Below are 108,086 nucleotides of genomic sequence, written 5' to 3'. Positions count from 1 at the left end.
GTAGGGGGATCGGTGGTGTTTGTGGAGGGCCGAACGAGGCAGGCTCCTGTGGAAGGTGAGAGAATGGCTAACCAGAGCATTGCCATGGACGGCCCGGGCAGTTTGCTGGCTGTGCTGGCGTCACAGAGCGGACTGGCAAGAGGCGGCAGCAGCAGCAGCAGCGGCGGCGGCGGCGGCAGCAGCAGTGACGGCAGCGGTGGCGGAGGGGTCTCTGCCACGGATATGTCTGCCTACTTCAAGCTGGTCTTCTTGGGTTTGATCATCTGTGTCAGCCTGGTAGGGAACCTCTTGGTCTCCCTGCTGGTCCTACGAGACAGGACACTTCACAAGGCCCCGTACTTCTTCCTCCTGGACCTGTGCCTGGCCGATGCAGTCCGCTCAGCTGCCTGCTTCCCCTTCGTGCTGGTGTCCGTCCACAGCAGCTCCACCTGGACCTACAGCGCCCTGAGCTGTAAAGTCGTGGCTTTCATGGCTGTGCTCTTTTGTTTTCACGCTGCCTTCATGCTGTTTTGTGTGGCCGTCACCCGCTACCTTGCCATCGCCCACCACCGATTCTACGCCAAGCGCATGACCATCTGGACCTGCGCCGCCATCATCTGCATGGTGTGGACACTGGCCGTGGCCATGGCGTTCCCACCTGTCTTCGACGTTGGGACATACAAGTTCATCCGGGACGAGGACCAGTGTATTTTCGAACACCGCTACCTGAAGACCAACGACACCCTGGGCTTCATGCTCATGCTGGCTGTGGTGGTCCTGGCCACCCACGGCTTCTATGCCAAGCTGCTGCTGTTCGAGTACCGGCACCGCAAGATGAAACCCGTCCAGCTCGTGCCCGCCATCAGCCAGAACTGGACCTTCCACGGTCCCGGGGCCACGGGTCAAGCTGCAGCTAACTGGATTGCCGGGTTCGGCCGCGGCCCCATGCCACCCACTCTCTTGGGCATCAGGCAAAATTTACACAATCAACACCGGCGGCTGCTCGGGATGGAAGAGGTGAGGTCAGAACGGAGGCTGGGCAGGATGTTCTACACCATCACCCTGCTCTTCCTGGTCCTCTGGGCTCCCTACATCGTGGCGTGTTTCTGGAGGGTGTTCGTGAAGTCCTGCACCATCCCTCAGCGGTACCTGTCCATCACGGTGTGGATGAGCTTCGCCCAGGCCGGAGTCAACCCCATCTTCTGCCTCCTGCTCAACGAGGACCTGAGGAAAGTGCTGCGAGCTCACCTGCCCACCTACTGGAGGACTAAACAACACCTGCCCCAGGACGAGGCCTACTGCATCATGTGATAGGACGTGAGCTTTGTGAGGTGAATGTTTCAGAAACGAGGTGAAGCAGAAGTGATGTAATGCACCTTGGTTGCGTATTAAGTGTCTCTTTTGTTGTTTTTTCACAACAAAACCCCAAATTTTGCCAACAAACGCAGGCACAGTGCCACTCGATGAAGAATGTCGACGTTTGAATAAATGTGTCGGGTGCAGAGGTTTGAACGGGGACAGAGAAACCCCTCCTCCCCCCCCGACCCCACCCAGGGCCACTCCTTCAACGGTTTGTATTACTGACGATGTACTGTACGATTAACAGGTGGGAGAGATCACAACAATCCCCCCCCCCCCCCGCCCCCAAACTAAGTGTGACAGATGCCATTTTAAAATTGATGTTGCCTTATTTGAAAAGGGACACACCCCAGAGTTTTTTTTCCGACTGAGAATTAGATTGTGTGTCACACGGGGCACGAGACAGACGAGCGGAGGGTTGAACTCCTTTTTCAGAAATGTGCTGTGGACTGTGAAAAGAAAAAAGTGTTGACGAGAACACGACCGACTCTGAAACACATCGAGGGTCTGAATGGATTGATGGACTGTCCTGGACATCTTTTCATCTGTTTTAAAAAGGAGACTACAGAATACGGAATGGACCCAAAAAACCCTGGACACATTTAAATAGCTGTCGTGAACCGAAGAAGCCCCTAACATGCTTGGTTTTTTCAACTTGATTTAGGGCGTGTCAGGTTTCTTTGTATCATAAAAAAATTGCCTGTTTTTCCTTTACTTTGTAAACGATACATGTTAAGCAGATGACACTATTTTGAAATATGACTTGATTTGATATTGTATAGACTGTACAGGAATGTATATTCCTGCTTGTGTGTTTTTATATAGCATTTCGTGTGTATGTGTGCTCGAGAGAGAGAGAGAGAGAGAGAGAGAGAGAGAGAGGTAGAAGAAGAAGGAGAAGAGAGGAGGGAGGGTTAAAGAAAAAAGAAAGAGAGAGAGAGAGAGAACGATGATGATAAAACAGGTTCCAGTCAAATTGAGTCAATGTGAAAGCAGCCACCATCTTGTGGCCTCAGAATCATGCAAAATTGAACAGTCATCATATGGAAATCCTTTAAATGGATTTTGCTAACTAAAAATACAGATTTATTTTAAATAGGTAATGTACAAGCAAATGTGAAAAACAGATGGAAAATGGAAAAGGGAACCGAACAATTTGAAAACAACACTTGTACATTGCAAACAGGCCACAGGACTTAACGACTTGAATGGTAATGTAAATGAAGGCTTTAAAAAAAAAAATCACTAGCAAATTAATATTTATTTGCAGATGATGATCTTGAGAATGTTTTTGAAGTACTGTTATACAAAAACAAAGATTTTAAAAAAAATGAAGAGGAAATGAAGTGGCACTTAATGCGAAAGAAACTTGAATGTTACCAGGACGTCTTATATCCCCCCCCCCCCGACATCAATGTCACCATTTGTGCGTCTGGAATCACAGAACATTCTGAAAGGCCGACTTCAGGCTGGACACGACCCCAGAGATGTTTGGCAGTATGGGAAAACCGGCGTAGGCCACATTGAGCTGTCTCTCCGAACTGAGATTCATGTAATGCAAAATGTCCGACCTACAGTATGTTCAGCATAGATATATTTGTGCAGTCAATTTTTTCTAAATGTGGACACGTGCACTGCATACTGTATTAGCATGCATTCCACTGCATTCCATAGATTCAAGCCTGGGGATTACAACTTGTACAGACGTCGACACGGGAAGACAAAGTGAAACGGGAACCCGGGGGGGGGGGGGGTCCATAACTTTTTACGTCTGGCTTTCCTTTTTGGCGAGATGATTTCCTGTAAGTGTACAGTTTAACTGAGGTGGTTCTTTTGCCCACTCATCAATAAAGACTCTACTTTTGATGCATTGTGAGTTTTTGACCTGCCCTGGATGTTGACATGGCTGCATCCCCCTGTGGAGAACACTTCACTGGAAATAGACCACTCTGCAGAGCGCGTGGCACAAATTACACCCTGTGTGCCTTTTAGTTCCTGAATGCAGCAGGAGATGAATTCTGTGGTGCATCGGTGAGGCTCTGGCTTTCTCTCCGTGCGAGCGCTGACCAACAACAGCTGCAGAGTCCAAACGATTGAAACCATTATTTCTTTTGTCCACTACACCAACCCATCAAATCTGAAGAGACAGGTGTAAGAATACACGGAAAGAGTGGAGAGAGGTCTGTGACTTATAACTGTTACACAAGAGCTGGACCGAACAACTGTGTGGGGAGCAGAAACAAAAATGTGCGGTTGGGTCCAACAAGTGAGTTTCTTAAGCTACAGTGCTGTTTAATATTTAACCGTGAATGAAAAGTACAGGATAAAGGTAAAGAATCAAAAGGTCAAGGACATGACTAAGCAATATTCATCCAAATCTCTCGAAAGGTAACATTTGCAAACATTAGCCGTTAGTTAATAGTTACACTAGACCAGGCTTAAGGAACAAAATCCATTAGGTTATTGATTAAAGCAATTCCATCAAGAATTCATTAATTCTAAAACAAATCTTTGATTTTGAAGAAAAATGAAATATATTGTTCTGTAAGATGCTTTAAATGTGTTTCAAAGACAGACAAAGAGAGAGAGAGAGCGAGAGAGAGAGAGAGCTGTAGTATAAACCCTGGCTGACATGTGCAGGAGCAGCTTATCAACATGTTTCTATGGATTTTAAAACTTGCATTTGATATTTAAGCTTTGAGGCAGAACCTTGATTTGTGATTCTTTTTCTTCCAAATCACTACATTATATTATATATTCTAGAATAAAGTACAGAATTGAATCAACCCCAAAACCACGTGAATAAAAATAACTGCATTTCTGTCATATATTGTGCAAAGTGAAGAATGGTGGAATCCAATCTCTCAAAAACGTTATTATTATTAAGAAGAAAACAATAATTCCATCTTAAATGAAGCTTCAGATAATGGAAGACATTATGAAAAGGGTTTAAAACTCCTTTGCAGGATCAGGAACAGAAAGCACATAAATAAAACAGTTGAATCAGGATCCACATGTACAGCAAACCCTGAGCAGCCGAGCATGCTACACAATTATGCTTCTTACAAAATAAAAATCCAAAGAAAAAGCATTTCTCAGTCTCAATTAGAGCCCGATTGAAATCCAGCCGTCGAGTGACGGTGTATTCGCTCGGTAAACAATTAGCCTATATTTTGAATTTGAATGAGAGATAATTTCCATTGTCTTTATGAGCGTGGACAGTGTCTGATGGAAGGAGATGTTTCCATAGTGAACGGCTACAGCTGTGAGAACATCCCCCCAAAACGCTCCAGGTTCAACAGGTTCTCTCCGGCTGCGCGTCTCCGTCTCAAGCTCTTATTTTTAGTTTGTTTCCCACTTTTCTGCAAGATGCTCCACAACAAAGGCCGTCTTACTCACTGGAGGAACTTACGCTCGCCCACTGAGTTGTGCAAGGGGCCTTGTTGCATTGTCCTGTCAGGGAGCTCGGTTTCACACGGGAGAAGTTTAATATCGACCTCCCGGATTGGGTTTTGTGTTGTTGTGTTTTTATCAGTATCCATCCTGCCTGTTTCAGACAAAGCCCCGTCCTGACCTTCCCAGACAGCAACCATTCACCGTGCCCTCACTCCCACACGGCCACATTCAAACGTCACAATGCCCCTCGCCAACCTTGAGCTGAGCAAAGTCCAGGCTACAGGCAGCGAGTCTGTGGATGAACCACGAAAGATGTTTGAAACTTTCAATTTAAGATCCCTGCTCTCACTGTGCTTCCCTCTTCACTGTTTTTTCAACCATTTTCAGTTGAGTAGGTCTTTCTTTCTGAAGTTAATGCAAACAGTGTGTGATACGACTTCTTTGCAGTGATACAACACATCAATCCAACAACAATTAAGGATCATTTTAGAACTTGTCTGGTGCTAGAAAATAGAAAAGTCTAATTTAGGAGCTTTAAGGTTTGATTGCAGTACGTTGCAAAATTAAGAATTAAGGGTCTCAAGAAAAAAACCTTTTTTAGAGCTGAAAACACACGATGATGTTTTACCATGTTCACCATTATAGTTTAGCATGTTAGAGTCCAAGCATTTTCTAAATATAGAATTCAACTCAAGCATTACTGGAGCATTCAGTTCCTATTCAGGGGACTATGAATGTGGAATTTCAACAATTTAATCCATGGAGTCATGCAACTAGGAAACCATAAGCATGCTGATGTTCAGTCGGATATTAACCATGTTCACTATCATAGTTTCGCATTAGAACATTCCAGCGTTATCTATAGACAAGACGAGATCCCAGAACAAAATGTCCACTTCATTGTAGCAGGTTGAATAGTCAGGGTAGGTTTTCTCTGGGGACCATGAATGGACACTGTCATTGCCATCTATGAGCTCTCCCACTATAGTGACTAAAACAATGATTAACAATGTGGTTTTTATTCATGACTCAGGTAGAAAGCTCTAGAAATATTAAGTTAAAATTGAACCACTAAGTCTTTGAGACCACATAGAGGAAAAATAAATTCAAACTAAAATCTAAACAGTAGCGTATCTTTTTACCACAATGGGTTTATTGCTGTACGACAAATGAATGTAACACATTTCTCCTTTTAGTCACTGACGTAGGGGGAATCCTGTGTGGTTCTTGAAGACCCACACGATGACTAACACTCTCCTACACTGTAGGTCTGACCACCTTTACTGCATCGGGCTCCTTCACACGTTAGTATTTCCATTTTCAAATCCCATTGCTTCAATTATGGTTTTTGAAAAAGAAAAAAAAAGGACACGAAAACAACACACAGACAGTTACAGTAGTTTATTGTGTATGTGTGATAAATAACTTATATGAATCTGGAATCAGCATAAACCGAAAACACACATACACACACACACACAGATAAGTACAAACACATACTTAAAAACACACCTGTGTATATTTGTCATTATCAGGTTGACATGCCTACGACCGACTGGGAGTCAACATCATGCACGTGGTCGAATGCAAACAGGCAATTGCAGAACTGAAAGCAAATAGAGGCGGCGTCACTACACTTGATTACACTGCTGGAGTAACAGTTACATAAATAGTGAACTAGCTCTAGGCCAGAGGGACCCGTCTCTACAGTGTTGGTTTCACAGGAACATTATTCTCTGCACACGGATTCAGTCAGTTCCTGTCGGAGCCATGACACATGCATGGGAGTAGTGCTTTTTCCTTTCTTTGTCCAAAAGCCATTTCCCAGCTGCAGCTGTAGGAGAACTGACACACGTACACATTAACACCCCCCCCCCCCCCCCACCCACCCCCCCACAAGAGAAACCTCTAAAACACCCCCACCACCTACACAGCATATCGTTCAATCTGATTGCACTTATCGTTTAAATTAAACACTTAATGCCGCCTGTTACATTCCAGTGAAAATCTGCAGACGTGGACGGTTGAGTAGCAGAGGGCCTTTATTCTTTAAGCGGTAGATGGAAGCATTTCATTGGCGGATCAGTCACTTTTGCTCCCGCCTCCAGATGATGACCATGCCGGTGGAGTCGGCGGAGGCCAGTAAGCTCTCGTCGCAGTTGAAGCTGACGTCCAGCACCGGTCCCCCGTGGCCCTGCAGCTTGTTGACTATCGCCTTAGTGTTGCGCTCCACGTCGAAGAAGTAGACGCAGGCGTCCTCGCTGCCGGTCACTGCAGCAGACGGGGAAATCAGAAACACAACTTTGTAAATCAATGGATGTATATAGTCTAATTGGTTAAATTCATTTTGGATTAAAAACATGAATGGCTCAGTCTCTTAACGACCTCAAGCGACACGACCTTCGCATGTAAAGCAGAACAAAAGAATATGGAGATGCTGCCTGTTAGGACACGAGTGCTTCCCAGGTGTCTTCACAGTTTGTCAGTTCTAGGAAATAATAGCTGTAACCACGCTGCAAAATATCAGTGGGCTTCAGAATGAATTTCAACACATCCTCACCCAGAGACTCTCGAGGGTGTTTTTATGAGTGTTAATTAGAAACGCAAACCCGATAATTTAAACAGTGAAAAAGCCTTGAATGAAACGATGAGTTGATTGTTAGAAATTAATTAAAAGGTGAATGAAGTTAAATAAGGTGAAGCTCCGAGGTCGAGCCTGTAAACAATCTTTTCAAAATGTACAACCTTTTGATAGACAAACACGTACAAGCTGCAAACAAGGAAGGTAAACGGCTGCTGAAAGGCTTTCTAATTCTTTTATTTTTAATCCAAAAGCAGCATGTGCTATTTTCTACATTTCTCTTCTCCCCACATTGGACAGCCTGGAGCAAGTACTGAACTGTGGTCTCATTTTCTATTCAAAAATCACAGCAGGAACACAGAGAAGCGTCTTACCCACACAGGCGCCCTGTCTGAACGACATCAGGGGGCAGAAGATGCTATGAACCAGCTGGGAGCCGTGCTGGATGGGGAAGCTTCTCTTCAGCTGTAGTGTTCCCTCGTTGTCCACCACCCTGCCCAGGAAAGTGTGGTAGAACCGATTCAATTCAATAGAGCTATGTAAGTATATATAGTTTATAAAACTGCAGATAAATAAATAGGGACTTCACAGACGAACCTGTACAGCAGCATCTTATTGACACAGGCGTTGACCAGCAGGGAGGGGTCCCTGGCCTCTCGGCTGATCCAGGACCGAGCAGATATGCTGCAGATGGAGCTGCCTTCGTTCACCACCAGACGCTTGGCTTTGGTCAGCTTCCCTGTGGGGGGGGCAGGCAGGAGCAGCGGAGACCGGCAGTGACACATTAACCGCTTTACCCTCTCGAACAAAGACACCGCTCAGTGCACAAAATTGTGTTAATTTGTAACGTGGTCAGTGCAAATCTTTCCCTCGGTCAAGTAGAGCATACCTGTGGCCATGTCGAAGAGGAATGAGAAGATGCTCCCCCTGTCATCACCAGCCCAGAGGATCCTGCCCGGAGCATCAAAGGAGAGAGACAGCACGCGGCCTGTCAGCTTACTGGAGCCCCCCTTCACCTTCTTCCCGGTGGAGATGTTCACCACCTGCAGGTGGTGCTTGCTGTTTCCCACCTGGAACACAGAGCTCGGAGTGAGGACCTTCATTAGTGCAGCGCAGAGACACCGAGTGGAGAAGCACTGGTTGCAGTTATTTTGCCATTGAAATTAGACCAGTAAAAAACTGGTTACAATCTGCTCTGGTATTTCTACTTTACTCTACACACAGCAGATTAAGAATTAATGCATCGTCTGTTATTACATGTTATTACATGTTATTACATGTGGTATTATTTATACACAGATAGGACAGCACAGACTCATTAACTGTGTAAATAAATGGTCAAAATGATGGCTCCCCAAAAGTAAACACCGCCTCCTCCGTGTTAGTGGATGGAACATGGATCACGATATAAAAAACATCCCACCCTCACATCTGAGACTGACTCACGATTGGTCAGGTGTGTGTATCAGCAGGACCTGGAAACCACGGCTCCATCCCCCAACCACTACTCTGCTGCTACACTATGGCAACAAATGACATCATCGGCACAAGATGGCAGCGCTTGTATCCTGGATATTTGACTTGATTTCTGCATAGTGGGAAGCCCTATAGACAAATTGTGAATATGGGCTATGCTTATAAAATTAGATTATTGATTGATTGATGAGGTGAATCTTAGTCTTCTTCTTTATATACAATTGAATTCATTGACCATCTCGCTGTCCTCAGAAAGATGAGACCAGTTAAACCTGTACAATCCTGATTTTGAAGCCAGTGCTAAAGACACTAATGAGTTCCTCCTCGTTGTTGGTACTGTCTGATAAAAAACAAATATCCATCTCCCTCATGTTTCACTTGAAGGGACAAAGCTCTGGTTTCACTTAACATTCTGCTCTTCCATTAAAATGAAAGGACAGATTTAAATCAAAAACTATCCAAGATTCTTTCGACTTTTGTTCTTTATTACAAAAGCTGACATTTAATTCTGAAATTTGAATCAATATCTGCACAGGGCAAATACGCACACACAGTTATCTAGAATGCGATAAAAGCAAACTAATGGGAAGTTAGTTTGCCTCTTTGTGCAATTTATGCTTCACACACAAAAATGAAATGATGCGAATAAAAGAAAAACAACTATTAACAAACGCGAGGGCATGTCATAAAAACTGTGAGGAGGAAATAAAAGCTGCAAAAAGTCAACATCTGTGTTTTGAGGTTTCTGGGTGCACCAGCATCAGAGCAGAGCAACATCTCCCATCCACGCTTTCTTAACACCATATGTCAGAGAATCTTTGCCAGACTACAGAACTAAGTTTGTAAAATAAAAAAACAGAAAATAATACAGCTTGCAAGACAGGGAAGATAACATGGCTCACATTTTGTCCGCCCTCTTTGCTGCTGTAACACGGTAAATGTCCCTTTTGTGGGACTAATAAAAAGGATAAACTTATCTTATCTCAAATAGGACTCACCACAGTCAGATTGTTATTCATTGGCTGGAATGTGCAGCAGAGCAGCTCGCTGGATTCTGGGTCTCTGACCTCCCGAATGCAGCGACCATCCTCCGTGTTCCAGATGCGCAGAGTCCCATCCAGGGATGTTGAAACGATGACGTCGTTGCTCAGGGACCAGGCAAAGTCCGTGACGGGACCTCCGTGACCTTTCAGTGTCACCTTCACACTGGGAGGGGACGGGGACATTGTCATGATGGACAGGCTGCCGTCCAGTGAGCAGCAAGCCAGCAGGTGCTTGTCATCGTTGGCAAACTGCAGCCGTGGAACTGAAATAAGATGAAGGAGGTTGAAGTAAAATAGATGTTCATACTCGATGTTCACAAATTGATCATCATGGGTTTTATCTACTTACCGGCAGAGTCCACATGTTGGTCAAATATGTGGTGCATGCCAGCGAAAGCATAATTTTCACTCAGAGTTGTGTCCCCTGCCATGGCCCGGCTGGCCTCTGCCACTGAGGTGGGCACCAAACTGCCCGGAGGCCTGCGGCCAAAAATAAAGACCATCATGCATAAGCATGCAATCAATACACCTCCTGTCCACCGCCTACAGACGACAACTCAATATGTGAGATGAGATCATTGCTCGGTGGAAAACCAAATCAGAATTACAGATCAAATGAGGCGTGAATACAAGAGAATCCAGTTGCCCAGGTGAAGAGACAAGAGGCTGGATGAATGTTGAGGACCTGCTGGTACCTCTCATCGTAGACAGCTCTGTTCATCTGGGCCTGTAGCTGGTAGGAGCCTCTGCTGACGGACCGGCGGTGACCACGAGCCCCTTGGGCGCGGGGGTCCTCCTCGAAGTCCTATCCAGTGGGAGAGAGGAGGGGGGGGGGAGCCAGAACCTCGTAGGAGTGAGTGCAAGTACAAACCACACACAATCATAAAATAAACATCAATAAATATTTAAAATTACCATGCAGTTTTAAGTTAATGACACTGCCCATCTACACAGGCAGTGCCAGCCATTTCAACCAAGCTGCTCAGTTTAATAATCAAGAACATCCAAAATGTTGCTGGCTATGATGCTGATTGGTTAAAATTAAAAATCTACCCATCCAGATGGCTCTCATATATTCTATTTTATGTTGTAATCCATCTCTCAGATATTTTTATATCTGCCTATCTTAAATCAGTACAGACACCCCCGGCTATTCCTTCTCTTCTACGTTCCCTATCCCCTCTGTTTCTTTGGGTCTGACCTCCATGCGGTCCAGTGTGGTGCGGGAGCTGCGCACACTGCTGGCCCTGAAGCTGCTCTGCTCGGACAGGGGCCCGTAGCGCAGGGCCAGCAGCTGACTGCGCAGCCTCAGGTACTGCCTGCGCAGCCCCGGCTCAAAGCCACACTTGGCGTTCTCTCTGAGCAGCTGGCTGCGTCGGCGGATGTACTGAGTTCGGAACTGTGGGAACGTGGGCGTGCGGTAAGCATTGTACCTGGGGAGGAGAGGAAGTGACACAGCACGCACACAATAACTCACAAAGGGATCCATAAGCAATTACACGTCTGAATAATTTCGTCATCATTTCCAAAGCATCGCAGCCGGGGGTGTGACTCAGGCTTACCTTGCGTCCACTGCCAAAACCTGCTGCCAAACTGCTGCCATTCCACAAGCACTCTGGGTAAAGATGGAGCCACTGCCAGAGCAGGTCCCTGTCAAACACACCAGCCACTCATCTTAATAGACTTTACATTACGTGATAATACAACATGGCTGACATGTATATCACATACATACAAACAGATGATCTCCTCCAATCACAACACAGAGTCAAGTCAACATCTAATAATTGAGTTTATAAATCACGTGACGCCATTAATTGTTGAAGTGAAAAAATCAAACGGAGCCACGTGATGAATGGTGTTAGCATTTGTCTTTGAAGCACTGTGGTTAGCAAACATCAAAGGGGAGCAGGCGACTGCTCTTCTTATTGACAGCTAGCCCGAAGCTAACTAGCTTAGCAGCTAGCACGTTAGCAACAACATCAAAGGCGATGTCCTCGTTTAAAAACCTGTTTTCCTTGAATTCGCCGACGTGGTTAAATAGCGTGAACGATGTCGATGCTACACAGAGATGAACGTGTTCAGTGTGATGACAGCGGACAGCATGAGGGGGGGGATACGAGTGGAAACGTCTCACCTTCCTTAGCTTCTCTCCATCGCTGCTCTTTCTGTTCCGGTCAGGTCACATGACTCGGGGAGACCAGCCCAACCCCTGCTGAGGCCTCGTGAAGCCACGTGACACCTGATGCGCTCATCAGGTGTCACGTGGATCAGTCACATTTAATACAGATAAATATATAATACTTGAATTTGTTCTGTTTTTTCATCCACAAGCACAAACTATCAAATGGTTCTAAGTAAAGCAAATATAAGATAAGATGAGATAAAACTTTATTGATCCACACGCAGGGGGAATTCAGATGTTACAGCAACAGGCAGGTCATAGTGAGGTAGACAAGATAATGAAGACATATATTAGAAAAAGGCGATAGAATAAGAATAAAAACAATTAAACAGAAAATGCTGAGTATACAAATAATGCAAATAGTATAAGTATGTCTAAGACCTGGTTTTCTTCATCTAAATCTATGAATTATTATCAGGGGAAACTGATTTAATGTCTGATTCTGCTGACTAACAGATAAATAAACTAACACAGATGAAAAAATAACCTTCAGAGGTAATGAAGCAGCTCAGTTTACTGACTGGATACATGATATAACAGTCGGGCTCCGTCCAAAACCAAAACACCTCCCAGCACATGTAAAACTCATCAATTAACATGATGTATAAAAATGTAAAAATGATAGAGTGGTGGTTTATTGTGTTTTTATGTGCTGGACTATTCCTTGGCAGGTCGCAGGGACTTTTGGATTTTGTTTCCCCAGTATCCAGTCCTTACGCTAGGCTAAGATAAAATAAGCAAAACTCAGCTGAGATAAATTTGTATTTGTTTCATATTAGTGCAGATGTATGAGAGTGATACCAGTGTGTTCATCCCTCTCTTGGCAGCAAGACAAATAACAATTACTCCAAATGTAATACTCACTTTTTAGAATTTTTATAATGTCAGTTTACTTGTAATTATCATCAGGATTCGTGAATTATTCACTGGAAAATTGATATATGTTTATATTTTATTAACATGTAACATTCTCTGCTTTAATCCTCCTATAATAGTGCTGACAATCCTGAACACTGAATCTGTAAAGTCATATACATCAGTGAAACCTTCTTTTTGAAATATCTATGTTATCCATGACCCTGCTGACATTATATATATATATTAAAATAAGTTAAAATACACACCATCACCATCACTGTAACAGGATGCAAACACTGTCTTGTCCCGGACAATAGGTGGACGCACAGTTCCAGTGGGTTCACAATGGCAGTATGACAAGGTCAGCTCGGAGGTTTCGCCTGGCTCAGCAAAGACCTGCAGGGCTGTGGGCCGCGCTGCTCAGCTGACGGGGCTCTTTGCTTGTTCACGGCGCTCTTTCTCGAAGGGGCCCCAGTGACCGAGCCATTCACCAGCACGGGCCATAAATGACCGGGTTCACCGGCACATTAAACACAGCATTCTCAAAAAGTCAGCACAGACCCTGGAGAGCAGCCAAAATGCCGGGAACAAAAGGTAAGTAATGTTTAGACACAAATTTTAATTCTATATTTGTGTTCTTTAATTTATCCTTATCATAAATAAATGATAAGATAAATTGATTTATGACATGTGTTTGAATATTTATTCCATCTCCAGGTAACAAGTCGGACAAGAAGTCAGCTACCAAGGTAGGAAAATCCTTTCTAATGTAAAATCAGATTTTTCTTTTCTTAAGTTATAAATGTTTTAGCTTCATCTGTATTTGCTTTGATATCACAGCAACCTCAGAGTCCTAAGGAGCAGCCGAAGAAAGATGATCAGAAAGGAGATGATAACAAAAAGCAAGGAGGTAAACATTTATGTGAACTGACCGGACTTTTTAAAACAGCATTTTCATTTTTCTGATCTGACTCTGTGATTTACGATGCCCACGGTGTGGACGGGAGGTCGGTGGTGTTCTGTGTCCCCAGTGAAGGTATCTGTCTGTGTTTCGTCCCCTCGCAGGACAGCCGAAGGGAGAGAAGCAATAACTTCCAGGCCTTCGTGAAGATGGCTTTGGAGACACTGCTGGGTTCCTGCCGTCGTAAGCATGGGGGTCCTCGGGGCAGACAGGGTTGAGTGCGCCCCCCCCCCCCCCGCCACAGGCCTACAGACCGGTCTCTCGTGTGCGGCCTCCCGATACAGCATCTGTTCACCTCTCACAGACGGCAGAAAGTGAACCCAATCTCCATCCATCACCATCTGTTGTTCAACCTCTGTCCCTCTGTCCCCCCCTCCCCCCCTCCCCCCCATCCCCTTACTGTCCACTCTGGCTTACTGGATGTTCAGAAATAGGCTCCAGGTTTGACCGGATGATTGCAACTCTTCCCCAAGCTCACCCTCACACCACAAATGGCTGTCTAACAGTCCACACATTGTTCTTGTAAATAATGATCATTCGAATAAACAACTATTTCTTACAGCAGACCTGTGTGCATTGTCATTTCACACATGTGAACACAAAGACGGCAAAAAAACAGGTTTCATGTAAAATTTTATAAAAATATCACAGGTGTATCAGTGCCTTCACATTTACAGGGAGAGAAAATCTGAAAGTTTATGTTATAATAGCATTTAAAACACTTTGAGGGGAATCCGGTCTGCAGAGACCGAACATCCAGGCTCTGATCTAAAACACTACATCTCAGTTTAGAAGTGAATCCTTTGACGTTCTGAATTAAAGAAAGACAAGAGACAGAATCAGAATCTGATACAGACGCTCAGGTTCCTTCATCAGTGACAGAAACCCACCAGTGAAAGCAGCAGTGTCATAAAAATCTGCACTTTGAGGATAAATATTCAATATCATGTGTAATTCAATCTGGTGTTATGAAGCTGGAAGGGAGGTTTAAACAATGTTTGCTCAACAGTGACACATGTGCAGTATACCCTGATTCTAAACCTTTGATTTTCAATACTGAAGAGTGAAAGAGTTTTGTTCACAACCACTAGTAAGACTAAGTTTAATTCTGAGAAAAATAAACACAAAACAATAAACAAACACTATAAGGAAACCGCACCACAAGGATGAATTCATAGATTTACTGATGACTTCTCTTGATCTAAAATTCACAAAAAGAGGGGAAGACATTATTCTTATTATTATTGGTGATAAAAAAAATTGCTGCCTCATAACAACAACCTGTGCTTTGTCTATTTTTTTATTCATAAGTAAAATCTTTCTCGTACACATGCTCTACTAGAGGATAAACGTGGTGACAATCTCTATTTCTCTAATGGCAAATAAATCCCAAGAAAAAAAAAATAAGGACAAATCCAACAATGCGTTGCCTCGGTGGACGCTGTTGTTTCCACAGCCTCGGTTTGATGTGAATTATTAATCTGACAGTTGTTGTGTAAAACATCAATGAGCCACCGTCACACTGGGCGACAGATTCTTTCATTGCGATGGAGCAGAAATCGCTCATTCTCAAATTCTGCAGCCCTCCAGAGTCACCAGAGCGCCAAACATATCGATCTTTGACTGAAAATGGATCCGTAGAAATCTCTTTTAATCCTGTCGGGTTGTGTTTTGCTAGAAAAGAACAGTGGCCAGCTGTTATGGAAAGATTTACACTTTTAGAAAAACCAAAGAGGGGCTCTGGGCCAAACGCAGACAATCTGGAGGAGTCAACACCGTTTTGAAAGTTGTGCCGTTTAAATTTTTTTTAATGGGATTTGTCGTTGACTATAAGAACACAGTCAAATTCAACCTTTCAAACCTAAAACTAATGATTGTAAAAACCCTGGAGGTGAAGAGGAGACCACACCCGGAGGGACCTCAGCCGCGTGTTGAAAAGATAACGGGCTCTATCGGTGCGTCCACAGAAAGGAGCAGCAGGTCTCCTCCATGCTGATAGGTATTGATTGTGACTCACAGTGAGACATTGGTAACTGCTGTCACAACACGACGGCTCGATAACTGCAGCTCAGATAAAACAAAACCAAAAGAAAAGGAGGCGATGTGGGGACAAGGAGGAGAGGAGAGGAGAGGAGCAGGGGGGGGGGGGGCAGGTTTAACTCAGAGATCAACCAGCCAACGTCGCTGCAGGTTTGAATCTGTTCTCTCCGGTGTGAAGCAGGATAGAGTCACAGTGCAGAAGTGGAGAACCAGCCGGACTCTGTCTCTCATTATTGCTCTCCCCACCCGGTCACTGCTCTGCTGTTATCAGAGAACCAGGCGGTACAGGATCCAGCATCCGAACGTCACCCAGTGGCTCGTCCAGCTCAGCTCCGACCACTTCTGAATGGTATGGTGGGTGATATCGTCCTGTAGGGGGCGGCACACACAACGTAAGATCAATAGGACCCTGATCGTTATTCTTTATACCTTCCATTAAAAACATCTTTACAGAAAATGGGATTCATAATTCATCTGATGTTCCTCTATGAGCGGATTTAGAACTCAAGTAGAGCCACTCATCATTATATAACGTGGCAGTACACGTGCCTACTTTGAACTATAAATACCACAGCTATAAGCTCACATTTCTATATAGCATTTCATATGTCCACGCCACATAGGGCACTGTACATTTTATGGGTACAGGCTGTATGTACCTAAACATATGGTGACCTTCAACTTCGCTGTGACACAACTGCCCCCCCCTCAATAGGAAACTGCACATACACACATATATACTGTACATGTGCAGTTTCCTTTACATCGTTCAAACTGCACACAAAGCTTTCTTTTTCTTTATCTGTTTCTTATCTCTGAAGCCTGTCCCCCCCCCCCCCCCCCCCCCCCACCACACACACACCCTGCTGCAACCTGTGAATTTCCACTCAGGGGATCAATACAGTCTTATCTCATCTCACCTCATCCTCCTCCATGTAGTCCACACTGGAGTTGAACACAGAGCCCAGGTATGTCAGGTGGAGTAGTGCCAAGACGCTGAATGCTATGTTGATCATATAGACCCACAGCTCCTGCAGAAGGGGGGGATAGACATATTGGGTTTTATGCCTGTGTGGGGTTTCCTCTCATAAAGGACCTGACAATCTCTTATTAAAAAAGTAATGAATAATATCTTAATATAAATAACGTCCAAACTTTTAAGTTGTTACTTTTAGAGATGAGAAATACTAGAACATTTCTAAGGGAACATATTGTACAGTCCATGCAGGCTGCTTCTGCTTCCCTTAAATCATTATTTCCGCTCCCTGCTGCTCTTGATGTGTAACCAACATAACAAAAGAAACATTACTTGGGCATCGTGTCAGTAAACTCCTAAAATATATCTTCTTCCAGCCAAGACAGACCACAGGGACTGCAGTGTTTTAAGGTCTTCAAATTTTCTTTAGGCATTAAACCATCTTATTATATTTTGTCTAATTCCAAGGTGAAAAACGTATACGAGAGAGGTTTATATCTCATATTTGTGATCGAGAAGAAGGGTAAAAATAGAGAGCACAGTTTCTGGATGCTAACTAGGCCAGAGGGTCTATGAGGGAGGCCCCCTTCGAGCACCTCCTGCTCGGAACACAAGTGCCAGCGCTCACTGCGCCGGGGCCATTTGCAGGAATGAGAGCAAACCAGGTAAAACACTGCAGTCCTGTGGCGGGAGCTGAGATTTCAATTCCTGTTGCATGAGGCAACATGGGAGTCACACAAATTCAAAACAGAAAAACCAATCCTGAAATTAGTTATAAATTGGACAGAATTATAAAACTGATAAACAGTGGATTAGAATAATAATATAAGATTAGCTTAGCATGAGGACTGGATCAAGGGGAAAGCTTGGCTCTTGGCGAGAGAAACAAAATCCAAATCTCCCTGCAGCCACAGTCTCTGTATGGATTAAACTATTGAGATATAACATGTTCATTAATGAGTTTTATAAGTGCTGGAAGGTGTTTTTGTTTTGTTATTTTTGGACGGAGCCAGACTGTTTCCTCCTGCTCACAGTCCCTATGCCAAGTTACTCTGATAGTCTCATTCATTACCTCCACCAGGGTTAGTCAGCACTATTAGACCAGACCTGGTGGAGGGATGTGGTGCAGGTCGGGAAGGAACCCATTCAATTTTGTGTGGATCCAGATCAGATCAAGGAATTGCTTTCACCTTCTTCCATGAATGATATCGGAGGGACCTGATATCTATGAGTTTGTGATTTGGTGCAGCCTGATCTGTAAGGGGCTGCTGGACCTCAGTGGAAGTACTCGCATCAAAGCCTTTATTGTCATATCTACAGTCCCTGTACCAAGAAATTCATTCTTTGCCTTCCACTATGAATACCAGTTTTTTTTAAGAAGATAAAATATTAAAGAAAGAATTGCAATAAAAGCATCATTGTATGTAGTGCAAAAGACCATAATGCAGATTTATTGAATCTATGCCAAGACGAAAATCTGCATTAGTTTTGTCAAACTCTCGGCAAACTAATACTTTAACACTGAAGCTCAACTGAAGAGCCCCCTGCTGATGATGAATGAGAGGAGATAAACTTTCTCTCAACAAAAGGAGGGGAAAGGTGCGTTCTACCTTTTTGTTTCGATGGGTGCAGTTTGCCTGGCACTTCTTCGACAGCACGCAGGCGTTAAAAATGGCTGCGAGCCTCTTCCGCAACACTGCAACAGAAAAAAACAAGACCAAGGCATTTACATGAAGCTTGAGGAAAAGTTCCCCTTGCAACCACGAGAGATAATTTACAAGCACTGCAGTGAATAGAAACAATGTGTAATGGTGGGTGCAATTAAGCATTACTGCAAAGCTAAGCACCTTCGTGAAATGGAAAGGTTCTAATGTGGAGAAAAGAGGCCACGTGAGGCCCAGCTCTCACCGTGTTCGATGTACGTGATGAACCCCAGGGAGAGCAGCACGGCACCCAGGTGGAAACTCAAACCCTAACCAGTCACAGGAGTCAGGATTAAAACAAATCCACTCGTTGACAAACAGACACTTTTACATTTCACAGATCAGGGTTTGATTGCTTTCTGAATGGTTCACACTGTACTCACATGCAGAAGGGCGCTGGCTGCGTACGTCAGCATGATGGCAGAGAAGGTCCCAAATTTGAGAGCACTCGTAAAAACATCTGTGAGAGGAGAGCATCAGGCTCATGGTGAGAGCGAGTCCATAATGAGTTCATTATGATTCCGATCATGATGAGAACGAAAAGCAGAACCAGCTGCTGCATGTTTTCAAGCGTTGTGACTTACAGGTGTGCAGGAAGCGAGACATGGGCAGGTTCCAGGACGTCACCACCTCCACCATCGACCGGGGGAACTCTATACTCAGGGGCTTGGACACGGTCATGTCCCTGCAAAACAAACAATAAGGCATGATGACGAATGTGAATAAAGAGAGAAGGGCGTTTTATTGTTTACATTACAGATACACATTCTGACCATTTGAGGTTGTCCTTCTCCTCGGTGAAGCCGGCCCCGGCCAGAGTGGCGGTGGTCTCGCTGAAGTACCCGACAAAGTAACTGCTGAAGTGGAAAGACGTGGTGTTCTCATACGCCAGCAACCACCTGAGAGAACGACATGAACAGAGGAAGAAACAGGCAGATATTAGGTTTCACTTTCAAATAAGTTCCAACTTCTTAAATGAGTGAATTAGAGAAAAAACGAAAAACACGTACTTGGCCAGCGTTCCTCTGAAGAGCAGCAGAGTGAAGAGAGAAGATGCAGCAGTTAATTTCAGTGATACACATGTCATTTCATACGGTTCTTTTATTGACTTGCCATGTGAGGGAATACGTCTGGAGACAGATGTTCGTGGAGCACATGTGGCTGCACAGAGGAGGAGGGGGGGGGGGGGGCTGATGTGGATGCATGCATGCAGGTAAAGATGATGAAATGGTGAGAGGAAAATGAGCAGGCAGCGTGTCGGGTATGTTCAGAGTGACAGAGAAATAAATTACCTGATCTTCCTCCTCTTTTTACTGTCAAGAAGAAAATAAAAAAGGATGAGTTTAATCCATGAGAGATAAGCGATCCAAGTTAAATAGTCCTTTGTACTTTCACTCGATTAAAGAGGTCAGGACAGATGTGAACACCGGGTCTGAACAGAGACTCACCTTCGCAGCAGCTTGTTTCCGTAAACAGGTATGAAATAAGGGAAGAGGTACGGGGCCACACAGTTGGAAACAACCAGGCAGACCTGACTCTTCAACCAGCTCGCAGACACTTTGAAAAACCACGAAAAGCTCTGAGGAAGCAAAGGAGATTAGCAGCTAGTGTCAGGATCCGTCTTTTAAATAATCCTCCCCCCTTTCCACATTCACACATACTGAAGAGATAATGTCTCACACTTACCAGCCTGCGTCCGTCCAAAGCTTCTTTGTAGCTGTTGAAGCTGATCCAGGGACCAAAGATGACCGTGCCCACGAAGTAGATGTAGCCCATGAACTCGATGGGCGAGGGGACACTGGACACCACGCCCCTGTCCAGGTCGAAGGCCAGAGAGATGGCTTTCATGGCCACCACCATCTGTGAACCTGGATGACGGCAAATCAAATCAGCATCAGTGCCGAGTAAAGAGGGAAATGATCGCTTGTATCTGGAACGTGTCAAACGCTGCAGCCTGCAGAAAGGACACGTGGGACCCACCTCTCATCTTGTGCCAGTTGGTGGTGTCCATCATGTGCAGTTCTCTGTGAATCACAGAACAGAATCAGTTTTGACACGGCACAAAAAAAGAAAAGAAGAGAGAGATTGCAACAGCGGCTTTGAAGCGTTCACTTCAAACACAGGCTTGAGGTGCGTGCTGCTGAGCTCTCAGCTGTCAGAGGAGGCCTCGCTCACCCCAACAGCAGGTAGATGAGCACGGTGATGGAGAGGAAGGTGCCTCTCATGGTGGAGTGGCGGCACAGGAAGAGGAAGAGGTAGCAGAGCAGGCTGAGAAGCACCACCCAGATCATGTGAAGCTCAAAGAACAGGTAGAGAGCGTAGAAGCCCCCGGCCACCGTGCCCAGGTGCTTCAGGAAGTGGGGGAGGCCTGGTGAGGCAGGATGAAGGGAAAACAAAGGGCAGCAGAGGTGATTACGCTGACACGGACAAAATGAAGTCTGAATCCCACTGGCAGGGCACCGGACTCTCACCTAACATCCAGAGAAGCCGGCACAGCAGGCAGATCACCAGCAGCTGCCACACCTGCTCCAGGCCCTGCTGGGCTGTGGGCAGCAGGCAGCCATGAGCCAGCTCCTGGAAGAACTTCTGTCGGCTGAACGCTCCCATCTCGAGACCTGGGAAGGGAAGGAAAACGTTACAGCAACAGAAACAGCAACTCTGCGACAGGCATTTAAATAGATGGATGTACAGTGTAGTAGTCTAATAATATTACGAACCAATATATTCCCAGTGACTGCATTCATGGCCTCTACATAAAGTAAAACATACGTGTACTGCAGGTAATCTTACATATGCAGGCTTGCAGGTGAGGATGAACTCCCTTGTCAAACGATGCACACCACTTCAAACTTCAAATCCCAGCATGCAAAGCACCTCACTTGAAATCTGTGCAGATCCATGCAGTAGCTGTCAAGACTTCCAATGACGATTGTGTTAAATGAGGATTTTCTGCATGCACGTATATGATGATCATATGTTTCATGTTTTTTTAATGATTCCATCGAATTGCATCCATGGGACTGAAACACGTTTGCAGGAGTAAATGAAATGTGAGGATGCGAGCAAGTCTCAGAACCACAGCACAATAACAAGGCCCCGTGACCGCTGGACTGGTGAAGTGATTCTCTGTAGAGCAATGAGACTCACTATTCTGCAAAGGCTCTCTCTCTCTCTCTCGCTCTTTCTCCGCAATGCAGTGGAGCAGAGGGACGAGAGGACTCACATCTGGTCAAACAAGCCAATGCATTAATACCGGAGCATGTGCAGCACCGTGCCTGAGATCAGAGACCGAAGCATCGCTGGGAATTGAGTCGAGAAAGCTGCTTGAACAACTGCTGCCCCTGCTCCATCAAACCAGCGGATCCCCCAGCCCCCACAGTCAGCAGCAGCTAACCGGACGCCCCCGGGCATGACAGCAACTCTGACCCGGGGATCACTCACCCTCTCCCGGCAGCAGCTGGAGCTTCCTCCCCGCCTGGACCCAGCCGCCTTTCCCTCGTGCCTCTGCGCCAAGTTGAGCGTTTGCGCCGCCGCTGCACTTTTACGCGCACTCGGTCCAGATGATGCTTATCCGGATGACTCCCATTGTCACAGCATCAGCACCACTCGCCCGTCGTCGGAATAAAAACGCCGTCGACCAATCCGCTGCTTGGCTCCGAGCGCCTCAGCCAATCGCGGACGTCGTTGGATTCCAGTGAAAGGCGACAAGGACCAATCAGGGATCAGCTTCCAGCATTAGCCCGGGACCCTCCAGCCAATGGGGGGAGCGCAGTTGTGCAGATGGACTGTGATGCAGACAAATGCAAAGCGGACATGAATAAATAACAACACACACGAGCAGCTTTTTTCTTTGCATACATTTGTTTATTATAAATTCACATCAGAAATATAAAAAACAGCAACAATAGAACAACATGAAATATTTATTTTCCAGCAAAGTAACTGCAACACTGACTGAACATGACACTGCCTTGTGTCTTTCATCTATTATTTTAATTTCACTATCATCTGCCACGGCTCATCATTTGTAAACAGCAGCACAGTAGGTAAAATATACTACATGTATGTACTTGTACCCATCAGGGAGAGTAAATGTAGCTTTTCTTGTATTTACTGTAGGCGTGCAAGTTATTTTGTGTTATGCCAGCAATAAGTCTCCTTTTGGTGAGGCTGAAAAATAAGCCAGCACAACCAAAGGTGAGATTAATAATTACATTGCATTTTACAAGGGAGATCATGGCCAAGAACAGCACCAAGGTGTTGTTCCTAGTGCCACCATCTGGACAAACCTTGAAAAACACACATTTTGCCAGTAAACCTATTTCCCCCTAAATTTCTTCCAATAACAAAACCCCCCAAAAATAACATACGGTTGTTTTATTTCTGGACATAAACATTCAGATAAGACACATTTCAGTTTGTTTCTTCCAAAATTGTTCCTTTGTCCCATAGAAACTCAGCCTGGTTTGTACACCATGTAGTTAGAATGCATTGAGATACATCTACATGTTAGGTTAGTCATGATTTATCTACTTTAGTGAATTAAGGAAGTGAGGTTAAGCAAACAAAATATAATTTGCAATTTCAATTACTTCCAAATTTTGGCCTCGATACTTCAACGCTGCATGAGACGAAGGAATAATTTTGTGAATTCTTGTGATAAAACAAGTTATTGATTGCCGAAGGTAATCTCAAATTCCAGAGTATTACCACCAAGTTTGTAAGTTAACAACTGCTTTAATGCCTCTAAGGTCAGTCAATGAAAATATTGAATTGTTGTGAAGTGTCAGGGAATAAACGTCAGCCTTGTAACAGTCAGGCAGCTAGTGTCTTGCTAATTAACTTAGCATGTTAACTCAGTATCTCAACCATCCAACTTTTAAGATTTTAACTCTCAAATACTGGAATTTATAAACATTTCTATGATAACAAAAAACTGTGTTAGAAAACGTCCTCCAGTTGCCCCATGTAATGACCATTGTTTCAAGCCTGTCTATAACTCAGACTAAAGGGTTTATTACAAAGTACAGAGCAGAGCCTTGCGTCTCTAGTGGTTAAGAAGTGACAGAATCTCAACTAATCTGTTGTATAAAAAAATAGCAGCACAAGTTCAGTCACTTACATTAAAATGTATCAGATTCTGAACCAGGTTAAGGCTACAAATGCCAAAGAATGGAAGTATTAAAGTGTGAAGTTGTACATTCAGATGTGTATAAAACGAGAACAAAACAATTACAAAATATACAGGTGGCCAACGTAGACCATAACAGTAGGTACTTCCCAACAAGCCCACGTTAGCTTATGTTTTAGTTGTAGTCGGTGCCAAACCCCAGTGGGTTTGAAAGAAACAGCTTATTGGCCTTATGATGCAAAACAGTCTTTAGTAAAACAATGTGCAGGACAGATTCATGCCTGTGTCTCAAGGTGAGAAACAGAACTTATCCCCCACTAGGTTTCGATCAGACCACAATCTCCAGGTCATAAGCAATTCTCCCGATTGGGACTGGCTCTACGATTTGCTCTATGATTTCCTCTACTGGAGAGATCGACCGCTCACTGGGTTCCTCCTTAATAATCTTCACGTCCCCTTTTGATTTGCTTAGGATATACTCGTAATTTCTGGTAACCTGAAGTAATGCCGACGTGAGGTACTGAGGTGAAAACATCCTAAGTGAGGATGGGAGTTTAGGAGCAGCCGAGGTATCTGGGTTGCTCGAGCACCCGGGCACTGGTGGAGGGGGACAGGACGCAGAGGAAGGTGCTCGGCTTGTTTTTACTCGGACTCTTTTGCCCGGCGCTGTGGGTTTGAACTTGTGGGTCTTGGGTAAAGGTTGAGGTTTTGGAGGTGGAAGGACGGTAGTAGTAGTAGTAGTAGTAGTAGTAGTAGTAATTATAGGAGCTGTAGGCACTGTAGCAGTACTATGAGAAGGTGTGGGCACAGTAGTAATAATAATGGGAGGTGTAGTCACTGTAGAAGTACTATGAGAAGGTGTGGGCACAGTAGTAATAATAATGGGAGCTGTAAGCACAGTAGTAGTACTATGAGAAGGTGTGGGCACAGTAGTGGTAGCGGTAATAGGAGCTGTAAGCCCAGTAGTAGTACTATGAGAAGGTGTGGGCACAGCTGTAGTAGTAGTAGGAGGAGGTGTAGGCACAGTATTAATAGTAGGAGGAGGTTTAGGCACAATTCTAACAATCTTCCTCCTAGGTTTTACAGTCATGGCGCCAGGTGTCCAGCTTAGGTCAGACTTCTGCTGCCCTCCGTTTTCTGGCTTCATATTACTCTCCGCCGTTTGCACCTCGTCACCGGAGTACGCTTCTTTAAAGTCAGTAGCAGGACGGAATGGGGTGTGATTGTGACGTCGACAGAACAGGACGCCACACTTGCCGCACTTCCTGCCGTCTTTGACATGCAGCAGTTTATGCCGCTTGAGGCAATGATATGAAGTTAAAGACCGGTCGCACATGTTGCACGGGAAGCTGGTCTCCTCGGGTTTTATACACCGGTGCTGGGTGAAACCGGTGTGATTTGTGAATTGCACTCCACAAATACTACAGGAACAGAACTTTTCTTCTTCTTCCTCCTCCTCTTCTTCTTCTTCTTCATCATCTTCATCCGGCTGTTCGTCTTCTACAGGCTGAGATACAGTGGTGAGGTCCCGGCTGCACAGCTGGAACTGATACCCACCTGCTTGTAAAATTAGAGGTTGTAAGACCACGACAGGATTCCTGACTGCTGGCACTAACGGGGATGTCTTGTCTGGGCTGGAGGTTGTTTGAGATGTGATTGTGCTGGCTTCTTTTTCAGCCTCAGCCATTTGAGTCAATGCTTCCGCTTCCTGTAAAGAACAAACATGAAGATGAGCGATAGGAATGCAGCATAAAAGAGAAACTCCAAACACACACACACCAGAAAAAACTCGATATGGCAGAAGAATAAGTCCCACAGTCACAACCAAAGCCAGCTTGTGTGCCTTCTAACATGATAATAACAGAATACAGCTGAGAGATTTGATATTTTCTAAGATAAGCATTCATGGCAGAATTACACAGCTGTTACCTTTGCTACTGACCGGGTGTACGGTGCCTCCAACTCTTGTGAAAGTTCACTTTCGGTTTCCATCAGAACAGGCGACTGCTCATCTCCTGGAGTCTTCATGTCTTCTTCTCTTTCCTCTTTTTTAGGGCGCCCCCTTTTTCTGGGAATAAAACTGTGAAGAACAATTTGAATCTGTAGTTTATGTGTCAAATATGTACTTGTAACCGTAAAGAAGGCAAAGCTAGCTCATTTCAACTGTAAAGATATTGTGGATTAAGATTTCCCCCAAAAATGGTGGCAGGATGGGAAATACCATTTTTGTGCAGATCTGAAATTAGGGGCGGATCGAGGACATCACTTTCTTTAACATTGCAAAAAGCTTATTTCTAATTTCTCAAGAAAAAACAAAAACTGGCATATTTAGGGAACTAATATCTAGTGTGTGAAATCTGGAATCTGGAACTTAAATCATTCCATGTATAATGATCAGTGGAAGAACGAACCCTCCTCGACTAGGGTAGGTAATAGATCAATAATTATCATAAGATAGTAAACTATATTGATCAATAGACTTAACAGTATTTTTTTTAAGGTTGATTTTGATGCCAGCACTTTTGTACTTGTAGGGATTTAACATGTATTTCTACAAAAAGATAATCATGTCCCCCACTTATCTTAAGTAACCAAACCATCTAATAATGATTTTCACGTGTCTTACCCTGTCACGTTCTCCGTTGGGCTCCGTGTGATGCATGGGAACACAGAGGGAATAAAGTCGACATTGTCGTGGTCCAGTGACATCTCCCCTGTAGGACATGAAGACATACAAGACGTTTCTTAAGCTTCAGAGTAGAACACTATCCTCCTGTAAAACCAGTTATCCTCCTCTCGGGCTGCTGGTGTTTAATGGCAAACAACTTCCAGGAAAGGAAAGGATCAGAACGCTTGTTGAATCTAACTCAATTAAATTACCTTTCTTATTCCCTTGCTCTTCTAAAAACAGCCCTGAAATTCTCTTAAGTATTTCTTTAGTACTGTGACTGTTAGTGTTTGTCTCTGTTACTGGAATCTGGTCCAGTTAAACAAACCATCCTCCACTTTTTCCTGTAGCATAATTCTTTATGATTACTTTGCCCACACTTCATTCTAAATATCACCTCCTCCTCATCTCTGTCGCTTCCTTCCATTTCCCCAACTTCCCTCAATCCCATTGATCTATCCAGTTCTTTTTAATGTCTGACGTGATAATACTTTTTAACCTCAACCTTATTTAATTAACATAATTATTATCCTTTCCTTGTTTGGTCCTTGCGTGTATCTGTCTGAATCCAATGAGACAAATTGTGATTCTGAATTTGGACAATTCAATTAAAAATTGATTGATTGATTTGATTGACAGGGACGGCAGCACAGTGACTGTTTTGTGTCGCATCCCGTCCTGTGTCATCTCCACAGTGGGTTTTAAAACTCGTGGTTACGTGTAGAAAAACGCTCTTATTATCTTACCTGATATAAAATGAGCGCCACAGACACGAGCACTTCCGCTCAGTCTCTCGCTGCTGTTGTTAGCTTGTTGAATCGCGTGCAGCCACAGCTTCCTCCTGTTGGCCTGAGACGGCAAGTTCCCGGACGGGATCCGGTGGAACCTTATTTTGCTTTTGCGGCACGGTCGGTTGACGCAGCTCGACACGCAGCACATCGACATGTTTGGTTTAAAAACAGCCCCGGGACCCCGGAGATCGGCCGCGGCTAAAGGAAGCTAGCGACCAGCCATCACTTCCGCTGCCAAGATGCGCGCGCATTCTTCTTCTTCTGTTGTTTAATGGAAGTTGGAGGAGAATCTTTGCGCGCGCTCCCCCGTGAAGAGTACAAACTGGTTTTAAACAGTTTTACTTCAAATATAACTTTAAAAAACCATCAGGTAACAAAGTAGTTGTGTTGTGTTTTGTCTTTTCTAAGTTAGATTCTATGACCTGAAATTAGATTTGTGTTTTAATCTGCACTCCATTTATAATTGATTTTTTATGGTTCAGGTCTATTAAGTTGATTTAATTTTATTCTTACTTATACTAACTATGCATTATTTATTCGATTAGTTTTTTTTTTTACTTTTCTTTACCTACACACAATAAAAAACACACAATTAAAATAACATTAAAAAAGTCATCAAAGAATAAATACAATTATGAAAACTCTAACAATTTCAGCAAGATCCACCCATAACCCTAATAAAAATTAGAATTTGGTAAAATCAGGAACTACAGTACAGTAAAAGTACATCTTGAGCTTTGATATTATTGATTTTATTTTGGGGGAATTTTTTTTGCATCAGCAAATACTGATTCCTTCTACTCCAATTCATTTTTTAAATGTTTATATATTTTTTAAGTAATCAATAACCAGAGGGGGATTGGTCCACTGATGTAACCTAAGACCCTGCCACTGGTGAAGAAGATATCTCTGAAATGGATTCAGAAGAGGTCAGACTCAGCAATAATGATGTAGTACTAGATTGAATTTAGGGGAAAGGCTCCTCTCATTAAGTACTTTATCTTTTAATACTATTTAACCGCAAGTGCTTAATTATTTTTCCTCAAGTAGAAAAGTCAATGTGGTTCTTCCAATTAAGCCTGAGTACATTTGTCTCTATTAATTTGTACTTTTACTTAGTACATTGTTGTACAATGCAAGCAGGACTGCTAGATAGATAGATAGATAGATAGATAGATAGATAGATAATATTGTGATTCTACTGAGTGTGTGTCACAGTTCATCCAACAGATGTCACTGTTGTGTAATGTGGAAAAGGCAGTGTGCTGCTCAGCTTTCATGATTCCAAGAGTAAACAACTAAAAACAATGACAATTGACACTATTTTATAAAAGAAGCATTTGACACACACTCTGGTGATGATGTCAAAATTTGCTCTACTTGACTTCATAATCATGGATGTGTAAGAAAAGCTATTATCTATCCATCTCCTTCACTTTGCCTGTTTAAGTGCTTCTATCTCACTGCAGAGCTCCGACCTCACATCTGTGGAGCATCTGGATTGTTGTGGATAAACGCTGCTTGGACTTTCTCATGGAGTGCCTTCGCAGTCTGGAATGAAAATCAATCAGTGGAGTAGGGTCTGAGAGTTAAATCAATATTATTTCATTTCCACTCGCACCTCCACTGAGAGAAAGACCAGAGTCCTATTGACGCCAACGTTTAAGTTCCACTGAACAGACCAGCAGTGTTTACCGGCCAACAGAATGCAAACAGCAGTGAACACCTGTGGAGAGGAGTATCTCCACTATAGTTATGTTAAACCATTTCTGAATTCTATCATTTAGACTGGGATGTCTCTTCCATGTCTACACGCCTCTGACCTGAAAGGAAACACATTGGCATTGCCGCTGTGTCCCTTTCCTCCCTCCTTCCCCTCTCCTGCCTCAAGGTGACTCCTCCATCTGCACCCTCGCTGGTTTGCCAATCCCTCTCCCTGCAGTTAACCACGTTACTCTTCCTGGAATCTGATTCCCCTTCTCTTTTTTTCAGAGCCTATCATTGCCCCACCTGTTTCATCACTATAGTCCTGGAGCAGTTAGGGGGAAAGTGAGAGGCAGGTGGACCATCGATGTCTTTATGTATCAAAGGATTTGATGAAAATAACAAATCTGAAATAATATATTGGCATTCCTGCAGGCTGATAACACTCTCAATCAGTTTTATGCCATCCACAGTCAGATTTTTGTCCCTATCAGGCACGAGGTGTGTCTTTGTACTGGCTTCATTTCACTGCACAGCCTCCCCATTTTAATTACCCTCATCTTCACCCCGCCTCGCGTCCCTCTAAGTAGGGGGTGAGAAGACAGGGAAGGGAAATAAAGAGGAGATTGAGGAGAGAATATTTAAAAAGAAAGCGTGTACGGAGGGTGGTGGTGGGGGGGGGGGGGGGCTGTGAGTGGATGGGTGGCCTGTTTTAGGTGAAGGCTGCGGCAAGGAGGATGAAGAGACACAGGGAGGGTGACGCGAGCCAATCTGCCACCGTTTTTGTTCACAAGTGGGTCACTAATACAGTCTCTATTTTTAACAGGAGAATATACAGCGTAGTTTAAACACCTCTCTGTGCTTCTTTTTCTTTTTCAGTTTTACAAATAAGCATCACAGCTACTAAGAAGTGACCAATCATATACCTTTAAAGATAAACAGAGACAAAGAGCAACAAGAACCACAGAAACAAACAAAAGGACATCTGCTGTAATAGGAGACAAATAAGTGCAATGGTCAGCTAATTAAATCAGTAATAAACAAATGTACAGGGGTGAACACATGACCTCTTCAGCAGAGGAAATAATAGATTTAGTCAATACATCGAACTGTAAATGGATAATTATTCAGTACAATAGCTCACTGTCATTATCAGAGTCGATAAGAGTACAACTAGACATATTTTACATGTGTGTACTGTGTATTCAAATAAATTATACATTTTTATGTTAAGCTTTATACAGCAGCTTAGTAGAAGAAGGCACCACCGTGAAGCCAATGAGTGTAAAGAAGAAATAAACTCTCTTAAGGTTGATTCTGTGAACACCCAGTCGTCTGTTTTGATGGAAACTGAAAGGGAACTTTCACAAGATAAAAAGGCTCCATCATCCCATTCAGTCACAATGGTAACAGCTACAACATGTTATTCTGCCTTTCATTTTTTATTTTAGAAATCATCAAATATGAATGTTTTTAATCCATGATGTGTTTTTTTTCATAACGCTGCAAACTAACAGAGAAACAAACAATAAACGCCTTTGAAAACACAATCCCCCTTTAGGGCCTACACCTTCATACTCATATATACATGCACTTAGGGCCATTCTTGACAGATGAGACAAAAAATGGTTGCCACATGTAATCACAGGTTGCAGGGCTGAGGGCGACACAGTGCCAGCCCCTCTCCACATGTCACATATGACAGATATCTGCAGGCCGGGTCTTAAGAAGATAAAAATCCTCTTAGACTATTTACTCCTGCGATCACTGTTCCACATCTGTCTTTAGCAGTCCTGACACATGCATGCTCATCATTTACCACATCTGCCGCCCTGCAGTGAGGGATGGGCCTGTTGTTACCTGGTGGAGTTGGCGGCCGTGCACTGATATTGACAGCCCTCTCTGCTCACCCATCAGCACAGAAGCCCCCCCGACTCAAACCACTTCCAGCGGCTGTGGCTCCTGCCATCGCTCAATTGTCTGGTGAAGGGTTGAGCCACTACAAGGCAATTACACATTCATTTCACCCGCACAGCCAGCCAGGCTCCCCTCCCCCCTCACGCTCCCCGTCTCCTCCCTGCTTTGCTCCACTCGCCCCACCACCACCACCACCACCTTCATGTTTCTGCAACGCCTGCACTCCACCACCACCCTCCATCTCTACCTGATGCGGCTCAGATTCTCCCGTTACACCTTTAACCTCCGCCCGTCTCATCTCTCGGGGCCCCTCTTTTCACAATTTTACCCCCAGCATCAGAGCCGGGGTCAGCAGGAGGCAGAGGCTGGGGAGGTGGAGGCCGAGGCGATGGAGATGAGAGTGGAGGTGAAGGGAAAAGCAGCATGAAATGGTGTGGAATTCAGAGGGGGGAGCAGAGAGAGAGAGAGTGGAGTGGGAGGGAGGGAAGGTTTGTCTGGATGGAGAAGAAGTGGAGAGAGTTGGTAATGATGTATTGATTTGGCTGAGCCTGGGGCAAATCAGTGGGAGTGTGTGGGAGGTGGAGATTCCCAGCTTGTCTTAAAACACCTGGGTGGAAGAAGTTTGGTTGATTATTTGCCTTCGAGTGAAGGAGTCGAGGCGCCATTTGAAAAAACCATCCTCAGAAGCAATGCTTTGTTAGAAAATATTCATATTTCAACCTCGTACTGCAGCGCTTGCATCCGAAAGAGTCATTTGAAGGGATTTTTAATTGTTTTTGTGTTTGGAAAACGATAGCTCAGCCGTCGGCCAGAGCACTGAGCTATGGAGCAGAATAATGTGGAAGCTCGTGGCTATAAAAGCAGGCGTTTAGACGGAGCGGCCAGTCACTGGGGATCACATTAAGTGAGATCACTACGGGGGGGAAGGAGGAGGGGACTGGAATTAATGGGATTTTGTACGTTTTCTCTTCATAATGCATCAAGGTGTGCACATGCGTGTCCATGCACATGTGGCCCCTTGGGGGGGGGGGGAAAGATGCTGATATTGATTATTAAATACATTTCTGGTTGAAGGATATTCGGTCTTCATTGATTGGAGGAGACACTAAGAATAATGCATTAGGATAGTAAAACTGCCCGAGGAGAAAACAGACTGGAATCTAACAAGTGAAATCGTCACACAGCCAGCAGGTTTAAATTCTGATAATAAATTAAGTCGGGGGAATTGAATCCGCGCTCACTGGGCCTTCTTTTAATTCAGCAGCCTGCGTGACTGCTGATGCAGCGCCGTCCACCTCCCTGTTGTGTTAATGCGACACCAAGTTCCAGCCCATGCTGTGAGGTGTGGATTCATGTGCTGTGTGTCTACAGGCTGAAGCTGGAGTGAGCAGTCGCCAGGACATTGGAGACGAGGACTCCATATTGCTATCCCTGTGTTAGCTCTCAAATTAATTAGGCCACTCTCACTAAGCCTTCCTCCTCCCCGACGGTACCATGGTAATCACCTTTCCCTTTGGAAAACTCAAATCAACGCCCACTGCTCCTCTTTTGTGATCTGCTCACTCAAATCCCTTTGTTTCTCCATCTGCTGAATCTCCTCCTCCACCCAACTTTTCTCCCATGCTCTCTCTTCACCCTCTCGTCTTCGCCTCCGTTTCTAAACTCTCGCTCATTTTCTCCCTTTTGTTCATCACTTATGTTTTATTTTTTTACAAAGAAGCTCAGCTCTCTCCTCCGAAATCTGTGCTCGCAGTCGGCATCACATTCATCCCGGCTGCACAGGTGAGATGATGCTGTTCCACAGTCAATCCCCCTTTTACCCCCCTCACCCCCCACATGTCTCCCCTCTGCCCACATCCCTGCTCTCTGCTAAGTCTGTTGTGACACGATAGCAAAACACAGTGAGAACCGGGAATAGAGGGCATGGAGTTGTGATAAGTGAGGATTGGAGAACAGTGACGGGTCGGCGTGAGGGAATAACAGCCCCTCCCATCCCTGCCCCATCTGCCCGACGACCATGAAAATCCATTAATTTGCGCGAGAGGACTTACACGTCCCACATGCCAGTCGGCCTCGTGTGATAGACTGATAATTCAATTCTTTAGCAACACACTCAAGTGCGTCTGCGTGTCTCCGTGTCCCTTCTCTCGACTTTCATTAAAGTCATTGTTATGTACAGGGTGTGCAGCTCTGTTTAAAAAAATGATGCTCTGACTCAAAATCTCCACTGAGTGGTTGCACTTTATGACATTTAAATAAACCCGGTATTGATGAAAACATTAGAATCACGTTAGGCCTTATAGCTAATATGTTATATGGCAATGGCTGTCTGACTTTAATACATCTAATGGCACTGTGGTAAATGGCTTTTAAAAGGTATTTGACTGGAGGAAGTTTCTTAATCTTCATAAGAATCCAATTTGATGTTGTTTGTGTTTGTGTGTGGTGTTAAATGTGAGGGTCTTTTGTAAAACCTACAATCTAACCTTCCTCCCTACTGTTTATAATGATGTTTGTGTTATTTCCTCATGAGGTCTGAGTTGTAACCTTGAACAAACCTCCAGAGAAAAGCTCTCATTTGACGTAGATCAAGGCTATTGTTGTACATTCACTGCATATTATTAATTTGAAGTACGTTTTGTGTGTTTGGTCTGCGTTGTTTAGTTATCGGATGCTGAGCCTGTCAGTGTGTGTGTGTGTGTGTGTTCGACTGGGCGTGGCTTCTGCTCTCCTGATTCTCTGGCCAATACTTGAGCTGCATCAATCCTCCGTCATTAATCAGACAGTATCCATCAACCACTTCTAATCTACATCCTAGTCACCCTAGTCATAAAACTGCTTCGACAGACCTTTAACCATCCGTGTGTGTCTCTTGTGTTCGGGATCACCTGCTCCCTCCGTCTGCTCAGCCAACACATCACCGCTTGTCTCCACCTCAGCTCTCTCTGCCACAATCAGCCACACTGCCTCTGTATCCTTTGTTAACGGGACTAAACCCTCTGCTCCTTTAGCCAGCAGCCTGACAGCATGTCTGACTCTCTCAGTATCAGCTGCTACCAGGAGCTCAGCCTGAATCAATGCACAGGTCACAGCCAGACACAAAATCTTCAGTATGAATATTTTTTTAATACACTGTGTTGCTGATAGGCAGCTTGCAAATCATAAATCTAGATTATTTTGTAAATAAGCTGATTTATGTTTTTACTCCAGCTTGTGTTCAGTCCTGCCTTTAACTCAGACCTAGAATAATGAATAGAATAAATAGTAGGGGGACTAATCTCGATCCTTGGGGGACACCTTTATTAATCTTTTCATGTTTTCATTTGAAACCAACAGCATCAATAGTCTGAGCTCTACCAGCTAAATGATCAGCTCTGTGAACTGGCAACCAGTGCTCTGTGGCAGCTGTGGCTGGGCCTCATTAATATGAGTGACACTGTTGATCACAGCAACAGCTCGCTCACGACAACTGATTCTCCAGTTTGTGTTTCTGCGTCCTGAGTCAAGCTTCACCGAACTTTGAATAAACAGGTGAACAGCTCTTTGTGCACAGGCGGTGGTGCAGTGTCCGGCTTCAATGGACTGAGTCCTGCAGGAGCTCTTTACTCTGCTGCAGCTCAATTCCTGCAGCTCACGTTTATAGTTTCAGACAGAAAACTATACCAAAATGGTGTTAGCGGTAGTATCAGAACCCTTGGACAGACGAGAGAGCAGCACAACGTAAGTGACAACGTTTAAGTTGACATTGATAGCTCTGTTTCTGAAGGAATGGATCTGTTACCAGCAGCAGCAGCATCACGGTGTCTACACTCATAAACTCCTGTGATGTACATCAGGGTTGATTCCTGTCTCGAGTCTGTTTTCCTCATCCAGTTAATCAACAAGTCTGTACTTCTGCCAAACCGAAGTTTCCTCCACTCAAGTACGATTAGACAGAGTCACCAGATCCCCTTGCTCTCCGTCAACATGGCTTCCCCTCGTTTCTTTCACTCTCTCATCTATCCCTCTCTCTGCCGTCCAAGACCCCATCACAGGCCGGCTCTGTGTCGCTCTGAGGCAACTGGCCCTCGTCGTTTCCGCTGTGAAATGTCTTTCACTCACGGCGACTTCTCCAGAATGTGAATGAAGCCGCTGTGAGGAGTCCTTTTCCATTGACTGTCAGTCACCGGCCCTCACTATGATATGGCAGTCATGTCTCGGGGCCCAAGCGCACACACATGCAAACACACCAAAGTGCCCAAAAAAAAAAGGCTCAAAATATGGTTCTAGCAGAATTGTATTCTTCACTGGCTTCTTCTTCTCCTCGGAGCAGTAAATAAATAATGAGAACACTTAAAATTCTGCCAGTACTCCATTGCTCTGCTGCCTTCAGTCCTCTGAAGAAAAGCAAGGCCTCATTGGAAACACAGAGGCTGCTTCTCTTTCTTTTCTTCTTACACATTTCTATCCCTTCCATCCCGTTCATCCCTCTCTTCTGCTCTGTCACTTCTCCCTCTCTGTTTTTATTCCCCTCACAAAAAAAAACTTCTCTCTGCTGAATCTCTGTTAAGCGGCGCTCTTGCAAACTCCTTTTACTTGTCCTCATGTATGCATAATATTTCCCATTAACATTTATGCAAGACAAATTTTTTCCCCCTCTCGTGCATTTTGAACAGGACCTTGTGGAATATTACAGGAACAGTGAGATGTGAAAGTCTCTCAGCTTGTCATCTCACACAGACAGACCCAGAGGTAGAAGAAATGCAGGGGCCACATTCATCAGGCTACCTGCCCTTTTAACAGGTGTGGGGGGGGGGGGTGTGGCTAATATCAAATGACAGGAGCTTGTATTTAAGCTGCAAAGATGTTTTCTGCATAACACTGACCTTTTGTGTTGAGATGAAAAAAAAAATGAAAGCAGACAGATTGAGGCTGAGTTATGCACGAGTGATAACAACAACATGTGTCTGTGTGTGTGTCTGCACGTGTTGGTAGTAAGTCTGAATGTTTGTGCGGTGCATCCAGAATTAGTGGCTCTGCAGCATTCTGAAATACATGTAAGCCTGTTGAACCAGAAACTGTCACCATGAAATCCTGTTTCAGACGGGCTTACAGCGAAATGTGTGTGTTTGGTGTGTGTGTGTTTGGTGTGTGTGTGTGTGTGTGTGTGTTTGTGTGTGTGTGTGAGTGTGTGTTCAAGTGATGCCTACAGAGGTTGTTCTTCATTTCACGGCAGCTGATAAACGACTGATGCAGCAGAGAGAGAGTTCAAGCACATGAAGATGGAAAAATAGGAAACTGACAAGTAGAAAATTACAGCACCCCCCCACAGAAAGGTCAACCTGGAGCGTGGTCACACTCTGCAAATGAAAAATAAAAGATTCTCGGCGACTCTAATTCTTTTGTGCCCCCCCCCCCCCCCCGGACTGTCTCTCTTCTCCCGCCCTGAGTTTCTTGGCAGTGGAGCTGCAGTTAATGTGCCAGTGAAATCTTTTCAAAATTGAAAATTAGCAAGTGAATGGTGCTGCGAGTGACTGTGAGTGTGGACATGCACAGGAAGGGAGGGGAGGGGAGGGGAGGGGGGGGGGGGGGATTTTACTCACAAATACCACCCAGACTTGGCTGATACTTAAAATGAAATATCTCCATATGCCTCCCCCCCCCCCCCACCCGCAGCAGGTCATTTTGATTACTGCACAGAGCTGTTGTTCCCATCCCTGCGTCTCCGCTGCTCTCCCACACAGTCATTTGCATTTCTCCTTCCTTGGCTCTCCTCCATATCTTCCAATTGGTCCTGTCACACCTGTTATTCGCTTGTTTCTCCTCTTTTTCCCCTCCTCCTTTGTGGCGATGCAGAATCTCATCTGAATGCACAGCCTGCTCAGGAGCTCTCCACCTGCTTTGGAACACTGCTTTTTTTTTTTTAACTGATATGAAAAAGAAGTGGTTTCATCCCTTCCTCCTTGTAAACCCTCTCACTGCCTCTCCAGGTCACACAGGAGTGACCACACGCCATGAGGTGAGGGAGCCAGTTCCCTGATCCTGTGTCTCAATAGTGAAATGCATGAAAACCTGGATATTCCATTCACTTTTATGTGGCTTTGCTGGTTATCTCGCCCTGTCCTGCTCAAACAGTGTGCACAGGCTTTCCAGTGCTTGCTCTCTTGCCTGCAGACAAGCAGAGGGAGGCAGGGGGAGGAGGGGGGGGGGGGGGGGAGGAGGAGAGAGTAAGGAGGGAGGGAGAGAGAGGGTAGCAAATGAGGTGTGGGTACAAATTATGGGGCGACTAGAGAGGAGAGCGGTAGCCCAGCCCTGGAAATGGAGAGAAAGAGGGTGGGGATGACACAGAGAAAGAGAGAGAGAGAGAGATTATACAGTGTGGAATCCAGAGGAGCTGTGGTAGTAGAGCAGCGTACACACATCAGCCGGCTCCTTCACCGCTGGGGAACAACCGCCTTTTTTTGTGTGTGTGTGTGTGTGTGTGTCTCCCCCCTCCTCCTCCTCCTCCCCGCTGCAGAGTGGGGGAGTGCGTTTACCGTCGCGCCCAAGGGGAGAAGCCAAGAAGTATCCTCCAATCAGCCGTCAGTGGTTCCTCTCATCTTGTGAGGGTGCTGATGGTGATTTATCACTGACCTGAGACAAGCGGTGCACTCTGCTCAGCACTGCAGCCACCTGGAATACTCGCCAGGCTTTTTATACCTTTTCCTTGAGCACATTTTTCAAAGTGAATGACCGGAGGACAAAAGGAGGATTAAGATGGACTTACTCACTGCTGAATTCCCTTTCCCCCCGAAAGATGGACTAACTTTTACACCTGAATCTGTGCCATAGGAGAACATCCTTTTTATACGTAGTGCTTTAATAGAAGAAAGTGTTGTTTTTTTTTAAAGGAAGTATTTGTAATTTCCCACCTTGTATTTGATTCTGGAAGCATGTCCTATCCTGTGTCGGCTACAGTAGACAGAGGTACAGGAGATGAACGGGAGATGGAGACCGAGAGAGGGGATGAAAGTCTCCCGCCTGCTGAGAATGTCTGACACCTCTTTGTGGCTCGATTAGCGGCTGCTTTGACTCTCAGGTTATCTCTAACTCAGCTACCATGAGTCGGGATGTGTGTTTGTGCCTGGTTGGAGGTTAGAAGCCAGTTAGAGTTCGGGATTACGCCGCCTCTGGAAAGGATACCGGTGTAGCCGAGCCTTGAATGAGGATTAGCGGCTCTAACACCTTGTCTCTGGCACCACGCGGGGCCCCGGAGCGTTCAGACAAGACTGTGGAGCTGCGGCCGTGCTCCCAGGTACCCGCTGCAGGATTAAAGATAAAGGGCTTTTTTCATCCAGCATGATGAGACTCAGAGGTCAAGGACAGAGACCAGGAGACGGGAGAAAGTTATACTGAGATTCTGTTTCCAGTCTAATTCAGGTTATCTTGGAGGGAAGCAGTCATAGAGCCAATGGGAGTTGAATACCAGTGGAAAGGTTGTTTTTATAACATCAGGAGGAAAACTAAAAAACATTAAGAGAATGTGTCGCGCCTCATTGAATCAAAATCAAATTAGTGGTTATTTCAAAAGCAAACATTGATGGTTCTTGTGATTAACAGTGTTGACCTCTCCAATAAGCCGGCGAGCACCAAATCCAATTGATCCATTGATATTGATTCCTGTATACAGTCAGGACAGAGTCGTGTCTGATCTCTGCTTAGGAGGTCACTCATTTCATTATAATCCATCATTCGCTCTCACCCTGGAGTCGTCAGCCACAGTGCTGAGTGGGCGCTGGCTCAGAGAATCAATGGTCTAATACTTGTCATTATTTCAAACCCCAGATCAGATAAATACAAACCACTCCTGCTCGGAGCGTGTTGTGTTTACACGCCTCTTAATGTTCAGAGAGGCTGTTTGAAGAATTGACTTCTCCTCCGTTGACAGCTACGGGGAATTTGGCAGGTTGTGTTTGTAGTGACGCTTGTTGTTGACAGAGACATGTGTTGCAGCCTGTTTTTGATGCATGTGCAGGTGTGCACTTAGTTTGGAATTGCATCCCTGGCACACGGCTTATCTTGGCTGCACAGCCGGGGCTTAAAGATCCAGCTAACCCTGAACCCTGTGTCCCACCTCGCCACGTGGAGAGTCGTATTAGGAAATTATTTTTAACAATGCATTGATACTTAAGTGGAGAGCTGAGGAGGAGGGTCCTGACAGGGATTTCAAGAGGAGAGGTTATCACAGCACACACACACACACACACACACCAGAAAACCTTTAGCAGTCCTGGACAGCAGAGTGTAGTAGGTGGGAAGAAGCTCTGTGTGGGAGTGAGGCAAGCAGGAGTAAAAACAGGACTGAGGCAAGTCCTTTGATCGCCGCATTGTTTTGCAGAGAACTTGTTCAAAGAGCATAGCTGAACGTGAGCTGTTTGCAGGTTCAGTGCTGTGAATCAGAAAAAGCCAAAAGCAGCATGAAGGAGTTCAGCTAGAGTTCTTCTGGGAGAACCTGCTCTATCCTGCAGTTTTCGGTCGGGCAGCCCAGGGTGACTGTCTAACCACTTTTGACAAGTCACCAGACTGTGCATTCGATTTGTCTTCCTCATCGATTTAATGACACAAGCACAAAGCGGCAGGACTCATCATTTCTCTGGCTCCACTTCACAGATCATCTTTTTGTGAAGCGGTTAACAAAGATAAGACTCAAGTGAAGCTGGATGATCGACAAAAAAGCACATGGACTTAAAAGTTTTTTCCCCCACGATGGAGAGAGCAACAAACGGGCTTGCAGCTCCACATCTGTCTCCACCTCTGAATGGACTCTGGATTATAAACCTTGAATTGTGACCGAGAGAAGGACGAAGAGTGACGCAGCCAATTAAACTGTGAATCCACCGCCGGCAGCAGGGATGAGCTGCGTGTTGCTCTGAGGAGAAGAAGTGAAAACACTCCACAACCCGAATGCGAATGAGGGTGGGGCTCCTACTCTCCACTCCACAGACAAAGACCCCGGTAGAGAGAGTCCCGGTGTGAGACCTGGACATCGGGAGCAGGTTGTGCACCGGCCTGGTCAAATCAGTCACGATGGGGTGCAACATGTGTGTGGTTCAAAAGCCCGAGGAGCAGTACAGGGTGATGTTCCAGGTGAGAACTCAGTCTCCGCTCTTTTCTTTTCTCTCTCTCTCTGTGTCTCAGATGTTTTTCTTTTCTGTCTTCAAGTCTTCAAGCAAAATCATCCCTTTGTGTCTCCTCACGAAAACTATTCTTTGTTATTCTCTCTGTGGCCGTGGCCCAGTGACGCTGCCGGATGAATATAAATCAAAACATCAAAATAATCCAGTTGATTATTTTTGCAACACAACCTCTGGATGTTGACAAACTCATTTAACCCCAAAACATCCACAAACATCTATTAACCAGTTTTTTTACTCCCTCATACATTTTTGCATCAGTCAAACACAGTTATTTGTATTGATGGAAATAAAATCATAATCATAATCATAAGGTAATTTAGTTACAATGTAATTCAAGTTTAAACATTATGAAAGGGTAATTAGAAACCTGGTAATAATAACATGAATAACAATAATAATACTCGTTTTTATTTATTGTTATTAATGATGAATTAAGTGAATCAACCGACTCAATGCATTAAACATGACTGTTGGGTTTAATATAAGCTTATTGATATCAGCCCCAGATCATGTGACGCATCTCACCTCTGCAAACAAATCTACCTCTTGTGTCAGATCTTTGTTCCATTTCCTGTAAACGTCAGCCCTTGTCCTGCTCTAACAGGCTTATTAATATCCGTATTGAACAAGTCATTTAGGGAGAGTAATACAGATAATTATCATAATGACACTTTGCGGTGATTACACACGATCAGAGTGAAGAGAGCCGAGCTAGATTAGATAAAGAATGGAGCGATATTTGCCGGCGTGCGGAGAGAGTGGAGTGGTGCAGAGCCGCGGAGGCAGCAGGATGGATGGGTTGTTATAGCCGGGCTAAAGTGTTATGGGAGAGAGAGAGAGAGAGAGAAGGGGTTGCCACGGTTACACAGCCTCAGCACCACCTGCCAACTGGGACCACAGACTCTACGTGAGTAAACTCATCTGGCTGCACAGGGCCTGAGGAAGCCTGTGCTCTGTGACTTTGTGATACAGGCGGTGAACGGGAAGAAGAAGGCCCGTGCTTTACTCAGCGTGAGGGACGCTCAGCGCTCGTGGGGTTAACTGTGCAACACTTTGAGTATCTGTGGCACCGGGAGCCACAGCTGGGTCTCTGGTGCACGCCGCGGCCTGGGCCAGTAAGCGTGAAGCCTCATCTGGTGCCAAGAGAGAGCATGGAGATAGACTGGGCCTGTGTCGAGGCTCGGTAATGAATGGAGCTGAGAGTTCCAAATGAAAGAGGGAGGGAGAGTCAAGCTGCTTCTTCTTCCTGATGTTTACCCTCCTGATATCAGAGGTAATTGATTTGAGCGCTTCACGGAGCCGGAGTAAATAGAAAAGGTTTGAATGACTTCACAAATCCCAGAGGTGGAGCGCAAGAGAAGGGAAGGAGGGATTTGGTTGATGGGGGCACTCCGGGGTGTGATCATACAACCTGAGCAGGGCCGTAATTCCATATTCGGTGACCTTATCTAACAAGGGGCGGCTGTGACCACACGGGCAGCATGCAGGTCAACGTCTTTCAAAGTGGAAATCAAATTATTCTGCTGTCGTCTGTAACCCTCGCAGCTTCCAGACAGGTGTGGTGGGAAGGAGGGAGGTGTGTGGTGGGATTCTGTGGTGGAGCAGCAAGTCTGCATTACACTGTGGTCAGAGGAGCCTGGAACAACGCTGCTGTCAGAGGAGAGCGGGGGGGGGGAACAAACGCAGATGGAGCAGCGAAGCGAAGCCAGAGCTCTTGGCTGTGAGATGTCAAATCGAGGATATAGTCTCGTTTAAGAAGAAACGAGATGTTAAGAGGCTTAAACGTGTATAAACAAAAGGTCCAAATATGAAAAGCAGCCGAGAGGCCACATGCTGTTTGGTCCACAGAATGAAATCTGAGTTATTACGTGATAATGATTAGAAACATAACGACTCTTGCTGTGCAGATGGTCCATTAATCCAAACATCACAACAAGCAGAACATGGAGGTGGTCAACCATTAAAAAAATAAATAAACAAGGACATAACAACATCTCCTGCTTCATTTCAGCTGCTTCCCAGGTTCTGTATTTTCCCTTTCGAGGCGTTTACCTTAGAATTTACACCTTCAAATTAAAAGGCAGTAACTGTGTCTGGCTCTACACAATAAAAGCAGCATTTAGAGCTTAACGCTGCATCAGGGCTGGAAAAAAACCACGGCTGTTGAATTGAACTATATCAAAACACTTGCTTTTCTCTTGCCAAAGGAATAGAACTCATGCATTAAACATCGGGCCGCTGCCTCACACACGCTGGTGCCTGGAACACACCCATCAGTATGTTTCTGATCAGCCTCCTATAGGAACCAGTTAAAATCACATATTGTTGTTTGCAGGATGAATCCCTCGCTCGGCTGTGCACGTTATCCTGAGCCGAGTGTTCTACATACGTTTAGCAGAATCCACCTGACCTACACACATATACACACACACACACACACACACACAGACGCACACACACTCATGCAGTAAACCCCTGCCCCCCCCCGAGCCCTTCAGCCGCTCCCTTCTTTTTTCCTCTACCCCCGTCACTGTAAAGCAGGAGGCTGTTTCCATGGCAACCGGCGTCATTAAACAAACTCAATATGCTTTTACTCAAAATGACACTGAAGCAAAATATTTAAAAAAAGATGAAGATCGATGCAAACCGATGATCAGGAGATATTAGCAGGATGTGTGTGTGTGTGTGTGTGGTTGTGTGTGTGTGTGTGTGTGTGTGTGTGTGTGTGAGTGTGTGTGAGCGTGTGTTTGAATAGAACACACACACAGGAGGTGGACAAAATAATAGGAGCACCTGGTCATATAACGCGATTACACATTACACTGTAAGTTTTATTATGTGTTTCAGAAATACATGACTGCATTATACTGTCATCTGTTCTTATTAGTATTATTTTGTTTATTCTATACTTCTCTTATGTTATGTAGTTGCTTCCCAGGAGAACATTTGTTAATTTTTGTAGTTATTTTGTTATTCATCCTTTTTGATGAATGTTAAAGCAGAAAAGTTACGTCCATTCGGTCGATAATACTCCTGTTCTTTATTTAAATAGGACTTTACCTCCACTTCTAATCAAGAATTCTCTATATAGTTTTATTATTATATCACATAAGAAATTAGCAGGAGTAATATCACTTTATCTTTTCTGTCTTACATAAAATTAATGAAGACTTTATGTTTATGTTGGAGGATTTAAAATTTTAAACAAAAGGTTCCATTGAGTTACAGGATTTCTTTTGTCAAGTTTGAAATATAAATACAACCCGGGACAAATAACACACACAAACAACAAAACCACAACAAACTGATTTTAAAACAAAGAACCTGCATAGAAACACAGATTGTATGAATTATAGAAAATAAAAGCCACACAGTAAAAACATTGTTCTGTGGACACTGATTTTAATATGATGATAATGATATGTGTAGGACGTCTTGAAGCTCTTTCCAAACATAAAACCAGAATGCAGCTCTGTTCGGGAAAGCATTGTGTGATTGTGTGTCTTGTGCAGCTGCTCATTCGTCACACACAATCTGGTGTAAGCATGTTGGGGTTCCTGATCCCTCAGACGTCTCAGGCTGGTCACCGACATGTAGACGACACACAAAGGACGCTGACCGAGAGTTTCTCTCATCAATCATTTAATATCTCAGGAGTGGCAGAGTACAGAGGGTGGAGGGCGTTGTTGTGAGGTCATACAGTCTAGGACACGTTTTTAAAAATCTTCCACACGCTCTTTTCTCCACCTTCCTCGAGTTTCCATCATCACATGAGCTCTGGCCACATGAAAGATGAATTTATGGCCAAATCTTGCATTTTGTTAATCTCCATACTCCCACTGAGACTTGTTAACATCATCAACATCATCGTCCGCGCTGCCTTTTAAAATCAATATCTTCCCACTGTGATCAGTTCATAATTGGCCGACCTCTCCCTTGCCTGTATATTCAAATGAGACCCGGTGGTATCAGACAACGGGGGGGTTATCATCTGAGTGGGTTCATCCCCCGTCCCCAGGATAATAGATTTTTCTGAGGATGTGACTGCTCCGGCCTTCAAAGCAAAAGAGATGAGAGGAATCAATTACCGGACAAGTGGAATTCAATGTGTGTGTGTGTGTGGGGGGGGGGGGGGGGGGGGGGGGGGGGGGGGGGGGGGGGGGTGCGTGTGAAACGTGAAGCTTGAGAAAAACTCCTGAGAAGGATAAGACTCCAGATTAGGACTTTGGTTTGTTTATGTGGGATCATGTGGACGGGATGAACGCAGAGTGAGACCTCCCCTGACTTCCTCTCCTCTCTCTCTCTGCTGAGCGGAGCAGTAATTTGCTCCTCGGCGGCTTTTCAGATACAAGCTAATTATGCATCAACGTCTTAATTCCACATTCCATAGTGTGTGTTTACATACAAGTGCTGAACCCAGAGCTCGCTCCCTATTTGCATTCTCACACCGATTCCTTGAAAGCTTGTTTTCAGCGTTTCTCCTGCATCATTACCCCCCCCCCCCTTCACCTCCCATCCTCCCCACTCCTCCGGTGTCTCTCCTCCTTTGGTTTCTCTCTCTCTCTACACTTTGAACAATTTTTTTTACATCTCTTTCATCTCTGTACCCCCCCCCCCTCCCCCACACACCCCACACCCCACCCTCAGCTCCTACAGCCCATAACCGCCCATAACCCCTGCTGCGAATTTGAAGGCTTCACCATTTCTTCAAGATTTCACCTGCAATTTTCAACCCAAACATGTGGAACGAGGGTGGGGGGGGGGGGGGACCGGTGGTGTGGTTTGTGTAACTCATAAAAAGCACTTGTGTAGAATGACCTACTAACCCGGAGGTAATAGAGAACAGCACGTGTACGAGTGGAATCCATTCTCCATCAAGTCCGAGCCGGAGAGCTGTCCAATGCACAACAACAACCATTACCCTGCATGAAGTCATCTTCAAAGCACCTCTCATTGATAATGAATGAGAAGCCCCCCCCCCCCCCCCCTCTTCCATCACCCTCTCAGTATTCATACCTGTCACTCATGACCTCGTGGAGCAGCTTCCTATGAGCCCGTCTCTGATCCTGCAGAACTCGGCCGCGTGGTCACGAGCACAAAGCGCTGATTTATCAAAATGCACTCTGCCGAGGAATGTCGAGGTGTGTTTCCCTTCCATCGAACATGCAAACTACACAAAGTGTTAATTCCTTCTCCGCTCACAGGCCGAGCGGAGAGGAAACACCTTATTCCTCTGCAGGAGAAGGAGCTCATTAAGAGAGACAGATAGATTTATGGAGGGACGTTATAGTGTGAGGAGAGACGAGCTCACACCAGGAGATGGAGCGCCTGAAATAGATGGGAATAGTGTAGTGCGAGTTTTCGTCTCCGGGGAAGGGACAGGGGCCGACAGAAGTGCTGAGGCAGCACGGCCAAAGAACGACAGAGTGTGAAGAGAACGGGAGAGAGAGAGAGCGATAGAAAGAAGGAGTGAACAGGGGAAGATGGAGGGTAAGAGAACAGGAAGGGATGTGAGCATGGAAACACAAACTGAGGAAAGATGGACTGGAGAGGAGAGGTTGTGGTGAGAGAACCAAACATGAAGAAAAAATAAAATAGGAGATAAATGTGTTTCTGTCCCCGGCTGCAACATTGATTTGACATGCAATTACTGGGAGGGGACCAGTGAGGAGAGAGGGAGCGGGAGACTGAGGGAGGGCGGAGAACGAGAACGATGTGGAGACAGCCAAGGTCAGCAGCATGAATGAGACTCCACAAAGAGCGTCTGGCTCGGTAGCTCTGATAGAAACCATGTTGCTCTCAGTCTCTCTGGGAATAAAATCACACCAGATAGAGAGGAGCGAATGGTTTATTATGGGAGTGGGGTGTTTCTACTGGTTTTTATTAAAAGCCTTAAATCTTACATATTTGATCATGTAATGCAGATGTTCCACATAGGAGATTGTTCAAATCGTTCAATCCTCCTCTCATGGTTTGTTCCTTATGTTTACCAGGATAGTTTCTTCTTTAGGTTTTTTCCCTTATCTGATCCAGGGTCTGAGGAAGGACGCAGGCATATCCTGTGTATAATGTTCATATACAGGATATGACAGCGTCCATGACCGGACTGTTTCATGGAGGTTCAGCAGCAGACCCACTGTGGATCATACATTTTGACTCCTGCTATCCACAGTAGCTACAAAGCTCCATTTGTAATTAATGAATCGTTTTAATTTAATCAGTTTCCCTGTTTTCTGCCTCTGGCCGGGTTCAGCCTGTATAAATTTAAATAATTCATGTTATTTTACCCTGAATTATTGTATTTTACCGCTGGGGAGTATTTTAAATTTATATAGATATAATAATTAATAGCTATAACATAATATCCATTTGAGTTCTTTGGCTGATATATTGGGTATTGAACTAGTTTTACATTGTATTAAAAGGGTATTTAACTGTGACCAGCTATAAATTTAGTGACAATGATTTAATAGCATGGAGTCTACGCTGCTCACTTCCATTCTATTAGTTCAGTGTGTTAACATAAAAGAGAGTATTAGGGCCATAGTGACGGAGAAGATTCAGCGATTTCAAGAATGATGTTTCAAGGATAAAGTTGCATTTGAGAAGAAAGTCGCAATTTAGCAAGAAAAAGTCATAGTACTTTAAAAAAGTCATAATATGATTGAGGGAATAGGTTTCTCTCACTCTGGATCTGAATCTTGAACCAATCGTCTCCCTGATTCTTTTCATTTCCTCCTCCACTATCTTAGAATTCCCACTTTATTACCTTCGACTTTATTCATACGATATTAAAACTTGACTCCTGAAATCTCTTAACACTCTGTCGTGTACTAACTTTGGATGATAAACACAAAGTAGAGCTGAGGCCACCGGGTCTGTAGTTAAACCAATTTGTGCTTCTCATTTATTAACATCAGCACAGATTCAGGTCACGGAGATAAATAGTGTGTCTGAAGGATAATTACCCAACACTTGTTTTTCTAAGGGGTAGCGTCACATTCCCTAAAGACTCGTCTAAACCTGAGGAGGGTAAATATTCAATCTGTTGCATTGTAAAAAAATTAATTTCCTTTTTTTTTTTAGGGGGTGTTTAAGGATTTTTTTAAACATTATTAATGTTTGGTAATAGCCTACATGAGATGCATAAAGTGGAGCTGAAATTATCCAACAAATTAAAAAGCAGCTTTAATGAGACCACTGAATTAATCTCTGTTCTCGAAGTCCAGGACTGTTTCGGCTTCGGTCGCCCGGAGGTCGAACAACAGACATTATTTAGATTTCTTCATCAGATTCCTTTTTCAACCATCCCTCATTTTTAATGCTCTCGTTCTTCAAACCGACAGGGATGTGGAATCTTGTCATGCACCTCGACAGTCCCACTGCATATTTCAGAAGCTTTTGAATTAACTGTCTAACTGATAACAAATTTAAAATCTACTGTACATGTCTCAACTTGTTTTATTTCACACAATCCAAATGTCTGAAAGTGTGAAATCCCAGCACAAATAACATTACAGTCATTCCAAGTGAAGCTCTCTGAAAGTAGTTTCTCTCTGGAATATAAATACATTTTCTGCTATTTAAATGTATTTGCATGAAAAAAAAATGCACCATTTCTAATTCAAACAAAAGAAAGATAAGAGTGTTTTGTCGGGGGGGCTCCCAGGGAGACGCGAGCGCTGAAAACCAACCTACAAAGAGAAATACAATTTTTATTATTATCTCTGTGACTTTATTAACTTGAATAAGTGCTTTTCCTTTTTCCTCTCAGGTCCCGTTGCTTTATAAGAAGTTCACAGCGACTGTTTTCAGAGCGCTCACAGTTTTAATTCATTTCTGACTGCCACTGTTTCCCCTGCTCTCTCTCCACAGAAGGGTCACGACACGCTGACGGTCGATTAAAGGTCTTCACAGCTCTCTGCTGCTCGATGTGATGGAGTGTCAATCCCCTTTTCTTTCACGGGTTTCTGTGCCTCAGTAGAAAACACATCAGGCTTTAAATGAACTCACACGTCCGATGAACTGATTGTTGTCGTTCTCTGCTGACTGATGTTCTTTATTTTAGTTGTGAAGCTGTAGTTCTCCCTCCTGCTCCTGTGTTTAACCAGCCTCTTCCTCTTCTTCTTCTTCTCCTCCTCTTCCTCTCCTCCTCCCGCTCCCCCTTGACTATATTTCTTCTCTTCCAGTTGAATGGGAAGGAGCTGTCCCGCCTCTCCGGTGACCCCACCCTGGACATGCGGGACCCTGTGCTGTCCAACATACTGCGGCGGGGGGCTCGCAGACGGGCGGGTCTGGCGGCAGCACCTGGAGGGTTAGTGCCTCTGACCATGGGCATGGCCGACTGCGTGGACAGCTGCACCCAGACAGACATCAGCTTCCAGCATATGTTGACCCTGGGAAAGAGCAGCCAGCATCCCTGTGGCGCTCCGCCCCCGCCCGACCCTCCACCATCGCCGCCGCTACCGCCCCTACTGGAGCCATATCTACTCAATGAACTGTGAGTGTAACAGGCCCGAGTCAGACCAGAGCTCATCTGCTGGTTTGGTTCTAGAAGTCCAAACCATTCAAGACTTTTAGCTTCCCAACCATTGTGTCCTCTCGTCCTCAGCTTCAACGAGCCCGTGTACTATGACCCCACGGACTACTTCGATATCGCTCAGCACGAAGTGGACCGGCAGGACGAGCTGGAATATGAGGTGAGAGCCCATCAGTGACTCAAACATCTGCCACCCCACTGTTCTCCATCTGACCTCCTCTCCTCCTTCTCTCCACCTGCACCAGGAGGTGGAGCTGTGCAAGTTCCGTCAGCAGGACAAACTCGGGCTGACAGTGTGTTACAGGACCGATGATGAGGAGGACCTGGGGATATACGTAGGAGAGGTGAAGGCAGTGTCTTCAAATGAAAGTCTCAAAAACATATGATGTTATATTTTGATTCTCTTACACAAATCCTTTTCTTGTTATTTCCAGGTGAACCCGAACAGTATCGCTGCGATGGACGGCCGCATCCGTAAGGGAGACAGAATACTACAGGTACAGGAAAAGTCTACATAATAATAAATAGAACAATAAATTAGAAATCTATAAATCTATCAGAGCCAAGGTCAGTCATTTTCTAAAGCTTTTGAAAAGGGATTTAAAAGATGCTAGAGAATTAGTCTGTCTACGTTCAGTCAGGAGTGATTTCATAATGTGGAGACTCTGATAACAAAGGCTCAGTCCCCCTGTGTTACAAGGTGACACCTGGAGGAACCAGCCTGGCTCTGATCTGCAGATCTTAGTGGTCGAGAGGGCTCGTACCAGGTCAATGGTCCTGAAAGGGATCTGGGTGCAAGGTCATTTAAGGCCTGAAATGTGAGCAATGGAATTTTATAATCGATACAACATTTAATAGGGAGCCAGTGGAGGGAGGTGAACACAGGAGTAACTTGGTCCTGCCTGAACGTAGACTTGTCAACATTGAAATTTTGGACATTCAGGATTTTATTTGAGAGATGTTTGTTCGAGTGCTTGAATCTGAGGGTTTTAATGTCACATATAACTGAGAATCATCTGTATAAAAATGATAAAATGATAGAAGGTTTCTTTATGGACATTATAGACCTTTTTACAAGCTCAATGAAAGCATTGTTATCATTAGTACAGTTGTGTTACCCTTCACGAAAACAGTTAAACCAACAAAACTCTTGTTACAACTATTACTGTTTTACTTTTTGTCTGGTTATGCATGAAACTGATGTCTTAGATTATATCTGACCTAACAGAGCTGGAGTCACGTCTCATGCTTCCTCACTCCAGGACGTTTCTAATAGAGCAGCATTTATTCTGAATTCAATCATAAGTGAAAAGAAATCATTACCGACGCTGTTGAGCTGAGCTTTTTTCAGCTTAGCAGCAATTCTAAGAAAAACTATTTCCTGAAATGAGCAATTTAATTGAATGGTGGACAAAGTTTTTTTTCTTATCTGGCATTAGCTGAACTTTATTATTCTCTCCCTGCGAGCAGATAAATGGAGTGGACATCCAGGACCGAGAGGAGGCGGTGGCTATTCTCACCAGAGAGGACAGCACCAACGTGTCCCTGCTCCTCGCCCGACCCGAGATAGAGGTGAGGAAATTGGATCTTCGGTCCACAGAGAGCGCCGCAAAGCTCCGTCTGAACGCTGACCTCAAAAGAAACATTCCTCTTTTTCAATTACTCTACATCGGCTGTATGACGGTGGAGCTCCATGTCAACGTTCAGTCGTGAGATTGTGGGAAACGAGCACAGAGAGAACAAAGAGAAAGAGAAAGAAAACAAGCTGGAAACAATAGAATGTCTCTCAGTGGAGCTCGAACCTCCACCAAGGCCCAACGGTCCACTTAGAGTCAACCAGGCTGCGATAAATCTCACACACTCATAGATATCAGTTCCCTGAACGTGTCTGATTATCTTCATCAAGATCCTGAAATTATTCCCTGGGATCTCAGTGAAATAAAACAACAACAACACAATCACAAGATTAAATAAGTGATTAACAAAGATGACCCAGACCTTCCCAAAAGTACCCTTATTAAACCACACTTAAATTAGATGGATAGATAGATAGATAGATAGATAGATAGATAGATAGATAGACGGATAGATAGATAGATAGATAGATAGATAGATAGATAGATAGATGGATAGATGGATAGGTGGATAGGTGGATAGGTGGATAGGTGGATAGAAGGATAGATAGATAGATAGATAGATAGATAGATAGATAGATAGATAGATAGATTGATAGATAGAAGGATAGAAGGATAGATAGACAGATAGACAGATAGACAGATAGACAGATAGATAGATAGATAGATAGATAGATAGATAGATAGATAGATAGATAGATAGATAGATAGATAGATAAGTTGATAGATAAATAGATAGATAAATAGATAGATAGATGGATAGATAGATAGATAGATAGATAGATAGATAGATAGATAGATAGATAGATAGATAGATAGATAGATAGATAGATAGATAGATAGATTGATAGATTGATAGATAGAAGGATAGAAGGCTAGAAGGATAGATAGATAGATAGACAGATAGACAGATAGATAGATAGATAGATAGATAGATAGATAGATAAGTTGATAGATAAATAGATAGATAAATAGATAGATAGATGGATATATGGATAGATGGATAGATAGATAAGTTGATAGATAAATAGATAGATAGATAGATAGATAGATAGATAGATAGATAGAAGTAACTGATAATTAGAGATTTAAAGATAAATATCTGAAGCTATACAAAGTTATAGAGCACATATCTAGAGGTGGATCTGAGGGGCTGAGTCGACAGGCAGCGATCCTGACTCATGGGCATCGACAACCAAGCGGAGAGATGGGAAATCTTTGCAGCTCAAATAAACGGCCAAATTGGCCGTGTGTGCATGATGGAGGATTGTGGCGAGCGAGGCACGGCTCATGATCAGAGCAGCACAGATGGAGCCGACTGCCTGAACTAGCTGGTAAGCCTCGCTCCATTAGATCCATACTTCTGTTTGGATCCGCACACACAAAATTCTGAACGCTCATTATTTCATCAAGATCTATGAATTATTCTTTGAGGATCAGCACCGAAATTGAATAGTTGGTTCCTTGGGCTACCCCCCCCCCATCCACAGTGGTGGAGTCACATGTGTTTTGTTTTTTGTGAAATCCTGCTTAGAAACAATCCAACCAACCAACAAACGGACAGGGACGAGAACACAAGCTCCTCAGTGGAGGTAACGAGGAAGACTGTGGTTCTCAGCTTCGTCCAGCTGTCGATGAAGAGCACTGATAGGACGACTAAACAGGCGAAGACAAATAGGGCCTCTATCCACTGTGCTAATGTGGCGCCGCTTTGTTTCCCTCAAGGTCGCTGTTCCAGCACATGAGGACATTCTAACACACACCGGACACACACACACACACTCCTGCCAAACGACTTGTAAACACACAACTCGACACATGTCTGACCAGTGAAACGGGTTTTCATTGCATAGTTAAAAAGCACAGGCTGCAGATGGAGGGAGGCGGTGAGAGAAAACAAAGATCTGTATGCAGGCTGCAGCCGTACAGATGGAGCTAGAGGGCAGATTTAAAAGGCCCTCATTAAAACAGTCTTAAGTCAAAGGTGCACACACACACACACACACACACACACTCACACTCTCAAACACACACACACACACACATATTACCGCTCCTTTTCTTCAGATGTGTCCTTGTTTTTGGCGAGAGGAGCACTACCTGAGAGAGGCCCGTCGAGATTTATGCCTGCATTAAGATTCAAGAGTGCGGACGGAGAATCATCAGAGGGAAACGCACAAGCCCAGATTAAAGCCTGATCTGTTGTCTTGGGGAGGGTTAGGATGAAGGGAGAAGGGGAGAGAAGTGAAGGGGCGTCGTCGAAGAATAAGAGAACGAAGAATCAATGCTTCATCTTTGCAGTCGGTGCGCGATTCACAGCCAAATCAAACCAATTAGCCAAAATAAACTGCACCGCGAGAAGTGGATGATTTGCTAATGTGAGCGCAAGCATTTGCATTATGCTTGATGCCAATCAGAGTAGAAGAGTAAACACATTAGAGACAACAACAAATATCCAGATTCAAGCACTCTGGATATCCTGGTTTGATATTTCATCATCTAATACCCAAGAAAATATGAAACTTATCTCATCACCATGAGATAGAACATGGTCAAAGTTTCCCATGTTACATGCAAATAGTGATCTTTCATGTTACTGATAATTCATTCAACGGGATCTAAAAGCTGCAGCAGTCTCAATACTCCATCTAGTGGCAGAAAATAATATTACTCTTTACGATCAGTGTTCAAATGTGCTGCTCTCAACATTAAATCTGCTATAATCTGTAGTTTCACAGGGACAATGGATGAAGTCACCAGGTTTGATGATAAATAATCAATTGACAATTTTACTATGTCAACTTCCATCCATCCATTATCTATACAGCTTATCCTTTGAGGCGGATTACATCCTGGACAGGTCGCCAGAGCACCCTGTGTCAATTTATGATAATAATAATAATGCCAATGTTTTGTTTTTCTGGCTTCCTTTGACAGAGCAAGCCACAGATTTATCGCAGTAGTAGTTTTGTCTCTTTGTAGCGGTTTGAATTTCCAACGAGCTCTGTCGCAGTCACCTTAAACAGAGGCTCTGACCCAGAGGCCCTCGGACCTCTGACCCAAAACGACCACAAAATCAGTCTAAATATGTAAAGCAATTTTTTTTGTAGAACTAACACAGAGTTTCCTTCTCTTTTCTCCTCCATATTGACCTTGACGTCTCCACTGCGGCGCCTCCTTCACCTGTCAGAACGACAACCAGCTGGACCCAGATGAGCTGGACCTGGAGCCCCTGGACAACGCTGTGCACCTGCCCAGCAGCCACAGAGTGAGGTCCGGCACCTGTGTCCTGGGTGCTGGAGCAGGCGGTGTTGCAGGTGGAGGTGTGCCAGGAGGTCACGGTCACTCCCTGAGCAGGGATTCACCCGATTTGCTCCAGACGGTGCTGAGCAACAGCCAGGAGCTGGACAGCGGGGTGGGCCGTACAGACGAAAGCACACGCTATGAGGAGTCATCAGAACACGACCTCCTGGGAGACGACCACACCAGTGCCCCCAATACAAACGCCACCAATACGCCTGGCAGCATGCGCAAGTTTCTGTCTGGCAGAGGGGATACTCCGCCCTTGCTGCACTCCCAGGACCTCCAGTTCAGCTCTGACTCCCTCTTAGGGCTGGACTGTGTGAACGGTGGAGGGCTGGAGCCGGTGGAGCGACAGGAGAGGACCTACGTGGCGGATCCTGTGAGGATGATGATGCCTGGGCTGACGGAGGAGGAGTGTGAGAGGTACAAAGAGCTGCTGGAAATCAAGTTTTACTACGAGAAGAACAGTGATGCTCTGTTGGAGCAAGACGGCGGGAGTGTCCCACTGGACGTGAATAGGAACGAGAGCCTGACGCAGCATGAGATGGCTCTTCTGGAAGAGGAATTGCGCCACTTGGAGTTCAAGTGTCGTAACATCCTGAGGGCGCAGAAGATGCAGCAGCTGCGGGAGCGATGTATGAAGGCATGGCCTCAAGAGGACAAGAACGGAGCGGGTGCTGGGCGCTTGGACATTGGTGGGACTTTGGTCAACGAGGAGTCCTGTCACCACGCTCTCTCAGATATCAACGAGCTTCCGGAGAGGGAGCGCTCCGATAAGGACAGTACGAGTGCCTACAACACCGGAGGGGAAAGTTGCAGGAGCACCCCTCTGGTCAATGAACAGTACCCATCACCCTCCACCCAGAGCCTGGATGGGGGAGAGTCTCTTTATTCAACTTCCACCAGGCAGAGAGAGAGGGGGACCAGGGACGGAGCACAAACAAACTTGAACCAACCCTACGCTCACACTCACAGACGAGCAGCGGACACTAAGACGTCCAGCCCTGGAACTAAAGTCAGGTCCCTGTCCCGAGACGGAGGAACCAGGAGGGGCTCAGACGGAGGGATGAGACGTAACCCCAAAGCCAACGGGACAGCAGAGAGGGCGGGTGGACGCAGCGCAGAGAACAGCCCCTACCTGTCCCGTCGGCAAACTGAAACCAAGCCACCTCACCGCTACCTGAGCTGCATGCAGCTGAGGTCTCCCTCCACCTCTGAGCAGCTCTCTGGTCTCAGGGAGACTCTCAGAGAAGGAAGCTTGGAGAATGGGGGTGACGAAAGTCCCATGAGCTTGGGCAGCACATGTAAAGGTGTGGCCCAGGCCCCAGGTTCTGTCCCGTGTCCCTTGTCCCCCTCTCTGATGCCTGCCTCCCCTCGCATGGAGTGGAAGGTGAAGATCCGCAGCGACGGCTCTCGCTACGTGGCCAAACGGCCCGTGAGGGATCGCCTCCTGAAGGCCCGCGCCATGAAGATCAGGGAGGAGCGCAGCGGCATGACCACGGACGACGACGCCGTGAGCGAGATGAAGATGGGTCGCTACTGGAGCAAAGAGGAGCGCAAGCAGCAGCTGCAGAAGTCCCGCGAGCAGCGGCGGCGCAGAGAGTTCATGATGCAGAGCCGTCTGGACTGTCTGAGGGAGCGCGAGAGGGAGCCGGGCAGCGGCGACGGCCAGCAGGGGGCGACACACCAACAGGAAGCCAACTCTATCCTGGAGCTGTGCCACCGCAGGAGCTTGAAGAAGCGCAGTCGCAGAATCCTGGACAACTGGATCACGATACAGGAGCTGCTGGCTCATGGGAGCAGGTCTGAAGACGGGAAGAAAGTCTACAACCCGCTGTTATCTGTAACCACAGTGTGAGGCTCAACACGACAGAGACAGGGAGTCAGAGGGAAGAGAAAGTGCCAAAAGGTTTGCTCAGAGCCTGAAGGATGAATCTCTGTGGCACCAACATCCGTCTGCAGGGCTGCAGCATCAATCTGAAACACAAGTCATTGAACGTAGCATCGGGCCAAATCTGAAATGTTCAAATCAGAGAGAAGCACATGACTGAGACAGTCAGTATCACATCTTCCTTAACAGACAACACACACATTGACAATATCACATTGAACTTGTCTGGTTGAACGGACCTGAACCAGTGAGGACACAGCTTTCTACCCATGTTTCAGGTCACATGTGAAGAATGTGATTCTTTTTTTTATCTTCATCTGAATGTCACGGTCAATGCACAGGATCCAAAAAGAAGCGTGTGGACAGACTTAAGAGACGAGAGGTGGACAGAGAACACGAGCCACATACTCAGAGGGAATCGAGCCTGAGAGCTGCAGCAAGACAAAGACGCACATCGTCATTCATGTTGTGTCTCGTTACATAAAGAGGAGATGCTCTGTGAGATGGCACCACCTGCTGTTAGACCGTTACAGACGTGGTGCAGAACTGAGAAGGTTTTATCTGTTCAGGCCTCTCAACACGTTTCTATGAGTGACAGAACAGATGGAATCATGCAGCTGTGAAAACCACGATGAGAAAAAAAAGCCACTTCTGTGCCAGATAACTGTAAATTGAGTTTCCTCACGGGACTTTTGATGAAGCACATTTTGAAAAACGATGTTGTGCCAGTTGATGTAGTCGAGACTTTTTCTTCATTTGTTTGTGTACAAATGTTTTTGGGGAAATCAGAGGCTGAGCGGATTCCTTCCTTCAGGCAGATTTCACCAAACAGCACAAGTTTCCAAGTGTTACATACAGACTGAAATAATCTGAAGCACAAAGTAACTGACAGGATTTTTTTTAACTTGAAAAAGCACAGAAAACATTTGATAAATAAACTATAAAGATCAAATCGTCTCTACAGTTGTCAGGTCAAAATCCCCTGCTCACACCCAATTGTGCCATGTTGAAGAAAATTAGAAAATAATCCTGGATCTGCTTCAAACTTTCATGGAGATCAGGAAAACTAACACTGATGAAAACGTCCTTAGTGGAGGTAGTGAAAACTGTTATGTCCCATTATGTATGTCCTATCTAAACATGACCTGTCATTCATGTCTGTTGTGTTATTTCCAAATTTTGCCTTTTTGTCTCCAGCCACTGGATAATTATCTAACAAGTTACCTGGACTAACAATATAAGCCAATTAAAGTCTGGGGCGACTGATCAAGGAGCAGAAGTTAGTTCTCATTTTGCTTCCGTGCATGTTTTGATATTGAGGCTGCCCCCCCCTCATGTACTTAAATCCTTTAACATACTGTACTTGTAGATGTCTTCCTATGATCTGCACATAGCGTAGAGAAAAAAATAACCCAATGGTAAACTTGTCTGTTGAATATTGTGGTGTTCAGTGTCGGCCATTTTGCAGTGAAAGCTTTTCTAAAATAAATGCTGTGATCATGAAAACTGTGTCGGTGTCAGAATCCAGAGAATGAACGAGTCAACGTGTCCTAAACAATTCTAAACCTTTATTTTTCTAACAAGAGTGAAAAGAAACAAAGGCAACATTAAAATGAAAAGTTTATACACAAACTCACGACAACTGTGTGTCTGCAATATCAATAATAATAATAATAATATAATTTGAACCCAGGAAACAAAACAATGTGTGACAAAGTGAGTTACAGTGAAGTTACCTTAATCTGCAAAGAGAGAGAACAAGGGAGGGCGAGCGAGAAGGGAAAAAAGAGGTCGAGTCGAAAAGGAATAAAAAGATGGAGTCAAGAAGAAGAGCTTTTAAAAAAAAAAAATGGAGGGAAGGGAGATGCGACAAAACCAGGAGGAACAGATATCCATTTTGGGAAAGTAGCACCAAAAACATTAATGCCTGTTTATAACACTTCCCCAAAATTACTCTGTTTATTCAAAATGCATATCCCCTCAAAAAACGGCCTCAAACACAAGAGTCAATACAACTAAAAAAATACAAGTGTAACCACGGTGCTGTTTTCCAAGATCAGCCGTCAAAAAACCTGCTGCACGTCAGCGTCAGGGGAACAGAAGTGTCTAAACGAACCAAATAGCTTATCCGACGTTCAACCGGGGGGGGGGGGGGGGGGTGTTCAAGTGAAGTGAGACCTGCCGCTGCTGAGCCAGGCGTCGTCTGAACAAGCATGTAATACAATTGGGATAACATAGCATACTGACTGACCTCAGAGACAACTCTAGACCAATGAACATTCCTATTACGTTAAGTCCCACGTCGGTCCAACACAGTCTTTTAATATGTTCGAGGGGGGGGGGGGGGGGGGGGCGGGGGTCTGGGTAGGGACAGTGGGTCTGGAGTAACAATGAATGAGAGGATGGAGTGTAGAGGAAGAGTCGTGGCTCTGTGTATGTCTGAATGGAGGGATGAGAAGGGGCGGAGGTTGGAGGAGGGTGGAGGAGTAGGGGGGGGGGGGGGGGGGGGGATGTCCTGCATCTTTCTATAACTTGACACGGTTTTCTGGCACAGAATGTTCTGTCCCTTCAGCTCCTCTGCAGATTCTTTCACACAGAGCTCCAGCGCTGACTACATCACAAAATCTGGGAAAGACAAAAATACATTTTTAGCGATTTCCAGGAGAGATGAAAAAGAAAATATTTAAAGCAGAAGTTAATTCAAGAGGCGCTCACCTCTCGTTTGGTCTGGTCAGGTAAGTGAGGAGAGGGGCTGTGGCTGAGGGGACAGGTTTTCTTTGACTCAGAGGCGTCCAGTGACCGCTCGCCTGCCCCGTCCCCGCCTCTGTGGCTCTTCCTCTTCCTTTTGGAATCCTTGGCTCGGCTGCGGCTGGTTCGTCTCTGCTCTTCGAGCTCGATCTGAGGGAGAGAAACAAAGACGACAGGACGTTAGAAAAGAAGCAGCGGAGGTGAACCAGCATCAGTAGAAAGGTAACAATCAACACGGCAACTGGTCTCTGCATCAAAAACCTGACAAGTACAAGCAGTCAAAGTTTAGTGATATAAAACATTGTCATACTGCCAAAACATTCCTCTTATGAAAATTACCTTGAAATGAAGCGGAGGAAGCTCGAAATTTTAAAATAATTAAGACCTACTTAGAGTGTTTGAGACTCTGATAAGAAATGGATGGATCATGTTTTACCTTCTTTGTTTTATCTTAAACTCAAACAAGCTGCTAGTAGATCTGTATCTTCCAAACAGACATGATTGCATCATTGGAAAGTTAACTTTATTTCCCAAAATGTGAAAAAAGCAAATGGTAAAGATATAGTTTAAAATTCTGTTCTTGAATTTAATGATGGATGTGTAATGTCTGACTCCAAATGTCGATACCCACGTAGGAAATAACTGTCATCACTTCAACTCCATAAATACATCATCTCAAAAAGCAGTTTTTCTGTTCCCCTGACCTGAATGAGTGTGTGCAGTGCGTCTCTAGGTGGAACAGAGGAAGCTTGGAGAACCCGGTGGATGATGTGAGTCTGGTCCAGAGACACCTCCAACAGATCTCCCTCCAGCTGCAGCTCCTCCAGCTGGTTCCTGGTGGCTGAGGAAAGCTCCACCACCTCGCCCTTCAGTAAAGGCAGCAGGGGAAGCAGAGACCCCACACCTGTAACGTTTGACTTCTTGTTGATGCCATTTTCACATCCAGCCTGTAGGGACACAAGATGGAAGACAGTCAGCAAACAGAGATTACTTATTCAAATAAAGAGAAGGAGGAAGCTGGTGTTAACCTGAGTGCCGTTGCTTTCCTTGGTTTTCTTTTTCGGTGAATTCTCCGCCGTCAGATCGATGACTCCATCCTCTCCTTCCCCTCCCTCGGAATCGGACAAAACTATGACGGAGCTCTTTTCTGTCGCCTTCTCCATGTCTTCGTCTTTCTCTGCTTTACTGTGCAGAGTCTCTTTGAGTTCCTGCAGCTTCTGAAGAGCCGGCTGCAGCTCGGACGCCTCCAGCGCCTCTTTAGCTCGGCCCTGCCAGGTGATGGCCCTCTCTGTGAGACACTGCAGGGCCTCTCCTTCAGGGAGACGCACCGGCAGCCTCTGCAGGGCCACAAGTAAAGCCAGGATAGTCTCCAGGCGAGGGCGCCGTGACCGCTGGCACTGCGGACACAAGAAACGCGCTTCCCAGTCCCACCAGCAGAGCGGGTTAGCCAGTGGTCCAGAGGAGGGGAGCAGGGAGGGGAAAGGAACGCAGCCACCATGGAACCAGTCCTTACACAGGTGGCAGCGGAGCTGAGGGGCGCGGGGCTGCCCGGCACACACACACACTGACTGAGGGGGGGCGCCACGGGTGTGGTTACCATTCTCTTTTACAGAGTTCTCTGAGTGGCTGGATGTGTCTGTCTCCATGGGGTCGTCCCACCTCCCGTTCTCCTTGTTCTCCTTGCAACTTGAAGCTTTAAGTCCAGATTTACACATGTTCAGTTTCTGTAACCTCAGTAGTGCCACCTTCTCCTGGTGCTCTCCCTCTTTGAACGCCATCACCTAATGTCAAAGCACATATCAGGCGCAGGTCAACAAACAGTATTTAAGCATCTCAGAGCGATTACAAACACACAAAGTCACGCTCGGTAGACTCACAATCGCGGCAGGATCCCTCAGGTCCTGAGCAGAGAGGCCCAGAGTGTTGGTGTCAGAATCATCCAGTATATCATCCAACGCCTCCGTCCCAATTCTACTCTCTCTCCGTTTTGCACACGGACATAAAACCTGCAATGGCAACACTCGAGTTAAATGTCGGCTCTCATGAAGGACACCTTACTAGGAGCTGTTAAAGTGGCATGTAATGGTGACTTAGGTACAAAGATGAGATATGCTGCTGCTTTTGTTATTACAAGTTCAAATCTATTTCCCCAGTTCCCTCCAAGTCGCCCACCTCTAGCAGACTGTGCTGACTGCTCTTCTTCAGGAAGGTCTTGGTGGCCTTGTCCCTCCAGGAGTGGGCGCTGGCCACCTGCAGCTCCAGCTGCCTCAGCTCCTCCATGAAGACCGGCAGATCCCTTCCAATCGCCACCAGGCCCTCCAGGTCATCCAGACACGGGTAATGCTCCCCATTCTACAACAGAGATAAAAGATAACAATACATCAACATGAGGTACAGTGTGTTTTACAATATCGATTCAATTAGGGCCATGAAGAGGACAGCAGGTTTATTTTTCTTACCTGGATTTCCTCCAGGTCCGTGACCCAGGCGCGTGCTCGTGTGAGACAGCCCTGTAGAGAGAGAATGTTTGGAAGCCTGACCGGGATAAGCTGGGCCTCGTTCACTATTGCCTCCAGGGTGGAGAGGGGGTGTTTTTGGCTGGAAGAACAACACATTGACAAATAAATCTTTGAAACAGGACAGTCTGGTTGTGGCATGACAACAATTTCTTGCAGCGGGTTAAGTGTGGAGGAAAAGTATACACTGTGACATCCTGACTGTCTCACCTTTGTTCGAGGCAGATTTCTGCTTTCTCCTCCCAACGCTCTGCGATTGTGAGCAGCTCCTGAAGCTCCCCCATGGCCGTCTCCACCGACACGCTCTGGGGCACACTGCATCCTGCCTGCATCAGGATCCTCAACACTTCCAACGTCACCTCCTGCCTCTCGCCTCCTTCGGTGCCCAGGGTGCGCCTCACCTCTGCCAGCCAGTGGCCCTGCTCCTTCAGGCCCTGAAGCGAATCACACTCTGGCACTACAACGGGCAGCTTGCCCCCCTCCTCTAACAATGTCTGCAATCGCTCAGGGGGCGGCGAGTCCCTCCTCCAGTCCCGGTCACTGACCAATGCTTGAGCCTGGCTCTGGAAGTCCTCCACTGTCTGCAGCATCGCCTTGAGAATCAGGGAATACAGATGTAAACCTTCAATGCACTAAATCAAAAACAGAACTTTACAGCTAAGATTGTAAAGTTGATATCAAACAGAAATTAGGGGTTAAATAGTTTACTTAGAATGATTGTGACACTGTGAGTTCTTCTTACCTGCATTTCCTCCAACTTGTTCATCACACAGGGCAGATTGTTCATCGTCTCTACCAATGACTTCAGCTCTGCCAAGGTCATCTTACTTTCACTGAAAGACAGCAAAGTGTGAGCGCGTGTAGCTGAACAGACGGAGGCAACATCCACTCTGTGATCGCTCCTACCTGCTCTTTGACTTCTCCAGGAGTTCATTACTCGTCTGCTGGCAGCGCTCTATGTCTTTAAGAACTTTGTTGAGTTTCCTGAGAAGTTCGTTGTCTGGAAACTTTTTGTCCGACGCCTCCGTCTTCAGCGTTTCCAGGTCATTAATTCCTGCATTCGAAAGGACGGTTACATTTTGGCATGTTCAATCTAAACTCACAAATTAAGGCTGAAATTAAGTTTTAATGGATTCAATCATAACAATCTCTCACCTATCTTGTTTCCCTCTTCTTGCTCAAGTGCCTCCTTCACTCTGTTGGCCCAGGAATCAAAAGACTCCGATCGGACCTTTAACCGGTGAAGCATGGCCAGCAACTCGTCCAGGGTATATCTGTACCTGTAAAGTGAAGGGGAAACAAAAATATATACATATATTTAATCACAGAAACATTTACATTACATTGTGGTATATTATGGCCAAAAGTATAAACACACACACACACACACACACACACACACAGCTACAAGACAAGTAAATACCTGAGGTAGAGTTTTTCGGTGGGGCAGTTGCACAGATCCTGAGTGTGATAGAGACACACCAGCCGCTCGGGGCATTTCGAACACGCCAAAGCAGAAAGGAAACATGTGGTCTTGCACTTATCACACTGTCGCTCGTCATCAGGCAGCAGCTCAAACGCCTCGCGCTCTGCTTCGGTGATGCCCTGCAGCAACATCACAGATGGTAGTGAGCGATCAGAGTTTAGAAACGCGACAGAAACAGAACGATTTGACCGGGCTCCAAACTAGTGAAGCTCTCCTAATGTAGCTCACCCGCTCCATCAGTCCCTTCCGCAGCTTCCTCTCCTCCTGGACAATACTGAACATTTCCCGGTGTGTGGCTGCGGCCAGGTTAAGATCTAGCTTCTCTGGGCTGGCAGCCATTTTACAGGTGAGCTCCTCGTGGGAGAATACACAATACCTCCTCAGACGGCGGTAGTGATCAATACAGGACCGGCCAGCAGGAAGCTGAGGGCGGGAGAAAGCATCGATCTTAATCACGGAGTCTTGAATAATGTGAAATGATGACATGAGAGACAGTGTGAACAGACATACCCAGTCCGCAGTGCAGAAGTTGACAGCTTCGGCAAAGTTATATCCCTGATTGAAGCCGCTGTGGTAGGCTCTGGGGAAGGTGATGACGAACTCGCCAGCACACTGGTTAGTGCGTACAACCTGCAATTAATAAACAAAGAGGTAAGAAGGCTTTTTAATCAATCATATGTCTGCTGTGTGCATATGTGTGTGTGTGGGACACTGACTGGTACACCATGAGCCATGAGGATATTAGGGTTCATGATGGTCACCAACTGGTGCAGGAGGTCAGGCTGAAACTCAAACAGCTCGGGGGTTTTCTTCTTCATAACCTCCTCAAGTCGCTCAGCTGCCACAGAGGGAACTCCGTACCAAGTCTTGGGTTCGCCCCTGGAAATGATAGATAAATGGGAAGTGAAACAGAGTGAGAGAAAGTTATGGTTCATCGTAGTCTCTACAGGAGAAACTTTGATCCTCCCTACATACAACAAGCGTTCTGTACCAGTGCAGGTAGTTGATGGAGTAGCTCCAGTGATCCTCGATGTGCCAGCAGAAAGCCGAGAACACCATGCCGACGTAGAGCCACGGCACCTTCATCCCAGAGATGTCTCCGTTAATATGGCACAGGAGTGACTGATCCAGGACGGGCATCACATTCAAGTTCCAGCCAGAGCGAGCATATTCCTGACAGAAGAGAGGAGAGTGAGCTGAAATTAACCACTGGACAATCTTTGTTTACTCACATCCTGTTACGTACATATTTTTTGGGAGTTTGCTTAGATTGTATTGATTCTGTCTACAACCAACTAGTGATAGGATCAGTCTATAGAATGATGATAGCGGGTCTGAACAAGAACATATTTACCTCCATGTAGGGGTCATATTTTCATTGTGTTTGTTTGTTCACCAGCAGGATTACACGAAACTACTGAACAGATTTCCACAGAAGTTGGCAGAGGGATGGAACATGAGTCAAGAAACCCATTTAAGTTTGGGGTGGATCAAAGACTATTTCTTCCTAAAGTGTGGTGCAGCCTGCCAGAAGTTAAGTGGACTGTTGGGCGTTATGCTCTCTAAGGAGCAACATTCTTGTTTTTAAAGCATCACTGAATGGAGTGGGGATTAGTTGGTAGTCTTAATGCCACATAGCCTTTCTGCATATTATATTTCATTTAAAAATTGACCTGTGCTTGACCTCTAAAGCACCTCATTCTATCCAAATCTGTTAATCAAGAAAAAACAGTTGCTGTTACAACAGAAAACGATGTAATACCTCCTCTTCCGTTGTGAGCTTCTTCTTGCCATTGTCCATCGGGAAGCCGCTGCCGAACTCTTTGGAGTGGATGTCTGCTCCGTACTCCACAGTCACGTCTTCCTCGATGCTACTGACCAACCTCCAGAACTCTCTTTCCACGAGCTCAGTGGGAACCATCTACACAGACAAGGATATAGAGATTAGTGACTTGTTGAAACAGCAGTAAAGGGGTAGAGCCAGGCTTCATGCATGTGCGCTTACATGGACAGGCATGTTGAAGTAATCTGCTTTGAAGGCGTCGGCCATTTCCCCAAAACTCTGCAGAGTGTACTCTCGTGTAGCTTGTTCAAAGCCGAATGCTTCTGCTGGCTTCTTGATCTCCTGAGATCCAACAGAGAAACGTTATGGGTTAGTAGAAATCTAAGAAAGCCTGTTATGAACATTACAGACTCAAAGGAATGTGTTTAAACATTCGTTCTTACCTCTGCCACACACTTGGGACATCGCCAGTTGCCTTTGGGAGGATCAGTGAGGGGGGGCAGTAAACAGTGGGTGTGGTAGTTATCATCACAGCCGTCGCACAGCAGGAGTTTCTCATCATCGTCTCCCCGACCACACATTCGACACACAAACGAATCGACCTGTAAAACAGCAAGGAGCAGAAACTGTTGGTTTTAGGGACTGGAGCCAGATGAGTGATGGTGCAGACAACAGAGCGTCCTATCCTATTACTGCAGCTTCAGAAACTAAGCTGCTCTAGCATAGAGGTAATTAAATGGAGTAAACAACCGAAATCATAATAGATTGACAAGTAATGAAGAGCACAGTACATTGTGCTCACAGCCAGATTAAATCAGTTGAGTGCTTTATCAAACTTTCAGAGATGCATTGTAAGAATGAGTGACACGGCCTTGACAGTCCCTGGAGAGCGTCTTCTGATCTACTCACGCTTTGGGGGTTGTTGAGGTTGCGTCGAAGCCTCATGGTCATTTTGGTGCACGGCTTCTCTGGATCGTCTTCCTCCGTGTCCTTGTCTTTCCCGTTCTCCGGTTCCTCCTTCTTCACTTCCGACTTAATGGTGATGCTGGGGGGAGGCGGCTGGGGACTGGATGTGGCCCCTTCACTCTGCTTCTCTGCAGGCGCCAGTGGCTCTGCTTTCACTGAGGGATCAACGGGAGCAGGCGCCTCTTTGACGGTGACAGTCTGAGGCAGCTCGTCTGAAAGAGGAGCAGTAAGTGTTTAGAGTCAAAGGTTTTTAATTATCACAGAATAAAAGGTTTACAGCGCTCCAGCATCACAGAACAGTCTCATCTAAACCAATGAAAAACTCTCCAATGACCAGAATTCATTTGAATGAGTCAATAGAAAGTTATTGCTTTAGCTGCATCGAATTCATTGTTGTGGTTTAGTGAGGCTTCTGTAAGTCCATATTTCTCATCCATCTAATAATTCCAGAATTTACTGTCTGTGGCTTACATATCTGGAAAAACGTTCAATTTATCAACTTAACACTTGGCTTGTGGGTTGTTTAGGGCCCAAGGAAGTGCAGTGTAGAATTTGGACAATTAACAGGCATCCAGTTCTCCTTAGTAGCGGCTGGGACTCATCAACAGAAGTGACGTTGTCGTGAACGTGCTGTTGTCGTGTTCAACGTCACTTTCATTGATGAGTCTGCAGTTTGTGTTTCTGTGTACTAAGTCGAGCTTCACTGATCTTTGAATAAACAGGTGAACAGCTCTTTGTGCAGCAGCAGTGGTTTCAGCAGCTTCAGGGTTCTCTGGACTGAATCCAGCAGCCGGTCTTTACTCGCTGCTGCTCAATTACTGCAGATCACTTTTACAGCTTCAGAAATAAAGCTGCAACCAGCATTACCACACGCCAAGTAAACGAACAGACCTTTAAACGTAAGTGTCTAAGAAGCTGTTCAAATGAGTTGGCGGCCTCAGCACTTACCTTTCTTTCTTATGCCTTTGTACCTCGCGACCAGCCCGAGCCCCATCATCTTAGGTCCAGCGCCGTAGATCTGTAGTTTCTTCAGCTCTGGATTCTTCTCGATGTCTTCCTCTGTGGGTTCAGGCTGGATACAAAAAATAAAAAGTACAATTTCATTATTAAAAAAAGGGACAAACTGACGACAACTCCTCTACAGAGCACACGGAGCAAATAAAAGTCTGAGGCCAAATGGAGATCGACAAATTAAAACACAAGAGCATAGCAATGCATCACAAGAAGGGATTGTGCTGCGTTAGAAAGTTAGGAAAAGTTAGCCTACGTCACAGTGAAAGCTTAAAGGTTAAGACCCACCACCAAGACACACAATCACCAACAGCTGCAACCATACACAGGGGGTCCTTAATATTTTACTGACTAGGATTCCAGTTTTTATTACAGCCTGGTTAGTGCTTGTTGTAGTGTAGTTTGCATAAGAAAACAGTAAACAAATGTTTCCCAGGTAATTGAGTCTGTCATCATAACTGACAATTTAATTAGGAAACAGGTGTTTACCATGCAAACATACTGTTTAATTGGTGTTTTATTTGAATTGGACGTGTTAACAGTATGTACTTGTAAAAACTAAACTTCCTGGTCTATAAAATGATAATTTACAAAGGCAGATAATTCTCCAGTGTATCTTTGCCTTGTAACAATCAAAATTACTTTTATTCACAATGTGTAGAAACTTATCAGATCATACTTTAATAGCAACATTAGCTTGTAACACTGCATTGATATCAAAAATATTATAATTAGAATTCAAATGTTTTAGTCAGTTTTTTCTCGTTTATATCTCACATCAAACTTTTCCAAATCTAAACTTCAATCTTGAAAATGCTCAGATTTGGAAAACTGCCTTTGCTGCATTCTTCTCTTTCACCAAGGCTTCTCTTTACGAGTGCATTACACCAGCGATGAGATTAAAATGTTTGAAAGCGTTTTACATTACACTGCCTAACATTCCTGTGACCTCATCCTCTCAGCTGCTGGAGAGAAGAGGAGCTGGTTTTCTCTCAACAAGAACTCAACTCATTTCTTATACAGAGCTAATTAGACTCTTTAACCGTTACACGCAATTAGTTTTAATTCTCCGCTCGTTCACTGAGCGTCATATTGAATGTTGAATTCAATCATTTTAGTGCAGTAATTGAAATTCAGTTCCCCTTTTATGTTTTGAAGCTGTGTCATGTTGTCAAGCTCTAGTTCAGGCGGTATGATTGCAATCAGGTCTTAACATCACTTTCAGTAATTACTCAATAGAACTGAAAAGCAGAAAAAAAGCAGAACAACATTCACAGCACTTTTAAAAACAGGTTGGATCTTCAAAAAAACACTCCGACTTAAACCAAGAAACCAGATCACATTATTCATTCATATCAGAAAACAGGACACACAACAATCCCAAGACTCTTCTAAGGCAAGATTGTTTTTTTTATCTTTGCCACTTGTATGTAGGGATGTCCCGATCCGATATTGATATCGGAAATCAGTCCGATATCAGCCAAAAAAGTGAATATCGGATTTTATCGGACTGAATCTAAAAACTCCGATATAAGCGCTCCGATATAAGCTGTCCATTTACCGCTACAGGACTTCTATAATAGGTGACTCTGGTTTGATCACACTCCAACACAGTAGGTGGTAATGCCCCTTAATTAACGTTGGTGCCGGCCGCGGAAGAAGAGCGTCTCTGATCCAGCATGCACAGCCCACGTGATCACAACAACGACAACGTGTGTGCCTGCAGCAAGGTGTAGTGATGTCGGCTGTGTGGAAGTATTTCGCTCAATTGGATAGACCTACAACCAATCAGAGCAACGTAGTATGTGACGTATGCTAAGCAACGCATTGTGAGTTATTTACTAACCCGGGTTCACACCGGACGCTTCAGCGCAGCGCCAAGCCTTAAATAACAGCTGGCTCCCATCCACTCCCATGTTAAAACTTTGTGCCGGTCACACCGGAGGCTGAAGCACCGCGAGGCAGCCTTGGCGCAGCGCGGTGCTTCAGCCTCCGGTGTGACCGGCACAAAGCCGTGCAGCGATCTACTGGATCAACGGGTGATATTATTAGCGCTGCCCGGCGGTTCAGCGTCGCTTCAGTGTCCCTTGTGAACAGCCAAGCGCCGGGGCGATAGGGATTAGCGCGGTGCTCTGGCGTCGCCTCCACGTTCTGTGTTCCTCTTTCAAAATGAATGCGCTGTCGATGTCTTCTAAAACAGACTCAATGGCAGCATCTACACATCTCAGCTCGCCAGCGGCAGGCATGTTTGTTGAAAACGAATTCAACCCGAGGGCACTTTGGTGACGTGGTTGATTACGTCACCGTTGATCATCTGTCAATCATCGTATAAAGCCCGCCCTGACAATCTGATTGGCCCAGTCCGGCCATAATTTTTTCCCAATGGAGCGACCCCAGACCGAACTGCCCGACCAAATCTGTTGTGGGCGGGGCTAAATTCGTCTGGCATCCAGGCTATGACAAACTACCACGGGACAGCAAAAAGGCAATGGCCATAACAGAAAAGATAGCCCAGTTTATTGTGCTTGATGACCAGCCCCTGTCGGTGGTGAGTAATGTCGGGTTTAAACGCTTAATGGAGCACCTCGAACCTCGCTACATTATTCCTATAGTTTTTGTTGTTTTTGTCCCTGCCCACAGTTGTTTCCAACATATGCTGACAGTAGAAAAATAACTGAAGTGAACTTGAATTGTTTGCACTTTAAAATTTAATTTATTCTATTCAATTGTATAATGATGTTGGTAACCAGTGGTTATTTTGCACTTTAAATATAACATTTTGTTTTCATTGGATTTGTTGAGGTAATACTCTTATGTTGAAGGTTAAAATTTATGTAACCAATTGGTTAATAATACATGGGTCAGTTTTTCCTATACCTACTGTTGCTGACTATTGTTTTCTGTTATATCACTACAACATCAGTAACAGTAACATCACTTTATCAAGCCTTTTCTAACATTCCACACAACAAAATAAGGAATAAATATATGTATGATTTGTGCCTATATCGTATCGTATTGATATCGGTATCGGCCAATACTCAAGGCTACAATATCGGTATCGTACCGGAAGTGAAAAAGTTGTATCGGGACATCCCTACTTGTATGCATACATAACTCCTGCTGTCCAGTCATTGATCTACATTTTCTGGTAAGATAAAAAATATGTATCTAATCTGGCAGCCAAGCTTTGCAAGTGGGATGGGGACTGAAACCAGGGGATGGAAAAGTAGAACTTGATGATGGAAGGCAAACAAGCAAACCTTGAGAAACCTGGAGGGGAACAACAATTACACACAATACTACCCTCTGTCTTCAGACTATGAAAACAAACGTCTATGAAATTAAACCTTCTAGGTTATCCTGTGTGAGTGCACCCCAAAGAAGCACATGCAGCCACACACTTAGCTGCTGAAGTGAGTTGAGAGTGAGGCAAAAGAGTGAAGGCACACAGACAGCACAGCAGTACAAGCCAAGTACAACCACAGAGAAAGTGCACGAGAGAAAGAGAGAAAACCGAAGAGCGCAACAGCTAAACAGCTAGACCAGGAAAATGCTTGATAGTTTGAGATAAAGTTAATATATAATATCAGTCTGCTATGAACTGTGTCATTTTGGATATCCGAGATATGAGTCCTTAGCAACCCTGGCACTGGGATCTAGATTTTCCTCCATTCATTCATTCAATGCCCTTTTAATCTATAATATATTGACTAAAGATTCAATGACCGGGCTCCAAACACCTGTGTTCAACGTGAGACGACATTCTCCCATTTGTAATAACAGTTCTAGAGCCTGTTGTTGAAGAACAAACAGGGCAGGGAAATCCTCCTCTCTTTGTTCAGTGTCTGATCTAGAAATGGCAACATGTCTGTGACAGTCATGTGACCCTTTTGTGGGTTGCCACCTCTTTAACATCAGAGGTATGAGTGCATATGACTGCGGTTAGTAAGAATTAGAACACAAAACGCTCAGAAGGGGTGAGGTGGTCTAGGAAGAGCGGCAGAAAGAGAGCGGCAGCGAGAGGTGAGCTCATGTGCTCGAGAGGCAGTACCGCAGAGATGAGTTGAGAGCCAGTGGTGAGAGGATGTGAGGCCAGATCCTCTGGACCCTGCAAGGGGGAGACAATAACAGCAGCGATAAACTAAGACACAAGAAAGAAGGGAGATGAGAGGGGAAGGGAGAGAGCCTGGAGAGAACACAGCTGGGTGTAGGAAAGATATCACCGGTACACATCATGAGACAAGGGTCATATATTTGATGGATAAATTAAGTCCAATAGGAAGCTTTTGTGGATCTCGTTTCTAAAGTTTTGAGAAATCCATTAATGGTTTGATGCATTTAACATACATTTTGTTTACACTACAGTCTGATAGAGCAGCATGTTGACAGAAATGTATTTGACATTTTAATGTATTCCATTTCTCGTTAAAGAGAATGTAAAGATACATTAAATTCTATATGGAAAGAAAATGCCAATCCTGATCTGGACCGATGCAGCACGTTACATCAACAGATGATCTGTGATGTTGCATCAACATGATTTTTATGGAATGGGTGGAGCTTCAGAACCAAACTGAAATATAGATCTGTAACGTATTTGTGTTTATGAGAATTCTCCGTTGCTGAGAAGTAGGGGATTTTATGATTCTGAAACCGAGATCAAAACCATGATCCCCCCCCCCGGCTGTGGCCAAAGCTGCAGGTGTTGCAGCCTGCTGAGTTCTCCTTCATTTACTAATACTGGTAACGATATTAGAACATTTTCGAAGTGGAGTAAAAATACGCTCAACTGTTACTCTCCTGTATATATTATATAAGTATTTAGAACAAAAGACACAACCAAATGGACCGGATTTCATATAGAAGTCGATAACCTATAACTATTTGGGTACTTGTGCTACTTGTTTCAGTTACAGTGTCAATCATCGTCTATTCCAGCATAAGAAATTAATCCACTAGCAAAAGTATGATGAGCAGATCATTAAAAACCTGAGGGGGTTGTCAGGGTAGAAAATGAAGCATCATTAGCTTGCATGTAACAAGCATGAGATGATAAACTGGTCCAGTCACTGTGCTGCTCACTGGTAACATTTCTGTATAAAATAAAAGTGTGTCATGAAACAAATGGTTGTGTGTCTTTTTTGGGGATGAAAGAAGATGGAAGAACCCAAGCATAGAACAAAATAAGCAATGGAGAAGAGGGGGAATGGCAGAATTAAGCAAAGCAGCAGGGCAGGACGGAGAATAAGCAAGCTGGGATGTGCTAAAGTGAAACCTCATTTTTACCTGACACTTGTGCAGAGGAGCACATGGATAAACACATCAAAACTCTTAATATCAACACATAAGGAGCTTTATTCCAGGTTGATTGGTGGCTTGACTCTTTGTTAGCCTATAATGATGCAGCCTGTCACTATTCGTATGACCCCGATCAGCAAACAGACCATAAACTATTCAATTAGGCTAAAACTTTTCAAATGAACCTCCTGTAAACAGATTTGAATCCTGGAATTACCAATCTGATCATTCCAAGTAAAAGAAACACTGAATTGTGTGCACTTCCCTGGAAACCCTGGTTTTCGTTGTGTACTGAAGACATTTTGGTCTGACATCAAAAGATGAATTTGAAAGTTCAGAATGTCAGCTTTCATTTCCTGGCATTTCGACACATCTATGTGTTTAACAGCTCAAGACATCTCCTCGTGTTGGGACCCACCCATTCCTGAAGTGAGCAAAAGGTGCACCTCTGAGACTGAAATGGTGAATGTGTACTCTTGGTTTGAGACTTGGGTTTCACGTTACATTTGTCGTTTAAAAAAGAATAAACCAATATGAAGACCAGAGAGCTGTGGGAGAAAAGACGGTTGAAGCTGCGGAAAAAAGATTAAAAGGATACCAGGAAATAACGGCCGAGATTGTGAACTCTTGTTTCATGTTCATCTTTTGACCTTAAGGCCACATGTCTTCAGTGTAAAACAACTAAAACAAAGGCTTTGACACTTCAATATTTTGAAGGTATTGTATTTTAAAACCAACCTAATGACAAGACTGGTATTATTGAGAGCACAAATACAGACATTATCAACAGTGGCAAAGATTCTTAAATGATGTTTGACGTCCTGTGGGAAACCATCACTGATGAAGCATGAGAACAGTGTTACTGGTGAGAGGTTTTCGTGATTGACCGATCAGATATTAATCATAGTTGCAAAATAAACAAACAAATACTTTTCTCCGATCGATTTTAAGGTGGTTTGATTATGAAAATGTCACCCAACAACAAAATAGGTTACTTCAATTCACTGATTGACCAATAGGATAGCTACGTTCACTCACATCAGGCTGGCATCTGTTTGCCCTGCGCCCGTAACTGATGATTTTGGATGGCTGCACCGACTGTCGCAGGGGGATGGAGTGAGGCTTGTACTCTTTATCCACTTCTTCACCGTCATAATGCTTTGGCTTGCAATTCTGAAATGACATAAAGAGGGCTTTCATGAGAACACGTCCATACAAGCGACAAATAACCTACCACAATAAGATTCATTTGTCATTTGCTTGCCACAGATCAGTTCCTTTTGCATGTCATCTATTTACTGAGATAGGAATGTGTATTATACCGGCAGGCTGGCACCCGACTGGGACACTTCGAAGGGGAAGACGATCCTCTCGTAGTGGGAGCGCAGCAGAGAGCCGATGTTCTTGCCTGGAGGGTAGCCAAGCCTCTGGGCCACCCGAGCCCAGCGGCGCTCCTTACAGACCATCTCAAAGCCTCCCTCACCCGTCACAATCTGCAACAAGATGGAGCATTTCAGCAATCACAGAAAATAAACAAAAAGATCTTTTTATCTGAGTTCAAACTCACCTTTGAGAGGCTGAAAAGATCGAGGATGCGTCTTTCAATATGGGGGATTTTCAACGAGGACGCCTGGACTTCCCAAAACCTGGCGATGCGGTCCAAATAATTAAGCTTTACTCTGGTCTCCGCCTAAAAAAAGATGAATGAGCGACAACAAAGTTTACTCCGGTAAGTTCCACGACAATCTTGAACCGTCAACGTCAAGGGAAATAAAGACAAACTTACCTCGAGCTCATTGAGCCTTTGCATGCGTGGTGTGAAGCGGAAGGTGTCCAGCTCCACTGAAAACGGTGGCTGCCAATCCTATATGGGAGCAAAGACACAAATGAGTAAGCCTATATGCTATAAGAAACATCTGCTTCAATGTCGAATACTAGCATTGAGGGAGCTTACTAACAACAGCAAATGGACATTGGAGATTAACACGATTGTGAGCTTAGTTTGAGCTTAACCCTGGTTTAACTCGGGCTTTCAGGCTCACGACCTTGGCTCAGCTTTAACCAGGGAGGTTCACCAAGGCCACCAACTAAGTGATCAATACACTATCAACATTAAAGAACCACTTTCTCGCCAATCAACCCTGAGGGCAATACATTTTCTACCAGATCTTTATTTGGCTAAATACTTATTTTAAAGTTAATGTCCAAGTGCAGAAGGGATGGGGTGTTCATCTACAATTCTTCAAATCATTTTCAGTTTTCCATGTAATCATCTGCATCCTCTACTGCAAATAGCTTCACTTTTGTTTTATTCTGTAAACTCTTGTTAATACAGTATTGTACTTGTTAGAGCTCAGCCAATCAAAATGTGCATGGGAGAAGCACCAAATTAAATTTATGGAACAAATATGCAACTGAAACTATGTATAAACCATGTTTTGGAGTTGTAGGTGTACAGGAAAACTTTCTTTTAGCTGTAGTTTATTAGCTTGTTTTTGTTTAAAAGCTACATATTTAGTCTCCGGCAACATTATTTTGCCTTGTGACAACATAAAGATTTGTGAGTTATTTATGTGGTGTCATCTAAAACATAACATTTTGTTGAAATTGAGCTAAACTAAATTAATTTGAAGCACATTTGCCAAAAATTAAACCTTACCCTTTAACCTTTACAAATAAAACATCATCACTTCAGTTTATTCAGCAGAAAAGTCCGAAAATGTGTTAATTTGTGCGTTCTTTCTTGAAATATGGCTAAAACACTGTTCAGTGTGACCTTTACCTTGGATTAAAAAACATCTAATCACTTCATCCTTGAAGCAAAGTGAACATTTATGACAGATTCTAAGAAATGTTCTTAAAGCGTTCCTGAGAATAGGACCGAAGCACAGACAACTCAATAACACATCTGGTCACAGCTGTCACGGAAGAATAATAACATGATGCTCACGTTCAGACCGAGACGACACTTTAAACTCCCGGACTGGTTATTAAATCTGCTTAACGTGAAGAAAATCTGTGATGTGCAGTAACATTGTTCAATGGAGTAAGGACAATATTACTTAAAATAAATAAACATTGAAGAGTGCATATACACAGCTCCTCTGTCTTTACTCAATTAACCTTAAGGTAGCTGAGCTTAGATTCATCTGATCGGCCAAATGTGGTGAATTTGCGACCTTTGCGTCCAGGGCTCCACCTGATGAGTCGAATGTTCACAGGCCGAGTGTGTGAATACAGTTATTTCTCTAAGTTCTACTTTTGATGTAGCAATGATCAGGCAGTGGGGGTTCTCTCATCAGGAGGAAGCCATATCCTGTGTTTTTTAATTCTTATTAAAAATACTCATGAGTTTCTTTATCGATAGTTTTATTGATTCTTCTTCTTGTTTTGTGAGGTCTGCTAAAAGTAGCCTGAGAATGCAAAACATAAAAATATTGATTTCTACTGTCTCCAGATTCATGTACCCTGGGCCTAATACTTCCTACATAAATACCCTGTGCATGGAATATGCTACACATTAAAAACAGAGCAGGCAATGTATTTAACACAAACCAAGCATAAGAAAATATTTACTTGTGGAGGTCGAATTTTGCAGATTCCAGACTTCTCTGCAATTGGACGTATCTTGGCAATGTAGCCCAGGGGATCCAGAAACTCCTCCCATGTCGGCTCAAATACTGGACACTCCGGAGGAGGGACAAACTCTTCTCCTTCCATTGCCCTGACAAAGGGAGGTGGACAATGCACATAAAGGTTAATAACCTCACGTAGATTCACTGATGGGAATGACAACAATGTACAAAAGCCTGGAATTTTTTGGGAATGTGAATCTGATCTTTACTTCCTGGAGAACAACTTCAAAATCTAACAAAGAATTTAGTCACTTTCTTTCATGACGTCTTCATACAATGGGGAAGATCACGAGAAGAGTACGTGCATTTTGCCTTCAGCCTTTCATAAACTACATTTTCATAACACAAGTATCACAATAGATGTTCCTGATGACAGCAAACTTTATAAACAAGGCAAAAGAAATGTCAGCGACAAGGAAAACGAACCAGTGTATGACACATTTCAGAGCGTGTTAAAGAGTATACAGAAAAGTTTCTTCAATTGTTTACGCTCGCTGAAGCATAACTTCCTGTCTGGGCCCAGTTACAATGTTCCTTAAACATTTCCCCGTTAGGCGCTAATAACGGATTATCACAGTTTTAAGTACAGGCCAATCAAAAGAAACAGAGATTCCCAGGATGAGGTGGTGTTTTTTTTTTTGGGGGGGGGGGGGGGGGTCATCCAAGTGGTCGTTACTGAGCCTCCCATCCCCATCCCCCAACACCAGACACAACAAAACATCTGCCATGCTCTGGAGAATCAACAAGGCCCAGTGAGGAAGAGGGGGCAACAGTTGACTGATGCTTCACCAGGTGCCACACAGAACAACAATAATACTATTTACATAAGGATGTATTAGCAGAAAACATTTGATAAAGCGTAAATTTATAAGAATTAAAGTAAACTACCCTGTGTAATCTAAAGGGGGGGTTTGCTCATATTAAAAAAGGTCACACTAATAACCAGAAGAACTCCAGTGGCCTGGATCCCATCGCCCTGATTCTTCATGGTCTCACAGACAAACAATGGCGTGGAGGCCATGAACCCTGAGGTATCGAAGGCCAGGAAGACATCACCACACGCCAGAGGAGCTTTTTTGGGGGGGGGAATCAAACCCCTTAGCTTTGGGACAAATTAACACAAATAACCCACGAGTCACACAACCCCCAACTGAGGTGTCCCAACAAGTTAAACATCCTCCAGCAACTGTTAGACTCAAACTTGGGACAAGTGGCGTGAAAACTACGCTTACCTTCCGGCCACGGCCACAACAAGACACGGAAAGAAAAGTAAAGTGTCCCCCCCTGTCCACTCGCTTTTGGTCGGGTGTACCGGTGTCTCCCCTGGGGTCCGTCCCGAGCTATATGTTGTGTCTATTGTTCCATCTATAATCACAAGTGGGTCAGGCTAGCGTTAGCATCGAGGCCTCCCGTGCTCCACGACTCAGCCTCCCACGGGTTTAGGTGAGCGAGCTAGCGCTGGTGTGGCTAACGTGGAGTGGGTGGCTGAGGAGGCTAAGTCAACAAACCAGGCGAGACAACCCGTTTCCCTGCTCGAATCGAACACGGCAGCTAACACGGCGCTAACCATATAGGCGTCCTAGGGAGACAAACATCCATATGTGTGGTTATTTATAGGAAAACGCTGTGGTGACTGACCCGCAGACACCTCGATGTCCCGGGGTACGATGGGGCTTGGTGGCCGCGCTGCTTCCTCTGTTGTTGTGATGTTGCCTGGTGGTTAGCTAACGGGGGCCAGCTGTGCTCGGTCCGGTCGGCTAGCTGCCGCTGCTAGCGAGGTTGACCCGAGATTCAGCCTCGGTTCTCCATCGGCTCCGGTCGGCCGAGCGACTCGGGCTCAGAACGCGGGCGACACGGGTTCGTTTAATGGTGAGACGAGGGTCTCGGACTCTATCAGTCGGGTCGTGGATCAATCATTCCCCGATCAATGTTATCACTCGCATCGGGCCAGGCTATCTTTCTTGACGAGACGCCATCTTAGTTTTTTCTCACGACCGAAGCACAACCTCGAAGCTCCACAGCACGTACCTCACGTTTACTCCCTGAAAGTAGTGCACACGTACACACACCGGAAACGACGCGATCAACTAGAGAGGCAGGATTCTAATAGAGCAGTAGATGCATGATTATAAAAGAGCTGTAGAGGTGCATGATTATAAAAGAGCTGCAGCGATGCAAGGTTTTAATAGAGCTGTAGAGGTGCATGATTATAAAAGAGCTGTAGAGCTGCAGGGTTTAAATAGAGCTGTAGAGGTGCATGATTATAAAAGAATGGTAGAGGTGCATGATTATAAAAGAGCTGTAGAGCTGCAGGGTTTTAATAGAGCTGTAGAGGTGCATGATTTTAATAGAGCTGTAGAGGTGCCTGATTATAAAAGAGCTGTGGAGATGCATGATTATGTTGAGGTGCAGGGTTTTAATAGAGCTGTAGAGGTGCATGCTTTTAATAGAGCTGTAGAGGTGCCTGATTATAAAAGAGCTGTGGCGATGCATGATCATAAAACAGCTGTAGAGGTGCATGATTATAAAAGAGCTGTAGAGGTGCATGATTATAAAAGAGCTGTGGAGATGCATGATTATGTTGAGGTGCAGGGTTTTAATAGAGCTGTAGAGGTGCTTGATTATAAAAGAGCTGTAGAGGTGCATGATTATAAAAGAGCTGTAGAGGTGCATGATTATAAAAGAGCTGTAGAGGTGCTTGATTATAAAAGAGCTGCAGAGGTGCATGATTATAAAAGAGCTGTAGAGGTGCTTGATTATAAAAGAGCTGTAGAGGTGCATGATTATAAAAGAGCTGTAGATGTGCATGCTTTTAATAGAGCTGTAGAGGTGCTTGATTATAAAAGAGCTGTAGAGGTGCATGATTATAAAAGAGCTGTAGAGGTGCAGGATTATAAAAAAGCTGCAGGATTTTTAAAGATCCTTCAGCACATTAGTGTTATCTTAAACATTACTTTAACATTACAACTCTTCTTTTAAATCTTTCGTAAAGACATATTCTATTGGTGTGCTTTCTCATATAGTTCGGATCTTATTGATTATTTATTTTTATTTGATCATTAGACTATAAACAGCATACCACTACTTATTATACTTCGGTGAAATTACACCCATATATATGGGGCAATTGATGATGCCACCTGAGTCTGCCACACACAGCCAGAAACAAAAGTGTTGCTTTTCAGCATCTTTTATTTTCTCCACACAGGTGCAAACATAAATTCTAAACTAATCTGAAACTTGCCAGCACTTTCTGCTGAGGTATTGGCTTTTCATCAGCTGTGGTGATTAACCCTCTGGTACAGGTGGAGGTGTCCACAATATATATAGCTCATACCATTTATCTTCTATATATTCATATTTTGCACAGTGTCTGCCAAATATGTATATCAGTCAATATGTGTATATATATATGCGTATATGTTTATACATCTATTTAAATATCTCCTTATACATAATTTTCAAATACAGTTTACATCCTAATCCTGTGCCACTGCACTTTACTCAAGTATATCTCTCTACAAATCATTTCTCTCTCTGAAGTGAAAGGGTTATATTATAAACATATTACATTTTTTGTATAGCTCATTTAAATTTGATATTTGTACCTGTTCCCTTGCCTTCCTCATTCTGACTATCTGCTGCTGTAACCACTGAATTTCCCTGGATTGGAGCGATCGGACTTCAGTAACATGAATTCCATCTATCTCATTCTCAACTAATGAAATCATGTAAATTACCATTGAAATATTATTTTATTTGATGAAAAGTCCTCATCTTATAGACTCATGATAGATATCCAGTGTATTGTATTTCTCCTTATCACTGTGACACTGGACACTGAGCTCCTCATGCGTGTGTAACTTGATTGCAATAAACAAGGAGATAGTGTGTCTCTGTGTCTGGGACCAGTGTTCACCAGACTAGTGAGCTGACTCAGCAAGAATTTCAGCAGTTTAAATTGTTATATTACTTGATGTGTAATATATTGTATTTATTGTCTATCTCTAATGTTCAGCGGAGGTTTGCCCAATATGGACAACAAATATATCCTTGATCCTTAACTTTTTTGATGAAAGCAGACTTTAATATCACATGAAAACCACACACAGAGCCAACTTCACTGCAAGGACACTTTAATTTATCAGAAGCAATAAATATTCACATCTCAATTCTCTATTCTGTCAGTACACATTTTACAAACACAAAGGAAAAAATTAAACTCATCTGTTTAAAATAATATCAATAAGTGCACTGACATATACTCTTTTTTGGGCTTTAATAATTTATATCGTGGTAACTCATTCTCTCACCTTCAGTCGAAAATAATAAGAAAATGAAAAGAAGTCAGAATTTCCTTTTGGCTAACGTCTTCTGTCCCTGTCCCTCTTTTATATGTACATACTTAGTGGCACTCACATGCACGCACCTGAATGCAGACAGGGAGAAGATCATCCCATAGTCAATATAAGAAGCCTATGTATAGTATAATATGTACATTCAGGTTTATACAGTACAATCTATTCAATAAGTGCAGATATATTCATGCAAGAAGAGTCAAAAAGGACACAATAAAAAGAAAAGGCTAGCCAACACATACCTATAAAATATTCATCTGACATTCATGACTCTCTTCACATCTCTGGAAAAAAATCCTTCTCATGAGGATCCGGATCTTCTTAAATTTCTTCTTCAACTTCTGTAGCTTGTTCCATAGATTCTCTTAACTTTGTCCGCACTGATTCATCCTCTCCTGAATCAGGTTATATGAAGTGTTCTCTCTGTGATTAACGGCACTGGAGGTAAACCACACCAGTGCTTCATTTCAACTTCAAAAATTGCAGTAGCAAAAAGGGACGACACTTATACGAAGCCCACAGTAAAAGAAAAGGAAATACGGTTTATACCTGCAGGCTATGTTACATTCTTGACATATGTTGTACTTTTCTTTTTTAAGCGAGGAGCCCTCAGCAGGATGCCAAAGCATCAGGAAATATGATAAGAGATTTCTAAAGGTGGCAGAAGAGGGAGGATTAGAAGAAGGCCATTTCTGACTTAAGACATCACGTGTGCAAAACCACAAAACCTCATGTAAAAGCGTGCTTCTTCAAAACATAGAAAAACACACAATGGCTAAATCAGATGACTGCAGATAAGTGAGCAGAGGTGCCCTTTATAATTATGAGGGGATGGCATCTTCCAAAATCTGGGTCATTTTCCCACAATCAAATTTTTCTTCCTGTACAGGGAACCTCATCAAAATGAAAAAAAAAAAAAAACACAAACTCAGATCCATTCTAAAAGTTCTAGTTTTGATGATCACACTATTGGATAACTTTTGCTCCCATGTGCTCACATCATAGAACAGAAAAGCAGGAATATTGTCGGTGTTCAAACTCATTTGAACAAAACTAAACCTCATTCATTATTTTCCCACAATCAATGATACTAATTATTAAAAGATGAATTCAATGGAAACTAGTACGATGGAAATAAATCAAACTTCACATATTAGAACGCCCTCTCGTCATCGTGACAAGCCAAGGGAGTTTATATGTGCATATACTCTCTATAACCATGTACAAACATCTGCTGATATAATTTATCACTGATCAAAACAATTATTGGACAATATTCATCACTCATAGCAGGTATAATATCAATAAAACAGCAAGAAGCTTCAGAAACATTAAAATATATTATTGATTGTATCGATAATTCCCATATACCCCACAGGGAATGCATTTTAAAGCCAGGTGGCTCCTATTGACATGTAAAAGACCATTTAAGCAAAAGACTGTCAGGAAACCGTGCACTGGTTTTAAAGTTTCAGACAAAGGAACATATCTGAGGTCTTCTTTAAAAAAAAAAAGATGCTTATCAGCAAAGCAGAAACTGCGAAAGTGGACAAAGACATCATGAAACCAGGGAAATTATTGCAAAGTCAAGGGAATTTTTTTTATGCAACTCTCTGCTATTTTAATGCCAAACTCCATTGGAATGCATTTGGTGGCTTAGTCTTTATTTACATCCCCATGTAAGCAGCTGGATATATATTTATAATGTGTGTGTATATATATATATATATATATATATATGGTCTCTGTGTTTCCAGTGTCATATCATCACTCTCGACACTGAAAACATAAATGGTCTCATACAGACTCAACTAGATTTCAGACAATCTAAATAAATATAGATGTAGTTCCGTCTTAGATTATATGGCTATAGACTTTTTTGACTTCTGTGTGGAATGGTTGGGGGGGTATTTGTTCTTGTCGGTGTGCATGTATGTGTGTGTGTGTGTTCTTATGTGTTCAGGTTTCAAGATGTGTGCACATGTTATTTAACTCTGGCTGTGCTTGTTTATCGCCGCCTACATATGTGGGAAACGGAGGTGAAAGTAGCAGAGACGAAGCAAACTGCGTTTCCTCTTGTCAGTAGCGCTGCTGCTGTTGCTCTCTGTCCTGGCAGACTTGGATCTCGACCTCGCTCTGCCCGCCTCCACCACTCTATCATCTGACCTCTGACCCCTGTGGCCCCACATCCTGCTCATACCACGGTACTTATCCGGTTGATAGGCTTGGATTTGGAGCTGCCCCCTGTACCTGTCGCTCCAGCCCCCGTCACCTGCGGCCCTTGCTGAGGCTGCCCGGGGTGCTGGGGGGGGTGAGGGGAGAGAGGTGTAAGAGGGGTAAGGGGGGACAAAGGGGGGGGTAAAGGGGAGTGCGGTGGGGGAGGGGGGATGGAAGAGAGAGGAGGGTACTGGGGCAGATACGGGGCGACGGTCGCAGCGTGATGTGCATTGACGGAGGCGGACGGCAGGTTGTGGGGCAGAGTGCCGAATATGAAGTGTGTTTGGTGGGTAGAGTGGCTGCCTGGGTGTGGTGTGTGTACGTGTCCGGGGTGGGTTTGGGAGTGTGCGTGGGGGTGGGGGTGGGAGTGAGACAACGTTAGTGGAGGTTTGGTGCCAGGGACGCCGCCCCCTCTGATAGAGTGTGTGGGCTGCGCATGGTACAGGGTGAACTGTGGGTTCTGGGAATGCTGGGAGAGAGGAGAAAGGGGGGGGGGACACCCCACAACCATGTTGGCGTAACGACCCGGCAGGCCATGCTGGGAAAGCTGGGAGAGATGGGCCAGCTGCGGGTGCGGGACGTGCATTGGGCCAAGCGCTGGACGACAGGGTAGTGGGCCTCTGTGTATAGTATGAGTGGCCACCCCTTGTAAAGGAGGGGCGACAGCTTGCATGTGGTAGCGATGGTGATGGTAGTAAGGTGGCGGGGGCTGCACGCTGCCCACGTGACAGTACTGTGCGTGCAGCGCTTGGATCTTGGAAGGCCCCCCCTCCAACTGGCACAGAGATGAAGGGGAGTGAGGAGGGGGCCCTCCCGTAGTCAGTGGGGGGACAGGTGCGGGGTAAGGTGGCCCCGGTGGAATAAGGGGCCCTGGTGGTTTGGCACGTTTGCTGCCGAATAGGGAGCCCAGGAAGGAGCTGCTGTTGTTGTTGCTGCTCCCCCCAGGGCCGCTCCCCGCTCCTGCTCTCTCTGCACTGCTGGAGACTCCCCCAACTCCTGTCCCAGCAGTGGTATGTTGCTGCCCCGGCCCACCCCCCACCCCCGATCCGGGGCTCAGGATGGGGCGGTGAGGCCGGAAGTCTTCTGTTCCATAGCAGCCAGGAACCACACCTGGCACTTGATAGCGCTGGTGAGGCTGTGGGCTGCTAATGATGGATCCCTGCGAGGATAAAGTCATGATCATTCTTTAGAGGAGTACAATTTAGCTCCTGTTCCCACTAACATCTTTATACACAGAAAGTATTTCAGGAGAGGAGAGACATGCTTGGGAAGATGTGAACGCTCACAGCCATGCAAAGGGTGACAGGCGCGGGACAGATGGACACACGCACATGCATGTACACGTACACACCATCTATATGCACACTGTACACACAATGAGCATGCTCAGGAAAATAAAGCACGAGTGAGGGGAATTGTGGGTCTACTAAAGTCTACATCTAGACTTACTTCCATGGTACTGTCCAGAGAACCAACACTGTTCCTGCGACCACGTTTCCCTGCACCCGACCAGGAAGAATCATGTCAGCAAAGAGTGGAAGGTTAAAATATTTATTTATTTATAAAGATAAGATCTGTGTATGCATGTGTCTGAATTTCAGCGAGAAAGAGGAACAGGATGTAGCAATAGAAACAGAGAACAGAGCTCTGATACCCAATTCAACCCAGCTGAAGGAAATGGAGTTTTCACCGTCTCCGAGGCTCAGTTATCTCACCTGTCTCCGATAAGTCCCTGAGAGATGAGCTGAGCGCCGTGCGCTTCAGACCGTCACCCACTGAGTCATCAAAACTCGTCCTTCCCAGGGTGCCGTTCACAAGATCGCTCTTCCCTCCCACGCCTCCTCCAACCCCACCTCCAGTCAGCAAACTGGGTCGCATCACACCTTTCTGCTTCTCCAACTCCGCTGTGAATAAACGCAGAGGGCACAGGGGAATTCAGAACGGGTGGGAGACACGGCACGCAGGAGAACAAGAAGACATAAACCGACAACAAGAAACACTTGAACAACTTTCATTATCCTCATAAACACAACTGTGGCGGTACTCAGGTGAGCACATACATTCACCAAGGCCCAACAATCCTCTTGAATGTAATAGATAGACAGACAGACAGACAGACAGACAGACAGACAGAGAGACAGACAGACAGACAGACAGACAGACAGACAGACAGACAGACAGACAGACAGACAGACAGAGAGACAGACAGACAGACGGACAGACGGACAGACGGAGAGACAGACAGACAGACAGACAGATATGCTTTTGCCTAATGCTGCTGACAAACCAACAAACAAACCAACAAATAAACCAATGGACAGGTTTGACAAAGGTAACATCCCTGGCGGAGGTATGATGCCTTCAACAAGTTTCAGTACACAGTAACTACCAGTAGATGGGGCACTTACACTCAACCCTGTATTTCTCCATCTCTTGCACTTCAGCAACGCTCTCCCTGAGGTCGCTCACAAAGCGGGTGCGATCTTGCTGACTGGGTGCCATGAAGACGATAAGAACTTTCCTGTCCCCTCCCATGGCTGATGAGGTCAGGCGGATTCCATGAGGGTAGTCTAAACACAGACGGAGGGGAGATATAAGCCTTAACCACCACACAGTGTCACTAAGAATAGTTCAAATGTGCAAAAGGACAAATGGCTTCTTACACGAGTTCTGGAACATGTTCACTTGCATCTCAACCAAAGGGAACGATTGTCTGAAACTATAAGTCACTGAGGTTTTCTTCTTCTGGAAGATTTTGGTCACCTGTTGCAGAGGATAGATTGCATATTTCATACAGAGGCTTTTAGCTGAAATACGTCAGTTAGGACAGTATCTGCCATGTCTTCAAAAGTGACGGATGTGAGTCTTACCACCAGAAGGTCGTTGAAGAGGAAGACCTCTCGCTGGTGCACTCCCGTCCTCTGAGGTCTGTTCGGGTCAGGCACCTCGTAGAGCTGGCAGCAACACACCAGCCTGCGATGGGGAAGGGACAGCACCTACATGGACAAATAGTAATGCAGGTTATACCTCCAAATTCTTGTGAAGAAACGCTAATAGAAAAGAAAAAGTCATGTTAGGGGTTATGGAGACTCACAGGCTTCTTGCCCACGATCACTCTCTCCACCGCCTGCACTTGGGACACATGGTCATCATTGGTCCGTAGCTCCCATTTCTGTATCCGCTGGTAGATCCCAACCAGCAGGTCCCTGGGTATATCCTGACCATTGTCAACGCCTTGGGGGGGAGACGAGGAAAAATATATTATCAAAACAAATCATACAGATTATCTAATGTGGGGAGAAGCAAGTTTCACACCAGAGGGAGAAAGACAAAGCTGGTTAAAATAATAAAATTGCACTTACACTATAAAAACTGAATATCAAAATATAAATATTAATATTAAAAATAACTTTAAGTGTTTTATAATTTCATATGAATGAGCACCTCTCAAATTCTTGATGAAATCCTCCATTTTCATTTTCCTCTCTGGTTTGACGTTGGGACTGTACATGTCTGTGTTGAGGAGAATTATGGCAAAGGCCAAGATGAAGATGGTGTCCGGGTTCTGGAACTGCCGAACCAGGGTGGGATTACACACACAGTATCTCTGACTGCATATGAGACAGAAACAACAAGTGTAAACATGACATTTTCCATACGTCAGTCACAGACACAATCTCTTGAGAAAACCCATCGTGTTTAACAAAGACCAACCTGAAAGCCTCGATGAGCCTCTCCACTTTCTGGGCTTCACCCTGAACTTTAATCTGAGCCTGGAATTTCCTCAGAGCATCGTCCAGGTCCATACCTGAGAAGTCCATCTCGTCCACCACGCAGCTGAAACACACAGCAGAGGTCACGGTCACACCTCCCCTACTCAAGCCCCTGACAATCAAGCTTCCTCAATCTGATTGGACTAAATTGTCATACTCACTCTAAAACATCTTTGTTGAATTGTCTCTGCCGGTTCCCAAGAAACTCTCCAATCATCTGCCTGCTCAGGCCCTTCCTCTCTAGGATAAAGCGAGCAATCCCCACTGGAGTGTCAGAGACAAACCCTCTTTCAATCAGGTACTGGATCCCTTTCTCTGGCTTCCTATCAAGGCAACACAAAAACTGTTTGATTAGTTTGATTGCACCATCACCATCAGAACAACAGCTGTTCAGTGCCACATCTTACTTGTTGTAGAGGTTGAGGCCTATGCGGTACTGACGCCTCTGCACCACATCGCTGTTGAAGGGCGGAGAGTCCCAGCTGTGGCGGCTCTCTCTCTGGTATGTCTGCTTGCCCAGAGGCGGTAAAGGCTCCCGCAGGCTGTCCTGAGATGAGGAGCCTGAGCTGCAGTTGACCGTCTCGTTGGAGTTGGTGGTGGAGTTGAGTGAGTCGTTGTCTCCGTCTGAGCAGCACGGCTGCTCCAGGCCACCGGGGGGCAGAGCTGTGGAGGAGGAGGAGGAGAGTGGGGTGGTGGGGGGCTGCTGTGGGGAGGAGGAGGATGAAGGGGTGTCTGAGTACTGATGGTGGTGGATAGGATGGTGGTGATGGTGGTGGTGAGCAGCCACCTGTTGAGGGATATGTGTTGGAATGGGTCTGCTGGGGGCCCGTGTCTGACCCTGGGCCGCTGCAGCGGGGGCCTGGCGGGTGCCCGTGTTGGGGGAGTGTTTGAGGGTTCCCTGAGGGGAGCCAGCTCCCACCCCAGGCTCCTGCTCGAAGACCAGCTGTCTACTCAGGGAGCCTCGGTCTGAGCGGTCACTCATGTCCACTGAGCTGTCGCTGGGCGGCTCAATAGTGAGAAGAGGCAGATGTGCGCCCCTCAGACGATAGTCCCTGCACTCTGTGCATGGGGTGCTACGCCGGCTGTTACTGCTACCCCCTCCCTCCGTGTCCCTGCTGTCCTCCCGCCCTCCGACACCAACACCGGGGCCCCAGTACTCTGTATCTGTGCTGCTGGGGGCCCGGTCGAGGGACAGGGGTGACGACGGCATCCCATCGTCCATGTACAAGGTGACATCACTGTACGAAGTGGCCGTGCTGTCGCCGTGCATACTGAGTCCTCCTCCAGCTCCCCTGGCTCTTTCTCCCAGACCTCTCCGGGAGGATGGATTGCTGCTACTGCTCCACACACACTCGCCGAAGTCCTCGCTTATACCTCCACCCTCCCTGCTGCCCTCCTGGGAGTCATCGCGACCCGCGCGGCAGGTAAGGGCGTCGTCTATCGAGTCGGCTAAGGACTTGACCTAGAAGAAAAGACAAAGTGGAACGGGAGTTAGCAGGACTGAAGACACACACCCTGTACCTTTTTATTTCAGAGCCTCCTGTCAGAAAGAAAACTTTTGTTCATGGGTTACATGTCTGAAATAGATGAGTATCAGATCAGATCTACACACACAATTTTATCTTTTCATGTGTTTGTTTGTTGGTCCAAAATAAATGGACGGATAACCACAGAACTTGGTGAAAGGATGTTTTGTGGGTCAAGAAAGAACCTGATAAAAGTTGCTGAAGATCCTGGAATTTAGTTCACTTTCTTTAACATTTTTACAGAGTAATTAATGGATCTAGATAAATAAAATCAGGCATATTTAGGAGAGTGACAATGTTGTGCTACTTGAGTGGATTTAAGGGGACTTGGTGGATGTGTTCGCTCTACTGAGTGCTATCCTAGTTTATTCTATGTCTGTTTCTCTCTATATGAATAACTTTACGATATTCACTGTGATTAAATGAACTTGAACTTGTTTTTTCCTGAAAGACTTATATAAAGTGTTACCTGTTTGGAGAAGGAGTCCTCTAAGTGGGTGTAATCTCCTGGGCGGTCTGGGTCGGGGGAATGAGGAGGCCCGATGGCCACGTTGTGGGTGAAGCTGGTCTGTGTCTGGGCCTGCTGCTGAGGCTGCCGCTCATCGAACGAATACTGCAGTCTCATGTTGGACAGGATGATGCGGCGGGTCATGCGGCTCTCTGACGCGGAGCTTCTGAGGCGCTCGAAGTTCTTGTTCATGCGGTACTGTCTGAAGGCCGTCTGGATGATCCTCGCTGCTCGGCGACTTACGAAGGAGCCACCGTACTTTCTCTCCAGCATCTCCACCTGGCGGAGGGTGGGGAGAAGAGAACAAGGAAGAATTCACATCACACACATGTCTAGTGCTCATGGCTTCTATGGAACACAAACATTTGGGACATGAATTCTCAGACCGACAGTACACGGATACCTTCTTATCCTGCAGATCTGTTGAGAGTTCATAGCTGTCGGAGAGGGCCTTGCATCTCTTGTTCTCCTCCTCCTCTTGCTTGCGGAGGGCCAGACTCGCAGGTTGGTGGCGTGTCCGTAGCGCCCAGGCCAAGCTGGCTGAGTTGGAGGCGGCCACGCACGAAGGGCCCCGGGTTCCAGGGGGTGGGCCGATGCCACCACCGCCGCCGCTGTCACTGAAGCGTTCTGAGCCGCGCAGGTAAGGCACCTGGCCGAAAGAGCTGTCCTTGTGGGTGCCCGTCTCTGGACACTGGGACTCCCCTTCCACACTAAGAAAGAGAAGAAGGCATTAGAATGGGTCAGTAGCCAAACGTTACACCAAACATGAGTGTTAAGAGCAAACTATAGAATAAACGACAGAGTATGTTTGTATATAAGGACTTACATGTAGACTCTAGAGCGGCGTGGGACTAACCATCTCTTAGCAGAAGTCATGGTGAACTTGTATCACAGGCTTATCAAGGCAGTGCCAAATCCTGACAACATTCCCTGTGTTTACTAATTGCGACACCGGTGATCCAACAGAGAGGCCTCTGCCCTCTACCTCCTTCCTTTAACGACTTCAGAGGATGAGTTAATGTGCTACTACGCTCAGCAAAGTCTTTTTGTTTATGCCTCCCTGTCTTTTACTGCTTCTCTCAGGTCAGCAGCGACAGCAGATTTTCAGGAATCATCAGTCACCAAAACACTGACAGGAAAAACCAGGTTATTTCTGTCAGCAGCAGGTGTAGAACAGGCTCCTGCAGCTTGCTATTATATATCTTGAGACCTGACACATGCATTTATCATCTCCTCCCAGAGTCACTCTCACTCGGGCTGTCACAGAGGCGGAATGAAGTCGAGCGGCAGACACAAGATTTGCAACCAGTTAAGTTTGTCTGGATACAAACTGGACGGATCCTTAACTGCAGTCAGCAAAGCAAGAGCAGAAAATCAAAGAATGTATCCGGATTCAGGGAAGTCCAAACTGAAATCTCCTCTTGTGACTCAAACAATGTCCAGCCGAATAAAAAGTTAATGAGTGTGTGGGAGAAAAACTTTATGGTCACATGCTCCGCCTGTATTTCCTGCTTGTGTGAGCCACAACCCCCTCTGTCAGCTGTGTCCTGTACCATAACAAGGCAGAGAGGAGGGAGCCATGGTCAGGGATATGTGAGTGTGTGTGTGTGTGTGTGTGTGGGGGGGGGGGGGGGCGTTTGATTTGGCTCATGATTGAAACGGTGCCTTCGTTGATGTTGATAATTTTGGCTTTGCAAAATATCTGCTCCCATTTCCCTCTGTGAGTTGTCACTGTTCCACCAGACGTTTCCTGTGTTGGACTTTTGTCGCTCAAAAAAAATTGACGTAAAGCCTTCTAAGGGAACATGGACATATCTTGTAGGAATTTTAATTGCTAACAGGTTTTTATCTTGTGTATAATACAACTGCAATACAAACACCGCAGTCACTTCCCGGAGAGGAAGGTATACAATGAAGGGTCTCTCGGCAGGAAATCCTGTGCCCCAGCAACACATGACTTTGGCTAAATTATTGTTGAGTCTAACAATAACTTCCACTATGTTGCATACGCCCACTGATGAAATGACACAACTCTGACACCTACAGGAAAGTGCACATCACCACAGCTACGCTAAGTTCTACGTATTTAACAGCAAACCCACGTATTGATATTTAAAGTATTTGCAAGAAATCCATCACATTAACAATTTAAACTAAATCAGTTACAAGCAACAAGTAATTTTGCACAACCTCTCTCCCTAATGTTCTCTTCTTCCTGTGCATTATCATCTTCCACTCCTCCTCCTCCTCTGCTCCTTAAATAGAGAAAGTGAGGAGAGGGGGGGGGGGGGGGGGTTGCTTGGTGACGGTTGCTGTGGGAGGCAGTTGTTAGGATGAGAAGCGTAGTTGCCATGGCCACGTATTTGACTGTTCTCACCATTGAGGTGGGTGTTGAAGATGCTCCACAGGTTGTGAATGACAGCCGGCATAATACTTAAAAAACGAAATGTATCCACACGGAAGCAGCCACACAAATACTGTAGTTTGTTTTAACAGCAGAGGCCTGAATTAACACTCTCACTCTGGAGGGGCCATTTAATTATTGTTTTTGATTTAACAGTGTGGAAAGAATATTCTTTCATTCCTTCAGAGCTGCTTGAAACGGCTTCTTTTCAGGGATGGAAACCATCCACACGGGCGAGGCAGCACGGTGCCAACAGGTAGACGCTGCAGGCGGCGACACAGCCCAGCGTTATGTCATACACATCAGCAGGCACAGATGGTACCTTCATTCAATTGAGTCATAGAAACCTCAAATACATGCAACACAGCATGAGGGAGCCACGCGTCTGGAATTGTATTAAATTGCAATGAAGAAATATGACTGCCTTTACCTCTATATCCATGTAAAAATCCAGCTGTCACCTGTTCACATCTCATACAGGAGGAAATATATTAAACAAGAACTCTATGATTATCTGCAGTGGTAGATGTAGGATTTTTCTAAATCAGGGGCCATAATTTACACAGGGGGGGCAATTATATGTTTAACATCTGTGCACTGATCCTGATTCAGTATACGGAGGACATTTCAGTTGTTGTTTGAGAATTGTTGCTTGTTCCTGCACGTTGTGTACTTCAAAAAAGCCGAAAAATGACAACTTCTTAACGAATTCTTATATTTATTGTTAGTATTGTTGCCAGTTCAGCGGCCAATCAGATTTGGCCAACCAGGACCCCCCCCTGGCCCCACCCCTGGATCCACCCCTGTCATATAGTATCAGTTACAGTCTATTTCTTCCAATCGCCTTGAGAAAGATTTTCCCATTTTGAAAAGCCTATTAGCGAAAAACCAGGTTTTTCAGGTTTTGTTAAATACAAAATATGCAAATTTGACTTTGGTTATGTTTTGCCTGTTGCCACAGCCAGGCAGTGAAGTGCGGTGAAAACAAGGTGTGGACGATATCAAGTTTAAAATAAAAGTTTGTTGTCTACAACATGAGCGCGGCCATATCGAAGCTGACATCTGCACCTCATTATTTATGTAGGAAACCCTGTATTCCAGTTACAGTGGCAGAGAGTGGTTCTCTCTGGAGGCCGCCTTGTAAAATAGAGCAGCCCAGACTTTCTCTACCTGCAGCCGTTCAACTGGAGCTGGAGCAGATGGTTGAATTCTAATAGAGCGATCGCTGATGGAGGTAAAGGAATCGAGGAAACAAGCAGAACTTGATAAGAGAAACTGGGCGTGTGTGTGCAGCAAATTACGCTGTCAACTCCGTGCAGATCCCAGACTCCTGCCCCCCGCCCCCCCCCCAGGATCATACAATATTGATGTGCTGTGTGTGTGTTTGTGTGAGTGTGTGTGTGCACGCGTATGAAAGAGCGGCGGTAGGTCTGACTGTGTCAATCGAACCCGCAGCAGGACATGGAGACCGGGGGATTAACCTCTCAGCCGTCTGCCATGGAGATGCCAATAACTGCATCGATCGGTCTGTTTACTCGTTTCCACCTGAGAGTTGACTGAGTGGAGTTATCTTCCATTGTCTCATTTCATCTCCAGCGTTTGTGTCAAACCTGTTCCAAAGCTTATTATGACATCCCCAGAACCCCCCGTGGCTCAAATGGGAACCATGAATTATAAAGGAGGCAGAGAGGCCCTCAGCAACATTGCTTTGGTGAAGCGTGATCTGATATTCACCATCTTGTCAGGACTTTATTTTTTATAAGTGACATAGGGAAGAAAGATTGACACACAGCCTTTGAAATGTTCCCCCACAACCACAACAGTGTGTGATGTCTCTGTCACACGTGATCCCACTCGTTCAAAGGGCCCAACTGAAAGGAGACAATCAGAATCATTCATGGGTCAGATTCCTCAGCCGCCAACACTCCGGGAGTCACTTCACCGTCTCAAGCTGCGAGCGTCCATCACACACACACACACACACACACACACACATTGTTCACTTCTCAGACTTTCCAGCTCACCCAGACTCGGTGCATTCGTCAGCAGAGGATGAACTTTTATCTTAAGTAGTGAGATAACATTTAAAAGTCTCGTATAACTGAATTGTTCGAAGAGCGACAGAGAGATGCAGCTGAAAATTGGCAACGTTCTGCAAAGCACACACTTACACAGATGATCTCTGACAATGAAGCAGAACAGAATGACGAGTTGTAAACTCTCCTTTAAAATAATGACTTCTCCTTCCTCATTCCTTTGCAAAGTGAAAGTTTCTACTTGACATCAGCTGCAGCTACTTTCTGAGACTCAGTGTAAACTGCATAAATTGAGGATTTGGCCTCTTCGGAGTTTGGACCCAAATATAAAATCACCCTAAGCTGACAAATCCTCTTAACACACAGTCAAACAGACGCGACAAACTATCGCAGCAGTGTTAGTATTGTGAACTAATGTATTTAGGAGTTAGGAAGTGATTATGTGATTTGTTTTACGGCTGTGTGCATTGTCATCGTGGCAGTCTGACAGATTATCAAGACTTGTGTGATCTGTCCTCTGACCGGCTGGTATACAGTCAGTCACACAGGAACCTGTCGATTTGCATTCATCACCATTCGTACGTCAGTTTCATACAGAATTAAATTTCTCTTTTAAACACGTACACGACAACATGTTGTACAAGCAGCCTCTGGTGGTTTGGTTACATTATAACTGCTCGACAAACTGTTTTTAAAAGTGAAAGAAAAGTTGAAAATAAGCTTCTTACCATGCTGCTACTGTCAGAGAAAGGTCCCAAGCTAACCGGAGCAGCGTAATAACAACACACCCTCTCTCTCTCTCTCTTTCTCTGACTCGCTCTCACGCACACTCTCACTTTCACATGGCTCTCGTTCGCCCTGCAAAGCCGTGCAGGCTGCATTCTTGACAGACGTTTGAAAGCTGCGCTCTCTCCCCTCCACCCTCCCTACATCACATGCACAGTCACTTTTATTACACAACTACAGACCAAGTGAAAACACAGGACACGACACAACAGGTAACGACAAGTCGACGTCTGCAAGTGAATTATTTATTGAAAACAGTGGATGAGAAATATCAGAAGAGCACATTGTTTTATCTTTTGAGCGGCTGTGGCTCAGGGGTGAGAGCGGTCGTCCTCTAACCAGAAGGTCAGTGGTCTGATCCTAGTATTCCCCAAGTCCACGAGTTGAAGTGTCCTTGGGCAAGATACTAAAAACCCAAATGGCCGCTTCTCATAGAGAAAGTGCTGCACATAGATGCTCTGTATTAATGTTAAGTGCTTTGAGTGGTCATCAGAGAGAGACTAGAAAAGTGCTTCATAAATACAGACCGTTTTCAATTTGAATATGAATACAGGACCTGTCATTGGTGAACTTGATGGACTGATTGCATAAATACATGTGAAAGCAAAGACACATGGGTAATGTACTGAAGCAGATGAGATGGATGACACAGCTTTTGACAAAAGAATCATCGAAATTCATCAAAATACTGTCAAATAGTAGTTTTCTGTTAAAAATACATATTCTAAATAGGATGTAAATCAATTTCCTCTGAGGTTTAGTAGCTCATGTTGCTGCAACGGAGCCTCTGCAGACACTGAATGTGCTGAATTTGAATTTTGCATGATTGAATGCCCTTATTTTTGTATAAATTTGTATTTTTTCATCCGAAGTTTGAGATAACAGGTTTTTCAACAGTCGCAGCAATATGCTAATCAGATTAGCAACAATAATGGGGTCTGCACTGTGCGTTCTGCAGGGGAAGCACTCGCATTCAAGGATTATGTGCAACACACGCTCAATGTATCACTGCAAATAGGTTTTCTATAATTAATTTTTTGTGTGAGGATGAGTACATTGTGCTGGAGGTGCAGACCTCGTGTTTACGAGCAGCGTTCCAGTAAGACTGGAACTCACCTTCAGACATTTAAAAAAAAAAGAGGAAGAAATGAAGTCTCCCCGGGAACTAGAGATCTTTATTTAGTTCAGAGTTAAATCAACGGGATAAATTTATTCAAGATCAAGAATAAACATGACAGCAAACAAGAGAAGATGTATGAGATGTGTAGGAACAGTCAAATGAACATGTTAAACAAAATGCATACATATACGTCATACAGGAGTCGGGCTGCTCTGGTGATGATTAACGGCTCTATAGGGACGGCACTGTAGAGAAATGTGCACAGATAACAAGCAGTGGCTGCTGAGCACATCCAAACTGACACGACTGAACCAGTGGAGCCGTGATAAGCACGAGGAGTGTGACAGCAATGAGCAGACATAGGTTATGCATTCTGACAGCTTGAAGAAAGACACTGCATGGAAGACGGAGAGAAGACTAATCATGTGAAGGATGAATCAGTGACACCACAAATATAACCAGTCACAACACGACTAGTTGCATGCATCCCCCCCTGCTACAGAAGCTGTTATGGGTGCACAGTGAGGTCTCCGTTTTTTCTGGCAGCATGAAACTGGGACGGTCTTTTTCACAGGTAAATGGGCGAGTTGGAGTCAGTCACACCTCGGCTCAGCGTGAGGAGGGGCTGCTGCAGCCTGAGGCAGAGCAGCAGAACTGATGGGCTCGCTCATCCTCGCCCCCCCCTCTTTGGAAAGCAACACGGGACAAGTGAAAACACAACACATATCCGCCGGGCGGCAGACAGGCAGGACGAGACGGAGGACAAGAAAAGACAGAGAGCGAGAAAAACAGCGTGAGACACAAATCAGCAGAAAGCAAACACTGTAGGTACACACACACGAAAACAGGATAGAGCGGCCGGCTTTATTAGAAACACTGGGTGCATATGGACAGCAGGGTGGTCTATCAGGCCATTAGATGGCAGTGTTGCGGCATCATGCGCTGATGCGTCAGAAGACAGCATCAGTTGGAGAGACTGATGAGGGAGAGAGAGAGAGAGAGAGGAGGAGGGGGGGGGGGATCCACCAGGTTCACTTGTGACGCTGTTCCCCTCGGTCCAATGGCACATTGAAGATAACTGCTCTCTCTCACTCTCTCTGAGGAGCGCTGTGTTTATCAAAGGTTGTGTAGGCGCCCAACTCCAGCTGGGAAGGCCCCGTCCCTATTCCTCTCCCAGAGCCCGACCCCTGGATATGAAGGGCCCTTCACTGGGAGAGGGATGCAAAATCTTCCCTATAGGAATTGGGACACCACTTGCTACCTCTTCAGCAGCCAACGTTAGTACAGTGACAAACAATATCATATGATATTTCAATGTAACGTTGGTCCTGTCCATGAAATCTCCTTCCCCACACTGAAAACGTTACAGGGGAAGTTTTTTTCTTCATACTTGGGACACGGGAGTAACAAATTTAAACAGCAATTTAATGACGTGGATGAAAGTAAGATATTCCGCTGGATCTAAACAGTTTTTCATGGTTGTTTTGAAAGATCTCCTTCTTATATTGATGAGCATTTTACACACAGCGGTCTCCATGTTGATTTTATCTGTCTGTATAGGAATATCCATCTACCCCTTAGTCTTTAGTGGGGTCCTGAATTCATTACGGTTGAAGGGCTAGATGATCACTACCCATACATCACATAGAGAGATGGGAAAACACTACTTCAGGGCCACATGCAAAATGAAGTGGTCGGTCCAAGTGACACGGCCGAGGGAGACACCTGGGAGTAGTGAGAGGCTCTTAGCTGTGGGTGAGGGGGGTGCAGGAGGTGAGGCAGACACACGAGGATGCAAAGGAAGTGGTGGTGACGATGGTCACCCTGCTTCAGGGAGAGCTGGAGGTTGTTGACAGGCGTTGGGAGAGTTGCAGGTGAATTGCAAGGCTTCTAATGGGGGGGGTTTTCATTTCTCTTTATCGTGTCGTACTCACTGTACTCAGGCCCAGCGGCGGCCCTTACCTGTGCTCCTGCTGCTGTAAGCTGTGGTCAGTGGAGGGGCAGCAGTACTGATGGAGCCTGACGAAGCTGTGAACAGTCAGACTGGCAGGGAACGGAGCGGCATGGGCAGCTGTGGGAGTGCTGGGCGCCGAGGTGGGCTGCCCTGAGATAGACGGCGGCCGGACACTGACAGGGGGGGGGGGGGACAAGACACAGACACAGACAGCAGAGAAACAAGACAAACAGACAGTCAGAGCCAAAGCAGAAAGAATGACAGAAAGAAAGAGAGAGAGAGAGAATGCACATTGATTTGAAGCTGCACATTGATAGAGAACAAGGAATGGAACATTCAATAGGACAAAACGTTGATGTGCGACAATTCTAGACAACAGCAAGAGATCACAGATTGTGTGGAGATCAACTCCTGGCAGGCTACAGGTGGTTTTTAAGAGAAACGTGGAGAGTATAGGCGAGTTTGAAAAGATTGTGCAAAGCTTTTAAATAAGAGTTTTGTTCATGAAACTCCAACCAGTAATGGATTACGCCACACACAAAGAGTTAACTGTGGAGCTGCCTGTACGAAAATGGGAAAAGCACTTTCTGTAATGCATGCAAAAGTGCACATGTAACACAAAAGCCTCTCCGCTGCCCTTCTACTCTGACGGGAGTTAGAGATGTTCCATCTGCAGATTGCGAGCGAGCAGCTGAAGAGTGAGCAGTGGTTGAGATTAGCATGTAAATGGATGGTTTCTCACCGGGGCCAGCTGCTGTCAAGGACACGCAGTCCCCGTCATTTTAGCATGGGAACACTTTCAAGCCCCCTTTTACACAGCATGCTCGGGGGGGGGGGGGAAAGGAGGCAGGAGATGCTGCGACACTTAGGTGACGTGCAGCAGTTTGGCTGCTTGTTTCGTGGCCAGATGCAAAAGCTGAGGTTATAAGAGTTTGTGATTCGCTTGAAAAACATGAGCTGCATGGAAGAAACCTTCAATCAATATAATATTCTATTTGAAACAATACACTGATCCACAAAACCCACATACACCATACTAACCCTAAGTACAGGTTCGATAACCATCTGATAAAACCTCAGTGCCCAGATGTTTTACAAAACTCCAAAGCCTTATACTCATGATGTTAGTTTCATTTGGATCTGCACCAAATTGCACACACTCATACATATCAGTCCCACACAAACAAACTGGTAATTACTATGATCAATAAGACCGTGAAGGAAGTGTTGAAAGATGGAGTAAGATGCTGTTATTTTAGAAATCATAGAATAATGCCAACTTTAATATTCTACTCCTTCTACCCATCAGATCAAAAGACAGTTCGGATTTGACAGGATTTAAACTCGGCTCTGTCGGAATGTGATGACACGGGTCTGACACACAGAACAGAGCTGTGAGTGAAGAGTTTAAACCGGAGGAGAGTGAAAGTATTTAAGGTTATAATCACACAGGCGGACGCTCGTTTTGCTTAGTGCAGATGATATAAAGTTCCAGTTTAATGAGATTAATCACCATCTTGTTTATTCCTTTCCATAAAGACGACAACAGAGCTAAAGTGTCTCTGTCGGACAAGTTTCAAGGTTGATTATAAAAGCCAGGATTGGATGATGGAGCCAAATATCCTGACAAGATGTGAGGCGTTAATTTCTCTCTATCAATACGACCGTGTGGCAGCGAGAGAGAGAGATAGAGAGAGAGAGAGAGAGAGAGAGAGAGAGAGAGAGAGAGAGAGAGAGAGAGAGAGAGAGAGAGAGAGAGAGAGAGAGAGAGGGAATATTCTGAACAAGTGAACCCTCTGACCTGCTCAGCTTTGGATGGGGATGTGAAGAGAGGCAGAGGTGCGGTTATGTAAGCTCGAGCCTTGCTTATGCCCACTGTGGGATTTTTTTTGCACTGCCAAGATTTGTATTTCACCAGCAGTAACCGATGCCTTCTGTTGGAGAAGTTCCCCTGAGTGGCGAGTGTTGAAAAGCCCATCGAGGATCTGAAATCTGCTTCTTGAGCAGTTATGCCTGAATCCCCGAGTGCCACAAAACACACGTACACTTAAACGCACAATGCCCCAGTCGTCCTCCTCCTCCTCCTTCTACTCCTCCATAGAAAAAAGCCAAACACACACACACACACACACTACCCACACACGCTCTCTCTCTCGGTATGTATAAAAATCCCTCATTCTGTTTGCAGATGCACAAAAAAGAAAACCCAAGTTAATAAAAGACAAGAGATGAAGATATGAATCGATCATGAATTAGCGAAGACACCGGAAGTGCGGGTGGCACATTGGGAGAACGTGTGAGGTGGCGTTATGTATTTAAAGCGCTGAGCTGACAGCGGCTGGAGGCAGGGAGAGCAGTGGGAGGAGAGAGAGAGAATGCATGAGAGTGGGAGAGGTTGAACGCGGAGGAGGGCAAGGGTGAAAATAATCAAGAGAGGAGGGATGGAGGGGAGAAGGACATGGGAGGAGGAATGAAATCAGGATGTGGAGCGGTGATTGCTGCAGGGATCGAACCTGTGCACCCGTGCAAGGGGGTGTCAGCGTGTAGGTGAGTCTATGTATAGACGAGCGGGGAGAGCTGGAGCGAGGAGATCACACAGAGATCACCTGCTTTATTCTTTATGATGGTATTTAACAAGTAACAAATACGAAACCCAGCAAATCCACATCCAACATCCTGACGTGGATAAATGAGAGAGAATAAAGCAAATAAGTATAAATCATATTATTCACCTTAAAGGTTCAGTGTTGAAGATTTAAGGGAAAGGGAGAAATTCAATATGAAATAATCCTAGTGGTGTTTTCACTTGTGTGTTTCATCTAAATTGTATGAATTGTTGTTTTCTTCCCCCTAGAATGGTTCCTTTATATTTAAATACTTTATATTTACATCAGGAGCGGGGCCCCTCTACAGAGGCAGCCATGTTTTTTTACAGTAGCCCAGACTGGACAAACTAAGACTTTTGACATTTTATGACAACCTAAGGAATTCACAGGTTCTTTTTCCTGTTTGGAAGATGAGGGGGAGTTGATGGGTGTTCAGCTGCAACATGCAACTTCACCACTAGATGTCACTAAACTCTACACACTGAACCTTTAACCCACGATAATAACATTTACAGGAACAATCCTTATACAGACAAACTGGACTAATCCAGAGGGGAGGATTGGTAAATAGAAATAGTTGCTTCTCTTCCCTTGATGACCACTCAGAGTTTTGCCATTCACCCATTCACACACACAATGCATCTACATGTATGTAGAGCACCTCTTTGTCACACACCACTCACACACTGTTGTCAATTTGCGTTTGAGTGTCTTGCGCAAGGACACACACAGAATGGGGAAGACTGGGATCGAACCGTCGTCCTTCTGGTGAGTGGATGACCGGCTCCACTCCTGAGTCACCGCCGCCCACCATCCGAGTCCTTTAAACTTTCCAAGCCACCAGAAACACTGTAAGTAACCTGTAGAATGTGGACTTGCTTCCCCGGAGGGTACATTTGATTCTGACGTGGCGAGGACGTTCAGATCCTTTTCAGCTCAACAGAATGAGGCGGCGTCCAGAGAGCGCACTCATTACACATTATGCATCAGATGTGATATTATACACTTCACTTTGAGATGGAAACGCTGTGGCTGGTTTGTATAGGAGCCTCTCAGCTCCAACAAGTGTTTCACGAGGCCGCCCCAGTCGCGGGGCCGCTTCCATTTTGCATCCACGTGGCTTTTAAATCTGAAAAAATCTGTACGTTTAACTCAGCCGTGGTTTTGTAGAGCCGCTGCACACTGTGCTTTTTTTGGTTTTCAATTCTCTGTCTGTGAAATGAGAGAGTGGGAGCGCACTGCGTCATCACACCTCCAGCGTGTGACCCACCTGACTCCTGACGTTTGATAACCACACAAGCTGCGTTGTAGCCTAAAGTTAAGAGTGTGTTTTTAATACAACCCACCCCTCCCTTCCTCTTACACCAACCAACCCCCCCCCCCCCCCCCTCCTCCTCCTCCCTCTGGCTTTCCACTGCGAGCTTGAGTCTCCTGCTGCTTGGCAACAGTGCGGACTGCCTGTGTGGGCGTTTGGCGTCGAGTGCCAGGCGGGAGGAGGAGAAGGGGGGGGGCGCAGCTACAGTCAGGATTCAAACTACGCACACCAGGCACCTGCTGTATGCCCTGTGAGTCGGTGGGCATGTATAGGTGTGGGATTTCACCCGATGGAGACCAGTGGGATCTAATTGTATACGTGATGTGGGAGCCGCAGGAGGAGTAATTGGGAGGAAATTAGATCCCTGCAGATCAGAATAAGGATCTATTTCAGATTTGAACTGAACATCCCTGAGGTCTGCAGTGTCCGGCCTGAGAGGCTGAGTCTTCTCACAGAAACAGATCCCGTAAGCCGTGATAAATAAAAAACGTCGCAGCACTCGTCTGTGTCTTCAATATGTCTCCTCCATCCCCATCGAGCCGTCATTCACTCCTGCTTCCGTCTTTCACCCTGCTCCCACTCCTACCCTCTCTTCTTCTCTTCACTTCTCTCCATCTCTTCTATTCTGCGTCTCTCGCCCACAGAGTTCTTCACAGAGGAGCTCACAGTGTTCCCACGGTAACCAGTCTCCCTTTTTTTTTTTTATACATATTTTTTTTTGCTTCTCGAATAATGTGTGCACGAGTGTTTGACGAACATCCCGCCTGGAGAGTGTCACTTATGTGGATTTCTTTTTTTCATTTACACTGGAAAGACAATAATGAATCAACTCAAAATAACAGCTGAGAAAAGACGATGGAGGAACATCTGATGGTGTGTGTGTGTGTGTGTGTGTGTGTGTGTGTGTGTGTGGTAATTAGATCCACAGTGATGTTTCACCCTCTGATGAATGGCCAGCGGGTTTAGCACTGTGCCGTTGTCGCTAATGACAAAGCAAGTCCGTCAACCTCCGAGCTCACTGACCCTGGCTGTTGTTAGAACGCGACTGTTAAACGCTCTCAACGGCTTCTCTGAAACTGAGCAATGGAGGCCGCTCCAAAATGACAAGGGGGCCGTGAGGCGGAGGAAGTTCTGGACCTCCACAGCACCCCTGGATAGGTGAGGGCAGCTGGAGGTGGACGGAGGGAGGGAGGGTGGAGGCAGATTCAGTATTGTAATTGCCTTGAGGACAACTTTACAGTTTCCACAGCAACTATGAATCTGGCGGCGCCCCCGGGTCCAAGGACACTTCAGTTTACTTCACTTCACTTCACTTCACTTCACTTCACTTCACTTCACTTCACTTCACGTCACGTGGAAAGAAGTTTACATCACAGCTACAGACGTCACTTGTCTCCGTGCTGTTTCAAGGAAGTCAGTTCTGGTGGCGGAACAGAGAAGCCAGTGCAGGCGAGCAGGTCTGGAGCGGGAAGGTGACATGTCGGCGTCTTGGATAAGTTAACAGAATCACACATTGATGATAAGAGACGACCCTGGTGCTGTAAATAAAAACCCTGTGCTTACAGAATCTGAATGTACACGTCATGTTCGGCCTCCTTTATGCTCCAACCTTCACCTGAATGCTCTTGAGATTGTCCTGTTATTAAATACGTGTCTGACTCAGACAATCTCTCTGCTGCGTCCTTTATAAGTGAAAAGCAAACTCCGTCCAGACTTGTTCCTGCAGATAATGTATGAAAACGGCTTTAAAGCTGCAACACACACCCACACACATGTATTTTCTTTCACTCGCGGAACTATTGTGACAATTAATGAAGTCACACAACTACAAGTATCAAAAACAATCAGGTCAACAAGTCATCCCTCCAATATGGACGCTACAAAATTATGCTGTGGTGTAAAGAGAAAAGGCCAGTGGGGGGTGGACTGTACACGTGCAGAGGATTTATATTCAACACAATTCGATATACCTATATAAGGCAGTTAACCCTGAGAAGAAATTATTCCAAAAACATAAAATGAGCCCCACAATAACATGAATTTATATAATATGCATATCAATAAAAATCACTAAAGTTTGTGCGTTAGGTTTAAAACCCTGAGTGCCTCATTGTGCTGAATATAAACATCTGCAGAGAGCAAAGGTCGTGGGTCAGTCCACTTAGTGGGAGAAATGCATGCACTCATTTGTATCCTTGTGAAACCTGTGGGTTCATAAAACTGAAGAATAGAGTCTGATATTTTGTGTGAACACGTTCGAAGCCACGAAACACTCACTTCACTCAGAAACGGTGAGTAAAAGGCAAAAGAACACCACCCACCTCCTCTGACCTCCCACGCACACATCCATCATTCAAATTTACATCAAGCTAAACCGCACACCACAGCGTTCATCAGCACCGATGCAATATTCTAATTCTACGTGGTTTTAATCCACCGCAAATCCAGAAATAGATAAATCTAAACGCGATGGAGATTCTGGAGAAAACGGCAGCTGCATCTTAGCTGCATTTCTTTTTCCTAAAAAAAGAAAGTTATGCCGAGTTATGCCGGAGAGAGACTGCCTCCCATCACATCAGATTGGAGCAGGTCAGAACAGGCTCAGCTGAGATAACCCACACATTCGCCTGAGGCTCGATTCATTTCTCCTAGCTCTATCGGCTCAATCCTGGCAACTGGAGGATGTAAGACACACGTCCCAATGATCGCATATTATTAGTGGAATAAACAATACTGAATAAACCCAATCAGGAAACATAAGTGTGCTTCAGCCTCGAGCAGGAAAAAAAAAAGAGCAAGCGGGCGAAGAGAGAAACACAATAGGACAAAAGTAATTTCTGCAGCTTCTCTGAGTCATATCTGCAGCAGTGGGAAACAGGCACAGCGAAGGGGAGAGAGTGAGTGTTTACGTGGGTATGTGTGAATGTGTGAGGAGAGAGAGAGAGAGAGAGAGAGAGAGAGAGAGAGAGAGAGAGAGAGAGAGAGAGAGAGAGAGAGAGAGAGAGAGAGAGAGAAGGGGTGGAGAGGGGGCTGTAAAGGAGATGGGGTTATGTGTAGTAGAACTTCACAATCAAGCTCCTCCGGAAACCAAAACCTATTACTGCTCCAAACCCCCCCCCCCCCCCAAACGAGATTTAACGTCACTTTGGGAGGGGGCGGAGCCGATGCCCACAGCGGCCTGCGTGGAGAGGAGGGGGGGTGGGGGGGGGGGTGGATGACGGAGCGGAGACACAAGCACCTCCGCCCGGCTCCAAAGAGCTCGTGAACAGTCACAGTCGGAGTGAAGAGAGAGAGAGGGAGGAGACAGCGCTCCCTCTGTTTTTTTTTCCTCTGTTATATAATTACACTGCTCCACCGAGTTTCGGCATCACCGAGGTTGTCGCCAAGACCTCCAGCTGCCCCCGCCTCTCAGCCACTGAGCTGCATGGGGACAGCTGCCTGAATGTATGTGGCACATAATGAAGGATATAATATTTCACTCGTACAGCGAGACCTGTCACCAGCACCGCTACATGACAGCCTGCGTGGCACACTGCAGGGTCATATTTGCTTTTTAATGACGGACACACAGGTGATATTCTACAGTGTCTACACACACACACACATCAATCATAAACGTAAATATATATATATATGTTTGGCTGTAATTATCACCCCTGGGCCAGTGGTGATGATGCTCTGGTCACACCAATTAATCTCCTGCACCTCCCTCCCTCTTTATCCCATTTTTGTGCACTCGCCAGTCAAAGATGCACATTCCCTCACACACACACACCAGGGCAGGCACTCACACAAAGTGCACTCGTGTGACCTTTTCCCAAAATAACAACAGAAAAACATCTGCCGTGCTCACAGCGAGCCGAGGCAGCGATGCCCTCAACCCAGCGCAGCTACTCGGAGGAGGGACTTGACGTCAAATGTGATTTCACCCCGAGGCCCCAGACTCACATTGTTCACACTGCCACTAACAGGAGGAGAGCCATGAAAGAGAGGAGCATTTTGGGACAGCTGTTTGTCCTCGTGCCGCCGGGAGACACCGGAGGAGAGGAGCGACTTTGTTTTGATGCAGTTGCATGGCGTAAAACAAAACGGGGGACAGTTTATTCAGACTCCTTTGCGTGGAAACAAAATCGAGTGGTTGTGTAATTCGCAGAGTGCACGGACCAGAGACGAGGACTCCTGCTGGAGGAGGAGAAACTAATTGGGCAAAAACAAAAGCAGCTCTCAGAGCCTTGCCTCCTCTGGCCCAGACTCGTTTCTCCCTCCCTCTCCTACACACACCCCTTCGGACAGATGGCAAATCAGTGTGTGTGTTCCACCTTTTCTCTTTTAGCCCGAGGCCTGCTAAGTAAGGTCGCCTCGTCACTTTCCTCCTTCTGTCTCTCCCTCTGATCGGAGCCATATTTGAAAAGCCGACGAGGAGATTCACGCTCGCATCTGATCCGTTATCAGAGGAGCGGGTGTTGTTGCTGACCTCAGCTAATGGGCCAGTTTTTGGGGCCGGGCTGAGTCACAGCCAGACAGGGACAATATGGCTCAACTGTGTGGGTGACTCCTTATTAAATGTGACACTTCATGCGACGCGCTCGGGCTCGGGCTGGGTTCAGAGCCGGCCACGACGAGGAGAATAACAAGGGAGGATCAGCAAGATCTACATCTGCAATCCCTCACTGTGATTTAACACCCACATAAATAACTAATATGCGTTTCTGCCTAATGACTGAGTCCCCCCCCAGGGATGAGGGGAGGAGAGGCAGACAGCAGAGGAAGAGACGACTCCGATCGATGAGGGATTCGGTGGAGTCTGAATCAGTCTTTGATGAGGGGGACAGGGACTGTAAGGAAACAGACAGTGGGTGAAATCCAGGGATAATTGCTGAGATGAGCGTGTGGACATGTTTTCATTCTCACGAGGACCAGCGGCTGCAGCTATTTCACCGTGTGCTTGTTCATTTTCAATCATTGCCCACTCACAAAGATTAAATGTGTGCAGAACAAATAATGACTCTATCTGTGGGTGTATGTGTGCCTGTGTGTGCGTGTGTATTTGTGTGTGTGTGTGTGTGTGTGCGTGGTTGAGTAAAAGTGAGGACAGATGCCCTTGCTGTTTGCCAAAGCTGGGTTTGCGGCACACTGACTTCAGGTTATCCTTCAGCTTTGAGTGGAAAAAAAGAAAAAACTGCTCTCGCTTCAAGACCAATCAGCCCGGAGGTCAGAGCGCAGAGGAAAAAGAAAAACACAGTGGGCGGACTTTTCTTGTAGGAGGCTTCACTGGTCCCTAAAGTTCAAACCACCATAAAGAAAAAACACCCATAATCCTCCTGGTTTTCTTCAGCATTCTACTATACACCTCCTACACTCCTCAGTGTGATCATTACACAAATCAAACCCTCTGCAGGGAAATTACACACAGCGTGAGGAAATGGACACAGTGAGCACTTATCATCACTCCCCCCCCCCCCCCCCCCCCCCGTAATCCTAAAGGATTTTACATATATCCACAATGGTGGTGTATTCAAATATCCATTCGTAGGTTTAGTACCATTACTGCAGTGATTATCTACGTCTGCGGCTTCATCCTCACATTATGTGGACTTAGCGTTTGAAGGATCTGTCACACTTCAGATGTTGTGCACATGTTGGTGATCGCAAAACAAATCTAGAGAACCCTGGAAAAGAAGATAACTGTGACGCGAAGGTCAAATCAACAGGCTGCTGTGTTGGAGGAGAACTTACTTTCTACGCAAGGTGGAGCTGGCGTTGGTGTCTGTGCTGTCGGTGCGTTCCAGTCGGTCTCGCTCGGTGGTGGAGGAGCTGCAGGAGGGGCCTCTGGTCAGCCTGGTGTGGGTCCTCCTCTCCCTGCTGGGCCCTGGAGTTGTGGCTGTTGCAGTTGTCGCCTGAGGTGTTGGTGCGCTACCGTTCCCACTGCTGCCAACACCAACACCACCACAACCACCACCGCCACCGCCTCCACTGTCACGATGGATGGGGAGAGACAGGGGCTGGCTGTGGTTGTGGTTCTGCTCCGGGGTCTCCGAACCAGGCGTGCGCGGGCTGCGCTCCAGCCTCAGGCCATGGTTCTCCTGGGTGACCCGGTCCAGCTGGCCCTCCAGCTCCTCGATGCGCCGGCGCTGGGTCTCCAGGAGCTTGGCCTGGTTCTCGATGATGTTGTTGAGCTCCAGGAGGTACTCCACTGCCCGGTTGGGGCTCTCAGGGCTGGTCTCCATGGCGGGAGCCCTGCCGCTGAGGGTACGGCCTCCGCCGCCAGCCACCGCCACAGTTTTGACCCCCGTGGGGCCTGAGATCCACCCCCCCCACCAGCCCTGATGAGTGGGGGGGAGGGAGGGACCGACCGAGTCTCTGGTGAAGCTTCTGATGAGCTTCTGACGTTCACAAACAAGAAGTCACAGGGGATTAAAAGGTTTGAGAGTTTAAAGGTGACTACATATCCTCAAATGTGAGGGCGGGAAAGAGCATTACAACATCTCAGCAGCCAGTAAACATGTCGCGATGCCAAGAAGAGAATTCAAAGCTCAGAAAGAAGCTCAGGACAGCGTTAAGAAAAGTCTGATTCCCTGAAGTCACCGTCATCTTGAGGAACCTTGTGAAATCTGCACGGAGCAGTTCCAGAGTTTGTTGCATCATGATGAATCTAAACAAATCCTTACAGTAAACAGAGAATGGCTTTTTAAGGACCTGTAATGAATTTGTCTTTGTTGATTCTCTGAAGGAAAAAATAGATAGAGAGGAATAAGAAGAATATTAATTTATCCACTGACATGTGACATAAACCTTGTTATTTGCGTTTGGAGCAAACGATTTCAGGTTTTGGTTTAATCACAAAACATCTCAGATACTTTTTCCGGGACGAGCAGAGGATGTCAAGGGGAAAGGGGTGGAGGGGTAATGAGGGGAGGGGAGGGGGGGGGAGGGGGGTCCTTTTATATTACCACTAATTAGTCTTATCAGGCGCTGTCAATCATTACATAACACAGACATCTCTGCTCCCTCCCTCGCTGAACATCCCCGCAGTCCGTCGCTTTCAACCCATGGCTCGCTGCGTCTTCAGGGCGCAGAAAGTGAACGGAGGTGGTTCGCGAAGTTCATTCTCCTGAGGTTGTCCAAAAAAGAAAAAATCCTCCTCTGAGCTCCAGAAAAATACTACATCCCGCTGGCGTGCACCGATTCAGACGAGTTGTACAAAGCGCTCTCATCCAAGAATTACGCACAGTTTACGCACAGGTTGATCTCGGAGATAAAAACTTGACACCTCGATCATCCGGACGGTTTATTACTCGTCCTATTGTCCAAAAGTCTTAATGGGTTCAAATCTTTAATCTGGCGCCTACTTTTCTTCTGTGTTCGCTGCTTCTGATCTGGAACAAAACACGTTGACTTGAATTTCCTACTTATCTGAGTCGAGCGTCTCCCGCATCCTCGGGTCCGTTAATCCGGAGCAGCAGCGGCAGCGCGGTGCGTTTCTTCCTCTTCGGTCTTTGCACAGAAACACGCGGAGGTTTCGCTGCTTTGCGCGTCTGAGCTGCAGCGACGTGTGCGTCTTTTCCTCTGGAGCCATCACTGTCAAGTCAGAGAGCCGAGAAGATGGAAGGCTTCCGGCCAACACCTTCACAATAAAGCACCGATGAAGCGCAGCAGGTCTTCGCCCACATGATACAACTGCACGTGAAAAGTGCTTTGAGGAGAAATGGATAAAGCAAAACCCCAATGAATGAATGGATCCTAGTTTTATTATAGTGACAACTCGTTAATACAATACATAAATAATACACAGGGTATAAACAAGATCTAGTAAAGTGGTTGGAACTAGTAGTTGTTCAAAAAACTATTCAGAAACTAACAATTCTAACAATAAGTGCCATTCATGATCCAAGCCTTTAGCAATGTTCTTGCACGAGGAATAATTTTCTAAATACAATGTATTCAATTATGTGTGGCAAGTTATGGTGCTACCAGTTAAATAAAGAATGACTGAAATGTGCACCTTCTTGGAATTGTGCATGGATGTTGTATAAATTGTGGTCCCTATTATGGCTATAACTAAATCCGCCAATTGTTGTTGTTGACCTATTTTACGCACAACTCAATCACAGTTTTTTCAAAAATATCACTAAAGTATAAATAATACTGTAATATGATTGTAAAATCATACAGCTTTTCAATTACTATGCTTATTGATAGAACAAGGTAAAGTTTAAAACTGAAATGAGTCGTTATCTCTAACATGTGAGAAGACAGAGCTGTATTATATCAAATGTGATCATCTGTAAATAGTGTGACTGATTATCTGATGGATGCAGTTGATTATAGAAACATTTGGTTGGTTTTGTCCAAATAGTCTTTGAGTAACTGAGAGAAAATACAAACAAATTTTGAAAAAACATCTCCACACAACCATAATCACTGTTATGTGAATAGTGGTGGTGGAGTTATTATGGCTCCAGAGATTAACCTTTTCCCCAAGGTTTATCCGTCAATGCAATACCTGTAATACCTGAGAAATGTGCAATGCTCGTTAAAGGATCCATTTTGCCCGAGGCTTCTGAGACCATCTTTTAAAACCTGTATACAGCCGCATCACCATCTTTACACCAGAGTATTTTCTACATTACTTTAGGAGTTATTTTGTGGAAATTTGTTCATCACATTACTTACGATAGAATACTTTACTATCGTGCTCGTATCACACAGCTCGAAGCATCGTGCCCTTAAATTACACAACACACAGT

The 108,086-nt window shown here is 45.2% G+C and overlaps 8 protein-coding genes across 13 annotated transcripts in view; 2 read left to right on the top strand and 6 right to left on the bottom strand.

Annotated features, from left to right (window-relative positions):
- Nucleotides 1-63: 63 nt before the first annotated feature.
- LOC128443023 (probable G-protein coupled receptor 173) lies at nt 64-1,290 on the top strand. 2 transcript variants are annotated; one of them, XM_053425714.1, is made up of 2 exons: nt 64-119; nt 180-1,290. In XM_053425714.1, exons 1-2 carry the CDS (start codon nt 64-66, stop codon nt 1,288-1,290), a joined length of 1,167 nt encoding a protein of 388 aa, XP_053281689.1. The 2 variants fall into 2 exon arrangements, with proteins under 2 accessions (XP_053281689.1, XP_053281688.1); XM_053425713.1 differs by having other exon boundaries at nt 64-1,290.
- Nucleotides 1,291-6,613: 5,323 nt separating this feature from the next.
- On the bottom strand, nt 6,614-12,176 carry wdr13 (WD repeat domain 13). The gene is made up of 10 exons (XM_053425693.1): nt 11,972-12,176; nt 11,397-11,484; nt 11,036-11,267; nt 10,530-10,639; nt 10,184-10,314; nt 9,790-10,097; nt 8,205-8,385; nt 7,913-8,054; nt 7,690-7,808; nt 6,614-7,005 (listed from the first exon to the last, which is right to left on the bottom strand). Exons 2-10 carry the CDS (start codon nt 11,435-11,437, stop codon nt 6,821-6,823), a joined length of 1,449 nt encoding a protein of 482 aa, XP_053281668.1. The 5' UTR covers nt 11,438-11,484; nt 11,972-12,176; the 3' UTR covers nt 6,614-6,820.
- A 3,792-nt stretch (nt 12,177-15,968) lies between these two features.
- On the bottom strand, nt 15,969-21,164 carry LOC128443022 (protein-serine O-palmitoleoyltransferase porcupine). Of its 4 annotated transcripts, XM_053425710.1 has the most exons (14): nt 21,029-21,164; nt 20,733-20,925; nt 20,538-20,581; nt 20,244-20,425; nt 20,006-20,136; nt 19,850-19,870; nt 19,568-19,582; nt 19,331-19,456; nt 19,142-19,242; nt 18,941-19,017; nt 18,763-18,826; nt 18,465-18,550; nt 16,799-16,909; nt 15,969-16,247 (listed from the first exon to the last, which is right to left on the bottom strand). In XM_053425710.1, exons 1-14 carry the CDS (start codon nt 21,162-21,164, stop codon nt 16,146-16,148), a joined length of 1,389 nt encoding a protein of 462 aa, XP_053281685.1. In that variant the 3' UTR covers nt 15,969-16,145. The 4 variants fall into 4 exon arrangements, with proteins under 4 accessions (XP_053281685.1, XP_053281683.1, XP_053281686.1 ...); XM_053425708.1 differs by lacking the exon at nt 19,568-19,582; XM_053425711.1 differs by lacking the exon at nt 19,850-19,870.
- A 1,235-nt stretch (nt 21,165-22,399) lies between these two features.
- On the bottom strand, nt 22,400-27,382 carry LOC128442995 (uncharacterized). Its single transcript, XM_053425675.1, has 4 exons — nt 27,103-27,382; nt 26,315-26,402; nt 25,618-25,768; nt 22,400-25,396 (listed from the first exon to the last, which is right to left on the bottom strand). The coding sequence occupies exons 1-4, from the start codon at nt 27,299-27,301 to the stop codon at nt 24,017-24,019; spliced, it is 1,818 nt and encodes a 605-aa protein (XP_053281650.1). The 5' UTR covers nt 27,302-27,382; the 3' UTR covers nt 22,400-24,016.
- Nucleotides 27,383-39,813: 12,431 nt separating this feature from the next.
- LOC128442986 (PDZ domain-containing protein 4-like) lies at nt 39,814-55,257 on the top strand. Its single transcript, XM_053425649.1, has 7 exons — nt 39,814-39,873; nt 48,113-48,423; nt 48,535-48,622; nt 48,708-48,806; nt 48,897-48,959; nt 49,933-50,034; nt 53,287-55,257. Exons 1-7 carry the CDS (start codon nt 39,814-39,816, stop codon nt 55,255-55,257), a joined length of 2,694 nt encoding a protein of 897 aa, XP_053281624.1.
- A 1,581-nt stretch (nt 55,258-56,838) lies between these two features.
- On the bottom strand, nt 56,839-76,754 carry kdm5c (lysine (K)-specific demethylase 5C). The gene is made up of 27 exons (XM_053425746.1): nt 76,375-76,754; nt 74,678-74,825; nt 72,888-72,965; nt 72,669-72,791; nt 72,424-72,594; nt 72,140-72,274; nt 65,738-65,861; nt 64,733-65,001; nt 64,267-64,425; nt 64,046-64,165; nt 63,803-63,961; nt 63,032-63,213; nt 62,757-62,919; nt 62,551-62,670; nt 62,269-62,463; nt 61,978-62,159; nt 61,710-61,834; nt 61,461-61,608; nt 61,297-61,387; nt 60,765-61,147; nt 60,498-60,636; nt 60,211-60,390; nt 59,916-60,044; nt 59,067-59,819; nt 58,743-58,985; nt 58,006-58,188; nt 56,839-57,915 (listed from the first exon to the last, which is right to left on the bottom strand). The coding sequence occupies exons 2-27, from the start codon at nt 74,819-74,821 to the stop codon at nt 57,907-57,909; spliced, it is 4,707 nt and encodes a 1,568-aa protein (XP_053281721.1). The 5' UTR covers nt 74,822-74,825; nt 76,375-76,754; the 3' UTR covers nt 56,839-57,906.
- A 2,101-nt stretch (nt 76,755-78,855) lies between these two features.
- Nucleotides 78,856-88,242, bottom strand: iqsec2b (IQ motif and Sec7 domain ArfGEF 2b). 2 transcript variants are annotated; one of them, XM_053425645.1, is made up of 14 exons: nt 87,945-88,242; nt 87,522-87,828; nt 87,080-87,397; nt 85,492-86,546; nt 85,246-85,407; nt 85,026-85,148; nt 84,756-84,922; nt 84,406-84,545; nt 84,182-84,307; nt 83,975-84,074; nt 83,720-83,881; nt 83,027-83,215; nt 82,761-82,810; nt 78,856-82,470 (listed from the first exon to the last, which is right to left on the bottom strand). In XM_053425645.1, exons 1-14 carry the CDS (start codon nt 87,992-87,994, stop codon nt 81,289-81,291), a joined length of 4,131 nt encoding a protein of 1,376 aa, XP_053281620.1. In that variant the 5' UTR covers nt 87,995-88,242; the 3' UTR covers nt 78,856-81,288. The 2 variants fall into 2 exon arrangements, with proteins under 2 accessions (XP_053281620.1, XP_053281621.1); XM_053425646.1 differs by lacking the exon at nt 82,761-82,810 and having other exon boundaries at nt 82,317-82,470.
- A 6,967-nt stretch (nt 88,243-95,209) lies between these two features.
- The window catches only part of LOC128441881 (membrane-associated guanylate kinase, WW and PDZ domain-containing protein 1), a 46,375-nt gene continuing 33,498 nt past the window's right edge, over nt 95,210-108,086 (bottom strand). The window contains 3 exon segments of the mRNA XM_053423999.1: nt 95,210-95,288; nt 95,427-95,591; nt 105,076-105,722. Of these exon segments, the coding sequence (XP_053279974.1) occupies nt 95,210-95,288; nt 95,427-95,591; nt 105,076-105,722 (891 nt within the window).

The sequence above is a fragment of the Pleuronectes platessa genome, chromosome 6 (assembly GCF_947347685.1).
Source record: "Pleuronectes platessa chromosome 6, fPlePla1.1, whole genome shotgun sequence".
NCBI lineage: Eukaryota > Metazoa > Chordata > Actinopteri > Pleuronectiformes > Pleuronectidae > Pleuronectes > Pleuronectes platessa.
Note: the sequence above shows the minus strand (reverse complement) of the source record. Positions and strands in the feature narration are given on the sequence as shown.

Excerpts from the sequence above, each read along its gene's own strand:
- LOC128443023 (XM_053425713.1), top strand. The coding sequence starts at position 64 with ATGGCTAACCAGAGCATTGCCATGGACGGCCCGGGCAGTTTGCTGGCT.
- wdr13 (XM_053425693.1), bottom strand. The coding sequence starts at position 11,437 with ATGGCAGCAGTTTGGCAGCAGGTTTTGGCAGTGGACGCAAG. Across the intron at positions 10,640-11,035 it reads CCACACTGGACCGCATGGAG|GACTTCGAGGAGGACCCCCG; the intron begins GTCAGACCCAAA and ends CCCACTGGATAG. Across the intron at positions 10,098-10,183 it reads CCAACATGTGGACTCTGCCG|TTCCACGGCTGCAGTTTGCC; the intron begins GTAAGTAGATAA and ends ATCTTATTTCAG.
- LOC128443022 (XM_053425710.1), bottom strand. The coding sequence starts at position 21,164 with ATGGGAGCGTTCAGCCGACAGAAGTTCTTCCAGGAGCTGGCTCATGGC. Across the intron at positions 20,926-21,028 it reads CCGGCTTCTCTGGATGTTAG|GCCTCCCCCACTTCCTGAAG; the intron begins GTGAGAGTCCGG and ends CTGCCTCACCAG. Across the intron at positions 18,551-18,762 it reads CATCACGTACATCGAACACG|TGTTGCGGAAGAGGCTCGCA; the intron begins GTGAGAGCTGGG and ends TTTCTGTTGCAG.
- LOC128442995 (XM_053425675.1), bottom strand. The coding sequence starts at position 27,301 with ATGTCGATGTGCTGCGTGTCGAGCTGCGTCAACCGACCGTGCCGCAAA. Across the intron at positions 25,769-26,314 it reads CCAACGGAGAACGTGACAGG|TTTTATTCCCAGAAAAAGGG; the intron begins GTAAGACACGTG and ends TGTTCTTCACAG. Across the intron at positions 25,397-25,617 it reads ACACCCGGTCAGTAGCAAAG|GAAGCGGAAGCATTGACTCA; the intron begins GTAACAGCTGTG and ends TGTTCTTTACAG.
- LOC128442986 (XM_053425649.1), top strand. The coding sequence starts at position 39,814 with ATGGGGTGCAACATGTGTGTGGTTCAAAAGCCCGAGGAGCAGTACAGG. Across the intron at positions 48,424-48,534 it reads CCATATCTACTCAATGAACT|CTTCAACGAGCCCGTGTACT; the intron begins GTGAGTGTAACA and ends TCTCGTCCTCAG. Across the intron at positions 48,623-48,707 it reads AGGACGAGCTGGAATATGAG|GAGGTGGAGCTGTGCAAGTT; the intron begins GTGAGAGCCCAT and ends CACCTGCACCAG.
- kdm5c (XM_053425746.1), bottom strand. The coding sequence starts at position 74,821 with ATGGAAGGAGAAGAGTTTGTCCCTCCTCCGGAGTGTCCAGTATTTGAG. Across the intron at positions 62,671-62,756 it reads TCATGGCTCATGGTGTACCA|GTTGTACGCACTAACCAGTG; the intron begins GTCAGTGTCCCA and ends TATTAATTGCAG. Across the intron at positions 62,464-62,550 it reads ACTTCTGCACTGCGGACTGG|CTTCCTGCTGGCCGGTCCTG; the intron begins GTATGTCTGTTC and ends TCCCGCCCTCAG.
- iqsec2b (XM_053425645.1), bottom strand. The coding sequence starts at position 87,994 with ATGACTTCTGCTAAGAGATGGTTAGTCCCACGCCGCTCTAGAGTCTAC. Across the intron at positions 84,075-84,181 it reads TCTTCAACGACCTTCTGGTG|GTGACCAAAATCTTCCAGAA; the intron begins GTAAGACTCACA and ends CCTCTGCAACAG. Across the intron at positions 83,216-83,719 it reads GGAGAAATACAGGGTTGAGT|CGGAGTTGGAGAAGCAGAAA; the intron begins GTAAGTGCCCCA and ends GTTTATTCACAG.